The 144,179-nt window shown below is 37.5% G+C and overlaps 4 protein-coding genes and 1 long non-coding RNA gene across 8 annotated transcripts in view; 2 read left to right on the forward strand and 3 right to left on the reverse strand.

The window, feature by feature from the left end:
* Window positions 1-21,677: 21,677 nt before the first annotated feature.
* Window positions 21,678-24,656, reverse strand: pou4f3 (POU class 4 homeobox 3). The gene is made up of 2 exons (XM_030154030.1): window positions 24,398-24,656; window positions 21,678-24,029 (listed from the first exon to the last, which is right to left on the reverse strand). The coding sequence occupies exons 1-2, from the start codon at window positions 24,515-24,517 to the stop codon at window positions 23,091-23,093; spliced, it is 1,059 nt and encodes a 352-aa protein (XP_030009890.1). The 5' UTR covers window positions 24,518-24,656; the 3' UTR covers window positions 21,678-23,090.
* An 8,929-nt stretch (window positions 24,657-33,585) lies between these two features.
* Window positions 33,586-52,118, reverse strand: rbm27 (RNA binding motif protein 27). 4 transcript variants are annotated; one of them, XM_030154026.1, is made up of 22 exons: window positions 51,810-52,117; window positions 50,244-50,362; window positions 49,342-49,469; window positions 48,981-49,060; window positions 48,325-48,530; window positions 47,591-47,908; window positions 46,649-46,876; window positions 46,237-46,431; window positions 45,474-45,620; window positions 45,156-45,309; window positions 43,932-44,085; window positions 43,173-43,412; window positions 42,922-43,053; window positions 41,594-41,719; window positions 40,891-40,965; window positions 40,155-40,331; window positions 39,898-40,002; window positions 37,576-37,803; window positions 37,379-37,462; window positions 37,179-37,298; window positions 36,380-36,503; window positions 33,586-36,344 (listed from the first exon to the last, which is right to left on the reverse strand). In XM_030154026.1, the coding sequence occupies exons 1-21, from the start codon at window positions 51,866-51,868 to the stop codon at window positions 36,402-36,404; spliced, it is 3,177 nt and encodes a 1,058-aa protein (XP_030009886.1). In that variant the 5' UTR covers window positions 51,869-52,117; the 3' UTR covers window positions 33,586-36,344; window positions 36,380-36,401. The 4 variants fall into 4 exon arrangements, with proteins under 4 accessions (XP_030009886.1, XP_030009887.1, XP_030009885.1 ...); XM_030154027.1 differs by having other exon boundaries at window positions 33,586-36,503; window positions 43,179-43,412; window positions 51,810-52,118; XM_030154025.1 differs by having other exon boundaries at window positions 33,586-36,503.
* Window positions 52,119-52,214: 96 nt separating this feature from the next.
* On the forward strand, window positions 52,215-88,219 carry lars1b (leucyl-tRNA synthetase 1b). Its single transcript, XM_030154024.1, is given in 33 exon segments — window positions 52,215-52,345; window positions 52,692-52,813; window positions 53,231-53,318; window positions 53,468-53,548; window positions 53,879-54,016; window positions 54,516-54,677; window positions 55,011-55,123; window positions 55,255-55,318; window positions 55,592-55,680; window positions 55,823-56,048; window positions 56,458-56,545; window positions 57,450-57,526; window positions 58,786-58,839; window positions 58,967-59,107; window positions 59,655-59,732; window positions 59,856-59,941; window positions 62,362-62,427; window positions 62,624-62,706; window positions 63,723-63,861; window positions 63,974-64,186; window positions 64,440-64,497; window positions 64,907-64,970; window positions 66,074-66,257; window positions 69,547-69,637; window positions 69,835-69,975; window positions 73,331-73,471; window positions 76,958-77,068; window positions 77,242-77,352; window positions 78,880-78,903; window positions 78,905-78,985; window positions 84,023-84,118; window positions 84,354-84,486; window positions 87,095-88,219. Coding segments are annotated over 33 exon segments (3,555 nt in total). The 5' UTR covers window positions 52,215-52,339; the 3' UTR covers window positions 87,301-88,219.
* A 3,720-nt stretch (window positions 88,220-91,939) lies between these two features.
* plac8l1 (PLAC8 like 1) lies at window positions 91,940-99,634 on the forward strand. The gene is made up of 5 exons (XM_030154031.1): window positions 91,940-91,999; window positions 92,417-92,669; window positions 93,237-93,469; window positions 99,101-99,237; window positions 99,498-99,634. Exons 1-5 carry the CDS (start codon window positions 91,975-91,977, stop codon window positions 99,627-99,629), a joined length of 780 nt encoding a protein of 259 aa, XP_030009891.1. The 5' UTR covers window positions 91,940-91,974; the 3' UTR covers window positions 99,630-99,634.
* A 36,889-nt stretch (window positions 99,635-136,523) lies between these two features.
* Window positions 136,524-144,179, reverse strand: part of LOC115432927 (uncharacterized) — an 18,798-nt gene continuing 11,142 nt past the window's right edge. The window contains exons 3-4 of the long non-coding RNA XR_003937270.1: window positions 138,558-138,566; window positions 136,524-136,534 (exon numbers count right to left, since the gene is read on the reverse strand). This is a non-coding gene — a long non-coding RNA (uncharacterized LOC115432927). The remainder of the gene's footprint in view (window positions 136,535-138,557; window positions 138,567-144,179) is intronic.

Here is a 144,179-nt window from a genome sequence, read left to right on the forward strand (position 1 = left end):
AATGTTCATTGTAAATTTTGCTTCCCCACCCTGTATATATATTTTTTATTTTTATTTTTTTTTAAGTCACCCTTTTTTTCCATCCTTTAGACTCTTGACAGTTTCCATTCTTATGAAATTGCTTTAGTTAAGTAAGTTTGAAGCAGTTTGTGATGTAATGACAGCGTTATAGTCATAGAAAGAGATAATTTTGTCCAAAATATAGACATAATAACAAACAAGCTGCCATCTTCACATTTTAAGCATATTCTTTGAGTAAAATTGCACCTGATAAGATTATACTAACAACTTTATGAGCACAATAGTCATTTTTGATTTGTCCAATTGGCGATTGTCACTGTAATGGGAAAAAATACCATAATAAATGTTACATAAGGTGAACATGTTTATGTGCATTGTCTGAAACTGATTTTTCTGATTTATTTTTTATAGATTTATTTATTTTTATTAAAGCATCTGATTTTCTCAGCACTAGCAGGAATTTAGGTTCTAATTACAAAAAACAGATTAGAAGCTTTAAACTAAGAACGTCAAGGTTTGATCACACAATCAGCCTGAAAATCCAGTGCCTTAAAAGTGTTAAAGTCATTGAGAGTTTTGTTTTTTACTTATTTTACAGCACTTAAAAGCATCTTGACGGTTACATGAATTAAACTAGAGCATTACATCAATTTTAATAGTACTTAGGACAAAAGATCAGTGTTAATAATAAAATAAAAACCGTCAAAGACCATAAAAGGCCAAAAGTTGTCGTCTTCAGATACACTTCACAGCAGATTTCCAGATTAGATTTTTCTCTTCTTTCACCGTGCAAAAATATTTACAGCTTCATTTTTAACCCATAAAGATCCAAACATCCCTCGTCGACCAAAACCATCTGCTGATCTAAAATATCTAATACGTATTGATAATTAATCCATTGGTGTAAAATCCAGTTTGTCATCTTTTCACAGTCATCAGATATGACCCATTTGGACGTTCAGAAGTTCCGTAGTGAATGTGGAAACACCGTCATCTTCTACAACATTGATTCACCAGTAAAACCCACGGAGTTGGATCAATGACAGTGGATGGAGACTCTAGGTCTACACTCAGTTAATGGTATATTTTGTTGGAAAATGTCACTTTTTCATCAGTTTTCTCTGTTTGAGATATGATAACCTTTGAATTTACTCTGAGCTTGTATGAACATCTCTGTGATCAGTGAATTAAATATAGAAAAACACCAGATTTTCACTGAAAAAATGCAAAATAAAGAGGATAATATTACAAAAAATGGTGACTAATCCCTTAAGAAAGGTTAAATATAGAGAAAAGGCAATTTGGGAACTACCACAAAAGTAGCACAAGGTCTTTATGGGTTGAATACATCTTCAACCACTGACCTCCTTTTCCTTTAATAAAGTCTGTACTAAAGACTTCAGCCACACAGGTTATGAGAGAGAGAGAGAGAGAGAGAGAGAGAGAGAGAGAGAGAGAGAGAGAGAGAGAGAGAGAGAGAGAGAGAGAGAGAGAGAGAGAGAGAGAGAGAGAGAGAGAGAGAGAGAGAGAGAGAGAGAGAGAGAGAGAGAGAGAGAGAGAGAGAGAGAGAGAGAGAGAGAGAGAGAGACAGATGCTTACTTACTTTTTTAATCTTGAGGGGAATTCAAATATTCAGCAGCTTTGCATACAGCACAGAAAGACAAAAAACAGACCAAAACAGGTGGGTTAGTGACCAGCTTGACATTAAGGTTAGTATATATACTCTAAAACAAAAAAAAAAAAACGGCTTAAGAACTTACTCTAGAAAACTTCCCATACAATTCTATAAACAGAGACTTCTAATTTACAAATCTAGAAGAACTGACTAGAAAATGGCTGAAAAGAGACATAGCCGCTATACATGACTGAACTGATGTAGTGTACAATATACATGTCATGGAGAGAATCACACTGAATTTAAGATGTAAAACTGATATTTTTACTGAAAACTGGTCAGTGGCTCACTTGTATTGTAACTGTGAGACCGGACTTTGTATAATTTCAAAGGATTCTCAAACTTTACTGTAAAGGGGAAAAAAAAAAAAAAAAATATATATATATATATATATATATATATATATATATATATATATATATATATATATATATATATATATATATATATATATATGTATATATGGTTATACATGTGTGTGATGTATGTATATGTGGACTAGATGCTGCTCTAAGGCTGGACTCCCCCCCCCCCCCCCCCCTATTGTTAGTTTAAGTATTTGTGTTATGTTTTTCTCAAAACAAAATAAAAAGTAAATTAAAAAAAAAAATATATATATATATATATATATATATATATATATATATGTATATATATATATATATATATATATATATATATATATATATATATATATATATATATATATATATATATATGTATATGTATATATATATATATATATATGTATATGTATATGTATATATATATATATATGTATATGTATATGTATATATATATATATATATGTATATGTATATATATATATATATATATATGTATATATATATATGTATATGTATATATATATATATATGTATATGTATATGTATATATATATGTATATGTATATATATATATATATATATATATATATATATATATATATATATGTATATGTATATATATATATATATGTATATGTATATATATATATATGTATATATATATGTATGTATATGTATATATATATATGTATATATATATGTATGTATATATATATATATATATATATATATATATATATATATATATATATGTATATGTATATATAAATATATATATATGTATGTATATATATATATGTATATATAGAAAAACTAGAAGTATTGTCAATGAACAGCATTTCCACATTTCAGGGCACAGTGATATCACAGCACAGTTGTATTTATTCATGCACAACGACTGATGATTCTTCAAATAGAAATACAGAAACGTTTAGAAGTTCAAATAGTCACTCAAATATTAATGCTTGTGTAAATCATTCAGCCCACAGCCAACTTCTGAAGGACCCTGTTTTCATGGAGTGCACTCAACCAATCGGGGCCACCCCAGAAATACATTTGTGTCAACGCTGTGCTCCTGGCCGTGGTGGGCTGCTTCCCTGACTGGCTGAGGAGCTCTCTCCGAGAAACATGTTTCACCACTCTTTTCCCGCTTGCCTTGGACAATGTACCTGTCACTCAGTGACTTGATGCAATGTGAGAGCTATCAGGAGGCTTTCTGTTGGTGGTGCTTCAGTCTCTGTGTGGTGTTCAGCTGTGTGTATGTGCGCTGCTGAACCGTGGACTCCTCATTACTAAATAAACACAATCGCTCTCCTTTTCACCAGTGCTTTATATAGAACTGGTGGAATATTCCCAATACTTTGTGGAACATTTCTTCCTCTGCTTTTCTTGAAGGACTTTAAAGGGCAAATAAACTTCTTGGATAAGCTCAACAGTGGTTAAAGAGAACATATACAGCTACATCTCTAAACATTAGAATATCATGAAAAAGTTCAATATTTTTTGTCACTCATTTCAGAAAGTGAAACCTATATTGGCTAAAATTTACTTAGGGGGTCAAATGAGTGTGCATTTTTGTCAAAAAAAAAAAAAAAGTTGTAAGAAATGCATAGAACTGTGTTGAAATAATGCTAATACATTTGTGCACAGACTACTGATATTATTTGACAGTGGAAGCTCTATTTTCAGAAATATTGGATTTTCAATAGCATGTGTATGTGAAAACTTTTGCTGGTGGACAGACGTGACATTACCCATGATGCTCTGGTCAGTACCAGTACTTTATTAGTAATAAACTTATATACTTACTATTGCTAATTCTCCTCTTATTCATAAATGTTACTATTGTGGATCTAAAACAATAACAGCTGACACAAAAACACAAAATGTGGCAGTGGACGGATGTGACATGGTTGTTACGGATCCCATCATACTGATGCTCGGCAGCCATGTCACTGTTTCCACAAATGATCCCTGTGCAAAAACTAGGATCAGAATTATTTATTGTATAGTTTATCATCATACTAAAGAGTAAATAACAATATAGAATTGTTATTTCTTTATAAAAATGCTTATTATTAGAAAACTGTTGATTTAAAAAGTGACATGTGACATTCTTCATGTATGTATTGGCGTAACATAAGCAGGATGGATCAGCACCATACTCCATATTGAACCTGTAAAAATAAAACATGATATGTAGTATATAATCTTGTAAGAAAAATTGGGGAATCTAAAAGAATAGAATGTTTGTTTTTCAGGTAAATTCAGTTCAAATATAACTTGGCCATTTGTGACATGAAAATATAGCATTAATTGTGATAAAATTGGACATTTTTGACCTGAAAACATAGTTCATATGACCATCAACATGTTGCAACAGAACTGAAATCCTGTAAATTTGCATAACTTGCATTTATCAACACAAAGTTCCTTTGGGGATTCACTTAGATTGATTTCTTATGCACAAAGACATAAAAAAGACCTCTAAACAAATTTAAGCCGATATATTACATGAACTGGTGACTTGTCCAGGGTGTACCCCGCCTTCGCCCCTATGTAGCCGGGATAGGCTCCAAGCCACCCCCGTGACCCTAATGAGGATAAAGCGGGTTCAGAAAATGAATGAATGAATGAATATTACATAGACTTATTAGACAATGAGTGAAATATTTCAAGACTTATTTCTTGAAATTTTGATGATTATGGCTTACAGATAATGAAAACCCAAATTCAGTGTGTCAGAAAATTTGAATATTGCATAAATTCAGTAAGGCTTGAAATATTTCACTCTATGTCTAATGAGTTTATATAATATATGGGTTTCACTTTCTGAAATGAGTGACAAAAAATATTGAACTTTTTCATGATATTCTAATTTTTTGAGATGTAGCTGTACATGCTCAGAGGGACCATCGCCCTGCATGGGTCATTGTCTTGTGCGCTGATGAATATTTGTTGCAAAAACGCTGAGTACTGGTTTAGTGCTATGAAAGTCATAAATGTCAAAGTTCATGTCCTTTGCTGCCTTTGAACTTGACACTGAATCTTCACGAACTTCAAGTTGTTACTTCTTTGCAGAGACCTTGGAAAAAAAATATCCATCAGGTGCATTCAGTACCGAGACAACCACCAAAACACCAAGTACATTAACCCTTTGATGCATGAATTATGAAAACCTTAGTCAAGATTTTTTTTTCCTGAGTGTTTTTATTCCTCTTTAGGCATGAAAAAAACAAAACAATGTGATTGAAAAGTTTTTAATAAACCTATTTTTTATGGAGTTACAAAAATGTCCGCTCATCTGGACACAATATGTTTAATTTTTGAAGCAAAGAAACATGTATTTAAAATGCAATAACAGAAAGTGATAAACTATGAAATAAAAACTGTTTTTAATGCAGTTAATCTTATGTTTGCTCACATTTGATCATACTCTAATACTAGTTATTACTCACTTCATGGAGATAATATGCAAAAAAAACAAAAAACTTTTTGTTTAAGAAAATGTTTAATTAAAGTCTAATAACAACTAGCAATTGATATACACTCAACATGTTACTGCAGATTAGATTTATATCACAGCTATAAGTGTTCTATCTGCACTCTTCTCTTTTATTTTATTTTAATTGATTATTATTTATGTTTCTTGATTATGTTTTAATTGTAATTGTGTGTTTTCAACCTGTCTCTTTTCTATTTTTGTAAAGCATGTGTATGAATTGTACTATACGAATAAATTTGCCTTATCAAGAACAGCAAAGTTACTGTAATTGTATAGATGTGTCAACGTATGAGATGATACATAAGTGTCCACTGTGTCGGCTGATATGGAACTAAAACAACAAAACCCATGAATAAACAAGAGAATAGATGTAGAATAACTGTCCACTGTAGTGACCACTGTGCATGAAAGGGTTAAAACAAGGAACATCAATGCATGAAACAGGGCAGACAATGCAATACATACAAGGACACATAAAAGTAAGAGCAGCAGGTCAAACATTCAAACCGGACACCTTTCATAGACTCAATTTCCTGCAGATTTAACCTCATCTTAGACTTTTTTTTCAAAGCCGATCTTCACTGAATATTTATTATCCTCATTCCAGCCCTAATCCACATCCGAGAAACTGTATTCTCTCACACACAATAGTCTGTGTAAGTGTGGGCAAGTATGTCCATGTGTGAGCCGACTGTCCAAAAATAGTCCCCCATACATATTCTACGATTATACCGTCTTGGAACAGAGTGTATTATTGGTAACATGTCTACCATCGGTTGTTTTCTGTGTTAGCTTTTGTCTGTGTGGCTGTAGATGCATCCAGACACATTTTGGTTTGGGTCGGTTGATAACATCCTATTGAAACCAAACATGAACTGGGTTTAACTCCAAAAACTCTTGGCATCCATAAACTTACACTGAATTTTTCTTTAACCCTTTCATGCATGAATTATGAGAACCTTAGTCAATATTTTTTCTGGAGTGATTTTATTCCTTTTTAGGGATGAAAAAAAACAACGCAATTAAAAAAATATATACATATATATATGAATCTATTTTTCATGGAGTTAAAAAACGTTCACTCAGCTGAGCTGGACATTTTTTTTTAACTCCGTGAAAATGTAAATAATTAGTTTCAAATACAGTTTGTCATCTTTTCATGGTCATCAGATATGACCCATTTGGACGTTCAGAGGCTCCGTTGTTACCGCGGAAACACTGTCATCTTCTACAACATTGATTCACCAGTAAAACCCATGAAGTTGGATCAATGAACATGAACATGAACTGGGTTTAACTCCAAAAACTCTTGGCATCCATAAACTTACACTGAACTTTTCTTTAACCCTTTTATGCATGAATTATGAGAACCTTAGTCAATATTTTTTCTGGAGTGATTTTATTCCTCTTTAGGCATGACAAAAACAATGCAATTAAAAAAAAACATATATATATGAATCTATTTTTCATGGAGTTAAAAAACGTCCACTCAGCTGGACATTTTTTTTTAACTCCGTGAAAATGTAAATAATTAGTTTCATATACAGTTTGTCATCTTTTCATGGTCATCAGATACGACCCATTTGGACGTTGTTACCGTGGAAACACTGTCATCTTCTACAACATTGATTCACCAGTAAAACCCATGAAGTTGGATCAATGACAGTGGATGGAGACACTTAATTAATGATAGATTTGCTGAAAAAGTTACTTTTTTTTTCTGTTTTCCCTGTTTCTGATTTAATATCCTTTGAATTTACTGAGTTTTAATGAACAGCATCATCATCAGCAGATTAAATATAATAAAATACCTACTTTACACTGAAAAAATGCTAAATACAGAGGATAATAGAATAATAAATGGTGATAAATCACTTAAGAAAGGGTAAATAGAGAGAAACAATTATTTGGGAATTGCAATCAAAGAAACACTGGGTCTTTATGGGTTAAATATTAGTAACATTTTATTTCCTAGCCTTTATATTCACTCATGCAGATATTATGTAGGTACTGTTATAGACGTTCAGGTTAAATTACATTCTAGAATAGCTGTCCACTGTAGTGACCACTATGCATGAAAGGGTTAATAATGCTATGTCAGCAACTGTTTTCCAGGACTCATTCCATTCTCATTTGCTCTATTTGGACCCTCTATTAAGTAATGTATTTTTAATGTTTTACTCTATCAGATGTCAGGGTGAATAGAAGGTTTGATGTGTGCCATGTCGAGCTTTGATTGACAGGTGTGTATGACAGACTCTCCTGTCTAGATGGACTGTCTTTTAATTTAACCCTTTCATGCATGAATTGTGAGAACCTCAGTCAAGATTTTTTTCTTCAGTGTTTTTATTCCTCCTAAGGAATGAAAAAAACAATGCGATTGAGTTTTTTTTTTTTTTTTTTTTTTTTTCTGTGGAGTTACAAAAATATCCATGCATTTAATTTTTGAAATAAGGAAATGTGTTTAAAACCCAATATCAGAAAGTGATATGAAAACAATGAAATAAAAACATTTTTAATGCTGCTAATCTGATGTCTTCTCACATTTTAACATATTCTAATGCCAGTAATTACTCACTTCATGGAGATAATATGCAAAAAAACCTTCTTGTCTAACAAATAACAATTGATTTACACTTAAACATGATAACTGCAGATCAGGTTTATCATGAACAGTAAAGTTACAGTAATGGTATGAATGTCAGGGTATGGGATGGTGCATAAGCGTCCTCTGTGTTGGCTGATATGGAACTAAAACATCAAAACCCATGAATATACAAGAGAACAGCTGGAGAATAACTGTCCACTGTAGTGACCTATGCATGAAAGGGTTAATAAAGTGCATTTTTCTCCTTTCAGACACCACCACTGTAGCTGTAGTTAATAGGTTACTGACAAATCTGAGACCATGAAGTGACTTTGTTAGTCAATGCTAGATGAATTTGACATAATTACTGAATAAGCTAGTGATTAGTATTAGCTCACCTGTCACAACCCCATGACTTTTGTTCAAACATGGTTACTTCCAGCTCCAAAATATCCAACATAGCAACTAGCAAAAACACAAACTAGTGGCTTCAAAAGAGCAGTTCAGGAACAAATGGGTGCTGTCAGAAATAGATGTGGGTAGGAATGGATTATAGTGTTTAATGGATCAAATTTGTAAAACCTCAATTAGAGCCAAATTATCACTAGTCCATTAGTCTTTCTGTGCTTACACATCTAAATTATTTCCCTCACTGTGAATAACTTCGAACATGACTCCATCACAAGCAGTTTTTTTTCCAACTTTATCGAAAACATTTGAGTATGCAGTGCGAAAACTGGAACAAACAACAAGATGTCAAAAAGGGAAAAGCATTTGAACATATAAGTTTAGGAAAATAATGCATAGATTTAAAGATATAAAGCCTAATATACAAATAATAGTCTAAAGAAAATAAATAAATAAAAAATAAAAAATAGCAAATCTAACAAATATAAATAAATAAATAAATGCAACAGAGAGTTCAGTCAATATTAAAGAATTGTTTATACACAGCCAGGGTGTTAGAGCTTTTTTTTTTAAATTATAGATAAATTCTAAAGATTTAATATAATTTTCAAATTCCAGTTGGAAATTTTTAAAATTTGAGTGTGTTTTAGTATATTTATTTTTATGTATAAGAAAATTTCCAAATAAGATGAACAAATTTATAACAAATTCTAAATTGTGGAAATCATGTTTAAAATATGTAATTACATTTTGGGATGTTATAGTTATCTTTTTATTACTTTTAAATATGATATATTTTTCAATTTTGGACCAGAAATTAGAAGAATGTTCATATAAAAAGAATAAGTGTAGAGTAGTTTCAGGGTAAGAATCTCCATCACATGCAGTCCCTTTGTTTACATATCAAACCGATACATCACTCGGGCCTTTTTGGAAATTTTGTCGCAAAGTGCATTGTGGGAATGGGAATTCCACGCAGCCACAGCAGCAATGAAACCTTGTCTGCTACCGGGTCAGGAGAAATGGAAGTAATCGCTGTAAGTCAATTTTCTTCTTATAATATGAGGTGTGTGATTGTGAAAAACAATAGACATCAGTTTCATGGCATTTTGGGAATATGTCATTGTACAGGCTTATCATACATGCCTTGCAAGTGTACAGGGTATAACCAGGCCCTCACTGCTCACTCGCTCCTTACAGTACGTGTATGATAAGCTGACACAGTGACATATTCCCAAAATGTCATGAAACTGATGTCTAAGTATTGTTTTTCACAATCACACACCTCGTATTATAAGAAGACAACAGACTTACAATGATTCCTTCTATTTCTTCTGACCTGGTAGTGGACACTGCAGCTGCATGGAACTCCCATTCCCACAATGCACTTTGCGACAAAATTTAAAAAAAGCCTGAGTAATGTGTTGGTTTGGTGTGTAAACAAACGGACTGCATGTGATGGAATCATCTTTGAAGTTGTTCACAGTGAGGGAAATAATTTAGGTGTGTAAGCATGGGTGTCAAACTCATTTTGGTTCAGAGGCCATATTTAGCCCAATTTGATCTGAAACGGCCCAGACCAGTAAAATAATGACTTAATAACCTATAAATAATGACAAACCTAAGTTTTTCTTTTTGTCTTCATACAAAAACACCCAATTAAATTATGAAAATATTTACATTTTACAAAAAAGATGTGAATAACCTGAAAAAAACAGAAATTTCATTTGAAAAATTATTGCAATTTTAACAATATAATGCCTCAACTTATTATTTATACATGTACGTTACACACAATGTTACATAAACATTTGGTAAGAGGCAGAATGTTGTTAAAATTTTGGAGTTTGGAACTAAAATTTGAACAATTTCTACAATATCACATCTCTTATTATTAACACAACTCCAGATCACAGTAGATCTATAAATGCACAAAACATTTAGTAACAGGCAGAATACTGTAAAAATTGCATGTTTCGGGTTGTTCATCTTTGTTTTTATTTGTGTATTTATTTGCGTTTTATTGTGAAAGAAGAGTTTTGAAAATGTAAATATTTTCACAGTGTAATGCTATTTTTTCACTTAAATTTTTTCCACACAATTTTTCACAAAGAAAACTTGTAGTAGTCATTATTTAGGGGTTATTGTGTTGTTATTTTTTGGTCTGGATTGGTCTGTATGTGGAACCTGAACCAAAATGATTTGGGCAACCTTGAGTGTTCAGGTTAATTTTTGCACTTTCATCCCGCAGGCTGGAACGGAACCTTTGGCGGCCCAGATTTGGCCCCCAGGCCGCATGTTTGACACCTGTGGACTAATGGATTAGTGATACTTAGGCTATCACTGAGGTTTTACAAATCTGAGGAAAAATTAGTGGTGAAAGTAATACTTTGTTTTAAGCACTGTAGAGATGAGGTGTTACTATGGGGTGGTGTTAAGGGACTGGGGGGCAGGGTTAAGACTGTGGTTCCCAACCTTTTTTAGCTTTTTGACCCCATTTTAACATCACAAATTTCTGACGACCCTAGACATTCAAAACAAAGACATTTTTTTGCTGAAATTAATTTGTTTTTGATCATGTAATAGTTTGCTATACTATGTTGCAAATAAACGTTAATTTTAGCTGACATTTAGGCTATATAATTAATGTATTTAATGCACCTTTTTGGTGTCTGCTTCTCAGTTTCTCTTTCTTTTCTCTCTTAGATGTCTTAGCGGGTCCAGGTGGCTGAAGTAATCTTTCCATTCTCTGTTCGGTCCAGTTTTCTGACTGCGACCGTGTCCAGGCAGGTTGAAGCAGAGTAACGCACGCAGTCACATGATCGGGTCAATCAATATATGCCCTCTCAGATATTATATCCTGCATTTTAAGCGTCTTTGAGAACTTAGAAAAGCGCTATATAAAACCGATGTATTATTATTATTATTATTATTATTATTATTATTATTATTATAACTTGATTTTTATTAGGAAAAGTGTGGTGTTTTAATTATAATGAAATATATATTTAATCATTAAAAAATACTTTTTATTCAGGTTTTTCTTTTGTTTTGTTTTGTTTTGTTTTTTTCATCAATTTCTAGAAATTTCAGGTGACCCCTTTTGAATTCCAGACAACCCCATGTAGGGTCCTGACCCCAAGGTTGAAAAACACTGGGTTAAGAGAAGCTGACTCATTTGTACCACTTCAGTTTCTTTTTCTACAGTGTGTTTTCAGTCTCCTCCAGTCTCTGCCTCAGGTCAGTCTCTGTCTACTTCCACTCATCTTCCTTCTCCTGTAGAGGTCAGTTTGGGTCATCATTGAGCTAAGGGAGGACAGATTAGATCAGGGGTGTCAGACTCATTTTAGTTCAGGGGCCACATTCAGCCCAATTTGATCTCCAGTGGGCTGGACCAGTAAACTAATAACACTGAAAAAAGTACAATTATATCATGGTTTACATCTCCAAAGTTTCCTTAAAAATCTGAATAACATGAACAACTTGAACTGTCATAAGAAAAACAAGTGCAATTTTAACATTTTAACAAAATTCTGCCTCGTTTTATCAGTTTATCATTCACACATGTGCATTACAATCGCACAAAACATTTAGTAACAGGCTGAATATTGGTAAAATTGCATTTACTTTTCTAAAGACATTTCCATTTGTTCATATTTGTTCAGGTTATTCACGTTTTTATAAAGTATAGATTGGTAATGTAAACATTTTCATATCATTTTATTTTTTTACACCAAAAAAACAAAGAGAAAATTTGGGGTTGTCATTATTATGATAATATTTTACTGGTTCTGACCCACTTGAAATCTAATTGGACTATGTGTCTGTATGTGGAACCTGAATTAAAATGATTTTGACACCACTGATTGTTAATTTGGGCGACATAGTGGTGCAGTGGTTGGCACTCGTGCCTCACAGCAAGAAGGTCCTGGGTTCGATTCCAACACCAGTTGACGGGGGGTGGGACCTTTCTGTGTGGAGTTTGCATGTTCTCCCTGTGTCTGCGTGGGTTCTCTCCGGGTACTCCGGCTTCCTCCCATCATCCAAACACATGCACTGAGAGGTTAATTGGTTAATCTAAAATTGCCCATAGGTGTGAATGTGAGAGTGAGTGTTGTTCAGCCCTGAGATGAACTGGCGACTTGTCCTGGGTGTACCCCGCCTTCGCCCCTGTGTAGCTGAGATAGGCTCCAAGCGACCCCCGTGACCCTAGTGAGGATAAAGTGGGTTCAGAAAATGAATAAATGAATGATTGTTAATATCTTCAGTGTAATTTTTGCATTTCACAAATTCATCCCGCGGGCCAGATTTGGCCCCCGGGCCGCATGTTTGACACCTGTGGATTAGATGGACTCGCTGGAGGTTCGACTCCTGCTCAGCATGACTTTTTCTTCCTGATGTATGCACTCTTTAGGCTGAGCATTCTTCCCTTTCTTTGAGTTAAGCTTCAGCTGTCTCTAGTGCACTGATAAATGTTGGACTTCTGGATTTCTCATCCTTCAACGGTCTCTGATTTCACACACCTTATCCTTCCTGCTTTTTACCTGGGAGGCCTTTTCTGTGTGTTTGTTCTGACATTCTTCAGTAGCTGTCAGTTCATCTTGCATCTTCTTTCAGTTCCATCTCACTCCAGCTGAATTTCCTTTTCCAGATGTGGCATTTTGCAGCAGAAGAGTCACATCCAGGTCATAGCTGACAGAATCTGATACATGATTGGTAATTAGAGCTGTCAATCATGAATTTAAGTCCAACCTAACTGTCTGAAAACACCTGTAATTAGACAAAACCAGAGCATCACATAGTAGATTTTATAAATGCTAGTAGATACAGACATGCAAAGTCTAGAAGTTCAGAAGTTACATTTTGATATAAATGAATTGAAAGATTATAGTAATGTACAGCCTCAATATATTTTCATGTTGTGAATTTTCAGCCTTCATTAACAAACATTTTAGTAAAGAACATGATCAAGGCTGCCAAAGTTAACCCCATGCGGCAACGCTTAGGCTACTGGTATGTAAATGAGTCACAGTCACCCCACGGCGGTATAACCGGACCTGTTATTCAACCACATCTGATCACATTCATTCAGGTTTTTCTCTGTCGTGCTGTCAACAAACAACACAAACTGCATCAAACGTTCAGTACCACAGGCCTTTCTTTGCCCCCTGACCGACGTCATGTAAACAGATGTGTCGGAAAGTGTGTGAAAAAAAGCTCTTGGATCATTACTTCTATTAAGAGCAGGTTGTTAACTATTGTTTTGCGTTGAGTCTCCCCTTGATCCGTGCACAGACAGACAGATACGCTCAGCAATGGCTGCCTCTGTTTCTGCTTTATTGTGTTCCTGGTCGATTAGCCTCGGGGCTGTCTTCAGGGCCTGGGGCCGCTGGGAGCAGGGGAGGGAGGGGAGGGGGTCGGCTGCATCTGCTAGGGGACCTCCTTCAGGGGGCCCACTGTGGCCTGGCTTGGTTTTCATGTCTGTCTTCAAAGGCGCAGCCCCATGGAGGGAGAGAGAGGCAGAGGAGGAAGATGATGCTGCCATTGTTCTTTTCCTGTTTGCCCTCAGTCAGAGGATGTGTGATGACAGAGTGTCAACACCGAGCAGCTTCGCACTCGACAGAAACGCACAATTTACACAATACTACCATTACATCTGCTTCTATCCAATGTATGGGATTTTCCATTGTTTTGAATTCTTCCTCATTTGTCATTTCTTTAGTTTTTTTTACTTAACTTCTTATGATAATTACACATAAACTATGATATAAAACAATCTACACAATAATGTGAACTTACTCAGTTTAGAGTCAAACAAGCTTTCTGATCATCTATAAATATATAATATAATGTTTTGCATGTATATTTTATGATCTAATTTAATTGTCACATTATAAACTATAGAAACATGACATTTTACAGCGTTGGGGGGGTTACAAAGATGTACATGACTACAGATTACTGACTGTGAGAAGTGTATTTAAAATTCTTTGGATTGTTTTCATATTGTTTGTGTAATAGTCCCATCACACTGGTACCTAAAGCAGACGGAACCGAATGTGTATGAACACTAACTGTAGAGAGGGGTTGTATTTATACCACAGATTTTTGTAGAACAAATCATGTTTTCATTTATTTTCTCAAGATTGCTTTATTGTCTTTTACCCCCCCCCCCCTTTTTTTTTTGGTTTAATTTTATGTTTGTCCCTGTATGTAATAATGGCGCAATATGTAATAATGTCATAATTTTTCACCTCATTATGTAATAACGCCACATTTTGCTGCTTTTTGTCAGTAATACTTAATTAGTGTGTCTTTTTGTCTCCATTATAATAAACACAGTTACATTTGATTTAAGTTTGACCAATGAAACATCCTATTTTTTTTTTATTTTTTTTTGTTTTAATTCTAAGCTGAAATGCTTAATGTTGTTCTGCTGGTGCGATGGTTTTTCCAATTAAGGCATTAATTTCAATGGTTTTCCAATGATTTATTATATAATGCACCAAATTATTGCATTTTCTTTATAAAAAACGAAACAAGTGCTACACCCACATTTTGTAATAACTGTTGCAATATGTAATAAGTTATTATAAATTTCTGCAACGTTTCTTACAAAATGTGTTCAAGAATTTTATTACACAATGCGGCATTATAACATAATCAGGTGAAAAATTAATACATATTGCACCGTTATTACATAATGTGGGTGTAGTAAAACATATACTAACATGCATCATGATTTCCGGTTGTAACTTCATCCTTTGTGTTGTTTCATTATGGTGTCCATGTGTATTTAACCTTGGGAAAAACATTAATTTGGCTTTTTTTTTTTTTTTTTTTTTTTTATTCTTAGAGCAAATAATTCAGCCTTTTTAAGCAAAATTTGTGACATGTATTCTGTAATGTTTCATTATTTCACTTCTATATGTGAATATTATAAGCAGAGCTTCAAAAATACGTATTAGTTCATTTATTTATTTATTTATAAATTCCACATATGAGGACTTCAACATGACCTTCTGATATTCTGTTTTTGGAATATTGATGTTCTTAATTCACATGTCATTAATTATTAAGGAAAATGAGTTTTTTCTGTCATTATTTGAAACAGCTTAGTTTTTGTTTAAACACCTGAAGCAGATATTTCATATGTTTTTAACCAGATTTTTATGTACCATTTTCACAAAAAGAAAACACTGATGGTTTTAAATTAATGACCAATGTGGGCTTTTCACTAGTGTGATTCAGAAATGATTCCCAAACACATAATTAAGCATGTTCAGTAATTTCCTCATTAGAAGAAAAACCATTTGTGGAACGTGGAAACCTCATATTAAAGCAGTGGCTGATGGGTTATTTGTTATTTAAAAAACTCCAGCTCTTTGCTCATGTGTAAAAATGAACTCTCTCTCTGTTGTATGTGTTCGGATCCTGCAGGAGCCTGTGGTGGAGGAACAGTGTGAACATCTTCAGGGTGGATGGTGTGGACCTGTGCAGGACTCTGCAGCCCCCTCCTGTGTCCTCTCCTCTGGCTCTGGGTCCTCCGGGGGCTGCAGCTGTCACCGGTGTTCACCGTCAAACCGCCGAGGCTGGCAGGTACACACTCACCTTGACATGATCAAGTTGGAAATAAAAGGAAAGACAGACATTTGGGATTTATCTCTTTTTTTTTTATTTTTTTTTTTTTATTTCCCTTATATTTCTTTCTTTCTGTTGTCCTTTTACTGTGTCTTTTCGTCCCATGTTCTTCTCCTCTTTATCTTTTCATTCTTTTTCATTCTCTTCATCTCCTTGTTTTTTTGCTTCAACCTCTTATACTTCCTACTTCATTTTCCTCCCTTCCTTGTCCCATTAAACTCTTTTATATTTTCATCTTCTACTCATTATCTTCTTTATCCTTCTCATAAATCTGTTTTTCCTTCACACTTTCTTCCTCTCCTCCATTAGCCACATTTTCTTAGAGAGGATTATTATGTTCAGCAGACACTATGGTGTTTATATGTTCATATATTCTTCTTCTCTGTGCTTGTGTGCAGACCTGCACCTGAACAGCTAAGTGCTTTGTAGAAGAAGAAAAAAAAAATCACGCCACTGTGCGTTATTTCTGGCTGGGTTAATCTTATTTCTCTGGGCACTTTGATAATGGAGAGGACTTGAATAATGAATGGGGTGTATAATACTGTTAGTCAGAATGAAGAGCCCACATATAAGTTTCTGTGACTGTCTCTAATGTTGTACCCTCCACCCTCCTGTTTTTGTCCTCTTGTTACCTCCTTCTTTTGTATTTTTTTTAATCTATGCAAAAATCTACACCTAAGCAGAAAACACAAAAAGCATTTCATCCAAACCAACCCGTTTGTCCCTTTCTCTGATCTGTTTCCACGTCTTTTTCCCTCTTCCCCTTCATGTGTGTGTGCGTCTCAATAGCCTCTGCATAATGCATGATGTGTTCGTTAGCAGACAGCTTGACCTCACACACACACACACACACACACACACACATGCACACGCACACACACTATGAGGTTCTAAATGTTTCTCCATCGTAGAAGTTTCTGCTGGATTCTCTGCCAGTCGACTCCTCCAGTATCAGACCAAGTATCTCCTGAGAAATGTTGGCGTTTCAGAAAGTACTTAGGATTTGTGAACCACTGATCTGTTCATTTGAATTCATTAAAGACGCAAGAATGTCCATGGTTGATGTCATTATAATTCTGTCATGCAAAAACACTAATACTGGCAGCACTAAATGGATGTGTTTTTTAGCCGTGGACCTTTTGTCTTTTCTTTCCTGTAATATTTTCTTATTTAATTTAAGTACAGCCATGGACAAAAGTTTTAGCAGTGACAAAAATTGACACTTTACTTATAAGTGATTTATTTGCCAATAGAAATCTGATGTAACTCAGAAAAATGTGGGGGGGAAAATTCAAACTAAAGCAACAAAATTTTCCAAAACAAAATTTGTGTCACAGATAAAACTTTTGGATACAACTGCAGTAAAAATCACAAGCATTCAGAGTTGAAAGTGATTTTTTTCAGATTGTTTAAGAGAAAATGTCTAAATATTTATCAATTATGTGAGCTGTATTCTAAAAAAAATGATATATGTCTAAAATTATGCAAAATCTATAAGCCCTTGACAAACTTAGTGAAACTGTTATTTAGACAGTAGCATGCTGTCATTGAATTAAATACATACTTATTTCTTTACTAAAGTTTGTAAAGCAAACATTGCACATAAGTAAACTATGATTCCTTTACAAGTTCCAGGTCATTTTAGTGATACAGTAGTTTAATGCTAAGCTCAGTGGAGTCAAACTCAGTTTAATTCAGGGGTCACATTCAGCCCAATATGATCTCAAACGGGCTGGACCAGTAAAATAATAACAGTGAAAAAATTCAAGATGATTTTATGTTTACATTTACAAGATTTCCTTAAAAATTTGGTTTCCTTAAAAATTTCCTTAAACATTTACAAGGTTTCCTTAAAAATGTGAACAAGCTGACATTTCTTAAGAAAAATAAGAGCAATTTTAAGAATATTGTGCCTTAGTTTTTCATTTACACATGTGCATTACAACTTACAGATCACAGCGGATCTACAAATACATAAAAGATTTAATAACAGGCAGAATATTAGTACAATTGCACTTACTTTTCTGATGACATTTCATGCTCATATTTGTTCAGGTTCATATTTTTTGTGAAAGAACGGTTTGTAAATGTCAACATTTTCATATAGGCTAATTTAAGTTTCTTCACTAAAACAAAGACAAACATTTGTTGTTTCATTATTTATAGGTTATGATAGTATTTCACTGTTCTGACACACTTTAGATAGAATTGGTCTATAAGTGGAACCTGAACTAAAATGATGTTGATACCGTTGATTGTTAATATCTTCAATGTACTTTTTGCATTTCACAGGCTGGACTGGACCCTTTGGTGGGCAGGTTTTGACACCTGTGCTCTGGACATACATTGTTGCCCATAAAGTTGGAATCAAATATATTTACCAGTTCTCATGAAATAATTGTGACAGTTATTCTTGATAGATAAAGTGTAACTGGGACTCAGTGTGTAATATTTGCACCAGGTCAAAAGTGATTAAATGTGTAGAAATACACTCTCAAATATAGAGGTACCAGCTTGTACTTAAAAGGGTACAAATGCTTATCACAGGGGGTGTACTTTTTTGAGGGACATTTCTGTACCCTTTCGAAATGGTCCATTTTTGTACCTTAAGTACTTTACATAGAAAGAAAACTCTCATATAGTTGATAATGCCATGATGTTTAAAGTTTGAACCGGTGGCCTAATTGAGAAAAAAAAACAAAAACAAAAAAACAGCATAGGCAAGCTACGACATCAAGACATGGAGGTGTGAATGAAAACTTGATAAAACAGAGATTATGGTAAAAATCAGAGGTTCTAATAAGCTAAATAAATTATTAGGCTATTATCATTGAGCTAATTGGGCTATTAAATTAAAACACAAATTATTATTAAATATAATATAGAGTAATTACAGTATGATATATAATAAATAATGTGCTAAGCCTAATGTTTGAACTAGAATTAGGCCTACTGTTCAGTTCTCCTATAGCCTATTGCCTATTCTCATGGTCTACACACATTTTTTAATGTTGCAGGGTACCTTATAGAAATACAAATTTGTACTTTACATAACTTTGGACCCTTTTTCATAGTCTAAAGGTGCAAGTCTGGCCTCCTAAAGACCACTATTGTACTTTTGAGAGAACAGTCTTAAAAAATGTACTTATTTGTACATAAATGTTCTGATCTCATACCTCTATTTTTGAGAGTGTAGGAATAAAAAGAGAAATGTCTGAAATCAGAATTATTCCAGCTTTATGGGTAACAGTGTATTAACACAATGTCAGTATTTCTTCCATTTCTAGGTTTGTTATAGAAATCTAACATATCTGTTCCTGTATTCATGTATTTGTCCTGTTTTCCTGTTGTATGACAGCACCACAGATACAATAATCCGCAGCCTAAACCCAAACATAATGATCCTTTCACACATGGAAGCACAGAGAAGGCAACAGGAGATCCAGACGAACACAAACTCATCTCCGTACCTTTTAAAAACACACAACTATCATCCAGGCCTCGGGTTTCCACACAGTAACACTATCTGCAGGCTGCAGACGTGCGTCCCTCCGCTGCACACACAGGTCGCCTGCGCACTGGAGTCAAGGGGTGGGTTCGTCCTGCAGGTCTGGACTGTGATGATGATGATGATGATGATGATGATGATGATGATGATGATGATGATAGAAGGTGACTAATAGAGAGCGCGGAGGTAGCTGTCTTCTTTGGCTCTGGTCACATTCTCATTTGTTGCTACTGGCATCAGATGAATTATTAAGTTTGGGGGTGTCTTGGCTCCCACCCCTCCCTTCACATTCCCTCACTCTGCTCCCAGGGATGACAGCCACCCGCGCGCGTAGCCTACGTATGTGTGCGTGTGTGTGACGACGACCGTGCGCTTTTGCACGTGCGTGTATTCCGCAGCAATTAAAGCGGGCTTTCATCCTCATTCTGTCAAAAATGGTCTTCCCCGCATGAAAACATCTTAACCAAGCGCACACATACGTCGCTCTTTTCTATCTCTCACACTCCATCTCTTACTCTCCTCTTTTTTTTAAAACTCAATTTCAACTTATTCCTCTTTTTTCCCTTCTTTTTTTTTTTTTTTTTTTTTTTTTTTTAAACTCCAACAGCCCTTCATCTCTGCTCTTTGTTTCTGATTATTCATGCGTGTTTGTTCCAACTGCACTTCATCTTCATTTTGCGTCTGATTTTACGCAAAACGACTTTTCATAGTGATGGTAATTCATTCACACTTACTGTAGCGCAAAACACCTCCATTATTGCATGAGAATATGCAATACACCTTTCAGCTGCTGCTGAATAATTGACGTGCCCTCAGTCGCCACATGCTGCTAAGACGCACAACCCTTCAGCTCACCTTACCACATAGGAGGACGTTATGATATCAATACGGGGTATTGGAAAGATCAATAATTCACACGGCCCAGCTCCTGTTTTTAACCTTACGTTTGCGTCAGAGACAAAAAATAGGAAGGAGTAGTTATCATTCTTCGAGAGGATTTTTTTTTTTTGTTTTTTTTTTTTTTTGTACATAAACGGGTCTCGTGCCATGGAAATGTGGCACAGTTTGGAGCGAAGCGCGTCGATAATGAATGAACATGTTATTTGGGTTTGTTCCTCCCACTTCCACAGTCATGTTTAACACCATCTATTATATAGGCCGTCATTAAAATCAAAGAGAATATTCATCAGAAGTGCCACAAGTGTTTCCGTGTAGTTGCAAAAGTATTGATCCTCGGGCTGAACCCCCCCCCCCCCACACACACACACACACACACACACACACATAGTCTCGGTGGGAAAAATCACACAAACCTCGGGTCATGTTAACTGTGGGTGTAATCCGGTGGAAGTGTCATATTTTCAGAGATGTTTGGTTAATATTAAGACTGGGAGAGATCATCCTTCCTGTGAGAAATACCATCAGAGATTCCATTTTTCATATGATGCGTCATTTTTAATAATAGTGTCTGTCTGAACACCCGTGTCAAAATCACTTAAAACCACAAGACAGGATGATGTTAATAATAATTGCATTATTCATTCTAATAAAATAAATAAAATGGTCTAATAAACCAATTTCTGGCATGTTTTTTTACGATAGAGGCCTGAAGTCGCGTCCTCTCCTCAGTTAAACGAAAAAAAGTTAGAATAAATATTAATGACGATAATAACTGAAAAATGTTTACTTTAAAATCTATCACTTTTTTGTACCTCTTTTTCCATCTTTTTTTCTGAGGTTTGCTTTTCCCTATGGTCTCCATTCACTTCCTTGTCACACTCCCACCCCTGACGCCGCCACATTTCTCCGTTTTATACCAATATATAATTAATATTATCCTACATCGTCATTACTTAATAATTTCAAACCCCACGCACGACATAACCCTGGTGACACGTGGGCATCCATAATTCAAACTCAACTAATTAGAGAGGAAGTGGGTCATCAACAGGCGCAAAAGGTTTTTTTTTTTTTTTTTTTTAATATATTTGTGTCCCGCGGTGTGAAAAAATCCCGTGAAAACAACGCGGGCCTTTATTTACTGTGGCGCTTGTATCATATACGACAATGCATATTTAATCCCAGCAGAGATTTGGGGATTTATAAATAAAACACTTGCGTAAAGACTGGAAAACAGTTTCCGAAGATTTTTACGCACATTGGCGCATTTGCGTAAAAACCTCAAAAATAATTTCCAGACAGTCAATTTCCTAAAATACCCGTTCTTTTGCATTTGAAAAGGTATAAATAAATCGATTTATGTTGCCATAAAATACCTTAACATTCATATATAAATATGCAAATAAAGTCGCTGCTTGATTTTATTTTATTTTTGTAGAAAATAACCAATAATTTATTAAGTTTAAAATTCACACATTTTTTTCAAGTAAAACAAGAGTGAAGAAAAATAAATAAATACTTCAGTTAAGTGATGTAGACTTACTGTACTGTATATATCCGGGCTATATAGCTCCAAAACACGTTCACATCAAAATACTTAATAATGTCTAAAATATAGCAGCAGCCAAAGCCACACTGATGTGCCTCATAGATATCGGTGCCATTTCCATGTCTAAATCATTAAAGATAAACAGACTCAGTGCGTCATACCTTGTGAAAAGTACAGTAGCCTACTTGGTTACTTTTGTGCGTAAATTAAAATCAGACAGTTCACAAGAAAGTAGATGCAGACTCGTCCCCCAGTGGTGTCGGGTTTGAAAAAGGTGTGTGAATGTTGATGCCCTGCGTTCATTCAGTCATTCAATACATCCACATTTATGGAAAATAGGAAAACACAGTTCAATATGATGGTGAACCGCTGCACATGTGCGCCGGTGAAAACAGATAAACTTCTACCTGTAAAACTGAGAACCACCAAAAGAAACAATAATCATTTTTACAAATCTTCATAAACCATCTCTTTAACACATCCGATAATGAAACAGTCTGTAAATGTCTCCTATAAACTATATTCCATGGTTTTAGACAGGTCAACAAATATCCCTGAATGTGCCAAATAAACTGTCAGTATGGAGTTAAAAAGGACACAGTCTGTAATGATGTGATTTTCAGAGATTATAAATAAAACTGACTCAACTTGACTGAAAATTCATAGTGTGTGTCTGCGTGTGTGTGTGTGTGTGTGTGTAGGCAAGACAGATGATGGACAACATCAAAAAACAACCTCCTTACAGACCAGTTACACAGTCATGGTCCCATAACAAAATCGAAAAAAAAGTGCAACAACAAAGAGTGATAAAGTCTTTTTTTTGGAAATAATCCCAGATGAGACGTGACGAGAGCAGTTAATAAATCCCTGTTAGTTAAGTTAGTTAGGCTATTATTAATCACTCGATCAAAAATGTAGTAGGCTATTTTATTCATGATGTGTGTGAAACTCAGTGCACCGCAGAGTATTTCATTCGTTTCTGTTTTTGCCGCTGGTTGCAAAACCACACTCGAACCACATTCTTTTTCAGGTCCAGTTTCTCAGCGATGGCAGCAATTTTTTCCGAAGAGGGCCGAGGCTGGATGGCAAAGTAAGCCTCCAAAGAGCGCTTCTCCGGTGCGGCGATAGAAGTGCGCTTTCTTTTCCTCTCGTTCCCGTTGAAAAGGTCCGGCTTGCTGCTTTTCTCCCGGTACGCAGCCTCGGCTTCCTCCAGCCAGGCCTGGAGAACAGGCTTGAGCGCTATCATGTTGTTGTGGGACAAGGTGAGGGACTCGAACCTGCAGATGGTGCTCTGGCTCAGGGACCCCACTCCGGGGATCTTGAGGTTGGCCAGAGCCGACCCGACGTCCGCCTGGGTCACCCCGAGTTTGATCCTCCTCTGCTTGAACCGCTCAGCGAAGGCTTCCAACTCCCTGGGATCAGACTCCACGTCGTTGACGCACGCCATGCCGCCGTGGACCGACAGGGAGTGAGGGTGGGCCATGTTGGCCATCGCTTGGTGGAGCTGCCCCATGGTCTGCAGGTGGTGGTGAGGGTGTTGGTGGTGATGCGCCGGCGTGGTCATCCCAGGAGGTTCCGGAGCGCCCATCCCGGTCACGGCCAGACTGGTGGAGAGGTGGTCCAGGAGGTCCCCAGCCTCCAGGGTCTGTCCGAGGTGGTGGTGGTGATGGTGGTGGGAGGCGATGGTGGAGGGGACGTGGGAGATGGGCACGGTGGTGGAGGAAGAAGAGGAGGCTGAGGTGCAGGGGACACTGCTCATGGTATGGTAAGTCACGTCTGGTTTGAACGGGTGACTCTTGCCGTGAGAGACAATGCTGTCAGCAGCCGCCAGAGCCTCTGCCCGTGCCAGCAGGCTCTCATCAAAGCCTCCGAATATATTGCCCTGCAGCTGCAAGCAAGAGTGCGCATACTGGAGTCAGTGGGGAATTCTGTCAGGCAGCTCTCAGGATCTAAAAAACATTTTCCAAAGGCAAGCAGCGCCGAGGAGAGGAGAGAACCCTCCTCAAAGCGCAGGTCATAAAAATTAATATGAAAGCAAGAGCATTGCTTGAATAGACATGTGGATGAGAGGGAGGGGGGGCGGGAGGGGGAGAAGGGGGGACATAGAGACAGAGGAGAGGGGAGAGAGAGGGAGAGAGAGAGATAGCAGCTAGAACAAAGTCCTGTCAAATCAACTTTACAGAAATTTCCAGTGTGATATTTTCCCTCCTCTCACCCAGCGCACCCCACAGTCATTCTCCCCCGACCTGAACGTACCTGCGGGGCGGGCAGACAGACTCTGCGCATGCCCTCCGAGCCTGAGTGCAGGCCGGGATACTTGGGCTCGTGCAGTGCCGGGTGCATGGAGAAATGCTGTTTGCCGTTCATGGTCATCATCCTCCTCCCTGCAAGCACCGCATACGCAGTGTGGCCCCTGACATGAAAGCCTGCAGGGAACGGACAGCCACAGAGCTCCTCTGCGCGCCTTCACCAGACTGAGCTGTTAACATTGGCAGCGCCTCCCGGCATCCCTCTCTCCCTCTTCCTCCCCTCCTCCTCCTCCTCTTTCAGCCTCCCTCCTCCTCCTCCTCCTCCTCCTCCTCCTCCTCCACCCCTCCTGCCTGCTCCTCTGCTCAGTTTACAAGTTGCCAAATTATGGCCTTTCTGCGCAGGCGTCTAGTAACTGCTGTGGATTTTCGTCTCCTTCCATTCTCCTAGTTGCACTCTCATGAGCTATTTTACTTTTATAGTGCAGCATATTAATGTTTATCATCATAGAAATATTTTTTGACCTGTGTTACTATCAATTCGTTGTTTATTTATAAGTTTGAGCAAGTCACAGCATGTGGCATCAATGTGCTGCCACTCCAGAAAAAGGCCAGCCGGTGGGATTCAGTTTTTCAGTACCATGGACAGAGGTTAGGGAGCCGTGGGTGCAGGTTGTTTTAGTGCTGTCCATGGTGCTGATAGCCCTCCTGTTATGGGGAATATATTCACTTGAACTAATTTAAAAAGAATTCCAAGGCAGTTGTATTTCATTTCAGTAATTCTCTAATATGTTATGTAAGGTGCTTAATAACTTTATTTGAACACCATCCTAAGGTTTATGCCAAAGCCACCCTAAATTAGACCTAGTTTTATCTTTTTGTAATGGTTAATATAACAGTGTGGACAAGCTCTTCAACCAAAATGCTATTTTTAATACTAAAAGAGACTATTTTTTATTACCACTGTCCATACATTTTCAAATCTACAGTTTTTTTTTTAAAAAAGAGGACATTATTATTTCTTGATTTTGAGTCAAATCATATTCATTTACTTATTCCTGACCAGTAAAATGAGTTTTAGAGGTTGAATGTTAAGCTTAGTACTTTCTGACTTCTAAAAGAAGCCCAGTGTGCTCAAATGTGGTATAAAAAGGTGAATTCAGTTCTAAATTCTTCATTCCTAATGAAAATGGTAAAATACAGAGATTTCATTAAAGCACTTCATGATGCTAGATGATCTTTGGGACAACTAGGGAAAGGGGGTCAAATAATTTTGTTAAACACTGTAAATCCACAGTAAATGATAGAGACACACCTACGAGGATTTTTCAGCGTTAAAGCCCCTCCATTTATGCTTTAGTTTTCCAGTATAAAAGCAGTGTTTTTCAAGTTATGCCACAGTACAACAAATGTGGTTAAATCAAATATAAAACAAACATTATTTTCAGTGCAAGGAACCACATTTCATGATTTATTATAGAATTTCACCATCAAGATAAGATAAGATGAGATGAGATGAGATGAGACAAGAAAAGATAAGATAAGATAAGATAAGATAAGATAAGATAAGATAAGATAAGATAAGATAAGATAAGATAAGATAAGATAAGATAAGATGAATAAATATGAATTGGAGTAAAAGTCAGAGAAGGAAATAGGCCTACAAGAAATACATAATAACCATCAAAGTAACAAACCCTAACCCTAAGATAGAAAACTAGAATAGAAGCAGAGTAGAAGTATCAATAAAAAGTGTACAGGGTAATGAAATGATAGAAAATACAACTGCATTATAGAATAATTATAATAATACCGACATTAAAAGTCATGTGAAGTAATAAGAGGTAATATTGCACATAGATAGATAGATAGATAGATAGATAGATAGATAGATAGATAGATAGATAGATAGATAGATAGATAGATAGATAGATAGATAGATAGATAGATAGATAGATAGATAGATAGATAGATAGATAGATAGATAGATAGATAGATAGATGGGTAAATAGTGCATTTGCTTTGACATGCCTCATGGTGCATGTGGAGGCTGTGGGTTGGTGACCAGTTGACCTGAGGTTCTTGGACTGGTCTCTTATGTGAACGCCCATCCTCAGGGCTGCTTTTACAGACTTCTCATGTGGCTGCCTGGTTAAAACTCATGAAGCCGGGCCGGCCAGGCCGAAAGAGGAGCCAGGCGGACAGTGGTGGACCGATGACACTGGGAGTCCATCTGATCCTGCTGGCCGGCTCTCTGGTTCCCCAGACTCTGAATAATTTAGCAGTGCGGTGGCAGGCATCCATTACCATGTTGGCATGTTCTTATTCATTACACAGATTAAAACAGCCAAGGTCTTTTTTCTCACCATACAAACCTGTTGCAGGCTGGGGAGCCAAACATTAAGACCTGCACATGCTGACATTGTGCACAGGGGATGATGGAAGATCTGACATCTAACATTAACTCTACACAAGACACTTCAGCCTAGTCTGGGTTAAGTCACATACAGTAAGGCTTTGATTTAGATACTTGACAGTAAATGAGGACAGAGTAAAAAAGAAATGTAACCATGTTTAATTTAATACTTTCAGAAAGGAATGTCCATCCTTATGAACACACACACACACACACACACACACACACACACACACACACACACACACTGATAAGAGGCCGTCACGCAGCTATGAATATGACGGAACATAAAAGATGTTTGTCTGAATAAAGCATGAAGTTCCTTTTCTCGCTCTCACCTCACTCGTCCCATCACTCCTTTTTATTTCTTAATAGCTGTTACATACAGAAGCTCAGTCCATTCATAATTTAATGGTCATTGTTTACAACTCTGTCATCTATGGGCTTTTCACATTCACAAGATTGCATGTGACATAGTGTTGTCACTTTTGGGGCCAAATGTGACAGCAGCTGTCCTGTATAACTCTGTAGGCCTGTACAGCTGTACCTCCACTCCATCAGATGACCAATGCGATCTCATTCCTCTCAGTCCTTTTGTCACTCTAATTTACAATCTCTAATCTACAATAATATGTGCAGTCAACTACTTTGACTTTGTTTTAGCAAAATATTGTAATAATCATTTAGGAATTCCAAGCATTTTCAACAAAGTCCTTCCCAAAACAGGCTAAAAAGTCATTTGACAAACTAAGATTGTTATAAATATGAGGATTGTTTTTAGAAAACCCTTTGCAGTTAATGACTATCTGAAGGCTGGGATGTCACCAAACACTGAGTTTCCTCCCTGGAGATGTGTTGCCAGGCCTTTACTAACGCCGCCTTCCGTCACTGCTTGTTTGTGAGTCTTTCTGCCTTCAGTTTCCTTTCAGATCCAATGTAGTGGTGTACAAAGGCAAAAATGCACAGAATCTGTGTCACTGTCCAAATACGTACGGCTTGCTTGTATGTTTAGCACAAGAAACATATTTCATGGTTGTCTCAATGTGATAAGCATGTCACAACTTAGTACTTAGAAAGTAAAAGCAGAAAGACATTTTAGCTACTTTAATTTTCAAGGTGGGCCTCCTAATTGTGTGCCCACTTTCCCTCTAAATACTGAAAATGTCCAAAGATATGTCCTTTGAAAAGGAAAAGTGCTAAATAAAACATTACATAGCCAACTTTTTACATTTTGAGAGCAGCACAAGCACTCTTTTGCATTGTCCCTATAGGTTTAAGTAACATCTAGGATCTTAAAACTATTTCCTCAACTATTTCACTGGCAGTAATGGCCTCTACACATCCAGATCTCCCCGTGCTTGCTCCCTCAGCCCTCCGTCAGCGAGCAGCCATGGGATGTGTCAGGGACGGGACACTGTCTGGTTTCAAATCCCCAGGCAGAGCCCAATGTTCCTGCATTAAGCTAAACAGACTGAGTGTTTTCACTTGACTTCCTACAGTAAAAAAAAAATGCTTGTGTATTATTCAGGGATATTTTATTATGTCAGAGTAACTTTAATTAAACTGAGCGTTAGAGGAGGGATTTGTTGAGGGGCCTGGGTGTCAAAGTGAGGATCCAACAAGTCCTCTCCTCTGCAGGACTGGTACAAGCTACTACATCAGGGGCGTCAAACTCATTTTAGTTCAGGGGCCACATTCAGCTAAATTTGATCTGAAGTGGGCCGAACTAGTAAAATAATAACATAATAATATAGAAATAATGTCAACTCTAAACTTTTCTCTGTTTTAGAGCGAAAAAAGTAAATTTACATTATGAAAAGGTTTACATCTACAAATAATCCTTTCAAAAGATGTGAATAACATGAACAAACTGAAAAAATAAGTGTAATTTTAACAATGTTAAGCCTCGGTTTATCATTTACACATGCATATTATAACTTACAGATCACAGTGGATCTATAAATACACAAAACATTTAGTAACAGGCAGAATATTGTTAAAATTGTACTTATTTCTCTGAAGACATTTCAGGTTGTTCATATTTGTTCAGCTTATTCACATTTTTTTGTGAAATTATACTTTGTTTTAGTGTAAATACATGAAAATATTTACATTTGCAAAGAGAAAAATTTGGAGTTGTCATTATTTATATGTTATTATGATAGTATTTTACTGAATCCTGCCCACTTGAGATTAAATTGTTCTGAATGTGGAACCTGAACTAAAAGGACTGTTAAAATCTTAGTGTAATTTTTGCATTTCACAAGTTCATTCCAAGGGCTGGACTGGACCCTTTGGCGGGCCGAATTTGGCTCCTGGGCCGCATGTTTGACATCTGTGTACTACATGGTAGTCATACAGCAGGAATATTATCAGTGTTTTTGGAAACACTGAAATGCACTGAATTGTTATTCACTGAGGATTATGGAAGATCTTCAAGGTCATTAAGGAACGTGGATGTTGACGTAACCTATTGCTGACTCCTGTTAGTCCAACCAGCGCATTGTTTTAAGAGTTAAATGTCTTTACTTTTGGCTGAAGGCAGTATAAATGTTACTACAGAGTGGTTATGCAGAGCCAGTAGGAACACTGTGCTCCAATACCCATGCTATTTTATTATTTTGAGCTAGAAGATTTGGTAAATGTCCACTAACTATGCTAATGATAGATACTAATGATATAGGACACAGGTGTCAAAAATGCGGTCCGGGGGCCACAATTGGCCCGCCAAAGGGTCCAATCCGGCCCCTGGGATGAATTTGTGAAATACAAAAATTACACTGAAGAAATTAACAATAAAGGATGTTAAAATAATTTTAGGTCAATTCAATCTACAGGATGGGGAAGCAAAATTTACATTGAACATTTAGTTGTTTTTTCTCAGCAGGCACTACGTCAATTGTTTTGAAACCAAACATATATTGATGTCATAATCATACCTAACACTATTATCCATACCTTTTCAGAAACTTTTGCCCATATGAGTAATCAGGAAAGCAAGCGTCAAAGAGTGTGTGATTTGCTGAATGCACTCGTCACACCAAAGGAGATTTCAAAAATAGTTGGAGTGTCCATAAAGACTGTTTATAATGGAAAGAAGAGAATGACTATGAGCAAAACTATTACGAGAAAGTCTGGAAGTGGAGGAAGCAACAAAAAACATACCAAAGCTTTTATTAAAGCTCTCAAATCCAAAATCCTAAAGGATCCAACCAAATCCATGAGTAAAATGGCAATTGAACTTGAGGTAGACAACAAGACCGCTAGAAATGCAGTAAAATATGATTTGAAGTTAAAATCTTACACAAGAACACCAAAACACTTGTTGACAACAGCAACAAATCCAACTTTAGCAATTTTTGGGAATCATGTTTATGGCCGCCTTCTAGCCCAGATCTAAACCCTCTGGATTACGCTATTTGAGGCGTTTTAGAACATGCTACCAATAGAACATCACACAGCAATGTTGACTTTCTTAAAGATACTATTAAAGAAGAATGGGAGAAGTTGTCACCTGAATATTTGAGGAACACTTGCGCAAGTTTCAGGAAGCGTGTGAAGGCAGTTATTGAGAAAGAAAGAGGACACATAGAATAAAAACATTTTCTATTGTGTAAATTTTCTTGTGGCAAATAAATTCTCATGACTTTCAATAAACTAATTGGTCATACACTGTCTTTCAATCCCTGCCTCAAAATATTGTAAAATTTGCTTCCCCACCCTGTAAAGTGGGTCAGACCAGTAAAATACTATCATAATAACCTATAAATAATGAAAACAGCAAATTTTCGTTTTTGTTGTAATTAAAAAAAAAAAAAAAAAAAAAGTAAAATTACACAAATATGTTTACATTTACAGACTAGCCTTTTAAAAAAAAATATGAACCTGAAATGTCTTAAGAAAAGTATGTGGAATTGTACTAATATTCTGCCTGTTATTAAATGTTTTGTCTATTTGTGTGATGCATATGTTTAAATGATAAACTGAGGCGTAACATTGTTAAAATTGCGCTTATTTTTCTTCAGAATTTTCAGGTTGGTCATATTTCTTCATGTTATGTTCAAGTACAGTTCGGAGATGTAAACATTTTCAGTACGGAATTTTACTTTTTTCACTCTAAAACAAACAGAAAACTTAGAAGTTGACATTTTTTATAAGTTCTTATCCTATTATTTAAATGATTTTACTGGTCCGGCCCATTTTATATCACATTAGGGCGCATGTAGCCCCTGAACTAGCATGAGTTTGACACCCCTGATATAGGACGATTCACTTCCTGTTTCTTAGATGGTGAAAAACGTCACGTGCTTGGAATAGATCAATGACATTTGAATAAAATAATACAATATCATATTATAACTAGTAGCTATTACTATATTAATATTTATATTATATTATGAGACTCATTATTTATTAATTTTTTAGTAGTCCTATGTTCGGACAATTTGTGTTACGAGATATCGCGAGAGTTGCTGAGAGGAGCCTCAAACGTAGTCTTTTCAATAGTCTATCTCAGGGGTGTCAAACTGAAATTAGTTCAGGGGCCACATTCAGCTAAATTTAATCTGCAGTGGGCCGGACCAGAAAAATAATAACATAATAACCTATAAATAATGACAACTCCAAATTTTTTGTCTTTAAGTGTAAAAAAAACCCCATTAAATTATGAAAATACTTACTTTTATAAACTATCCCAAAAAAAAAAAATAAAAAAAAAAACCCTGAAAAAACTGAAATTTAAATTAAAAAACGTAAGAAAATTTAGTGCAATTTTAACAATATTATGCCTCAACTTATCATTTCTCCATGTGCATTATGGATCAGATCTACAAAGACACTAAACACTGAGGAACAGGAAGAAAAACTGTTAAAATTGTGCTTAATTTTCTTTAGACATTTCAGGTTGTTCATATTTGTTCAGGTTTTTCACATTTTACTGTTACAGGATAGTTTGTAAATGTAAATATTTTCATAATTTAATGTTATTTTTTGCATTAAAACAAAGAAAAAGTTTTTAAGTTGTTAATTCTAGATTTTTTTTTGGATTAATTGAAGATTTTTTTTTTACTTAATTGAAGATTTATTTATTTATTTATTTATTTTTGGCTTAATTCAAGATTTCTTTACTTGATTTTTTTTTTTTTTTTTTTTTTTGCTTAATTCAGGATCTTTTTTTTTACTTAATTGAAGTTGTTTTTTTTTTTTTTTTTTTTTTTGGCTAATTCAAGATTTTCTTTTACTTAATTGAAGATTTATTTTGGCTTAATTCAAGTTTTTTTTTTACTTAATTGAAGATTTTTTTTGGCTTAATTGAAGATTTTTTGCTAAATTTGAGATTTTTTTGGCTTAATTGAAGATTTTTTTTTTTACTTAATTGAGGATGGTTTTTTTGGCTTAATTGAAGATGTTTTTTTTTTTTTTACTTAATTGAGGATGTTTTTTTTTTGCTTAATTGAATATGTTTTTTTTACTAAATTGAAGATTGCTTGGCTTAATTCAAGATTTTTTTCCTGAATTGAAGATTTGTTTTGGGCTTAATTCAAGATTTTCTTTTACTTAATTGAAGAATTTTTTTTTTTTTTTTTGCTTAATTCAAGATTTTCTTTTACTTAACTGAAGATTTTTTTGGTTTAATTCAAGATTTTTTTTTTTGCTAAATTTGAGATTATTTTTTTTTGGGCTTAATTGAAGTTTTTCTTTTTTTTTTTTTTTAACTTAATTGAAGATGGTTTTTTGGCTTAATTGAAGATTTTTATTTTATTTTTTTTTTTGGCTTAATTCAAGATTTTTTGCTAAATTTGAGATTTTTTTTTTTTGCTTAATTGAAGATTTTTTTTTACTTAATTGAAGATGTTTTTTTTTGGCTTACTTCAAGATTTTTTTGCTTAATTGAAGATTGTTTTTTTTTTTTTTTTTTTACTTAATTTAAGATTTTTTACTTAATTCAAGCTCTTTTTTTTTTTTTTTTGCTTAATTCAAGACTGTGGAATTTTTGCACTTGGCAAAAACATCCCAGGGGCCAGACTGGAACCTTTGGTGGGCCACATTTGGCCCCTGGGCCGCATGTTTGACACCCCTGGTCTATCTCCTATTACGTGTGTCTAAGAAATGTCATTTTGATGTTAGAGTCAGAAAGTTTATAGGATATATGGCTAGTGGAAAATGAGCACTTGGTGGGTTTTGGGATTAAAATAATTGATCAGTTTAATGATATATCTCTTAAAAGGGGCGGGGCTATGGGGAATCCACGTGACACCTGAACCAGTCACTTTTGTTCTTGCTCTATGTACTATTTTTTAAATTTGTCCCAGTACATACTAGTATGGAAAAACACCCAAATAGCCTACTACAAGTTTCTACTGAAAGGTTTTCGATATCCAAACCTGCATGATTTCCTGTCTGATCTACCCTCAAATCCATGCCGACAGGGTCCAAGTTAAGTGACAAGTAGAAAACAAATACATCTGGCTTTGTGAAATGTTTTTATGTTGAAGGCTGCTGCAGTGTGTCACCTTTACCTGTAATACAACATAACCATGTCTTGCATCAGTTCCATGTTAATAAATGACCTCATATTTCACAAAAGCCTCATATGTGAGATATTGAAAATGTTAAAAAAAAAAAAAAACCTCACAACTGTTTTAACATCACTAGCTCACCATTTGTGATGTGTCAAATATATTCAGTCACATGCAAAATGAAGGAGACAACACAAGAGTTCAGGGTAATATTTTCTGGAATGCTTTCGCTTGCATTTTTGCCCCTTTGCCAATGCTTACATCTTTTTTTTTTTTTTTTTGGTCAATTTTCATTCTTTAAGTTAATTTTCTTTTTTTCTCTCTTTTTTCCCCTCAAGATAGAATCCAATTGTTTTTTTCCTTTTCTTTTTTTTTTGATTTTGTTCATCCTACAAGCACCCCATTCCTCCATCTTTATTGCCAAAAGCAAACATGCTAGTAAATTAGAAATCCTTTTTTTTTTTACAAACAAAATACATGAAGAAAATACATCCACATCCTGCAAATATAAACAGTAACAAATCCAAAACTATTATCCAATAAACATTTTACATATTTTTACACTATTGTGATAGTAGCATACAGAAGAGTACAAAAAAGTGGGAAAGAGACATGTGAATCCTCACTTAACACAAGCAAGAACACTGCCAGTATAGCTTGTCCTTAAAATCTGCCACTGACCTCATTGAAAAAAAAAAAACACAAGCAAAATTATATTACAGTACAAGGTGCCATGGTGACACACTCCAACGTGTCATTCCAAGATTTAAAGTTCAACACCTGACCTACAAAGAATATGGACAATGAGGTCACTGGCAGGAAGCGTCTGAGTGTCAGTCAACAGTGAGATGTGCAATTCGAACAAAAGCGTTATCGGCATTGTTAGTGGGAGGAAATCGTGTTTCAAAATAAGCTATGTATTCTCAGTATGTTTAACACCATTTAATACGTGGTGCTCTTGTGCGTTACAGGGAAAAAAAAAAAAAGTTGACATAGATGAATTCACATCCAAGCACTCCTTCAAAATATGTTTCTTCTGTTACTGTTGCCGACCAGATTTACACACAGGCGAACGTCTGCAAGTAAATACATGTGGGTTTATGTGAAGTAGTCAGATTGCTACAGGAAACACTTCCCCATCCTTGTGGTGTTTCGCAGCACTGCATATAATCAGTTTAGTCCTGACAGGGAAACATTCATCTACAATCAATCATGGGATGTTATGTAGTTATGTCTTTATATGTTGCAACAAAAACAGCAAATTTCCAAACCTGTAAAAAATGCTTTGCCATGCTTTGAGTACATTTCTAAGTTTAAAGATTCTCATTCCTCCCATCCTGAGGATTCTAAAACACAGTATTTGTGATGAAGGCGAAATACAATGTATAACTTTTCTGTCATGAATGTTCCATATTCTGTAAAAGTGGGTTTGAGTTCTGTCTGCCACTGTATGCTGTAGGAAAAGCTACACTAATGTACAAATACAACTGAGAGGTGCATGGCTCCCTACGCCTCCTATGACTGTTTTCCACTGCTCATTAAAAAGAAATATCGTCACCTTCCTGAAATAACTGCCCGAGTAATTTTTTCTTTGACAAAAATGTTTTTTTTTTTTGCCTAAATCATCAAATACAAAATTTCTGGTTAAGTTTTTGTGTTTCCTGAAAAATCTGAAAAATGACTTGGGCAATTATTTTAGGAAGTTGATGATATGCTACTTAGCTGACAACAAAGTAAAACAACAAAAACTGGTTTAACACAATCTCAAAAAAAAAAAAAAAAAAAAAATTCCTTGCAAATAAGCAGAGACACTACGCACTCTTGCTTGACCTTTACTACCTGACACAATCTTGTCATTCATTAAAAATGACAAAAGAAAAAAAAAAGTACAACAGTAATTTCTCTTTCAAGCATTTACAAAATTTACAAAAGTAAATCAAAAATCTTGTAAAAATTCAGCCATCTGCTGATTGTGTAAGGCAAAGAATATATATATATATATATATATATATATATATATATATATATATTTTAAAATCAACGGTTCAGTATTACATTCAAACACCTGTCTCTGGATCTTTCATTTGTGACAGAAGTGATCTGATCATTGTCATGTCAGGTCCTTTGGGTGACAGAATAAAATGAGTGGAAAAACTGAAACACACTCTTAATACCTGTCTGAGTGTTTGTATTTACACAGAGTGGCACCTAACAGAGTGAGTAACATAATACACAAGGGGATATTCAATTTTTACTACGAAACTGTGGGTGAAGTGTATGGATATGGCAATTTGTAAACGTTTGTGTTTTCTATTGCACTGGTATCCTTCTGTACCTGCACTGCTGTGGTTGTTGGATAGTATCATGACTTTTAGGTGATGTCTATGGGGCTTTCACTGTGTAACACATACACACTCACATAATCAAACATATTCACTCTGTAATGGCAGCACAAAGGACCACTGTCAAAATAAATTTGGATCTTGTATCATTTTATACTGAAGTTTGAACAAAGTTGAGATGGAAAACCATGCCATAGTGTGCCAATATACTGTCGATACGGCACAGTGCACTTGTATGGAAAAATAAATAAGTCGCTCTCTGGTAGCAACAGAGAACGTTCTATATGCGATGGAATGACTGTCCCTGAACAGAGGACAAGACTTTTCAAAACTGGTGAGAAAAGATAGCTTAAATACAGTATGTATAAAAATACCTATTCACAGTAGACACAAATGTTGTGCATTACTGATATTAATCATCTGGTAAGCACACTGAAACTTACATAGATTTTTCTATCTATAAGAACAACCGAACATTTATCTCTCTCAGCAAAAGTGAGATGTTTTAAATTACATTGTTGTCGAGGGTTACAAAAGCCGTCGGCCCTCTAAAGATCTTCTGATGTACAACTAAAGCAAAGACTTTTTTCCACTTTGATTAGAGTCTAAAATTACTTTGTTTCAAAATACTGAAAACAAAAAAAGGTGAGTTCTGTTGTGTTTGTATTATCTGCAGGCAGGGGAAAAGACGACCACTGATTTTGTCGGAGGGCAGGTGATGACGAATCTCAGACGCCTTTATCGCCTCCAAGATCGACTCTCGTACTCGTCATCTTCGTCGTCATCCTCCTCCTCTTCCTCTTCCTCCTCCTCGCCTGGGAGATAAGAGCTGGTTTCCTTCTGCTCAAATCAAAGTAAACAAACCCCACGCTTAGCTTTGGTTTTGACTTATGAATGACCTCATTTCACTTGTTCATCTTTCTGTTATTTGTATCCAATATTTGACATCCTTGAAGGAAATCAAAGTAAAAGACCTTTCATATATTAGATTAAACTTCTGATATAGTGTCGATGAAAACTCAACTCTTCACCAAAAACGTACAGTCTCCTGTTGATGAAGACACATTCACATCTTCTTCCTAAACTTTCCCGCACTTAAAAGAAGCTAAAAATATAACTCAAATCAGAGTTAGAAAATACAGTGTGTGCATTTCACCTGACAGTAATGCAGTTGTACTCAAAGGGCTGAGATGCTCTTAGTACTGCAAGACTTGCTCTGACTTTCCATGGGGAGCAGTGGTGAAAAATTTAGAAGCAGCGGAAATAAATGTACAAGTTAATCCTGTGAATATAACTAAAAGTTGAAAAAGGTCTCACTGCTTAGAATGTCAAGATGTGTTGTAGATAGTGGTGAAATTATAACAATGACCTCATTTCACTTTTCTCTCCAATGACCTGTTCCTAACATTCTATGGCATTGAAGTAAACAGGAGTAAACAAAAGTCTCCTGGATAAACATATTGTGAGGCCATTGTTTCAGAGTTATTGGTTTATAGTTTGCTGGATTTGCCGTACCGTACTGTCTTCCTCTTTGGACTCTTCCTCCTCTGGTTCTGTTGTAACGGAGGGCGTCTTGGGCTTGTACCAGGAAATCTGCAGCACACGACCTTTGAACTTGGCTCCTTGGTTGGCCGCCTAGAAAACACATTATTAGAGTTTATACTTTTAGCTTTCGCAAATTTAAAACAGTTTAAAAAACAAAACAAGTGGCTTACATTCTCTGCTTCACTCCGAGTTTTGAAGGTCATGACGACACTGTTGGCGTCTTGATCACGAAGATCCTCAATCTCACCAAATTTCTACAATAAAAAGTAAGTAAGATTTTAGTCAAACTGCTCATACCGTTTCACTTTTGTTGTCATCTACCTCTTGGATTATGTTATTTCAGGGACACTTTTTGCCTTTTTCTTACCACAAAGTGCGGCATTAGTTCTTCCTTTTCCTCCTGAGTGACTCCCAGAATAGCCAGGGCTCTGGGTCTGTGGTCGACCACCATGCGGTTGACAGCGCCACCACGAGCCATCATGTCCCGGCTTCGGCCCCTGCCGCGGCCCACATGCATCGTGCCGGGCTCCAGGGCCATCTTTCCTCGGCCACGACCTCGGCCGACTGGAGGCCGGAGGAGACCCAACCGCGTTGCCTGTGAGAGGACGCAGTTATAATGACACAACTGAATACATGAAGAGCAGCTGATTTATTGTGAATAAAAAATAATGCAAGGAAATGAACTGATGACATTGTGGTTTTCAAAGGTATGGAGTCAGACTGGAGTTGAACACTTGACATTTTTAGTGTCGCCACTAGAAATATAAAGCAGTTTCAACTCAATGTCAACTACCAGTAGAGCAGTGTTTTTCAACCTTGGGGTCACCTGGAATTCAAATGAAATTTCAGGTAATTGATTAAAAAAAAAAAACTTACTAATAAAAATATATGGTGAGTTGAGAGAGACAATCCCAACACATAAAAGACATGACAAACTGAAGCTGAAACTGAAGCACTGTGGTACTGTTTATCTTTCAAATGTTCATTGTGGTCAGTTTCAGATGCTGCAGCTCTTTCATAATTCATAGTTTGAGTTCTTGTTTGTTCAGTATTAATTGTCAGCCTTGTAAATCCAAGCTGGACTGACTGTATATATCCTGACCAAGGAAAATAAAATTCTCACTTTGTGCAGTAATCTACACCTGGCTTTTCTGCCTCCGTCCATAATAATATACATTATATAGACTAAATGTCATCTAAAATTAACATTTATTTGCAACATAGTATAGCAAACTATTACACGATCAAAAACAAATTAATTTTAGCAACAAAAAAAAAAAGTCTCTCTGAACGTCTGGGGTCACCAGAAATTTGTGATGTTAAAATGGGGTCACGAGTCAAAAAAGGTTGGGAACCACTGCAGACTTATGACTTAACTGGTAACTTTAAATGACTTCATATTTTCTAATTCTGGCTGCTCTCTCACACAGCAGCTGATCAACGACTGTGCAGGAGGGGAGAGAGCACATTTGTCAATGCACGTCATGTGGCTGCAACAAATATGATGGCCTTGAGGTCAATACAAAAGACTGCAAAATGCAATACATGTTCACATGGAGACTCAAAAGCTTCCAACTTTGCTATTTGAAGCCTATAACATTAATGTATGAATTGGTTGACATATAACAAAGGTTCAAAGAATGAGTATCATGTAGTTAAATCTATTCAACACATTTAAGATGGCATTGTATTTTAGAGAATAACCTGCATTTGACTAAAGCACAATGTCTAGAACTTGGTCTGGAGTTGATTTAGGATGAAGTGGTCTTGATTAAAGGCTCGACTCCACCGGCCAGAGCTGAGAAAAACTTAAGAAACGATTAACACTGATTTTGTCCCAACCTAATTTACACCACACGCATCTATGCTAATTCACGTATCTCTATCACTTCCTTTGTTGACCTTGATAAGATGTCACTCATACAGCTCCTCGTTTCCTACCCACTCCACTACCTTACTATCTCACTCTCTTCTATTTTCCCTTCCCTCACTTCTCCCTCCAATTGTCATCCTGCAATTTTCTTACAAGGGCCAACCCCTCAAACTTTAATGAGACGCGGCTCCATCAGTGTAGGACCCAAGCCTGATTTGGCTTCGTTAGTGGCTGTTCCTCTGGGTTTGCTTAAGTGGCTATAGTGCAGATGGAGGATTGGCCTGAGATGGATGGGGAAGATATACATTTTTAACAAAGTTGCTAATTTAGGACCCAAGGGGAACAGGAAAAAAAATACATGCAAGGGAGGGTGTTGCTAACAAAAGCCAAAAGTCTTGTTTGACAGCACTGACCTTGTCTGCGTTTTGTGGTTTACATGGGAGATTTGGATACAGTCTGGGCTTAAAAATGTTTAATTACAATTAAAAACTATCTTTTCTCAGAACACTGAAGAGTTCAAGTTTACTACACATCATCATAACAGCTTAAAAGAAGAGTTTTGTACCAAATATGTTACATGAAACATCATGAAGCTCTCCCCTGCTTCGTTGTATGAATTCCAAAAATATAAGATTAACTATCCACTTTGTTTAATAGTACACACTGCGAAAGAAGTGAAAATATGGTATCTGGTATCATGTCCTCAGATTCTACTTCTAAGAAAAATGTTGACGAGGCAAGATGTTACCTTCGTTAATGCCTCTAGTTATCTTGGTCAGAGGTTGTACATTTCCTGTGCATACATGTGTGAATTACCTCCACTTGTAGCTGCCCCAGTTTTCTCTTGAGGTCTGTTGTGTCTTCTCCAGAGTTCATCTTCTTATGAAAGTCCAGCTCAGCATCAAGCAGCTCCTTCTGGGCCTGGAAGCAAGATAATTCAAAATGACCAATGATTGCATTTACTTCATTCAAAGCTCTGCAACAAATAAAAACCTCTCCAACCCACTGCTGTCTGCTAAATTCATTCTGAAAATATCTGAATCATGTTTTGAATGTGAGGGACCCAAACTTACGTCAGTCTTCGTCTTGGGCTGGTTGTGGTTGGGTTTGGCACCGGTAACCTGGGACGCAGGGTTCATTTCATTCTGCAGCTGGGTGATCTTATCCGTCAACTCCTTCAGAGTCTTCATGATGTTTGCCCTTTCCTCAGGTTTCATCCCTCGGTTCTTCTCCAGACGGTTTATTAGAGCCTGGGAGAAGAGAGCAGGGCACAGAGGGTGTATAAAGAAGTAACAAAGGCAAATGGGCCATAAAACAGAAAAAAAAAACCCAAAAAACAAGTGGTGCCAGGCACAACAAACCCGCACATATTGTAGCTTATTTTGGCATAGATCCAGCTGATGTCATATAAATCTATATTTCAAAAACCAATAAACCTAATTTGGAATGAATTCAACCAATAGTTTTGCTGCTACAGATGTGTGAAATTTCACCCATTAAAAGTAAATGGGGAAAAAAAGATTTTAAAAATTCATTAAAAATTTGAACTTTGACCTACTGTTCCCAAAATGTAATGACATCTATTCTGGGTCACTGGCAATCTATAAACCTAATTTGGTATGAATTCAATGAACTGTTTAGTTGCTAGAGTGTTAACAAACAAACAAACCGAACCAAAAACAATACCCCTTCCCTCCCCTTCGGAGGGCGGGGTAACGGAATAAAAAAAACAAAAAAAAACAAAAAAAAAAAAAACCATAACAGATAACTGAAGAAAATAAAGGATAGCGCTGCAGAGGCTCCTCTCACCTTCTGACACTCAATCTGTGTCTTCAACATCTCTTGCTTCTTCTTCCTCATATCCTGCTGAAGTTTTAATGCTTCCTAAAAGAATGAAAAAGATATTCATTACATAACAATACATTTCATACATTTAATATAATACATTCATGATAAAAACACCTAACCCTGGTTCTGCTAACTAGGCAGTAACTTGATGGAGTTCCTTCTTAAATCTTACTCCAAAGGGGAAAGACAAACTCAGCTCGGTCTTATTCTGGGAATCAGTTTAGGGAAGGCTGATGTTGGTAAACGTATTTTCTTAAACTCGCCTCATACTACATGTCTTTCAGACCTAGAATTATTTTATTCACTCTTCTCTGTAGTTTCCTGTGTATTTTAATTTATAAAAACACTAGACTGAACTTGCAAATTCAAGATGTAATGACACCAAGGATTTACACAATAGCAAATTTCACTTAATTATTGCCAGCATAGTTTGCCTTTTAATGTGTTGATGGAATGAAAGCAAATAATCTACTCCAATATCATTTTCCTCTTCCACTGCTGAACCAATAATTCACATGATTCATTAATATAAATTAATGAATAAAGTAGTGACACTGCTCATTTTCTTCTAGATTTAATTACACTAATTCACCCACTACTCATGCAATGGAGGAATTCTTTGCAATGATGCATTCATTTTGAATTAGGAATTTGAGCAACGTGCCTGTTTCTTCTTGAGGACCTCCTGTGCTTCTAGTGCTTTTCCAGTTTTCCCAAGGCTTTTTGAGGAAGACTTGAGGGCTGTTGAAGTGTAGGCGCCCTTCTGAGTATTTGTCAGTGCAGAGGCCGCCTAAGATGCACACAGAGAAACATGTAGGTCGTCAGAATGACTTCTACAGCTATAGACATGGACACAAACAACTACACAGTGATAAGTGGCAACAAATCATCAACTGAAGTCACATCTTATTTTCAGTTAGAGGCTTTTTAACTGGAATAGTATGAGTTAGCAAACTGTATGCCTCTTCTTCAGTCTCTTTTCTGTGAATCTAAGGATCACACTTAGTAAGATCCATAAACGTTTTTTTCTTTTCCACAGAAACTTGCAAAATCCTCATGTTCCAGTAAGTTTCAAACTGTTTTCTGATAGCCTACTACACGGCTTAAATTTATCAACGTCATGTCTGATAAAGAGATAAATTGTTTACCATAATTTCACAAAATAATGCTCATTAGATTTTTTGTGGGTCATCACATCAGGTTACCACATTGCTCTGAACTTGACCTAAAATCCAATGGTCAACTGAAATCATTATTTTTCAGCTGACATCCTCCATGTTTGTTGACTGTTGTTTGTTGTTACACTTCTTTTTATCAGTTTTAAAGGTGCCCTGCCATACGTATTTCATTACTATTGTTGTAATGTCTGAAGTTTTACCGTGGACATTTTCTGTAGCAAAAATGCCTTGGTTACCAAATTTCAAGCCATTCTCACATGGTATAGAAAGCCTGCTAGAAGACTCAGCTCCATTCATGCCAGTTCTCATGAATATTCAACATACTAATCTGCTTGACTCTGATTGGCTAACAGCTAGCCAATGAGAGCCTGGCTTTTCAGCATCCTTTACCCTACGCAACAAGTAGAGGAACTAGCGGAAAACAGAAAACGAAACTTAACATGCTTTGAACGTCTGACTCCCAGCTTCTACGCCTCTCTTGTACAGCGGACCTTACACGGAATTTACACAACTTCTAACCTGTACCCACTGGGCCCCCTCCACTGCTCTATGGGCTCCATGAATTTGTCATGTTTTCTCCGCTTATTTCGTTTCAGTGGCAATAGCAGACAGAGGAGGTAACGGTTCATTTTCAAATTCACTACATAACACAAACACCTATGGACCGAACATATTTCAAAAAATACAAGTGAAAATGAATTTGTGTGGCAGGGCACCTTTAACCAACTAAACTTTACTGTTTAATTCTGTTATCCAAAAAAAAAAAAAAAAAAAAAAAAAAAAAAGATCAGATGAATCATAGATGAAAGCATACAGCGACAGTGTCTGTGTTTAGGTTCTGGCTGTCCGCCTTGGTTGTTGCTGTGGTCCCAGCTGCTGTTGGAAGCCGATGCTTGGGTACAGTTTTATTCAACACGTAGGCTGCTGGATTGTGCTGCTTGATCCCCTGTGCATGACATGGAGAGAAGAAACAAGTTAAGAAAGAGTACATCAGACTACAGTTTCAGAAAAGAAGACGTGAACAGTGTGAGGAGTGAATAATGGCTCAGTGTTCCATCTCCTTACCCCAACCTTATGTACGGTGCCATGTTGTGGCCCCTGGCTCGGTGCCGAGCCGGCCACCTGGCTCCCCGAGCTCTGTTCCTGCTGCTGAATCCCTGTGGCATTCGCACCAGGCTCTCGGTGCCAGTACACACGGATGAAGCGGTTATTAAGGACTGCCTCAGTACTGGATATGGCACGTCTGGCCTCTTCATTCTTTGTATATTGGATCAACGCCGCCTCTGGGTCTCCACCAAACACCACCTGGATGAACAGTGAAATGTTTAGTTGTTGAAATATTTAAAGTATCTCTTACCTAGTTAGCTAATAAGCTACAAAGGCAAGATTGTCCTTATCCAACAAAGTTGTGTATTGGCAACAATCTGGTGATACAAAGCATATTAGGACACAGGGATGATGGTGATGAAATACTGCCATACTGTTAATACAACAATATATTGTGATTTTTAAATCTAATTTATTCTGATCTAATAATCCACTGTGACATGAATCTCTGCATCTAAACTATTCAACTAGTCAATAGTGTTTCTCAAAAACCAAACACACTGCAACACTCAAGTGTATTAGTATTTAAGTATACTCCTATTACCTAATACAAGTATATCAACTCATATTAGGTTTGCTCTTTGTGAAGATTTTTAGATTTTGAAAATAGAAACGTTTCTCATCCATCTGTAAAGCCCTCTGTCAAACTCTGCTAAATCATCCTCTCAAAACTGTATCAGATTTGCTTTGTGGATACTGACATACACTGCATTTTACCTGAATATTGACAATGGTTCCAAACTTGCTGAAGTGCTCATTGAGCTTGGTGATGTTGTTGAGCTCACGTGGGATCTTGCGCACCTCCAGTTTGGTGTTCACATAGTGATTCCTCTTGGGGAAACTGCTCTTGTGCTGGTTGTTAAAGCCTGGCCTACAACACAGACAGATGCAATTTGCTTATAGACAAACACTGTGGTGTGAACGTGTTACGTTCAAAGGATATTTATGAGAGAAAACAACACAAACACAAAAACCTGAGACGCTAATTAACATTGTGGACAAGATCACCAACAATGATAACTGGTTAAATGAAGTCCAAGTGGTTTGATATCTGATACTGCCGACGCTATGAGTCATTTTACAGTTAATACAGTAATAACTGATAAGCAGGGCGGCGTGTCAACGTGCTTCACACTGAGGATGGATTGATGGCTGCAACTGAGTAGCATCTTCGGTGCACCCGTTTCCCACCGTAGAAACAAAAGATAGGCTGCTGACCTATGAGTCACCTTGGCTTGAAACAAGGCTCTCTTAGCCGCAACGGGAAATGGAGCGAGGCACCAATTTGTTTGATCAAATTTCAACTGGCCAGCGTGTTTCTTCAAATTTCTCCACAAAACAAGAAGTGGTTCAGTGAAGGGTCGAAGTATCTACTACACCAAGCCCAAAGGCAGTGTTGAAGTTAATACTCAAAACTCCTCACTTTATCAAGTACCTAAACACAAATGTTCATAGACTTGTTTTTTGGTTTCTCAAAACTAATATTTTGCAGATCACTATAAAAGATGTAATCTTTTGTTAACCAACAGAAATACACCTTCCTGGAGACCACATTGCCTAGTAACCTCATAACAGCAACAAGACCCCGGGGAAACTCTAGCTTTAACTCTGGTCTGGAGTATTCTCACAATCTCAAACTATTCCATCTATGCTGTATATATTCAATTATTTATTTATTTGTTTATTTATTTATATTATAACCATTGCACTACATCATACCAAACCATATTTGCACTATCCTTTTTAAACACTTTTTTATTCAAATTTATATGACTGTTTTACGTGTATGTGTATGTTTATGTTTATGTGTATGTTTCATGCTGCTGATAACACTGTGAATTTCCCCATTGTGGGATCAATAAAGGAATATCTTATCTAATCTCTTCCTTTGGGACCCTAATTTTAGAGTAAACATGTACATGTGTGTCTCTGAGCCCGTACTTCTCCATCCAGGGTTTTTTAGCCTGTGGTCCCTCAGTTGTATTGGCTCCCATACTTCTCTTCCTGCTGTCTTGCTCTGTGTTGAAGCGGGACATGTTACCTCCTGGAGGGTTGGCTGGGGTGGCAGGCTCAGTCTGGATCACAATGTTGGCAGCTAGAAGATGCATAAGTCAGCACAGAAGCCATTGGAAATTCTGAACCAAGCACAGTTCATTTTTTTTGTTTACATAATTTTCTCATATTAAATTACACAACTTAACTCTACTGACATGAATAACTGTTATCAGTGTGAGTACTAAGAAGGCCATGTGTTGTTACCTCTGGAGCCTTGACCTTCACTTGATGTGAGGCCGATAAGGTTAGAGCGCTGAGTCTGAACCCGGGGGATGAATTGCCGGTACGGGTTACGACCAGCTGCAGTCAGACCTGGGGATTCTGGGTTATAGCCCTCTGGGTCAAAGTTATCTGAAAACAGGCACACACAAAAACAGAAGAAAATGTGAGAGGCAACATGTTTAAGACTCACTAAAAAAGGAATACTAATGCAACATTATTACCAAATATGAAAGTAAAAAGCACACAATCAAAATGCGGCATTGTGTGTTAAACCTGCATAGTCTTACAGAATATTTTATAATGAATGAAAAAATAGAAATTAAAGAAAAAATAAAGAGGGGGAAAAAGCACTCAAGACAAAAGAACTCAGAGCTACTTCATCTGTTAGCTTAATAAACAGTGCTACCCTCTGGTCAACAGCTGTTACTGCATCATGGAGAATAATCCACACAGGCACTAAACTGTTACACACTCTATGGTGCCTGACTAAAAAGAACAGGCCTCTAAATTGAGGCTAAATGATTCTAAGTGTCCTTAATCCAAACAAAGAAAGAAGGAAATAAAAAATTAACTTGAGCTCTTTATTCTATAGTTCAACTGCACACAACAACCATATGCAATAAATAAGGAAGGAGAAATGAAAAGTCATGGGACTCAAGGAAATAAGACAGTGAGAGAAGAGCGTTAGAAACATCGCCTCCAAACACACAGTCTCAATCTGAATAGGAAAAGCATTGCTGCTTACATTCAGACTGGACATATTGGGGACGCAGAGACACAGATGAGGACGAGGAAGGAGGAGGAGGAGGTGGAGGAGGAGGAGGAGGAGGAGGAAGAGTAGGTGGCAACCCCACTCCAGGCGGTCCGATAGGAGGAGAAGATGTGATTGCCGACTGGTGGTTGGGGGTGTCAATCCCACTGGTTGCTATCAGTGGGGGTCCTGAGGGAGACACAAGCCCAAGCTAATGTCTCAGGTAAAGTGTAGGGATACTTCATCTCAAAAACATGGCCTGAGCTACTAGATGGTGTTAAATATGACACAATGGAGCCAAAGCAAAGCAGAAAGGTAGATAATGCCTCCTATATGTAGTACCAAATTTATAAACAAGATAAAACAAATTAGGCAAAAGAATAAATTTACCATTAGTACTACTCACCTGTTAAAGGGAAGACGCCTGGAGGAGGTGGCTGGCCATACGGTGGCAATGAAGGCATCCTGAGGGGGGGTGGGGGTTCTGTAATTGGGGGCATGGGCATGCCAGCTGGGGGCATTACAGGTGGGGGTGGGAACGGAATAATGTTGGGCAAGTTCACATCATCGACGACTAAAGGGTCATTGCCATGGTCAAAAGGGCAGAGGTCACCACGGACACAAAACCCCTTTTCTGTAAGAAGAAGACAAACAAAGACCTAAAAACTCCCATTTTTAGCTTTATGTGAACACTTCCAACCATTTGTAATCCTGAGTTAAAAACCTTTTGGGCATAAAATTCAAGTAGTAACTGAATTTCTTGATTTTTTTATTGACAAAAATACGGCTTAGGGAAAGATAAAAAACAAATCAACAAGCAACAACATCATCAGGGTAAATGGAAGACATAAACATGAACATTTACCCAAATTCAAAGCAACAAATTAACAGACATGCATGCTTTACCCTACAGTCTCATTAGGAAACAGGGTCCCTGATGGCTGTGTTTGAGCACAGATAGCAGTGATCTTAAGGGACAGTGGGTAAGTTTATACCCTCTGTGTCTCACTGGAGAGGTGGCTGGGAGTCTACCTTTCACTGGGGACTAGACAGTGAGTGCTTAACAGCGGTCATTAGCAATGAGATGAAACAAATCAGTCTATGAACCTCATGGGATCAGCACAGTAAGGTTCAATAGCCAAGACTAACTGGACAACTTTAGCAATTAAACAGAAACTGCTACATCTTTCACCAGAATATTTGAGTTGAATAGACCATTAATGTAGTGCTAACTCTATCAGATATAAGGCTGTGAGACAGAGAAAGGATGAAGGTCTGACAGACAGAGAACAGAATGACTCAGATAAAACACAAACGGAAAAAAAACAAGGTTTGGGTTTGTTTTTACCATCATAATCCCTGCACCGCTGTTTGAGTGAAGTACTCTTGTTGCTGAACGGCTTGCCACCACCATCTTGCCTCTGGTTGCCATAGTAACCAGACCAGCTATCCGTAGTGCTATCGGGCATGTGAGCTAGCGTCGCTATGGGTACTCCACCAATTCCTGAGACTCCACCGGACGATGAAGAGGAGGCAAAAGGGTGTGGAGGGGTGGGCAGGGGCAGGAGACCTGCTGGATGCTGCTGCTGCTGCTGGGGGTTGGATGTGTTGGAGGAGTTGTAGCTCTCTGTATCTTTCCTTTCCACCTCGAACTTGGACTTAAAGTCTGTTTAAGAAAACCACAAATTGATAATAATGTTAACAAAGCACAAAAACAAACTGTCAAGTCTTAAGCTTTTTAAAAAGCAACATCCACTACTTCTATTCCTCCAGATCTAAAGCAGATCTACCTCGTACGTAATTGGGCCAGTTCCAGACCGTGCTGTTAAATCCCCACCGATGTGCGTGCAAAGCTGTCCACATTGTGCCTCATCAATAAGAACTTAATCTGCTGTCTAACGGGTAATAATAAAATTTTCTATCTAGCACTCAGTTCAGTCTCTGTTCACTTCACAGCAGTAACACGTCTGTATCACTAATGCATTGTTTAAAAACAGAGACAAGAGCTTCATGAGCTCTCACTTCCTTTTGTGGTCCCATGTCGTTTATTGGCTATGTAGGTAGTGGGAGGGGCTTTCTCACCTCTGCCTCCTCTATGTTCCCTGTCCCTGCTTTTTCCTCGGCTGCTGCTCCTACTGCGGCTCCGGCTTCTGCTGTAGCTCCTCCCCCGGGGGCTGCCCCTGCGGCGCTCATGGCGCTCCCGCTCTCGATGGGACTCGCCACAGCTTTTCCCATGCCGGTCAAAGTCACGGCGCTTGCGCTCGTCTCGCCTCCTGTCATCACGGCTCCTGTTTTTTTATGTATTACAAGAAACACACCTGAATCAATATCTTCTGCTGTGATTTTTAGAGTGAAAAGGTACCACTATTTATGAGTTAATAGGAAGACAGATAAAAAATTACACATCACTGGATCTTATGTCAAGTAAGTCAAATATTTGAGCAACAGCAGCGCATGCACACATCTACCTAAATGTTGCTACATTACATACAGTAGTCCTGTTTATCTGATCTGAGATCAGAACCAGATCTTTGATGGAAACAAAACACAATTAGAGAAAGGCAATTAATGTGAATTATTGTCTAAGAATAAGTAATTAGAATTTATAGTAGTCTTTTTATGAGTAATTTCTTAGTCATTGGGCTTTATCTTGCTAAAAGCAAGACTTGAGAAAATTTGAAGGCTTCAGCGTAGTGACTAACCCAAAACCTCCTTTCCCCTGCCGCCACCTGCCATACCTGGACTCGTTGAAGTCTGAGCGGTTTCTAAGAGGACTTCTCCTTCGTCTGTTTTCTCTCTCTTCTTCTGACAATTCAGGCTTTTAGAAGAAAAAAAAAGTTACTTCAGCATTTCTTTATTCTCCCAAAACACAGAGGTTCACAGACACAAACGTAAAATTGGCCAAGAGAACTGCAGCAGTGTTTCATCTAATAAACAGCAGGATACTTCTCTGAAATGCTTCGACACAACCCCTACGGTAAATCACTCTTTGGTAAAATGTTTAAGTCATTTATGCATGTCTAATGTGTCCAAACATCATTTGATTACAGCTGTGTTTTTCATTTTAAGGTTTCAGCCATATTAAACAACTCTTCTTACCTCTACAACATCAGTTTTAACTGCAGGTTGTTTAACTTCCTCTTTGGGAGCTTCCTTGGCTGGAGGATTTCCAAGGTAGTTCTTAGTCGTCAGACATTCAAAAAGTTTATCCACAAATCCTATTGTCTCTGTAGTGACAAAATACATCACATGAATAGCATATATTATTTCACTTAGATCATGAGCAGACTTGCTCATTCTTCCTTAGAGAAGCCCATCCTCAAGTCTGACATTCATGAATCATAAAACTCTCCAAATACAACAGAAGAGAACAGAATAAAAATGAAATGTGAACATCCATTTGTCTAAAATGTAACATATCAGACAGAGATGAGAGAAGGCTCCTGTGAGAACAGTGCCCAAAACAAAGTATTCTTCTTGAATAATGGCTCCGACCGTGAAGTCATATTTTCTTTTACGTTTATTAAATTAATTTATGGCCCTGTCTTAAGATTTTGAAAAAAATACATAGAAATTGTATTTTAATCAATAAATAAGGTAAAGGTACAGATCAGACTGAATCAATTTCAATTAGCAATGGAAAAAGAGAAAAAGAAACCAAACTAAAAAATCTGTTACAACAGAATGCCTTATGTAATAGAGGCATTAGACATTAGACTCAAAGCTGTGAAGAGTCAGATGATGTAACACACCCTCTGGTGGCCATATAGCAGATTTGGCAACAATTTGTAATTAATCATTTCACTGACAAATGTTGTCAGCCGTGTGTACTTGTATATAACTGCCTATCCTCTTAGCTAGAGGTGCATGTTAATGTCATCACTAATATGCTCAGCTTCATATGTTTTCCACAGATTTTGAACAGACATAAAACCTCGGTGCAGAGTTTCCAAATTTGAAATTTTATTCAGAGGTAAAAACAATTTTTAAACAATTTATACCTTTTTGTAGGAAGACATCAAGCTGATCAGCACAGAGTGCTTTCAGCTCCTTCTCTGGTTTGTCCTTCTTCACCAGTGCCACAACATAGTTGGCTAATGCAGAGGGGTCAGCATCACATCTGAAGAATTAAAAAATGCATCTAGAGAATTAGGTAGTGTTGAACAAAGGACAAAAACTATAAAATAAAAACATTATTAAGCTGTTGCCAAATTTGGAAACTGGAAAAGAAAGGCAAATTTGGAGAAAAATTAATTTAAATCCATATTTAAATCAACTCAAAATCTATGTATACATGGGATGTGGCATCTAGTGGTTATGTCCTTCTTATCATGCATGAAAATTTTGCAAATCAAACTAGCCTATAGCCTAGGCCAAGTGAAACCTCAAGCCGGGTGAACCACGAAACACATAACCTTCCCAGTGGACAAACAAGGCCCAATACTTCTACATAACACACTGTCAATTTATGTAGTTAGATGAAGAGACACAAGTAGTAAACCTCATTACAACCAGCAATGAGTTATTACATTACTTTGTAACAGAGAAAGACAATCCTCTAGGAGTACATATTGGTTATTGCCAATCTCATACATGTCTTAATGTGCAATATGGTAAATTTGTCTGAAACTCTATAAACTCTCAAACCAACATTTGTAGCAGTTTACCTGACTCAGCCAAGGCTGGGAGACAGAATTAAAATTTAGGCAAAAACACCAACTTCTTAACATAATCTGAGGAAATAAAAAAGGAAATAATGCTAAACATAGCCTCTCAAAATTACTTAAACTGCATATCAATGAGTGCACCTAAAATCTAAACAATTGTAGTAAGAAAACTATCCTCATGGACTCACTTTTTAATGTTAAAGTTCTTAAATCAAGATTCATTTACGACTACACTCAAGTGACCACATGATAAACAGTAACTGACTGTAACTGCACCATGTGCATTAACTGGTATTTCAAAGTCACTCCATCAATTACACAAGATTATTTTAATCTTTAACTGAATCAGCTCTACGTGTGCATTACAGGAGAAAAAATAATTGGTTTATTATAAAATAGATTTTTTGCAGTCCGAATAGAAGCATGTGAGTGAGTGATTATGTAACTACAATAACTCTAAATGTAACTATAATTTATCCCATTTGCTTCTTAAAGCTTAACTATCTTTCGGTAACGGTGGCATTTAGACAAAACATTACCTATAAATCACATTAAGCAACACTTAATAAGGCTATCTGTTGCAGCTTGGGAGCCTGTATGAGACCTGTGATAAAGTTACATTATTTTGAGCTAACTACGTGCCTGAGTTCTCTAAAAATAACCTAATGGAACACAGACATTAAATTGCACAGTACACAAATTTCATATCATATTTTATAATCGTACTGTCCTCCTTTCTCACTAAAGGCCAGCTAGCGGCCACGGTTGCTGGCTAACTCGTGCAAGAAATTGCCATCATATTCTAGCAAACCCTCATTGATGCATAGCTATCCCACTGACTAGCGGGCTAACGTAGCTACGTAGCATGCAAGCTAAATGTCATTTCAATTCAACACTCACATTGGCTCCAGGAGTTTTGCTAGCCACGTCTTCAAGGCGTCCACATTGTCTATGATCATCGTGAGAAAGACTAAAATACTGTCTATAAAATGAAAGTGCGTTTCAATAGTTCTACTTTCATCGTCTATAAATTTATAAGCTTACAGGCCTTCGGTCTCTTCACTGGCAGGTCGGACAAAGTGTTTTACGGCATGGCAACACAGTTCGAATTGTCGTAATGCAGGCCTGACGATGACAAGTATAATTTACTTTACCTTCAATGAAATAAATGCAACCTTTTGTGTATTAAAATAATTATATATAAAATAAATGCATCGAATATGAAAGATTCAATTAGTTCGCTGTATTCCTATCGATACTCCAGCAGAAAAGTTGTAAAGAATACATTTCCCAGAGGGCAACGCGATGTTCTGATAGTGTATGTCATCAGCCGAACACCGGCGGCGTGGGTTTCTCTTGTCAATCTGGAAACTGTTGCTGTTCCCTCTGTTTAAGAAAAGAATAGCAAATTACCAACTGCTTGAGTCAAAATGACGGTAGGTCTATGTTTTAAACATCTGTAGTTTTAGGGTATTCATGAGGACTTGGAGGGATTGAATAACGTTGTATTACAGTACGTTAACTTAATGTAGCTATTAGCAAACTTAGCTAACAGCTAGTTGCCGAGCCAACTGAAGACAAGAGAGAAGATAAGTGATCACAGCTGTTTTTCTGCAATACATGTGCTTTGACGATTATTCTATTCTGGTATACTTGATGTAATGTTATTTAGCCCATTTAACTTGTTAACGATAAATTCTGTGATTCAAAGTAACCTGAAGTAGGTTCACAGTCTGCTGTCATTTTGCATACAATCTAATGAAGTGTCGTCTTGTATTTCAGGAGCGGAAAGGAACAGCAAAGTTGGACTTTTTGAGAAAGATTGAACAAGAGATCCAAGATAAGTGGGAGAAAGACAGAGTGTTTGAGCATGATGCACCAACGACAATTGGGGAAAGCACAAAGTAAGCACCTGTTTATGCTGGCTATCATGCTAAAGGACCCAGTGTTTTATTTTTTGCTGCATTTAGAAGTAATACCGAGAACAGTTCAGCACAGATAATAAAATATCCAGGAATTTAGAGCACTATGAGTCTGCAAATATACTTCCTTCAGCTGGTCTTTTCCTTGTACACTTATGACCACTTGATAGTCTTAAATATGTATCACAGGCATAGGTAGGATTGGTTTTGTCTGTCTTAATGGAAGTTGGGATTAGTTTAATTTATGTTTGATGTTACATTTCAAGAGTCCACTCTCAGTTGTAATGACTTCTGCATATTAAATCCTATGTTAAGAAAATTGCAAATTCTATAAAACCTACTGGTTTTGAATAAAGTATATCAATGAATGACATTAATTGTTATTATTATATTTTACAGCAAAAACAAGTATTTTGTCACCTTCCCCTATCCATACATGAATGGTCGGTTGCATCTTGGACACACCTTCAGCTTGTCAAAATGTGAGGTAAGTTGACATACAAAAGCAGTCCTGGATGAACAATGAAAAGCTACATTTTTCCAGTTAGTCTCAATGAAAGTTACTGAACATGCAGATAATTATCTTGATATCAGTTGTGTCTTATTTGTTGCTGTTTTATTTCCCCCCCTTTTCAGTTTGGTGTTGGTTACCAGGCTCTGAAAGGCAAGAACTGCCTTTTCCCATTTGGACTGCACTGCACAGGAATGCCAATCAAAGTGAGAGTTTTTAGCATTGTTGAAAGAAGGGTACTGACAATGCCTCATAACATTTGTGCTAATGAAGATGTCTTTTGAGGATTTTGCCAATAATGTCAATTGAACAATATGCAAGTTATTTGCAGTACCATGCCTTTTACAGCTTTCTCTGTGCATAAAGAAAATAAGAATGATCGGTGTGGCTTCCACCAATGATGATACATTATTTGGTAGTGAGCTTTATAAACATGTCTTCGCTATAAAGCAATGTCCATGTCCTACATCATCCCATGTACTACCTTTTTTTTTTTGCTAGCTCAGGTATTCATAAATCTGATTTGTATCCATCAGGCCTGTGCAGACAAACTGAAGCGAGAGATGGAGCTTTATGGAAACCCTCCACAGTTTCCTGATGAGGAGGAGGAAGAAAGGGAGAAGCCCCAAACATCTGATGAAATCATCATCAAAGACAAAGCCAAGGGAAAGAAGGTCAGTGTCTAAAGTATTCTGGAAAAAAAAAAAAATATAATGACAATATTGGATTAAGTATATCATCTACGAATTTAGACTTAGACAGACTTTATTTGTCATTCCAGATTTTACATCAAAAATTAAATTTTGGTGCAGTTGGCTCAGCAGGCAGCAACAATAAATACAAACCGGCACTATACATACAGGATAATATATACAAGATAGATTAAATATGCATGTAAAAAACTATGTGTGAGTATAAAAATCTATGGTTCTCTGATTTAAAAAAAAAAAAAAAAAATTCAGTACTCAATATTGTACAGTTATATTATACATTGGAACAGTCCTATGTAGGTTAGGGTGTGTGTGTGTGTGTATGGGGAGGGGGGGGGGGGTATTATGTTGAGTTCAGTAGTCTTATTGCATGTGGAATGTAACTTTCTGAACCTGGCTGTTCGGCTACAAAGAATTTATTTCCACTTGTAATTTTCATCTCTCTCTCTCTCTTTTCTGTTAGAGTAAAGCAGTGGCGAAATCAGGGTCTGCAACCTTCCAGTGGGACATTATGAGATCTTTGGGCCTAAAAGATGAGGAAATAGCCAAGTTTGCTAATGCTGAACACTGGCTGGAGTACTTCCCTCCTCTGGCTGTCAAAGACCTCAAACAGATGGGAGTCAAGGTGATTAATTCTATTAAAGCCATTCAACTCCAGAACTGTTTTTCACTTTTTTCCATGTACTTCCATTTAACTTTTTATATTATTACATAAAAGTAAACCTAAATATACTTTGACATGCACTGTTACTTAAGAATGAAATGCATTTATATATTGAGCCTATTTGCAATATCATGTTAAGGGTTGATTATGGAAAGACCTCTTGGCACCATCCAGAAAACCCCAGGGCTTGTAATCATCTGTCTTTTCTGGCTTCCAAACTAGTTTGCCAGGGATTTATTGGCTTTGATGGTAATTAAATTATCTAAATGCTGATGCCATGCTCTCACTTCACAGGTGGACTGGAGGCGTTCATTCATCACTACAGATGTGAACCCCTTCTATGACTCCTTTGTTCGGTGGCAGTTCATCACATTGAAGGAGAGAAAAAAGATTAAATTTGGCAAAAGGTGAAATGGTGTAATCCCTTACCAGTGTCTTATATTTCCATAGTTTTACAATAAATACGTACAGATGATGATTTCAGTTTCTTTGAGTATGATGTTGAAGCATTTGTATGATGATGTTCCCAAATCAACAGGTATACCATATATTCCCCCAAGGATGGTCAGCCATGCATGGACCATGACAGACAAACAGGAGAGGTACACATACCTGGATTGATGTGTTTAAGAATATATTGAACTACACTTCATTATATTTGATAAAAACTAGCACTTCAAAATGTAATGATATGCAAGCAGTTCTGTACTGCTACTACATGCTCAAAGAACTTAATCTCCCAGGTCCCTCACTGAATATCTTTTGTTTGCTGGGTATATAGAGAATTTTACATTTAACTAATTAAAATCTGAAAATGTAGCGTGAACTGAGATCTGAAATGAGTTCTTTTTCAAACATTTGCATTTCCTCTTTAGGGAGTTGGACCTCAGGAGTACACTCTTATCAAGATGAAGATAGTTGAGCCGTACACTGCAAAATTCAAGTCTAAAGTCTTTTATAGCAGGTAGGAATGCTCTCTACCAGCAATTCATGTTACAAAGATCATGTACCAAGAAAGAAAGTTATCATGTCATTATTTCTTCGTTTGAGTCAACACATTATAGTGAAACATTTCAGAGTTGTTGTTTTTTTTTCTCTCTTTTTAGTGGCATGAAAGGCAAAAATATCTTTCTGGTAGCTGCCACCCTGAGACCGGAGACTATGTTCGGGCAAACTAACTGCTGGGTGAGGCCTGACATGAAGTATCTTGCCTTTGAGACTGTGAATGGAGACATTTTCATCTGCACCAAAAGGTCTGCCAGGAACATGTCTTACCAGGGTTTCACCAAGGAGAATGGAGTGGTGCCAGCGGTCATGGAAATACTGGGACAGGTACACACTTTACTTGGTGATTCCAGACACTCACAAGATGCTGTTGTAACTTACAAGCATTCAAGTAGGTTCCATGTGCATGCACATCCAAATGTATTGTGTGTAAAAATGGAAAATCATGCCCCCTTTTTTTTTTTTTTTTTTAACATATTTTATTGTTTCATTTTTGAGATTATACAACACAAACATTTAGAACATAGTGTCAGTTGTCGTCCTGTATATTGTCCACTTTTTCCATCGATCTTATCATGTTGCTTGCTGTCTCTCCATGTTGTGAATTTCTTCCACAATGTTTCTCCAAATATTTAGGGTAGGGGGTTCCTCTTTACACCACTTTTGTGTGATGGCATTTTTAGATGCTACCAAGAGGATTTTAATCAATCATGCCCTTTTTTGGTCTCTTTTTTAGGACATCCTTGGATCTGCTCTGAGTGCTCCTCTGACTTCTTACAAGATAATCTACGCTCTGCCAATGCTCACCATCAAGGAAGACAAAGGTAAGAGTCACACAGTTTAGAAACATATTAAAAAATCATGGATTGCTTTTTACCCTCAGCCGCACTGGCCATCATCACACTGGCCGTGGTCGTCATCAGTTGGTCATCCGTCTGTCCAAAAACTTTGCCATGCACTGATAAGTCAGGCCACTGGGGGCAGTAGTGCACCTGATAAGTCAGGCCAAGGGTTTTCAAGTGCGTGCGCATTATGTTTTTGTCTTCTGTCAGATTTTCTTGATATGAAGCATTATAAGGTTTTTTTTGTATAGTATTCAAAGCTTTTAACATATGAAGTTATATTGAACATATGAATACTCAGATGCACTGTATGGATAAAAGGATTGTGACACATCACACCCACTGTTTGACATACCGTTCTGTTGATTTAAAATATTATCATGATAAAATTTTCATGTCTGTTGTCACTAGTTAGCAAAATAAATGTGAAATCAATGCTACTTTTAATTTTAAAGCCTAATTTGCTAACTTGGATAGTTACTTGTGGTTTGAAATTATTATTTATGGTCAGAATGTGTCATACTTTTTACTCATTGTTGAGTAAAAACAAAGTAATAACAAGCACATAAGCGTCAAACACAGATAACACTGGAAACAAAATTAACCATTATGAAAAAATTGAAATGCTCAGTATTAGCACCAAAATACTTAAAATCAGGTGTGTCCCAATACTTTTGTCCATACATTGTTTGAATGAAGGGCTTATGGTGGTCACATAGTTTTAATGTTAAATGAGGGTGAGTCTGCACCAGTATGTGACTTGGAGGGTACCAGTCTATCAGTGACAGATGTGATCCCTGAATCTGAGATGTCACAGAAAAAAACAGATGATGACAGTTGAATCAGAGTTGAATCAGAGTTTAATGTGATATTTTTCTCCCTTCAGGTACTGGAGTTGTTACCAGTGTACCTTCTGATGCTCCTGATGACATTGCCGCTCTCAGGGACATCAAGAAAAAACAGGTGGGTTTATAAGGCTTTCCTATATGACCGATGATACAATTGTAAGAGCTCCCTTGTCTGTATAATAGACTGCAAGCAAAGCAAAGAATCGAATGGACTTCTTCAGCTGAAGCAATAAAGTAATTATAAAAATCAAAATGATTAATGTCTTTAGTACCTAGCCAAATAAATAGGATAATGAGTCAGTTATTATGTTGAAATAAACCCCTCCAAGGTGATTCAAGCCCCGCATCACCCTGTCAAGGTTCACTTCGCAGTAATGACTTGTGCATTGCACTTAATCTGTTACACAGGAGCAATAATATTGTTTTCTCAAAGTACAGACAGGAGGTAAATGAGAGGAAAAACCAAATGGGGGTGATCTCCTCCAGTATGATGATGGGCATCAGGGGTTAGTGAATGGATTATGTGACTCATATCCTGTGGGATTTTACAGTCAAAAAATCTGAACCAAACTGAATCTTTAGTGAGATTTAAAAAAAAAATTAAAAAAAAGACACCCCTGCCTCCCAGAGGGTGGAGATATATATAGATATACTAGAAATTCTGTCTGCCCTTCAGTCCATCCGTCCATCTGTCCGAGATTGGTCCCACCCATTTCTTGGACACTGTTCACCCTGTTCACATTTGCCTTTCTCTTTTTTTTTTTTTTTGGACACATAGTTTTTATTAGTTATTTATCATTTTGTCAAACAGAACATAACAAACAACATTCGGCAATGGATAATAGTCACAATCTAATTTTAATTCTAAACAGTTGTGAAATAGCTATCAAGTTACCTAATGTAATTTTTAGAGCGGCAGTTTATATAGCATTTCACAGGACTATGAGAGAATTCACACATTAATTGCATTTAAAGAAACTAATCCATTTGCCCCATCTTATTATGTAAAGTTCAGCTTGCAGCCTCAGCATAAATGTTAATCTCTCCCTGCCTTGAAAGTTAAGACTAAAAATGAATCCCCGGGTAGGCAGGGTATCAGTGAGCAGGACGGGCAAATTGTTGTTAGTTTTTTACTTTAGGTTTTTTGTCTTTAAACCAGTGGTTGTTGGTAGTTGTTTTTTTTCATGTAACTTGTCACCCATCTGTAAATTTAATTACATTTGTCAGTTGCAGGTGCTCATTATGCTTTTAAGTTGCTCTACATTGTAAATCATTACTATTTTAAAACAAATAAGTTTTTTTAAGCAAGTATAAAAATGTTTTGCTAATAATAACATCAGTATCCATGTGGCTAATCTTGTGTTTTTCTAAAAGGCCCTAAGAGAGAAGTATGGAATTGAGGACAAGATGGTGTTGCCCTTTGAGCCGGTAAGCTGATCCCCTAAAATAGTTACAGGAAACAAATCCGAGTTGCCAAATATTTGAGTCTCAGTGTTACGTGTTTATCCGTGTGTGTGTGTGTGTGTGTGTGTGTTTGTGTGTGTGTGTGCGCCAGATCCCCATCATAGAGATCCCAGGCTATGGGAACTTGTCTGCTCCTTCGGTCTGTGATGAACTGAAGATTCAGAGCCAGAATGACAAAGAGAAACTGGTCGAGGCCAAGGAAAAGGTCTACCTTAAGGGATTTTATGAAGGGGTGAGTAGGTTGACATTATCTTTACAAAGCCCCACAATGCAGCCTCTTCACACCCCCTTTATGGATTATGTTAAAACCTGGTTTGGTTGTTCGCCAAGATAAAAAAAAAAAAAAAAAGTGATCTTAAAGCTCATCTTAAGACTAGTGTCAGGGATTCATTTATTCATTGGTTTTTCTCTCTCTGGCTGACTCTTATGTACTAAGTCTGTACCCGAGTCAGCTGTGTCAGCATGTACAGTACATTAGAGCAGCTGGAGAGTATGATGTATAGTATATATCATGTACAGGACTTTTTGTTTCTAGGCTCCTTTTTGTGTTACATATCGTGACATACTGCAAGGTGTCCAAAATGTACAAAGTTCAACCACTCTCATACTACATTAAAAAGTGCAAACAGTTTAAACAAGAGAGATCACAATTTACTATATTTTATGTACTCACAATTTGTAATTAAAAGATGTGCAAGAGAGAAATCTGATTCATGCTACTAAATTGTGAAAAGCGAAGTATCATGAATGAGTGTCTGGGAATTATTTCCTTTTTTCAGATCATGCTGGTTGATGGATATAAAGGCCAAAAAGTCCAGGATGTCAAGAAACCTATTCAGAGGATGATGGTGGAGAAGGCAAGATACTTATTATTTTTACATAATGCAAAACTCTAGCATTACTGTTTTTGACTCTTGGATGACACCTGCAGTCTGATAGTGATTTACGCTGATGACTGTTGCTTTATTCATCTATTAAAGGGTGAAGCCATGATCTACATGGAGCCCGAAAAACAGGTCATGTCACGTTCAGCTGACGAGTGTGTTGTGGCCCTTTGTGACCAGTGGTGAGTGCCAGTGCCGTTACGAAGTTAACAATAGTTTAATTTGTCTTCATCTATGTTAACAGCCAGTGCATGGATTCTACTAAAGGTTTCAGTTTGGATTTCATGTAAAAATCCAAACACTTGCATCTTAGTTCTTCAAACATGTACAAATCCACACAAGTACTGCTTTTCTGCTCACGGTATCTGTTCAACTCGCTTTGACTCTGCTAGGCTTTTTGTGCATTTCTACCAGAGGTGGGTAATCCCAAGTCAATCAAATCATCAAGTCAGTTCCTGCCATGTATTGGTTCCAACCTGTTCACTTAACACGTGATTCCACTAATTATCCCATCCACCTGGATGAGGAATTGTGCTCATCAAAATGGGCTGGTTCAGTGAACAGGTTGGAACCAATACATGGCAGGACTTTGACTTGATGAACCTGGGATTACCCATCTCTAATTTCTAATGCAAGAGAGTTAGGACCACCACTTACCATCAGATATTGTCACTAGTACAGAGTTCACAGAGGATTTAAGAAAGTGGAAATAAGACTAAATGTGATGTAAAATTATGCAGGTCACAGATTGGTGGTGCAGAATCTTAAATGTATCAACACACATGTACATGGACTGCACTTAAATAGCACTTTTCCACACCGTCATGGTGCCCAAAGCGCTTTACAAATCCTCACATTCACCCATTCACACACATACTCGTAGACCAATGGGCGGTCGCCACCATGCAGGGCGCTGCTAGGCCCTACTGGGAGCAATTTAAGGTTCAGTTTCTTGCCCAAGGACACTTGGACATGTGGACAGTGTATCATCATGGATCAACTTGGGGGCATCAACAACAGATTTTAAGCTTAAACGAATACATCCCCGCCTGAAATATTTTTATTCTATTTTCTTCTTATTTTCAAGTCTATGCAGGAGGTCCTCGGGTTATGAACGAGTTCCGTTCCTACGCTGGCGACATAACCCGAATTTCTGCATAAGTCAGAATTAACCCTTTAATACCCCCGTCCTTAATAGTGGTCGCCATGGTCGACCGACTGAAGCCTAAGGCTTTACCAATGTTCATCGGCGTTTCGCCTTTCTCTGACCTTTTGATGATATCCAGCTTCGTTTCCATCGTAATGGCTTTCCTCTTGGCTGGACCAGCATCGCTAGAAGATCCTGCTTTCTTTTTTGGGGCCATGATGTGAAAAAGGAGGGTGAAAAAGGCGAGGATACCGAGAAAATTACAGAGCACAAACACAGACACTCTACACTATGGGGCTGGAGACAAAACGGCGGACGAGACGCAGGCGTCGTAAAGTCGAAACAGCTTAGGTCGAGTACCGCATAACCCGAGGACCTCCTGTATCTGATATATCCATTTTCTCAACAGTCGGTGGAAAGAACAACTGAAATAAAGTAATGTAAAGAACATAAAAATGAAACAGATCTTGATGCAATGAACATTTGGGAGTGACCATGAAGCTGTGATTGTACATTTTTATAAAATAAAATCAGGCCTTTGGATTATCATATATTGAACCCATTTCTCCCAACATGAAGCAAATAGTTCCAGTCTGTGACATACCAGTGTTTTTTTTTTTCTCGTACACAGTTATTTTCTCCATTTTGTAAATGTCCAATGATATGTCCATGATAGGGCTAGCTTCTCTTGAGTCGACCATTTCCTAGTCACTGTTTTTTTGGGTTTTTTTTTACTGGTGATCATTAACACATTGATTAGATATTTGTCTTTCTTCCCCCACTCTTGTGGTATACACTCAAAGTATAAAGTTTTGATTTTGGTTTTGAATGACACATTTAAAAATCTTCTGTAGGGTATTATGAATGTCTCTCCAACATTGATTAACAGCTTCACAGTTCCACATTATATGGAAATGATTTGCATAGTGGTTTCCGCAATTCCTCCAACAAACAAGGGCAGTTCTGTCATAGTGTGGTTTCTGGCCTGGTATGATAAAGTATCTTATCAAGGTTTTCCACCCAAACTCTCTCCAACTTTGACTTTGTACACCACTTTTAAGTTTCCTCTTCCACCATTGCCTCACTTATGGCAGCCTTCATCCTACAGTAGTTTACGCTGCATGGCCTTCGATAACAAGCCACACTGAAATAATACTTTACCTGCAGTGAAAATACAGTGTGCTGTGCCAAAAATAAGCCAAGCTGAGCCAAACTGAGGTGAGTCAAGCAGATACCATTAGTGGAGAAGCAGCACTAGAGAACCTTTTAAATGGACATCAAATAGATTCCATCCATTCAGGGGACACAGTGTTCCAGGGTGCTATTGTTTGCTAAATGTCAGCACCATGAAACCTTGCAACAAATAAATCAAAATCATTTCTTAGGACGCAGTGTCTGATGCTATTTGAGCTCTGTTTACTTTCATGTTCATACTGCTGCCTGTGTTTCTTTCAGGTATTTGGACTACGGAGATGCAGAGTGGAAGCAGCAGGCCAATGAAGCCCTCAAGTCTTTGGAAACGTACAACACTCACACTGATATATTTAACTTTGTGCAGTGTTTATTGATTCATTCCACTGCTGAAAGCTCAAAACAAATATTTTTAGGCGAAAGTCTGACTTTACAAATAACCCCTGCTTCCTACTGGATCATATGCTTTGGTTTGTCAACATGCACAGAAGGTATCTGATGGTCAATTCTGCTCACTGTTGCACAGATTTTGTGATGAGACCCGAAGAAACTTTGAGGCAACCTTGGCGTGGCTGCAGGAACATGCATGCTCCCGAACCTATGGGCTTGGTGAGTGTTTTCAACTGTTAGTAGAAATACCACATAATTTTGCTGCATCTATCAATGTCTCGATCAAGAACAAGAGCATTTCACACTACGGTCACATTTACTACACTGCAAAATGTGAGCTATATAGTCCTGTGTACGACTGATCAGTTTGGTCTGTAGGTGGAGACAGAGGATTGACAATTGGGCGCCTTGCATCTCTGTTCACACAGGAATAGATGCAGACTGGAGGCCAGATGGCAAACAGTATAAACCAGTCCAGTCTAGGCCTGTCGTTGACTCCTACTAAAAATATCACCCCACACATTTTCAGAATAAAGCACAAAGTCTGACTAATATACCAAAGAAGGGAACTGTTTGCTTTGATTTGAAAGACAATGTTTTCCATGTCTGTTTCTAAAACCTTCTTAGTTTTATTTTACTTTTTTCCCCGCAGACATTAGTCAGCTATTCAGCCAATGTTATCTCTACACTATGTCTGTATGCTTTGTATAGTTATAAAAGCCTTAGAGAAAGTTTTTTTTTCCTCAACTTTTACAAGTATTTCCATGATACAGACAAGTTCTAATGAATCAAAAGGGCTGACGTGTGAATATTGGTTAATTATTTTCCATTTGATTTTTGTTAACATTATGTAATTTACTTTTCACAGATCTCATATTCTTGTTTTAGTTTCTTAATAGAAATGGATTGCTATTCAGACTTGCAGTATTTCTCTTTTTAGCCCTCAAAGTGGTAAAAGAACATTTTTGGTGTAGGAAAGAAATGCTATGAAACACAAAAACAAGAACATAACTCCATTTGAGACTGAAATGGGAATCGGCAGTAATAGTAGTAGTCGTAGTAGCAGTGAGTGAGTAATTTGCTGGAAATTAATGAAAAATGGTTAAATACACTGATTTTAAAAAGTAATATGTATTAAAGGATTTTATATATGCATGCACAGATTGTTGAAATTAGGCTGTAACCTTTTTTGTATGTTTGTGTGTATTTACGTGCTTATCTCCTTGTTACCATAGGAACGCGGCTGCCTTGGGATGAGCAGTGGCTGATTGAGTCTTTATCAGACTCCACTATCTACATGGCATACTACACTGTAGCCCACCTCCTCCAGGGTGGAGTGCTTAATGGACAGGGAGCCTCACCACTGGGCATCAAGTATTTGCACACAACAAATAACACTGACAAACACCACACACAAACACACACAACTATCTAATATATCTCTGTCTGTCTAGCATTTAAAGTTGCTCATTTAACTCTGCCACAGGCCGGAGCAGATGACCAGAGAAGTATGGGACTTTATCTTCTTTAAGACGTCTCCATTCCCGAAGACGAACATCCCCAAAGAGCATCTGCAGAGACTGAGGAGGGAATTTCAATACTGGTATCCTGTAGACGTCCGTGTGTCCGGCAAAGACCTGGTGCCTAATCATTTGTCGTACTACCTGTACAACCATGTAGCCATGTGGCCGAAAGACAGGTGAGAATGCAGACTCAATACAAAACCAGTACATGCAAGGTTGTATTCACAGACTGTTCACAATTATAAGATTATTTTGAATCATGGTCAAAATAAGGATATGATATGTTTTTTGAGGAAATGCATACATGCAAAAGACTTCTTATCAGCTGTTGCTACTGCATTTGCCTTATTTTCACTTATTCTGAAAAGGCGATTAAGTGATGAATAAATGATGGTAATTATGGTCATGGAAATGAACTTTGTTCCGCAGTGGGAAGTGGCCTCAGGCAGTGCGAGCCAATGGACATTTACTGCTCAACTCTGAAAAGGTGTGTCATTAATACATGTCATGAAATATTCATCTTTAAACATTAATATGGATATTATTACCTTAATAAATTAGAGGTTATATTTTGAGGGAGAAAAGGTGCGGTACCTTGCCATGTGGCATGCAAATACTGCCAAATGTAAAATAATGTCTCGCTAGGAATATTCAGTTTTGCAGTTGCCATACAGTATTGTACTGCTCTCTGGCATACAGTTGTAGATTTAACACTGGAGTTGCTGAGCTGTGAAGCTATTAAATTACTTTGTGCTGTCGATTTGTGCTTAATTTGCTTTGGTACCTCTAAACACAGTGAATCACAAGTTTTCTCTGACAGTGCTTTATAATGAACTCATGTGGGTGGCCCTGCTTGAGAGCTTTTAGCTGCTAACATCTGTTTTTGTATTCACCAGATGTCCAAATCAACTGGAAACTTCCTCACTCTGAGCCAAGCCATCGACAAGTTCTCTGCAGACGGTACCCTCTCTTTCCTCTTGATTTACCTCCCTGAGTCTTGGGCCTCATCTTCTATTCTGCCTATTTTCCTCTCCAAAGATTTGCTTTCACTAAAACATGGGAGAATAAGAAAGCGCATGTGGTTTCATGGTGCATAAACCATTATGCACCCACTGAAAGATGAATAGAAAAGGCTCCATCATAATACTCAGCCAGTTGGTTTTGTGCTCACATTGACTGATATGAGCAGTGAATGTGTCACTTAAATTAGACTTTATTTTAATGTAATGAGTATCTGTGTTTACATTGTACAGGTTAATGATATATTAAAATATCTGACACCTTTTGATGATATTAAAGCAAAATAAATGTTCTAATGTGTCATAAACTGCAATGAATTTGCAGGACTGTGGAAAAGGGAACAATCTTATGTATTCAGTCAAATTTAGAGGAACCTGTTTTGCTAAGTTAATGATGTATTAAGATGTGTGAATGTCCATCTGTTTTCCCCTCATTTTAATTGATACTTCTTGTGTACGCTCTTCTTTTCAGAGTAAACTGATCCATCTTCGTGCATGTTTTTTTTTTTTTTGTTTTTTTTGTTTTTTTGTTTTTTTTTTTAATGTATTTTTATGTTCAAACTTAGTTCAATAGTGAATGGAAGCATCTGTCTCTTGGAACCTCTCCTGTTATGGAAGCAAAGAGCTTCATGGGCTGACAGCAGATAGGCACATTATGTTGACTTTCTGAGTTTGAAGTAACATCTGTTGGGTATTTGAAGTTCATTAGGATAGTTTCTTTTTCTTCATTATTATTATTTTTTCATTTACCCTACCTAGTAAAAGAAATCTTGAGTTTGAAAAATGAGAGACTGAACTGAGAACAAAGATAATGATTACACAAGGTTTTTACTTTGGAAAATAACTGCTAAGTGGTTCCTAGTAAACCTTAAAATACTCCCTAGATGGTTGTATTTAGGCAGGGAAGTTCAATTTGAGAGCATCATCTAAAGTAGAGACACGTGCCTGTGTAATGTACTGACACTTTTCTTCATGTAAGCTCTTAAAGATTTGTTGCAAAGCTGTAGCACTAGCTTCTTTTTTAACACATGTTGCATCTTTCAGGTATGCGTCTAGCTCTAGCCGACGCCGGGGATACGGTGGAAGATGCCAACTTTGTGGAGACCATGGCTGACGCTGGAATCCTGCGCCTTTACACCTGGGTGGAGTGGGTGAAGGAGATGATTGCCAACCAGAACAATCTGAGGACAGGACCTATGGATACTTTTAATGACCGAGTCTTTGCCAGGTATGAGGTGGAAAACATTGAGAATGGGTGGTATAGACTAATACCTAAACTGCATGGTTCAGTAAATTGCTTAAAATTCAGCAAAGAGCTGAGAAGGGGAGTGCTGGTGTGTGGACATGACTTTTCAGACCAAAGAAAATACGAGAAAATCACATGACATCTATGCATATGAGGGTCTGAAAGGGTTAGTTTCAAGGTTTTTTTGTTAACATAGGCAAAAGCAAAATTCATTTTATCCACTTAAAAATGTTTGGGATGCATGTATCGGTCCGATACTGAGTGTGTGTAGTAATACTCGTACTCGTAAAAGTGCTCCAATACAAACACACCAATACCACTTGACGGCAGCATGACGTTCACCTCATAGTGCAGCAGGTACGTGGCAGAGGAGCACTTGGTTACAGTCAGACTAATGGCAATGACAATAAAGCACATTTCCAAAAGTAACGAAGAACTGTAATGGTATTATTAAGTATTCATATCGGTACTCTGTATCGGCAAGTAATCAAATGTAAGTACTTGTACTTATACTCGGTCTGGAAAAAAGTGGTATCGATGCATCCCTAAAAAATGTCAATAAATAGTATCTGTATTATGTTATATTATTGATTTAATGTTCTATATTGTATAATATACTATTTCCACTGCTTTACCAGGCTGTGGGACAGTGGCTTGAAGCCCTGAAGACCTCTTCCGAGTCAGCACACTCTCAGCAGCAATTTCACCTGACAGACGGCTGCCCTGATTGGTTAAAATTACTGTTATTGTCAAGGGAGTGTGGTGGCTTTGAATAGGACGATATTACATGCTTTTCCCTGTTGGAAAATGAGCGTGGTTTCACAAACTCCCACTCTGAGCCCATACACCTCTGATTAGAGGGTGCTAAGAATAAGACCCAAATGGTTGATTCTACATGGTTCAGGATAATTTAAAAATGGATGTGACCTGTTGAGCAGTTTCAATCTACAAAATGCAGATTTTTTTAAAATTACATTTTCAAATTTTTATCAGTATTAACTCCTACATTGATCTGAGACCCTAACCCTAACCCCAACATTTAGTTTAAAGTCCAAAAAAGTCAAAATCTACAGATAGACATTTATAATGCTGAAGATAGTGAATGAAGAACCAGAATTTTATGTTTGATTACATTGCTATGTACATCACAGTGAGCTAATGTTTTTCTGCATCTCTGATGAATGTAACGATGCATCCGTCCAGTGAGGGAACCAGGGATTTGTAATAAACATAAATATGGGCTGCAAATAATTGTGCCTTATATTTGTCAAATTAAGATTTTTTTTTTTTTTACTCCTTTAGTTTTTAGTCAGTTCATTACAGCTCAAGCTCAGTATGAACACAGGCAAAAAATATGCATCATGCCAAGCACTGATTTAGAAACCCAGCAAAGCGGAGAAAAAACACAAAGCAGTGATTTCTGAATTTACATGATTGTGATTACTGAACTTCCTCACAACACCGAGACAAAATCTTTGATGTTTTATGTGCTCAGCTTCATCTTTGTAAATGCTGTATACATCAGTTCTTGCCATTCATGTTCACAGCACAGGCTCCAAAAACTTGGAACAGGGGCAATTTAGGGCAAGTAGAGAGATAAAACCCATGATGTGATTAAAACATGTAAAGAGATAAAACCCATGATGTGATTAAAAAACACCATGTCAGATCCTCTCATGCATTGGAGTGCAAATTGGTGGTGCTTGGTCTGCCTTTGCTCCTAATGGACAAAGCCTTAACTGGATGCAGCCTGAGTGCATATCATATTTAAAAACACTGTTTTGTGTGTTTGTTTTTTTTTTAACATCATTACTAATCCTAAATTGCCCTTATCCCAAAGTGTTAGAATTTCAGAGTCAGTAGCCCCTTTTACACAGCACTTCTGTTCCGGGAGTATTTCACCTTTATCCCAAAACTATGTCTGTGTAAATGAAATGGTGGATCATTCGGTCCCACCTCTGTCTCGGCTCTGTAATACCTCTAGAGGTGTCATGATTCCAGAACGCTATGTAAAAGGAACATCTCTTGTTCCAAGGTGTGACGTTTTGATGAAGTATTGCATGAGCGACCCCCGCACCAGTGGGATTTAAACATGAGTGCAGGCTGTGCACATTAAACAAACATATCAACGCAACCAGAAAGATGTGGAACTGGGGAAACGCTGAGATCCATGAGCTGTTGTCACTTCAGGCGGAGGACTCTATCCATGCTGACATTTGTGGAACAGTGTGGAACTCTGTGAGAGGAGAGGTTAGCTATGCTATGCTATGCTGTGCTTGGGCTCGGGGTATTTCTGATGTGCAAGTTATATGTCACACTATACGCTGCGCTGCGTCACTGCCCCTTTGGTTCCGGAACACAAGTTCGCTGTGTGAAAGTCCAGCCTGTCTCACCTCTGTTACTCCTTTGTCTTGGCTGTGGAAATCGGTCAATGGTGGCAAAAAGGTGGGATCACCAACTCACCTTTTTTCCGGGATCCCTGTGTGAAAGTGGCTAGAGTTCAGATCTGAATATCAGGAATGGCCGAATATTTACAAATGCAATGTAAGTGAGCGACCAAATAGACAAACTGTCCGACAACATTTAGAAACTAGAAGCACTCGGAGAGCGCAGACCTCCGCCAAGGCTGATCAGTGGCCCCCCCTGTGGGCCCCCCCACGCCAAGGAGGTTATGTTTTTGCCAGGGTTTGTTTGTTTGTTTGTTTGTTTGTCTGTCTGTTTGTCTGTCCGTTAGTGTGCAACATAACTCAAAAAGTTATGGACAGATTTTGATGAAATTTTCAGGGTTTGTTGGAAATGGGCCCCCCTGTGGGCCCCCCCACCCCCGATCACCACCAAATTTAATCATTTCTTCCTTATCCCATTTCCAAAAAACCCTGAAAATTTCATCAAAATTTTGTCCATAACTTTTTGAGTTATGTTGCACACTAACAGACAGACAAACAAACAAACAAACAAACCCTGGCAAAAACATAACCTCCTTGGCGGAGGTAATCACTGCTTTCTGTTTCATGGGCATCTCCCATTCTGTTCCAAAGCGGGACAGTATCCAAGACGTCGTGAGTAAAAATCAGATGCTATGCTCAGTCCTAACTTTTGAGGCTATTTAACAACTTTATCAGTGTTGTTTCTCTCTTTGTTTTTGTTGTCTGTTGTTTCACCACCTTCTACACACCAAGCTTTTCAGAGCTTTTTGAATTTCCTTGAACTCCCAAGTGGAAGATGAACCTGACTTTTCCCTGTGATTGAAGGGTTTTTGTGTTCTTTCTAGTGAGATGAATGCAGGCATCTTAAAGACTGAACAGCACTATGACAGAATGATGTACAAGGAGGCTCTCAAGAGCGGCTTCTTTGAATTCCAGGTAAAGGTGTGGGGGGGGGTGTCAGAAAAACAGCTGTGTATGACCTCTTGCAGCTTTTTACATTGATACACTGTTCATCATTCTTGAACATTTAATCATATAATGCTGTTGTGTCACCTAATATTCAGTTTAGTATTAGTAATAGTAGTATTTTTGTAATATATAAACATTTAATATTTGGTTTTGCATGTGTGCAGGCAGCCAAAGATAAGTACCGTGAGTTGGCCATTGAGGGCATGCACAGAGACCTTGTTTTCCAGTTCATTGAGAGACAAACTCTGCTGCTGGCCCCCATCTGCCCCCACCTCTGTGAATATACATGGAGTCTGCTGGGCAAGGTAAGTGACCTATTGACTGGTGGGTGCACATGTTCTCTTAACAAATGTTGTACTTGCTGTTGTACTTCATCTTCTTTTCCATGTTTTTTTGTGTGGTTTATCCCCTGTAGGCTTTCAAGGAAAACAAAAATATAAAAGAAACATTAGAATTTTCCATGTTCTTTACATCTGTGAATACACATGGGATCAGTAGGGGGTGGGGTGGTGGGGGGGTGTAGTGGAATAATACACATCATATAGGCTTGCAGTAGCGCCAGTCCCACAGCTCATTTACCTGTGTGAAATGGCCACTAACACACACACTCTCCCTCTGTCAGTGTTCATGTCCACTAGGAGTCTGTCTTTCACACCACAGGCTCTTTTTTTTTTTTCCATCATTCCTTCTGAAGGGAAAAGAAGCACTGTTCCCAACAGCACAGGCAGCGAGAATATTTTTAACACTCGAATTTATGAATATGAAAGAGCGCGGCTCTGCTTGAAATGGGTTTTTCAGTTGTCGCTTAGCAACAACAAAAGCCCCACAACCAGTGTTTTCTCCAATCATGTGTTCAGCACCGCTAACTCGAGAGCTAAGAGGCACTCAGAGGTACACACAGCAATTTAGATTCTCACGCATACCTAGTTATTATGGTTGTATGCCTAGCAGGTTGTGAGGGTGCTGTGACCTCTGGCTGTGTAGTTAATAGGATTGTAAAATACCACTGGGCTCAAAACTTTTGTAGTTTACTTTTTAACTTTAATTCAGTTTTCTATACTTGGTCTCGAACCTCTATATGTTTAGATACAGACTGATGTGTAGCAGGTAGTACAGGTGGCAAAACAAAAACAGCTTTAGTGTATTACGGCTAAAATTTGCTTAGAGGTCTTATGTATGTCTTTGTGCATAAGAAATCAATATAAGTGAATCCCCAAAGGAACTTTGTGTTGGTAAATGCAAGTTATGCAAATTTACAGGATTTCAGTTCTGTTGCAACATGTTGATGATCATATGAACTATGTTTTCAGGTCAAAAATGTCCAGTTTCCTCACAATTAATGCTATATTTTCATGTCACAAATGGCCAAGTTATATTTTAACTGAATTTACCTGAAAAACAAATATTCTATTCTTTTAGGTTCCCGAAGTTTTCTTACAAGATTATATACTACATATCATATGTTTTATTTTTACAGGTTGCAATATGGAGTATGGTGCTGATTCATCCTGCTTATGTTACGCAAATACGTACATTAAGAATGCCACATGTCACTTTTTAAATCAACAGTTTTCTAATAATAAGCATTTTTATAAAGAAATAACAATTCTATATTGTTATTTACTCTTTAGTATGATGATAAACTATACAATAAATAATTCTGATCCTAGTTTTTGCACAGGGATCATTTGTGGAACGGTGACATGGCTGCCGAGCATCAGTATGATGGGATCTGTAACAACCATGTCACATCCGTCCACTGCCACATTTTGTGTTTTTGTGTCAGCTGTTATTGTTTTAGATCCACAATACTAACATTTATGAATAAGAGGAGAATTAGCAATAGTAAGTATATAAGTTTATTACTAATAAAGTTCTGGTACTGACCAGATCATCATGGGTAATGTCACGTCCGTCCACCAGCAAAAGTTTTCACATACACATGCTATTCAAAATCCAATATTTCTGAAAATATAGCTTCCACTGTCAAATAATATCAGTAGTCTGTGCACAAATGTATTAGCATTATTTCAGCACAGTTTTATGCATTTCTTACAACTTTTTTTTTTTTTTTGACAAAAATGGACACTCATTTGACCCCCTAAGTAAATTTTAGTGGATTACAGTAAGAACAGCTTCTACAGCTGTTGATGGTTCACATTTATTATTGGCAAATGCATTTGCAGGAAAAGACAAGGTATCATCATGTGGACAAATAAGATTCCATACATACATACCTCTACTTACAATACAATGCAGAAAAATTTATATTTTGTTATTCATGGACAACACATAGTATTGGGAAGATGCAGATGTTTATAGTATAGACTGTTGGGGTCTGAATATTCAATTCAATTCAACTTTATCCCTGACTCAGTCCAATATAGACAGAGAAACACGATAAAAACAGGGAAAAAAAAGAATCAATTGAAGAGTCACTTTAACAAGACAGCTATACCAGTGCTTCCACATCCTGGACTGGTAGCGAATGGCACTACATCTGATATCAACCAGTGACACAACTACTTGATTGACAGACTTATTCAATCGACATAGGAAATTATACATGAGCTTCCGCAGTGCGGCCTGTAACATGTTTATTCCAGCTGTGACGAGCATCTCACTCGTGCTAGTCCATCACGGCCTCCTAAGAAGCACACAGAAAGCGTCATTATTGAAAGCCCTTCTTAACTAAAGGGAGTGGTAGGAAAATGGAGGATACATAGTTGACAGGGGAGTATCATCCCGGCTGTAAACAAAATGACGTTTCAAGGGATTGATTTGGCTACTAGAAATAAAATTACACATTTTGCTACAGATGAGGCATCTCCTGACGTCCTCAGAGGTTGTGAGGTGGTCATAAAATTAGGTCTGCTTCTCATCTTGACATTCCAATAAAATCAAATTTGTTTAATATCACTGTGAGTTTTTAATTTGGGCTCATTCAAACAGTGAAGGTCAGGGACGTGACAGCCAATTCTTGCATTCTTTCCAGCACTGAACGGAAAGCTGAAAACTCAGAACAAATCTCAAAAGGAATCTAATTGTGGTTCTGGAAATTGTGTCCCTGCAAGTTTCCCTGTCAAAACGCATAAATAACACAATGGGCCTCATGGAAGAAGCACTACTACTAGCAATTTTGCTCCTAAATACCATGTACAAGTGATTTAACAGAACTTGCAATATTAGAATTTGTAAGTGGTCCTGACCTGTTGCAAACAAGTATCGTTTGTGATAAATATTTCTCTAAATGATACCTGTATATTTCATTACTCTCAAGCAGTTTGCAGTCTGAAAACCCTATACACTTGACATTTGACACAGCTGAGGGCTTGAGTAGCACTGATTATGTTAATGTGAGTCATGTACAGCTTTCTGAAGTAATGATCATTTGCTAAATATGATATGGGACACTAAGAGCCTGTTACATTAAAAAAGTAAGAGATAGTTCAGATGAGAATATGAAACTGTTCTTTAATGCGAGTTGCTGTTTTCAGATATGAGAGGGGGGCACACTATAGACTTTGTGAAGGACTTTAGTAAGACCAGTGAAGATTCACACCTCTAGTATAAAGATAATACTTCATATGTATAAAAGTCTATTGTTTTCTGCAAAAAACCCCAACAGTTTTTTCCATTTTCTATGTTTCACCCCAATAGTCTGGTTCTCTGATGAAGGCGTCATGGCCCGTGGCGGGTCCAGTTGACGAGATCCTGATCCGTTCATCTCAGTACCTCATGGAGACGGCGCATGACCTCAGACTGCGACTCAAAGCGTACATGCTACCTCCCAAAAACAAGGTACGATGTGTGTCTGCATTTGCACATGCTTCACTACCCACTTACTTATAAAGGGTTATAAAGTAATTATACAATTATTGATTTCAGAATTGATTGCTCTTTTGTTTTTAATAGTTTCTGTGAAATTCAACACTTGTTTCCATGTGCTGATGAAGTGTAGTAAGTAATTCGGAGGTAGTGATGCATGAGTCTCTCTCCCTCAGGTGGTGTTTATCAGTTTCATGGTTTGGTGCCATAGTTTGATTGGGAGCACAATGAGCCATAAAATAATAAAAGTACACAATAAAAAGTTTCAAAATATCACACAAGAGCTGATATTTAGGAAATTAAAAAGCTTTTAGATTTAATTTTATCAATATAGGCTTGACTAATTCAATCATAACTGAAAAATACTGAAAAATGTAAATAGCTTGACAATTTTATTTTATCTTTGCCATTTATGTGAAGATAGAAATTATTACCCGAATATTTCTCGCCATTCTTTTTAATGTAATTATAAAAAATAAACAGGAAAATTCCACAACACGTTCATTAGTCTTGGATCTAAAGTGGTAAATTTAATTGATTCACATTGGCATCTTAGCCGCTGAGACAACAGAAATGTACATTTAAAAAACAAAAAAAAAACAAAAAAAAAACTGTTGCACAAAATATTTGGGTCCTTGTCACTCTCTCCTCCATGTCTGCCTCATAGCAGTTGTGGTTATTGACATTGTCTCCATCTGTCCTCTTTCTATTCTTCGCCACAGCTTCCAGGATCCTCTTAGATACGGCTGAAAAATGAAAACTGTTGTGTGTTCACAGCAGGGAAGTTTGTCTGTTGTTTAACTGTTCAGCACTTCGATAAGTGGCTGTAGGCAGCAAGGAGACGAGCAAAACAAGTATTGACAAGCCGATATCTCAGACTCCCAGACCATTTCTATCGATCTGCTGCAAATGTTTTGTTACCGTGGAGCCAAAGCCAGGAGATGGATTGATGATGGAAAAAGGGGATAAAGGGAGACAGTAGAGGTAGTCCTTTAAATAATGGTTTTGTACATGGATGTATGTAAAGTGGACTTTGTGGGGAAAATACAACCGTTTCCAAATCGTGTGTAATAAAAAAAGATTAGTCGGTCACTTTAATTAAAAAAAAGAAGTATCTCAGGAACGACTTGAAAGAATGTCTTTAGTAAAAACAGAACTCAAGGATGAACTGAAAAGATATTGATGGCCAAAAGTCAAAGGGTTTAATCGCACTGACCTCATATTGATGTGTCTTAAAAAACAGATTAAAAAACTCTGGAAATCTTCTCTTCGTTAAAAACACTTCAACATACTTATTGGACTGATGTAAAAAAGAGTTTATTGAACATGGGCAGGCCAAATGCAACTCAGACAAATGGCATCAGGGACCAATTGTAAGTTTTAGGGCTCCATGTCTCCCTTTTTTTATAGCCTGTACAAAATATTGTCACTTGGCATCAGAATTGGGTGTTTTTATTTTTTGCTGCCATCCATCTGGAAACTTCTAACCTTATCAGTTGTTTATGTCTTTATTTGACACATCATTGGCTTGTATTGTCACAAATACTCACAATAGAGGCGGTCTTCTGTCATTTTTTCTTGCTGTCTAGCCTTTAACCCTCTGCTAATATCCTAAATAGTTATGATTTTCCCACTGATGGAAAAAATCTTGTTTTCTCGCCACCATACAGCAGCAGTTTTGCAGGAAATGTTTACTTGGTTTTCTCCCTCTGTTACTTTCTGTTGTTAGACCCAAGTACACTCTCTGAGACAGTTCTTTTTTTCCTTATATATGTATTTTTTTAAATTAATAAACGTGTTAATATGTACATAATTATCAATACTTGAAACAAGAGTTAAAACATGATTTTACATATAAAGTGATGATGATGATGATGAACCTAAATCCCACAAAATAAATTTAAGATTAAACTGCATAATGGCTTAATGATTTAATACACCATAAATGCATTTTAATTTATTTTAATCATTCAGATTTGTTAGTCATTTGCAGGTTAACACAATCAACAATGCAACGAAATGCCACAGACAAGAAGAACCAATCAACTCATTATTTACAACACCAGCAAAATAACAAATACAAAATATAAGAAGAACTATAAAAATAGGAAAAGTACAAATATCAACAGAAATTTGACTATAGCAATATAAATTAATAATTTTCCACTACAATATCTCACCATTTTTATAGATACAACATTTCAGGCACATCTTGAGAAATTTTCTTCAAATTTCAAACAAACTTTCATTTGGATCCAATGAGCTGATTAGATTTCTAAACTGTGTCCTCACTAGGGGTGCAATGGTACAGGTAGCCCACCATACGGTCCATATCGCGGTTTTGGACCACTGTTTTGGTTCAGTTTAGGTACATGTTTTTTACATAAAGAGAAAAAAAAATTCTCCCAAAATGATATTTTTGTTTTGTTTGTCAGCAAAAACTGAATTTCACAGTAGGATAAATGTGTCACGGTATTGTATGTGTGTTAGAGTCCTACACCAGGTCGGGTACCCTTGGGTACTTAAAAGTGGGTTACTGTGTAAACAATGTGTTTAAGTGGGTTGGGCCGGGTTGCGGGTCTAATGTATGCTTACGCTGGTACAGGTTGTGGTACTCAGCTTCGCAGTTACGGGCGGGTGCAGGTTTGGAAAAGTGGACCTCTGCTGCTTCTCTGTCCGCTGTCTGCAACCAAAGCGCAGGGCTTCCCCACGCTGTACGCTCACATGCATGTCCAAAGGCAGAGACAGAGAGAGAGGTACAAGCCGCGGCCGTATCTACACTGTGTAGTTACAGCAATAGGTGAGACAGTGGAGTGACTTAAACCTTCATTGGACATTAACTTGTGGGGGCGGGCTTTTCCCTGCCTGGACAGGCACACACACACATACACACACACACACACACACACACACACACACACACACACACAGTGACCTGTAAAGCAGTATATAAAGTGCCAACCAAAATCCTAAACCGAAAAACCGTGGTCCATAAGGGCAGACAGTCCCGTGCAGGTCGTTGGTTTTCAGTTTTCTCCCATACCATTGCATCCCTAGTCCCAAGAGAACTGCATGAGCAGATCATGGTGAAAGGATAGTCTACACATCAGATTGAAATGATGATTGTTATTAACTCCTTCACCACAGTAAAGCCACAAAGTCATGTATATGAAGTCAGAATGTTTGTGAAGTCTTCTGCCAGTGTGATACATGTATTGAGGACTGTAATCTAATTTCCAGTGTGAATGTACAGCGCTGTGGTGGAATGAGCGTAAAATAAGTTGAACTTGTAAGGTCATCTTAGTAGAACTGACGCTGTTCTATCAAATAATCTGTACAGATTTCTACATCCCTGTTCTCTCACCTGTACTCGTAGTAAAAGTCTTGCTGTCATGTCTTCCTGAAATATTGATAAATAATATTTGTCTGGAATAATCTTTTTTTTTTGTCTTTTAATAGAAGGGTGACTCAAAGCCCCCAGCAAAGCCCTCTCACTGCATGATCTATGTAGCAAAGAGCTACCCTCCATGGCAACACAGTGCCTTATCCCTGCTCGGCAAACACTACAAGGTAACACGGCCACCCAGTCAGGTTACATGTAGATCTAGAATAGAACATCTTTCATACTTTGAGGTTAGGTTTAAATTGAGTTGACTTGGTGCAAATTCCTGTGATTTCAATGTCCATTATATCTGTATATATGCCTTGTTGTGTATTTTTCCCCTTTTGTCTTGTCCATCCAGAGCAACAACGGAGTCCTTCCCGACAACAAGGTGATAGCAAGTGAGTTGGGAGCACTGCCAGAACTGAAGAAGTACATGAAGAGAGTAATGCCCTTTGTAGCCATGATCAAGGTAATCTCACAGTGAAGGTGTGGCAGTATTATAAATGCATGTTTACATATATCACATATATTATACACACACAAACAACAACTGGAAACCAAAACCATCTACTGATCTAAAATGCTTAATACCTGTTGATCCACTAATCCTATCAATACATGTAAATAATTGATGTACAGTTTGTCATCTTTTCATGGTCATCAGATATGACCCATTTGGACGTTCAGAGGCTCCGTAGTTACTGTGGAAACACGTCATCATCTACAACATTGATTCATCAGTAAACCCATGGAGTTGGATCAGTGACAGTGGATGGAGACATTTGTTTTTACATTCAGTTATTTATATCTTTGCTGAAAAAGTCGCTTTTTTTCATTTAATAATAATAGCTCTCAACTTTAATCCAAGCTTTAATGAACATCTACATGATCATTGAATTAAATACAAGAAAATACATGATTTTCACCGAAAAACCACAAAGTACAGAGGATGATATTAAAATAAAAGGTGATAAATAATTTAAGAAAGGGGAATTTTAGATAAAAATTCATTTGGGAACTGCCTCAAAAGTAGCACTGGGTCTTTATGGGTTAAAACTTCTTTAAAAGTAAAGAGGGATATTTGTTTCAGTGTAGGTATACTGTCAAACATATTTTTTTCCCTGCCAGTTTCCATACTGCTCTGACTGCTCTGATAGGTTTTGAAATCTTGTCAGCTAAAATCATCAACTGATTGGAGTTTGCATCTGTGAGATTTGCTTTCCTGTTTTTCTTTGTGTTGAACAAAAGTGTTGCCATTATGAGAAAACGGCTTCAACAGGAGAATTACATTGAAGTTTACTGCTCAGCACTTATTGCTCAGTGTTTATTGATTTGAACGCTTCAATTTTCACTTCTCTCAGGCTGTCTCTTTTTGTCCTGTGTTTGTTCACCATCTTAAAAACAATATAGTTTAACCATAATCTCTGAGGTTTTAGAAGCTATTCTTTCATATTTCTATGGGTGGATCATGTCAAATTGGTGGTAATTTTAAAACTAACAGATGAATTGGTCCTATTCATTTTCTTTTCCATCCAGCCTTGTGATCCAGTACATGATGACATACAAAACTGGTAAAATTCCAATAAATTAACAAGTATTTTTGCATTGTATTACTTCTTTTGAATGAAATTACATATATACACAAACTTGGGGTCAAGTTGCTGCTAAGTGATCAGAACCATAAAGCCTGTCATGGGAGCTCACAGCTTGTTCAGCTGTTGCTGTTTCACTGCAGTGATCAAAAGGAATGAAACTAATAAATAGTCATGATGAGCTTTGTTTTTCTCCATGATTTGTGTCTTCAAGCTGGTCTGTGTGCTTTCAAGTTGTTTTCTCTCTCCCAGCTCTCTGTGTTTGATGGTTTGTTTTGGCATCTTTAGTTCAGAAAGCCCTTCTCTTTTCCATAATCTCTCAGTGGTAGCATCCGCATGACAATGATCTTTCTCTGTAATGGTGAATTTTAGAGTAAAACATGCCGCTCTTTTTTGTTTCGTAGGAGAACCTGGAGAAGAATGGGGCCCAGAGTTTTGGATCTGGAGCTGGAGTTTGATGAGCGGGCTGTGCTGATGGAGAACCTTGTCTACCTGACTAATTCTCTGGAGGTATTTCACATCACCTAGTGTCACCTACATGTTTTAGTCAGTGGCAATATCTATGAATGAATAGAGGAGGGTATACTTTTTAGGGATTAAAAACTTCTTAAAGTGTCTGTGTAAAGTGGTAATAGATGTGTTTTGTCTTGGCCACAGGACAAAACAATGTATTATGAATGCATCACTCTCATTTGAATAGTTAAAAATAACATGGATGTAAAATTAGGTTTCAGAACTGCTCAGAGACACTGTGAGTGTGGTTTGTGTCTGAATAGGCCACTCCCCATCACTGAAACCACACCCACACACAAGTGTACTCCCACTTCTCAACTGGTAAATACGAGGGGTGTAACGGTGCACTTGTTTGTACCAAACCGTTTCAGTTTGGAGCCATAGATATAGTACAGAGATGTACCGAACAAATACATGTAACCTTTGTGAAGAACGCAAACACTCGCCTTAAGTTTCCACACGAACCTTGTGCTGCTGCTGAATTCTCTGCGCCACTGCAAAAAAAACAAACACTTTGTTCTGAAGCTGGAGCAACGAAAAAGTGGGGGTAGACATGACAACACAGAGTATAACAGAGGCACAGAAGCCTGGTCAGACGTTCGAAGTGCGTCAAACGCCCCCACAAAGTCAGACGTATTTGAGGCGGACTCAAAGCGGATGTCCGCCAGACACGTCCACGCAAAGCTCAATTTTTACAACTGCACAGACTCCACTTACACGTACTCAGTGTCACACAATGTAAGATGATGTAAATGTAGGAAATTGTCACAAGAAATGTAGGAAATTGGTACTCTTGACTAGGAAACCTCAAACGTCTGCGGACAGTACATGTGGAGTCCACGCTGTTCACAGTACACGCACAGTGCACCCGAATCTACTGGAGCCTTAAGTTTCACTTTCGGTTTCCAGTAGTTACAGAGTGCGCCCCCCCCAATACCCTGTAAACCCCCCATCCCCCCACTGGTCTCTTTCACTGTACCAAAAACATATCGAAATGTATCAAACCAAAGACCCCTGTGCCGAAAACGTACCAAACTGAAATTTTTCTGTAGTTTTACACCCCAAGGAAATACATAGAATGAAACACAATAACAAACTAGAAAAGTTTGTTGTTCCTTGTGCCAGTATCAACATTTCCTGAAATTTTCATCCAAATCCGTCCATAACTTCTTGAGTTATCTTGCACACGGACAGACAGACAGACAGACAAACCAACGCCAGCAAAAACATAACTTCCTTGGCAGAGGTAATGACAGAAACACTGTATCTATGAGAATTAAGTATTTATATCATGTTTTGTTTAGAGCTGGCGGTATTCTAATTTTAAGGTGAAATATTTCAACGCTGGCTGCTTCACCATTGGTGAAAATGTCACGACTAACTTGCAGCTACTTAGCTCAAGCTTCCATCAGGTGTATCACCATGAGCCAATCGTATTAGTTCTTTGAGATCATAGAACACTTTGCTAACATTTACGGCAGTTGGTCTTGTGGTTGAGAACAGGGCTTTGGGAGAGATTAGTTTGATCGTTGAAGAACCTGGAGATTTCTACATTTTGAGTTTGATGATACAAAGAAGAAATGAAGTACAAAAAGCATGTGTGTTTTGTCCGTAGTTCAGCTTCATGACTGACTGTACAGCTGCTGTAAATACAGTAGACCTCACCTACCGCAACACCTCAAACAGTCATATGTCACAAAATAATCATTTGCTATTGATGGTAGATCTTATCAGGTGGCATTGTAATTTGCCTGTCTATGGATAAGATGTTAATGATCATTACAAACATCATCTGATTGTTATGGAACCAACAGTTTTCACATAGTAGATGTTTATTAAGGGAACAGAGCCGTTTCTCCCACTGGACTCAGACAGAGTGGAGGTTGGTCTCCCTTCGTGGATGTGATTACAGCTAGCCTTCATAATACAAGCTTTGTAGAGACAGTGTGATGATGACTAAAAAAATATACTATAATTAATGGATTCATTTGTTCTGTCTGTCTCTCCTATCTATGATTGTTTGCTGGACATAAGCAAAACTGTAAGAAACAGTGCATGTAACAATATGTCCACTATGACTGTGTCTTCAGCAGATATAAGTGAACTTTATTTGGATTGTTCTCGTCTCTGCAGTGCTCCAAACTGTAACAGGCATTTACCGTCTGTGGTTTTTCCTCAATAAAAATATCTCCACTTTTAAAGCCGGGTTTCACCGCCTCTGCAGAACTCAGCTGAGACAACCCTGAGCTCAGCTGTCAGTCAAGAAAGCCGCTAATACTTTTGTCTGCGCGGAAGCTTAGACAAAAAGTAAACCCAAGCCTCAAAGATACTTGTGAAACCAGCACAGCTTTTAAACCAGCAAAAAAAAAAACTGTACAGAAAGCACGTCAAACTAATACTCAGAATCCAGTTCCCGTGTTTCAATAGATAATAATACTTTGAGGCCGCACAAAAGGCAGAATGACACCGAATAATGCTGTATCATGTATAGCTGCTAGTATTTGATGTATTACCTACTGTAACACTTGAATGAGATTCGACCAGTGTGAAGTGATACTCTGCTATAAAACTGTCTGCACAATATCCCCAGCTGAAAGTTTAAAGCTTCCCTATCCATGTGGATGGAGAACATAAACTGAATGTAGCTGCACTTGTAATTTGAGTTTCTTCTGCACAACTTTTCCCCCGAGGGGAAATGTTTGACTGCTGAGATTATTTGTAAACAGTGAATTCAAGCCACTGTCCAATAACCAGTGAGTTGGTGGTTCAAATCCTGTTCCATCCTAGCCATGTGCTGTTGTGTCCTCTGGCAAGACATTTCACCCACTTTACCTCCAGTGTCACTCACACTGATGTATGAATGTGAATGAATATTTGGTGGTGGTCACAGAGGCCATTGACACATATTGGTTGCTATAGCGACAGATGTAGTGATGTAGCTTACCACAACTAGTGTGTGACTTGTGGAGTGAATGAATTATGGATTCAGTTTAAAGCGTTGTGAGTGCCTAAAAAAGTGCTTATAAATCCAGTTATTGTTGTTATATTATCCCGCCTCCAAAAGGGAGGCTAGGGGTATTGTTTTTGGTTCGGTTTGTTTGTTTGTCAACACTTAAGCAGCAAAACTACTGGTTCAGTTCATTCCAAATTGGGTTTATAGATTGTCAGCGACCCAGAATAGATCTCATTATATTTTGGAAAAAGTAGGTCAAAGTTACATTTTTTTATGATTTTTAAAATCTTCCCATTTACTTATAGTGGGCGAAATACGTGGGAGGAGCGGGGTTTGTTGTGCCCGGCACCACTTGTTGTTATAGGAGGCTCTGAACCTCAAACCGGCCGAAGTGTTCACATTGAAAATCAGAGGGTTCAGGAACCGAAAATTAGTTTCCCAACAGGCACCAAGTAAACCTTGGTTTTTCTAAGCGAACTGTGACGACATGAGTAGACGTCACCAGGTCGATCTGGGCCGGAAGCAAAAAAATAAACAACCAAGAAAACGTGAGTGTGGAAAATGGCAGAGAAACCGAGTTGTAATCTTCTGTGTTGCATTAAATAAAATCCGTCTTTTGAGAGTTCTGCGTCATCTTTATTGCCACTCGTACATTTACTTGCTGACATGCGTTTTTTTTTCCTACAAACAATCCCATCATGCTTCATTCCTACTACATCTACAGTAAGTGTCGAGGGACAAAACAGTAGCAATATGGCATGTCCCTTTTTTTGGATGGTGAAGCAACACTCTCTGTCGATGACATGTCATGAGCTCGCATAATGGTATGAACGTGGGCCGTTCATGGGCAAGCACTTTGGTTTCCAGGGTAACTGGTGCAGGAACCGGCTCCGACACCAGGCTGGCCGGTCTGAAAACAGCTAGAGAGGGTTAGTTTGAGTTCTTGTAATTTAGAATATTTTCATCACTTCTTCAGCATCATACAGCTGACCTAAAGCCCAAGAACTGAAGCCCTGAAGTGTTATTAAAGTTACCAAAGTTCCATGACAAAAAGACCAATTCCTCACCCTGTGTTTTAATACACTGTTTTGGATTAAAAACAAAGTAATGCAATAACACACGATAAACAAAAAGAATTGATCAGTGCAGCAGTTTTATGACGTAAAATGACTGCATGTGTGTGTCTGGTGGTTCATGAGGTTTGGGTGAATCTGACTGAAGGACAAGTGGATAGAACACCTCTGATTAGAGGCAGTAACAATGATTTCATTTTATTGAATATTTTTTTAATAGAAATTTGATTACGTAGAGTTGTGTTAAAACAGATTTTAAAACAGGAAGTGGGGAGATGATCTGTTTTTACCATGAAAATACTTGCTGATCTGGCCTGCTCCACTAGCAGGCTCAGGAACTCTTTCATCCCCCTGGCCATCAGACTGTACAACTCATCACTGAGTGGTCGGAGGGGGGGTCTCGGTCTCAGTCATGACCACATTAGGACTGATCCAATGAGACTTTAAAATATCCAAGCACCTTATGTAGTTGGACTACACCCACTTTCCAAACCACCGTAGAACACTTAAATCACTGTTTCACTTTATATCACTACTACACTTTATATAATTGTTTCACCTTATATCAATGCCCTGAAATGTGTAAATACAATCAGAAGTCTTTATTTACAGTATTGTACAGGAAGCCCTTTTAGAGCAGTTCTTTAGCAAGTGTCTTTTAGAGTATATATACTAACCTTAATGTCAACCTGGCTACTAGCCCATCGTTGTGTTGTGTTGTGTTGTGTTTTGGTCTGTTTGTTTTTGGGGTTTTTTTGTCTTCTTGTGCTGTATGTAAAGCTGCTGAATACTTGAATTTCCCTCAGGATCAATAAAGTATCCATCTATCTATCTAAAATGCAGAATTTCCATATTTGTCGATTTAAAGTGTTGTATTATCACTTTAAAGACCAGTGTGAAGTTTCAGTTGAACTCAGCCAGTGTTTGGCATTGTGCATCACCACCTGTCGACACACCTATATGTGAACTGGACTAATTGTTGTTTTTGTCGTCATTTCTCACGTACAGCTGGAGCAGATCGACATCCTGTTTGCATCCGAGGCTGATGACAAAGTAAAAGAGGACTGTTGCCCAGGGAAACCGTTCTGTGTTTTCAGATCAGAGGTATATTTATTTGTGTCAGCTGCTCTAAAAGGAGGCTGTTTTTATAAATGTGTACGTGTCTTTATCAGACACACAGTTAGACGTTTTGAAGTATTTATTACATTTGCATTTGATGTGTGTATGTGTGGTTTTGTCTGTTGCATCTTTCTGCTGCTGTGTTGGTCTTTACCTGATCTGAAAAATGATCCTTCAAACCCTAAAAACAGACATTTATGTTGTGCCTTTGTCTTTCCAGCCTGGAGTGTGTGTGTCCCTCATCAACCCCCAGCCGTCTAACGGCCTGTTTTCTACAAAGGTTGACATCCGTCAGGGGGACAGCAGAGACAGCGTCATCCGTAGGCTAGCCAAGGTCAACAGACTCATTAAAGGTTAGTAAGCACAATGAATAAACTGTAGTTTCATAAGCCTTATTTGGAAGCCTAATGTCAGTCTGCTGGCATCCAAGAAGGAAAATTTAATCTATAATAGAGGGAAAAAATGTAAGATGTGAAGGTAGGGTAGGAAATGAAGGCAGAACAAAGTTGGAACATTAAAGATGTAAAAAAAATAATAATAATTGTACATCCTATCATATATCATGCTACTCTGTGCTGCAGATGTAAAAGGATGACATGCCTCGGATGCCAGTGGTCTCCCTATTTTCTGATTTGTTTGCGCACTAAAAATAATTGCCACCATATTAGAGCCAGGCAGCATGAAATGTAGATCCAATATTTAGAACCAGTTTACATTTGCAATAAAAATGAAAAACGTGGTGTCAAAATTATGAGTAACACAACTCCAACACCAAAGTTTGATGAAATCCTTTCAGTATATATTTAATTAAAACAGAACTTTTGAACATTATCTTGAAGAGAGCAGGGAACTCCCAGCAGCATTTCTGCTTCTTTGAATTTCTTTGTTCTATTAAATTAATAAACAAAATAGGTCCTTTTTATTAAGGAAGTATAAAAGAGTATGAATAAATAGAATTAGAAAAAGCTTAATGTACACTGAAATTTAGGTGCAGAAAGCAGAGTTACTCAACTCACCACTACACATTTTTAATGTATTTTTGTCATTGGATAACAAAAACAAAGGCTGACATGATTGGTCTTAGTGCTCATGCACAACAAATCCACTGTTCCATCATTATTTTGATGCTAATAAACACAAACGAGTTCAGTTATGTCATGGAACATGCTTCCATAGTAACCATGAATGTAATGACACGTGAAATCCATGTTAGTGAAGAGATTCAAGCCAAATCCATGTCTCGTACACAAATGTGGCAGAAGCTCGCCCAGACACTGTCATGCTACCAGGCACTCTATCATTTCAACCTGGGCTGTGATGTCCTGGTCACTAACCCCTTTCAGCAGACATCAGTCTACGTTCACACTGCAGGCTTTAATGCCCAATTCTGATTTATTGCTCAATTCCGATTTTTTTTTTTTGTGTGTGCTCATTCATATTACATATTAAATGCGACTTCTGTCAGTCTTGAGTGTGAACTGAATGCGACCCTGAAGTGACCCGCATGCGCAAAAGAGGCTTGGACGTAATTAGGAATGAGGAAATACGCCATATCACGTGACATATCTGGAAGGCTGTGCCATTTTGAACTGACAAGCTATCGGTTGTTATGGGCAACAGCATAGTACCGACGTGCAGGAAAGAGCCGTATGAATCAAAATTTCAGATTTTAAAAAATGGATAAGGTGGTGGCGAAAACAAGGGTCCCTATAGAGAGAACCTGAACACCACTAAGCAAAGGTATTTGGAGAAGATCAGAGACATGAAGGATATAGACCCATATGAGCTACTGGTTTTCACCGCTGTCCAACTGGTCCCTGCCACCCTGTACCTATGTGCCGTTGGTTAACTATCTCATTATCTATCTTGGGCATAAGTTACTACACAGTGGAATAATTCAAAAGCCTCCAGTCCCTTGACAGCTATGAATAGTTCTGCTGTGGCTGGGTTCAAAGTTTGGAGATCTACACGTCTGATGACTGTGAAAACACTGTGGTGCTAAAGGTCACCCCGTGGACAGTGACATGTTTACGTGTGTATGGGAACTGTAAATGCGCTAAACTAGTTGGAAATTAAAAATAACTTACCTCCGGGTCTCTACGTTTGCTGTGTCAATGACGGGAGCAACTGGAAAGGTTGGATAAACGCGGCCTGACCATTCAGTTTGCGGCCGCATTTTAAAAAATCCGATATGTATCCGATTCAGTATCACATTTAAAAGTGGCCCAAATCTGATTTGAAAAGATCAGATTCCATGGGACTTGCGCTGTTCACACTGTCATGAAAGAATCTGACCTGAGTTACACAGAGGGGAAAAAATGGGATTTGGGCCACATTTTCCTGCAGTTTGAATGTAGCCTAAGATGACACATTACTGTCCAGTGTTGGATCGTGTCTCTAGGACAATGGCGGAGTGTAAAGCTTACAGCTGCACAAACAAGTGCTTTCCACTCAACCTGCTCACGGACTGCTGCATATTTACTCGCACTTGATCAAACATTGTTTACAGCCAATCGTCACTTACGGCCGGCAATGGCTGCTCCCATAGGTTCTGCCCCTACACGTAATTCACATAATAAAAAGGCCTAGAGTGGTGCATTTATGGCATTTTTTTTTTTTTTACTGAATTTGTGCCTCTCTTGCTTATAAGTAATACATAAAACACAACTAATGTCGTAAGCAGGATCCGTACAGGTACACTTTAAGAAGCAGATGGATAAAAACATGTAAAGCAGAATAGTACTGACATGCATAAGCTTAGATCAGACTAATGTGTGGGTGTGAGAACTGGTTTATTCAAGATGCTGTTTTTTTTTTCACCTTTCCTTTTGCCATTTAACTCTGACTTCATCACTCTTCCTCCCCTTTGTCTCTTCTCTTGTATTTCCTCCAAATTGCCCCCCCCCCCCCCCCCCCCCCCCCCCCCCCCTCCTCCTCCCCCTTCACCTCTCCCCCGCCCAGATTTGTCCAGAGTGAAGCTGATGAGGTACGAGGACCCCGTGCTGGGGCCTCGCCGGGTGCCCGTCTTGGGACAGGAGGAGCAGGGCAAACTGCCCATTTCCAACAAATCTGTCTTCAGCATCAATCTGGAGGAGAAGAAAATCACTCTGGCTGACAACGGCCTCACGGTGGATGTTGGGGACACTTTGGTTTACCTGGTTCATTAGAGTTAACATCCAGATACACACAGAGGCATAGCAGGGCAGTTCAGCGGTGAATAAGGTGTAAAATGTTGAAATATATCATGACATTTTGCGAGAAAATGGGTTATTTTGACACTGCTAATAATTCCTTCTTTTACAGTATTTGCTGTATATATGTTCATTATTATAGTCAGTAAGCGGTGGAAAGGAAGCGTGAACGTATGTTTTTTATTATTTATGTTCCTATACCCACACCATCTGCTACTGCGTGTGGTGTTAGATTGGACAGATATACGGCTCCACACTGTTTTGCACCTTTTCACTGCTGAATGCACCCACAGGAAATATGTGAAGCTAATGGGACCTGAAAAGTTTTGACTATTTTTTTTTCCACTGCAGGCTGTCACAGTCGCAGTACATTCAGGCCTAGGTTTGGTATGAGAAGGCTGGGTTTTCATTAAATAAATCAGGGTATTTAGCAGTAAAACGTATTCTTATTCATGTTACGGTTGTATGGTAGAACAGCATAACCCACATACAATTCCTTTTCACCGTTTGTCAGGTTTGATTGTACGTCAGTCTTCTTCCTGTGTCACAGCGCACACAATAAATGAGATGTCTTTATAAGATAACTTTAAATAAAGTTCTGAGGAAAGGCATAAACAAACATCTGCGATTATTCTGCTTTATCACTGTCCGACATTGCATTTTTTTTTATTACATTATGAGACCGCACACATATCTTGTTGTTTTCATATAGATGGTAATGTGTCTGCTGTGTTGTTTTATATGTCGAAGGTGAGCCATATATATTGTTCCCTCCTGTTTTGTCAGACAGGCCTGTCAGACAGCAATTCTTATTTTCTAGCAGGGGACGACGCTTGTCTGACTTGTGTTTTTTCTTCTTTTTTTCAGAGAAATAACTAAACCTTTGAAATATTCACACTTGGTTGTTGTGTCTTGTCTCCTTGCTGCATGGTGTTATTTCTTCTGAGGACATAAATATGCTAAGCGTTCCCCATAAGAATACGATTCATCTCAGACTTGTCATGGTTTTGGAGGGGGGGTCGCGAGATCTTTGCCCCTGTAGTGCAAAGTACCTTACATCATGCAGCAATAGCACTTTTCTGATGAATGTGTGAAAAGTATAGGTGCAGTGGGGTAAAAGTTCAGCATCCAGACTCCTGCAGGCAGGAGTTACTTCAACGACACAAGGATAACACAGAAGAAGTAGAATAAATTAAAGTGAATAAATAAAATATTAGCCAAACCAAATTATTGCTCATTATCATTCAGGGTTAGATACATTTAATCTGAATAATTGTGCTAAGAGCTGAATCTTAATATTTAACAACTGCCAAAAATGGAGGCTTGTTAGCGCTCACTTTCCTAGTAGGCTGAGGTTTGAGTCACATACACGCTGTATCCGCTAAATTTGTCACCAGCTGTGGTTTTATTTTTGCAGGAAATAGACTGCAGCTAGAGCCTTCAGTTTCAGTACAGGTGAAGAATAATACAGTTCTGTAAGGTTGTGCAGACATGGTTAAGTGCAATAAGGGTGATGTGCTGCATTACATAATACAATATCACACCAACACTACATCATAACCAAAACCCTCACACAATCGGCATGTTTAACCAAAGACAGAGTAAGAAACAACCACTGTAGTAACTTACGTATTCTTAAAACTTACATCTGAGTCAAAAAGGATAATTGTTTCAGGAAAGATACAGTTGACCCATAAAGACCCAGTGCTACTTCTGTGGCAGTTCCCAGATGATTTTTTCTCTATTTTTTACCTTTCTTAACTGATTTATCACCATTTTGTTTTTATAATTTTATCCTCTATATTTTGCATTTTTTTGGTGTAAATCATGTATTTTACTATATTTAATTCGCAGATCATGTAGATGTTCATGAAAACTCAGAGTAATTTAAAAGTTGTTCTCTAAACAGAGAAAAATTAAGGAAAAATTACTTTTCAGCAAAGATATTGCTAGCTAAATGTAAATACGTGTCCATCCACCGTCATTTGTCCAACTTCATGGGTTTTACTGGTGAATCAATGTTGTAGAAGATGACTGTGTTTCCACGGTAACTACGGAGCCTCTGAACATCCAAATGGGTCATATCTGATGACCATGAAAAGATGAGAAAGAGTATTTTCTTTCTTCTTTCAAAGGTATTTTTATTAATAACAGAACATGAATAAGACATTCACTATACAGGAAGGAGACTTTTGATTTTCTAAACAACATCAACCAATGACACAACACGTCACCCTATCCCAGGGATTAAAGTTCTCCGTCACCACGACGGATTTCCGTCAAATGGAAAAATTGAGGGGGGAAAAAAGTCATACTGAAGTAACTTCTCCACGTGTTTCGCGGAGTCCAGTCGGCACCGCGATCCTGTCCTGGGTCTGCTGTCCTGGGTCTGCTGTCCTGGGTCTGCAGGTGTTTACCACAGGCACGCCACGCACAGGGGGCTGATAGGTTTAACAGTGATGGTAATAAGATGACTTCTTTATTTTTATGTCGGGAGGAGAGACTGATGACTATTTATGTTTGGAAGGAAACGCTGCTCATTCTGTGCCTCAGAAACACATGGACAAGTTCAGCTTTACCGAAGTTCAGCCTCCAGATGCTAACTTTAGTTTAGTGCTAACAAGTAGCTTTCATTATGAAAGAACCACAGCGAAAAGGGAAGAAGACAGAACTGATCTGCATGGACCTTCATGTTTGGGTTCATAGCTTATCTCCTCTTGCTGGTATATGACTAGTGTGTGTGTGTGCGTGTGTGTGTGTGTGTGTATGTGCCCTTCCCGTGCGTGCGGCTGTGCGCGCCGCGGCCTTACGCGGTTACGCGCCCGACTGCATAAGTGCTTTATTTTGACCCGTTTAGCATCTTATTTCTATCTGTGTGGTACAGTACGAAGATAAAACTGAATGAATGAGTAACACCCTTGGTATTTGCAAAGCCACTGTATTTTAAATACCCTCAGAGAGTATCTGGAACGGAATATAATTTCTGTTTCAGTTGACGTAATTTCTTCCAATCAAAACAGAACATGATATTGGTGGGAGGGGGTTGTGGACGCAGGTTTGACGATGTACAGATTATTTTGGCCAGCATATACGACATCACGGACACGTGTGTAGAGGAAGGTGCTGAGGTGGGAACTATTGAGAGATGCGTGAAAAATAGATGGAGGTGGGCGTGGCTTGATTGTTAAATAAAAAGTTTTTCACTCATTTTTTGCAGTAAGGTTTTCTTCTAGTTATTATTTTCACTTGCTTCAAAGGTTTTCATACCCTTTAAAATTAACCATAGTGCACCAAAATTGACCTGAAGCTTTTAAAATTTTCTGGGGGAGGACCCCCAGACCCCCCACCAATACCACTCATGACATTTTTTCTATCCATGTTACTAATCTTCTACACCTGTACACTCTCCCATTCAGTGTGTTTTACAGTATTGCCAAATTTGACTATATAAACTTGTACGTTATAGTAGTATTGTATTGCATCATTTTTAATAGTGGCCAATGATTTTGACCAGAAGAAAATTTTCAGTCAGATGAAAAATTTTTGCTTTAATCCCTGCCCTATCCAGACATGAACAGATACAAACAACCACTGAAAAAATTTATGAAAAGACAGAATGAAAATTATAAAAAAAAAATAAATAATAATAATAATAATAATAACAACCATGTTTAAACAGCATTAATACAAAAAAGACAACAGAAAATAGAGCAAGGGAAAAGAAAATATTTTTTAAAATTAATACGATAAAATGTATTTATTTAAAAGAGGTGGGAAGCTACTCAGAGATTATTGTTGTGGGTTTCTCATAAAATACCAAGAAGGGGAACTATATTTTTTAGAATTTATTCTCTGGTCCCCGAACAGTGTATCTGACTTTCCAATAGCTCATCGAGCTAATAAAGCAAAAGCCAGGAAGTTGAGTATGGGTTTAAGGAGATCTAAATCTGGAGCAATGCCAAAAATACCAGTCAGGGGATTGGGCTCGATTTGATGGATGCCCATTGTCCCCTCCCATGACTTTTGATTGTATTTAAATCCCACCGCTACTTCGCGCAAACCAGTTTTAACTTGGATTGCACAATTTGCCCCTGCTCACTCATGCATGAAAACCTGGGTCTGTAAATTTGGACAAATATCCACCAATCCCCTACCTACTGACATCCATAAAAGAAAATTCCAAAAATTATCAAATGTGGAACAGGGGGTAATTTTTCAAAATGTATAGTTTTTTTTTGATACACCCTGTAGATTCTTTTTTTTTGGGGGGGGGGGTATTTCCAAACTTGGCTGCATGAAGCTTTAAAAATTATCTTAAATATTTAACATAAAATGCAACTAAAGGCCTAAAAAAATGTTCACAGAAGAACAGAAGAAGTGAGAATTGAATGACTGTGTTGAATAATGAAGCATTATTGTATTGATGTGAGAACTGTTGGAGCATCTGAACCCACCGCAGTTTCACAACGTGTCATTTCACCATGTAAAACTCCCTCTCACACACACCCACAGCACTGTAAATCAGTCTAAATGCAAAGGTCAACATCAGAACAGAGGAAATGTGTGAATATAGACAGCCCCCCCCCCCCCCTCCAACCACATGTTTTTTTGCTAATAAAATGCATCTTTCTCTTGCAGGCTCTTCATTGTATGAGTTTGTGTTTGGTCCTTTGGGGTGAGTTTAACATTTTTTTCCACACATAATCCATGTAATAGATGCAAATAATTGAACTGTTGAATGTTAGGGGTCGAACAATACTTGGTTTTGATTTCTTGTGTGTGTGTGTGATATAATTTTACATGTTTTCTTTATAAAACTAAGATTAATAAGTGCATATTACATGAGCAGTGCATCTGTGTATTTTTTATATTCCAGAGAAGAATTTAACCAAACTAATGACAACATTTGAACTCATTGTGTCCTGCTGTTAAGTGTACACATGAATACACACACATCTGATAATTTTATGCCAGACATTCATACCCATGCACCCTGATGCGTATCTATCGCCTTCATTTGCAGTATTAGCGGGGGGGGGCTCAGTAAAGACTCCGACAGAAGACAACTACAAGACTTATCTCTGTCACACAGCTTCTGGCCGAGCCATCCGACTGCTGGTTTATCTGCTCAGACACACACCCTCTCGCTGGGGAAGTGTCACTCCGCTTCCCTCCTCCACCTCCTCATTCCTGCTGACTCCCTGCTCACCCTCTCTTCTCTCGCCTTGCCTCACCCCCCCCACCCTCCTCCCTCCCTCTCTCTCTCTCTCTCTCTCTCTCTCCTCCTCCTCCTCCTCTGGATGCCAGTGGTTTCCAGACATGGAGCAGACGACAGTCACACACCAGTAAGTGTTTCTCAGTTCTTACCGGTACAGCGCATTGTCACTGCTGAGCACAATGGAACTACAGCAAATGGCTCACTTATCTTCTTTACTTTACCTCTGTGCTGCTCTGTTTCCCTGTTTTTCTTTTCTTTTCTTTTATGTCTCTTTGACATTTAAACACAAACATTTATTTAGTTTATATTAGATTCTTAACTTGTTATATTTTGCTCCTACTACAAACTCTGCTTGGACTAAAAGAGTTCCTTCAGGTCTTACTAGCAGTAAAAAGCTGTATTGCATATGTAACAGGTGGTAGGTGTATTTATGGTGTTGTGTTTCAAGGCCTGCTGAGAACAAGAAATGTTGCTGCAGGAAAATGAAATTAACTTAATGAATGAAATAATTATATTAAATTAAATCCCTGCTTACTGGAAAATGAAGCAGAGACTAATTGACTTTAATTTTAGACAGTTTCTTTGAATATTAAGCCTGCAGGGGCGTTTCAGTGCTGTGTAAGATGTGACAAGCTTTTGTAGATTTATCAAACATCTATTTAAAAATAGAGCCATCAAAACTCTGTCCCTGCAGACCAGAACTGTCACTCACTGAAGACTCGGCGTCTGAGCTACAAGAGGAGGAAGTGGTGAACCTCGCCACAGGAAGTGAAGACAACTGGAAGTCAGACGCCATCCCTGCGTCGACGGACCCGGTTCTGACGCAGCCCGGGCTGGGTGTCACCACGACGACCATCACCACCATCACACAGACAGGGGGAGACTGGAGCACTGGCCTGTTTGACATCTGTGGAGACAAGACCACATGTAACATACGTTTTTTTGTTTTGTTTTGCTTTTTGCATAAGATATTGACGAGTTTATGGATACGAGTAAACACTGAAAAGCTGATTCTTTTCCAGATGAATGAGATTTAATAAGAGGAAAATGTCGAAAAAAAGTCTTATTTTTAAGCAGGGATGTCAAACTCACTTTAGTTCAGGTTCTACATTCAAACCCATATGATCTGAAGTGGATCAGAACCAGTACAATAATAACAGAATAAGCTGGAAATAATGACAACACCAAAAAAAGTTTCTATTATTTAGAGCAGGGGTGTCAAACTCATTTTAGTTCAGGGGCCACATTCAGCCCAATTTGATCTCAAGTGGGCCAGACCAGTAAAAAAAAAGTAAAATTATATTATGATCAGGTTTACATTTACAAAGTTTCCTTAAAAATCTGAATAACATGAACAACTTGAACTGTCTTAAGAAAAACAAGTGCAATTTTAACAATATTATGCCTCGGTTTATCAGTTTATCATTGACACATGTACATTACAATCACACAAAACATTTAGTAGCAGGCAGAATATTGGTAAAATTGCACTTACTTTTCTTAAGACATTTCCGTTTGTTCATATTTGTTCAGGTTATTCACATTTTTTGTACATACATAGTTTGGTAAAGTAAACATTGTCATGTAATTTTACTTTTTTACACCAAAAAACAAAGAAAAAATGTGGGGTTGTCATTATTTATAGGTTATTATGATAATATTTTACTGGTCTGACCCACTTGAAATCTAATTGAACTGTATGTGGGACCTGAATTAAAATGATTTTGACACCACTGATTGTTAATATCTTCAGTGTAATTTTTGCAATTTTTCAGAAATTAATCCCGCGGGCCGGGTTGGAAACTTTGGCGGGCCGGATTTGGCCCCCGGGCCGCATGTTTGACCTCTGTGATTTAGAGTGAAAAAACTTTAAATGACATTATGAAAATGTTCATCTAATAACTATCCTGTAAAAAATGTGAATAACATGAACAAACTGAAATTTCTCAAGTGTAATCCCAGCAATATTATGCTTCACTTTATCATTTACACATGTGCATTATAACATACAGATCAGTGGATCTACAAATACACAAAACATTTACAGAATATTGTTCACATGTAACGTAAGTTTGGGAAGCCTTTAGATACCTTTTTAAGTTGTGCATTCCATGGTCAGTTGGTTAATATGTTATAAGAGCCTTATATAACTCCTGATAATATAGTTATTATGAGGTTAGTATGGATTAATGTGTGTGCAAACCTCTTGAGGACTGAGCAGTTATGTGTTTATTGTTAGATTGTAAGACATTTATTAGGGCTTCTAAGCTTAAAACATGGAATACAGTTTACAGACAGCTTAAGAATGTAAATAAAACTCGTACTGTGAGAGATTTGCATATTCCCACGAGTTTATGAGATGTTTATGTAGGTGTCAAAGGGCAAGGACCTCAGCCCCAAAATGAAGGCGATGAGGAAGTATCTTAACCCATAAAGACCCAGTGGTACTTTTGTGGCAGTTTCCAAATGGATTTTTCTCTCTATTTAACTTTTCTTAAAGGATTTATCACCATTTGCTGTAATATTATCCTCCTTATTTTAAGTTTTTTCAGTGTAAATCATATGTTTTCCTGTATTTAATTCACTGATTATGTAGATGTTTATAAAAGCTCAGAGTAAATTCAAAGGTTATTATATCAAATCAGGAAAAAAATTACAAAAAAGGTACTTTTACAGCAAAAATATCATTGACTAAACATAAAAACAAGTGCCTCCATCCACTGTCATTGATTCAACTCCATGGGTTTTACTGGTGAATCAATGTTGTAGAAGATGATGGTGTTTCCATGGAAACTACAAAGCCTCTGAAGGTCCAAATGGGTCATATCTGATGACCATGAAAAGATGACAAACTGTATTTTACATCAATTATTTACATGTAATGATAGGGTTAGTGGATCAACAGGTATTAAACAGTTTAGATCAGTAGATGGTTTTGGTCGATAGTGGTTGTTTGGGTCTTTATGGGTTAAAGTTGTAATACCAGTGACATCCAATTTGCTCTAAAAAGCCCTGGCTGCCACAGACTGACATTGAACTTCTAGAAATTCTAAGTCAGTATTTTTTGTCCAAGACTTATTCCAGTCTCATCTGTTTTATTTAGAACGGCTAATAAGTGACATGGAAGTTCATCTCTACATTTGTCCTCTGTTGATAAAATCTGAGGGTGAATAGATGCTTTGATGTCAGTCTTTGATTGACAGCTCTGTTTGACAGCTCACTTGCCTGTTGAGTCAGACCTTCTTTACTTTATTTAATGATGCACACTTTGTTTCCATGTCAGACTATTCATTTTACTGTGGTTATTAGGTTCCACTAATAAGTCTGGAAAAGGACTTTGTTAGGCAATGCTTGATGAAATGTATCATTTTCTGAGTCTTTTAGTTGTTACTGATTAGTTCACCTCTAACCTTTTGGACTCTGTGGTTCTGCCCCTTTTGTCCAAATATGTTCACTTCTGGCCCAAAAAAACAACACGGCAATGGCTAAATTATGAACTACTTTCTTCAAAATGGCAGCTCATAAGTCAGTGGGTGAGATTACAGTTCCTTCAACCACTAATTATATAGAGCAGTGGTTCCCAACCTTTTTTGGCTCGTGACCCCATTTTAACATCACAAATTTCTGGCAACCCCAGACATTCAAAACTGAGACTTTTTTTTTTTTTTTTTTTTTTTTTTTTTAGCTAAAATTAATTTGTTTTTGATCATGTAATATTTTGCTATATTACAGGGTGGGGAAGCAAAATTTACAATGAACATTTAGTTGTTTTTTCTCAGCAGGCACTACGTCAATTGTTTTGAAACCAAACATATATTGATGTCATAATCATACCTAACACTATTATCCATACCTTTTCAGAAACTTTTGCCCATATGAGTAATCAGGAAAGCAAACGTCAAAGAGTGTGTGATTTGCTGAATGCACTCGTCACACCAAAGGAGATTTCAAAAATAGTTGGAGTGTCCATAAAGACTGTTTATAATGTAAAGAAGAGAATGACTATGAGCAAAACTATTACGAGAAAGTCTGGAAGATACTATTAAAGAAGAATGGGAGAAGTTGTCACCTGAATATTTGAGGAACACTTGTGCAAGTTTCAGGAAGTGTGTGAAGGCAGTTATTGAGAAAGAAGGAGGACACATAGAATAAAAACATTTTCTATTATGTCAGTTTTCTTGTGGCAAATAAATTCTCATGACTTTCAATAAACTAATTGGTCATACACTGTCTTTCAATCCCTGCCTCAAAATATTGTAAATTTTGCTTCCCCACCCTGTATGTTGCAAATAAACGTTAATTTTAGACGACATTTAGTCTATATAATGTATATTATTATGGACGGAGGCAGAAAAGCCAGGTGTAGAAAGTGAGAATTTTATTTTCCTTGCTCAGGATATGTACAGTCAGTCCAGCTTGGATTTACAAGGCTGACAATTAATACTGAACAAACAAGAACTCAAACTATGAATTATGAAAGAGCTGCAGCATCTGAAACCAACCACGATGAACATTTGAAAGATAAACAGTACCACAGTGCTTCAGTTTCAGCTTCAGAGTTTGTCATGTCTTTTATGGATTGTCTCTCTCAACTCACCATATATTTTTTATTTGTTTGGTTGTTTTTTAATCAATTACTCGGGATTTCAGGCAACCCCATTTGAATTCCAGGTGACCCCATGTGGGGTCCCGACCCCAAGGTTGAAAAACACTGATATAGGGTCTGTGGTTGGTGTCATCAGTAGTCATTAGTCAATATTCATTACTAACACAACAGTGGTCTTGGTTGCCCAATTTCATGACAATAACCAAAATGCACGAATTGTGTGGAAGTTTCAGCTGGTATTTTCTGTGGAAATCCTCATGCTGACTCTAAATATCATCACTGGGTATGCACTGCCCCTGTACAGCTGTAACAGTGTCAGCCAAAGCAACTCAAGCTTGTCCTAAACATGAGTAAATCTAACAGGAGATCATTTACATTTACTGTCGGTTGACTATGCTTTTTTTCTTCTACTGGATGTAACACTCATATTTGCTTTTTCAAATGAACTGCTTTTGTACAGAGCTTTTCAGCCCTACAAGACAAAGCACTTTAAGTCATAAATAAGCAATTGTGCAGTTCCTGGACAACCCACTCCACCTCTGGAGCCACAGCAAGCCACAATAGTATGCACTTATTAACCCAGTAGCTTTGTTGTAGCTCCCCATCTGAAATATACATTATATGTTATCAAGGTTGACTTTGATTTTTGCATAGACTGTATTAGTGCTGTCCATACCTTAAATATTCAGTGAGGCTTTTCATCATACACTCATGCTTCAGTGACATTCGTGTTTTGTGCTGGGACATGGTTATTGGTTGACATTACCCAACTCCATTTCTAATCTAACAATCATCTCAGTTTATTACGTCCATGATAACAACCACAATGCACTGTTTCTGTATAGAGAATTCTGTTTTGATTGTTCTCTAAAAAAAAAAAATCTTTTCATAGACTTGCAAGTTCTTCAGTACGTCTTCTTATTCTCCTCTACAACTGCAACACGTTTCAGTAGTCTTAGAGGAGAATTAGCATTCTTTATGTAATCAGATTACAACAAAATATGACTGGCTGTCAGCATAACACAGATTCTACACAAACCTTTATAATTTTTAGTAAACATATCAACATGTGTTAATCTTCCATATATGTGTAAAGCCCTGCTCCCACTTTAGTTTCACTTGCAGCAAAAAGCATAATTATCTGTTTGATAAAAGTGAAATGAAGTACGTGTTCGTTATTAGTTGAGCTCAATAAATGTTTTTATAATGATATTATACACTAATGCTTTTATTAACATTCTTAAGCAGTTTATAAACTCTGAAGTTTCTTGTAAGTGCTCATAAATTTTTTAACCAAATAATAAATATGTTAATGAAGGCATTATTCAACATTTATATAGTTTAAAGCATATTCATGGATAATTAATTAATAAGCATTGTATAACCTGCCAACTAACAGTTGCTACACGCACCTTAATATATAGGGTTACCAGAAGATACACAATTATGTGTATTAACTGTTTTTGGGTTTTTTTGTACGATTTGAACCAGGATGGTATGTTTATTATATATATAGTTATAACAGGTAACTCAATAAAAAATAAAAAAAAAATCATATGAACAGTTGCATGAAAACAATTTCTATATCCAATGAAAAATGCAGCAACTTGGTGATTTTTTAGTGACATTTTCTATTGAAAAGATATTAACACAGTATGTTTATCATGGAAAATATGGTAAAATTACAATATTACCAGCAACATTCATGCATAGTTATATTTTATTTGATAAACTAAAAAATAGTAAAAAAAAAAAAAAAAATTCACAGTCTTACATTCTTCCAAGTCTCAGATTCTTTTTTATGAGCTCAGATCTTAATCAACTCCTTTCAGCATGTTAGCAATTGTCTGTGTATTAACTGTGTATTAATTAAACTGTATTAACTGTTTTTTTATGACTGTAAGTATATGTCGCACAACAACATTCACTCTACTCATTTGCATCTATTTCAGGTGTTCTTGGGGCTCTGGTACCGTGCTGTTTAGACCTGAATTTGGCTCACCAGTTTGGCGAGTGTTTGTGCATGCCTCTCCTTCCAGGATCCACATTTGCCATACGAGTTGGTATTAGGGAGAGGTACAAAATACGTGTAAGTGTGTGACTTCATTAAATTTCATTGTATTGCATCCTTCAGTAAACCAAAACGGACAATGCATGTTTATGAATGCATTAGAATAAAACAGACAACATTTGGATACTAAAAAACAGCTAAGAGTTCACTTAAATACTTGCAGCTCCTTACTGCTTTTGAGCATCTTACATCTGTCTGTATTTGTTTTTTGTTTTTTTTTTTGTGTATTTTTTTACATATTCCTCTGCATGTCTGCTCTTGTGCATATGTATTCACAGGGCAGCGTATGCGAGGACTGGACCACAGTGTACTGCTGTTACCCTCTAGCTGTATGTCAGATGATAAGAGAGATGAAGCGGAGGATGAAGACTCAGACATATCATGTCTCCACCACCCTGGAATGCTCTTAAAAAAACTATAGACATTAAGTGACACCAGTCCTTTTTTTTACTTTTCATAAGAGAGTGATGTAGACCAGCTGAGATTACTGGCATGAACAGCATGAAGAATCAATACTATAGGGTTGGAACTTACTTTTAAATGTCCCTCAGGTCGCTTTGGACAATAAATCAAGCCTATCTTACGGTGTTTAACACCGACTGGGAAGGACAAATGTGATTTATAGCATTAGGAGCAAAAAGAATTGGAGCTGTAAGGTGTGTGCAATGGAAGAGACCTAGAATCTGCTTTTAGCTTGACTGAACTTTTGTTTGCAAAGAACATGAATAAAATAGCAGGTGTCTGCTTGTCCCACAAATGTGAAAACTCATCTACATTTTGTTCTGGTTAAAAAGCAGGTAGGATAATGCATGTTTATTTGAGATGTTGCTGTCAACAGAAAGTACCAATTATCATGTACAATTTGCTCTTCAAGTTCTGGCAGTAGTTAGACAAGGTGTCAGTTGGATTTATTTGCTTAGATTTTTAATTGAGTTTTAAATTCCCTGAATGTGTTTTATTAAAAGGGCTGTATGTATTATTTCTACTTTCAAATTTTAAAAAGTTACTTAAAATTATCATTAGAGTCTTTAGAATAACCCATAAAGACACAAATATCCATCACTGACCAAAACCAGCTTCTGATCTAAACTGTTTAATACCTGTTGATCCTCTAATCCTATCAATACATGTAAATAATTGGTGTAAAATGCAGTTTGTCATCTTTTCGTGGTCATCAGATATGACCCATTTGGACGTTCAGAGGCTCTGTAGTGAACGTGGAAACACCGTCATCTTCTACAGCATTGATTCACCAGTAAAATGCACTGAGTTGGATCAGTGACAGAGGATGGAGACACTTGGTTTATGTTCAGTTCAAAGTCACTTTTTCCTCAGTTTTCTCTGCTTTTGATATAATAACCCTCAACTTTAGTTTGAGCTTTTATGAACATCTTCATGATCAGTAAATTAAATACAAGAAAATATATGATTTTTGCTGTTAAAATACAAAATACAGAGCATAATATTATAAATAAATAATGATAAATCACTCAAGAAAGGTTAAATACAGAGAAAATTTCATTTAGGAACTGACATAAAAGTAGCACTGGGTCTTTATGGGTTAACACACTGATGGACCAGTGGATTTATGTGACCACGAGAGGGAGTAGTGAGTCACTCTGCTCTCACATGGTGAAATAAAACTAACACCACAGGGCCTTTGACCAAAGCGAGATAGAGCAGGTTGTCCAATAACCAGAGGGTCAGCAGTTCAAATTCTGCTCTGTCCCAGTCATGTGCTGTTGTGTTCTTGTGCAAGACACTTCACCCACCTTGCCTCTAGTACTACTCACACCAGTGTATGAAGGTTTGGTGGTGATTGGAGGGGCCTTGGTGTGGACTGGCAGCCACACTTCCATCAGTCTGCCCCAGGGCAGCTGTGGATACACATGTAGTTTACCACCAGCAGAGTGTGAATGTGTGAGTGAATGAAAAATGGAACCAATGTATGTGCTTTGAGTATGCATTCATAGAAAAGCACTATATAAATCTAATCCATAATTACCCCACCCCCGAAGGGAAGGCAAAGGGTATTGTTTTTGGTTCGGTTTGTTTGTTTCTTTGTTTGTTAACACTCTAGCAGCAAAACTATTGGTTGAATTCATACCAGTTTGGGATTATAGATTGCCAGTGACCCAGAATAGATATGATTACATTTTGGGAAAAGTAGGTCAAAGTCCTTTTTTTTTTTTTTTTTTTTTAATGAATTCTTAAAATCTTTTTTTTCCCCACATTTACTTATAATGGGGGAAATTTCAAATGTCTGTAGCAGCAGAGCTGTTGGTTGAATTCATACCAAATTGTGTTTACCAAATTCATATCTCGCCTAGGGTGCCAAAATGGCTAGAACCAACTGACTATGATTGTTTACTTGTTGATCAGCTCTACACGATGTAAAATTATGATTGCAAATGCAAAAAAACATCAACTTTCAGGAGTGCTGCCTTGGAGCACTTTCGTTAAATCAAATCAAATCTTATTTATATAGCGCCAAATCATAACAAAAGTTATCTCATGACGTTTTACATATCGAGTTGGTCAAAACTAGACCAGACATTTGTGTCCCCACCAATGTCAGAATCAAACCTACTCCCTTGTTAAAATCACAGAGTTTCTCCCACATGGGTGAGTTTAATTATGAGGCTTTGGGAGGTATAAAGATATTAGGTGATGTTATTGTAATTTGTTGATCCAAAGTTCAGACTAAACTGTAACAGTTCTGACCTAAATACATCTTTAGTCAGTTACTGACAACACAAACCATACAGAAACCTGAGGTGATTTGTGGTTTTACTTTGGCTGTTTTCTGTCTATAAACAGGCCTAAACTAACAGAGCGATAATGTAAACTATCAGCTGATGAGGCACATGAAGATTACAAGAAAAGCACTCAGAGACAGATCCCCCCCCCCGAATCACCACCAAAATTTAATCATTTCTTCCTTGTGCCGGTATCAACATTTCTTGAAAATTTCAACCTGTCCATAACTTTTTGAGTTATCTTCCTAACAAACAAACATGCACACAAACACGCAAACACACACAAAGCAAAGTGATCACAATACCTCCTGGCGAAGGTAATAATAGATAAATAAATTACGATACATGTTTTTTTAACCGAGTGTCAGCTATGAGGTTTTGTTTGAAGAAGAAAAGTTGATGATACCATTATACAGATATGTGTAAACAATGAGCTTTATACTTTATTCAGTGACTGATACAGTCTGTGGATACATAGTGTTGATTCGTTGGTGATTTTGGTAGTAAGTGTGTTCTGGTTTAGAGTCTGACATATCAATACTACACAGAACCCTTTTACATTAGACTTCAAAGCATATGTGAAAAGGATTATAAAATGTCAGTCATTTGGGTGGAATTTAGTTTGGCTCCTATGCCAAAGGTCACCAGACACATTAACACTGTCAGACAAATGACAGATGGTGGGGCAATGAGGGCATAACATTAGAGACAATACGCAGACATCAGGACCGTCTTTGTCACAGAACTATGCTCAAGTAAAGCCAAATAAACATGCCAGTTCGGTGTAATTGTAGTTGTCAGTTTGTTTTTAAGTGTGAAAGTGTCTGTGCTTGTGACAGTTTATTATCCTCAGATAGTGGGTCGAGGTAAGTCTACATTTCGTATGCAGAGCCACCTGGCTGCCTACCTGGTACACGGGCCACAGTGTAGCTCAGATTACAATCACCAGTTCAAGTACAGTCTGATAATAATAAATCCCATTTCCATATTCCAGTTATTTCTTTATACCTGTTTTTTTCCTCGACTAACCCTCAGGCACTCAATCATGTTATTAATCCTATCCTGATTGCTGTGCTTCCCTGAACTCAAAATGCCAACCAGCAACAGCGAATATGAAAATGTTATTTATTAACAAAGCAGATGGGTCCTCAAAGGGCAAATATGTAATTCGTTAACTTTTACAGATGTAGGCTCCCACCTGGCAGCTCAAATAGGAGAGGAGATGAAATAGGTTTTGGGGGTGGAGGAGAAATTTGTACCAAAAAAAAAAAAGAAAAGAAAAAAAAATTGTATATAGTGATACGGTGCACATTTCAAGGAAGTAATGTGCTGTTTATGGCGAGACAACAAATTGCTGAATTAAATCACAGTGTTTCTTCATAGTACATTTATTTCTAATTAAATTGTTTGTTTTCACAGTCCATGCCAACCCAGCTTTTATCTTTAGCCAAAAGCATATGTCTATTTGGCAGTTATAGAAATAGGTAAAGCAGTACAAATCCACAGAAGCGTGGCTAAAGATTCAGTACTCACCCAATAAAAATCAAACACAGTGGTGTGTATGCTATTTCTGTCAAAATTAGTGCTGACTGTAGAGAGGAAAGCTCAAACTAAGCTTTGGATTTTAGAAGTTTATGTCCCACTGTGGACAAGCTGAATTTACATTGTACAAAGAACACATGCTGATGCACATCAAAGAAACATTAGCACAAAAACACTTAGGAATGCATAGATTTCCCACTGGTAAACATTTCTAAAACAAGATACATGTAAAGCGATATAAAAATATAGCATACGGGGCTGTGGAGCAGAATGAAGTCAAGCGGATTACGGAATAAACTCATAAAGACCCAAACATTCATCACTGACCAAATGCATCTACTGATCTAAACTGTTTAACCCTCTATGGTACCATGTTGCTCTCAGGTAACAGACCCATTTTTGGCCAGTCACATCTCAACAGTGCATCACAGCAAATGATACAACACTTTGAAAAAGAGGGAAATCATAAGGAAACAATAAAAATGCTTTAGTTCATCAAATGACCTCCAGGAAGCCAGTTTGAAACTCTTTCTCGTGTGATTTTGTTGCTGCAAAAAAAGGCTTTCAAAACATTATTTCCTGGCCCTTTTCCACCTGGAAAAAAATAACTTCACACTAATAGGTGAGTTAACTTTATGTTTTGATAGTTTCATGCAATTTATTTGCTAATTAAAAAGTGGACATTTGTTAAAATGCAGCTGTTGTCCTGAGGCAACAACGTACCATCATGGCAAATTGCACATTGCCTTTGGCAACAGTGAACCATTATGGAATCACCACAGCAGCATTCACCATTGGCATCAGCATCTGTCTGTCATGACAACACTGACCACCACTGCCCTATTTGGGTGGAGGAAAAAAGGGCAGGCACAAATACCCAGGATGTAAGGGTATAGTGAAAGTGCAGTGCACAAAATGTGCCACCTACCTGTGACATAAGCACTGAGCAGCATCAGCACAAGTGATGGTAACACATGTGAGGAAAGACACAGGGAACTGACAGAAAACATGCACTGAAATGAAGCAGTGATGATCAAATACTGGAATTTGACACTTGTTTCTTGTTTTTCAAATGGTTTTGATCTTTGTTGAGATAAGTAGTTTAAAGTTAGTTAGACTTAGTTACACTTTATACGTTTATTTTAATGGGTTCCTAAATGGTACAATGTTGCCTACAGGTTACATTTAGCCAAGAAACCTTTTAAGAGTTAATGTTATAGTATTTTTGAATTTAAAATTCCACTAATAGTGACTTCTGGATGTTACTTAATATTTTTGTATGTGTTTGTTAAATAAACAATATTCAAATTGAAAAAAAAAAAAACATTCTTTTTCACTCATGAACTATTATGGTACAATGTTGCCTACTGGCAACAAACCCCAAAAACTTGTAAAAAATAAATAAATAAATAAATAAATAAATAAAAAATAAAATTTCTTCAGATTATGTTTATGTAATCTATTTTGAGACATAAAAACACTCCAAACATTTTTTTTCCCTCACTGGGATCATAATGCATACCATAGAGGGTACCTGTTGATCCACTAATCCTATCTATCCATGTAAATAATAATTGGTGTAAAGTACAGTTTGTCATCTATTCATAGCCATCAGATATGACCCATTTGGACGTTCAGAGGCTTCATAGTTACTGTGGAAACACCGTCATCTTCTACAACATTGATTTGCCAGTAAAACCCATGGAGTTAAATCAATGACAGTGGATGGAAATGCTTGTTTTATGTTCAGTTAATGATATATTTTGCTGACAATGTCACTTTTTCTTCAATTTTCTCTGTTTTTGATATAATAATCCCCAACTTTAATCTGAGTTTTTATGAACACCTACATGATCAGTAAATTAAATATAGGAAAATACTTGATTTCCACTGAAAAAAAAGGGAAATACAGAGGAATGTAAGAGTGAATGGTTGTGTCGACTGTATTTGTCAGTCCTCTGATGAACTGGGGGCATGTCCAGGATGTACACCTTAGCCTGATGGTAGCTGGGATAGGCTCCATCCCCCCACCCCACAACCCTGCAGAGGATCAAGCAGTTTGGAACATGAATAGATATAGATATAGATATAGATATAGATATAGATATAGATATAGATATAGATATAGTTATAGTTATAGATATAGATATAGACTTTATTTCAAACATAAGCGGGCAAAAGAAATTACCGATTTAAACAGGATTCTCTAATATATGGAAACAAATCAACTAAAAAAGAAAAACAAATGTCACACAAATGTATAACTATTTAATTGTGGCTCTTAAACAATACTTTATGTCCGAAAAGGAGTAGGAAGAAGCCAAGCTTATATTGTCCAACCCCAATTTTGCAAGACTTGGCAGATCAGCTAATGTATAGAGTCCATAACAAAGAATAGGTCAGTTATTAAATTACAAAAAGAGAACAAAGGATTACATACCATCACTGACTATTATTGTTGTATTCCCATTCGTGAATGAATGACTGAATGATTACCATACAACATAATATGTATTAAAAACTGAACACAAAATCACCTTTTTCCAGCTACTCATAACAAATGCAAAAACAAGATGACCTTCATTCAGAAGACCCTAAAAAAACCCATCTGACAGAATACTGCTCTCATTCGCTGCTCGTGTTAGTGACAAGGATTGACAGGATCAGGAGCGATTACTTCAGAGGGACAGCTCATGTTGGATGTTTTGAGGACAAAAAACTGAACCAATGGTTTGGACATGTGCTGAGGTTGGAATAGTGAATACAGTAGTAGAAGGATGATGAAGATGGAGCTAACAGGCAGGAGGCAAAGAGGAAGAACAGAGAGGAGATTTATGAATATGATGAAGGAGGACAGGCAGTTAGCTGATGTACGAGAAGGAGATGCAGGGGACATGGTCATATGATCATGATTATTTGTATTAGATGATAGACAGACAGACAGACAGACAGACAGATAATTTTTGAAATTAATTTGTTTTAGATCATGTAATAGTTTGCTATACTATGTTGCAAATAAGCGTTACTTTTAGGCAACATTTCTTCTATATAATGTATATTATTATGGATGGAGGCAGAAAAGCCAGGTGTAGATTACTGCACAAAGTGAGACAATTAATACTGAACAAACAATAACTCAAACTATTTATGAATTTATGAAAGAGCTGCAGCATCTGAAACTGACCACAATGAACATTTGAAAGATAAACAGTACCACAGTACTTCAGTTTGAGCCTCACAGTTTGTCATGTCTTTTATGGATTGTGATTGTCTCTGTAAACTCATCATGTATTTTTTATTAGTACGTTTTTATTTTTAATTTTTATTAATTACTAGAAATTTCAGGCAACCCCCATTTGAATTCCAGGCGACCTCACGTGGGGTCCTGACCCCAAGGTTGAAAAACACTGCACTATACATAATAAATTAGAAGTATAAGAAGATCTGGGTCGAATCTGGATAGTAAGTTTAATGTGCTCAAATAGAACTGTGAGGTGTAAAAAGTTGAAATATTCAGTGAGAAGGTGCAAAATGGCATTAAGTACAAATGGATTTATAACCACAGACATCGGACAGAGGTGAGTTATTATGGAGTGAGATGAAATGTGGCAGGAAAGATTTGCTGAACCTGTTCGTTCAACAGTGGAGCTGCAGCAGTCTGTTTGGAAAGGTGCCCTGCTGTCTGTCTGTCCAGTGTGTTCATATTCAGAGTAGTAGTAGTAGTCATAGTAATGTTTTTTGTTAGTTTTATATCATGTGTTTAAGAAGTTTTGATACTGTTACTAACTGCACGCTCTGATTGTTGTTCTCAAACGTGCTGTACTAACAACACTTTACTTCACAGTATCTGGAAGCTTCCACTTAGAACGGCTGCTGTGCTAATAGGTTCAGTCACCTCTTACTCTTGCCATGGCTCCTGTATTTGCAGTGAAGGTGTGGATGGATAAATCCTGCAGCAGCAGCACCTCTGCTCTCTGCCTGCTGGGTGTTGTTAGTGACCGGGCTGTGCCTGGAGCAGAGCTGCCTCCAGGCTCTGTACAGCTCCTTCAGCCTGTGAAGTGGGCAGAAACTGTTATTTTACCAATATTTCTCAATTGCTGCAGCAAATTGGAAACATTTTCTTTACAAATGAAAAGGTTCTTTAAATTTGTCTACAAACAGTGACTTTTTGAAATTTCCTGTATTTCTTAACAGTCTGTATCAATATTGTGAAGGTACAGCTGTTCTTCAGCAACTGAGAGCTCTAGTTAAAAGCTCTAAATCCGGCCATAGGTTTCTTATCCAGTATTAAATCTGACCTGGTCTTTCAAAAGGACTGCATATCGTTAGTCTCATAGCATAATTGCTTAAGCCATATTTTTTTCCAAGTTATAGCCAATGATGCAAAATGAATCAGCAGTGTTAGGAGAGTAAAGTTACACAGATATCACAGCTTGGCAAAAAAAAAAAAAAAAAAAAAAAATATGACTTAGCCCAGTGGTTCCCAACCTTTTTTGGCTTGTGACCCCATTTGAACATCACAAATTTCTGGTGACCCCAGACATTCAAAACAGAGACATTTTTTGGGCTAAAATTAATTTGTTTTTGATCATGTAATAGTTTGCTATACTATGTTGCAAATACATGTTAATTTTAGATGACATTTAGACTATATAATGCAAATTTTTATCAGTAAGTTTCAATTTTTAAATTTTTTTTTTTTTTTTTAATAAATTATTAGAAATTTCAGGCGACCCCAGACATTCAAAACAGAGACATTTTATTTGCTAAAATTAATTTGTTTTTGATCGTGTAATAGTTTGCTATAATATATTGCAAATAAATGTGAATTTTAGGCAACATTTAAGCTAAACAATGCAAATTTTTTTTAGTAAGTTTTAATTTTTTTTAATTACTAGAAATTTCGGGTGACCCCAGTTGAATTCCAGGTGACCCCATGTGGGGTCCAGACCCCAAGGTTGAAAATCACTGATTTAGGCAATTATGCTACTAGGCTAACAATATGCAGTCCTTTTGAAACATCAAGTCACACAAAAAAACTTTCATACCTCTTGCCATGTCCTGAGATGTATTTACATAGTTTTTTATTCACTTGACTAGATTTTGAGTTAAATACATGGTGAATGTTACAGCTGCAGGCCTTCTCAGCTCTAGTTATTGAATACAATGTTGAAAAGATTCCATTGGAAATACTTTTTAACACATAAAAGACTCTGGACTCTTATGGTCTGTCTGTTATCCAAAAAATGTTGCTGATGAAATTCAATGTGCCGTTTTGAAATGTTTTGAGCAACACATTTGAAATGTGTTTAACCTACAGAGGCACAAACCTCAGAGGCAGATGTTTCATCAGGTTGTGAGTTAAAATAAGAAAATAAGTTGAGTCAAACTTTGGCTACCAACTCATTACATGCTTTCTTTTAATGATGCTGAAAGTAAAATCCATTATATTAAATTCATAGTATGACCAGTTAGATCCAAATAAGAATCAGAATAAGAAATACTTAAGTGATCCCTGAGGAGATGATTTTTATTACACCACACAAATAGACAGAAGCTCATTCATGATTAATTATATGATAACTTTTAACAACTTATGAAAGATATAAATATCTAAACAGCCACACAGTGTTAAACCAGTATTACATTTGAAAAGTTATTTTATGGGGCAAAAAGTGATAAAGGTAGAAATTATGGAGAGAAAATTGTCTTTGTTTGGTGTTGATCACAGTAGAACGCGTCATCCATCAGTGACCAAAAGCATCTACTAATGTAAACTGTTTAATAACTGTTGATCCATTAATCCTGTCAATACATGTAAATAATTGGTGTAAAATGCAGCTTGTCATCTTTTCATGGTCATCAGATCCTTTTTTTTTTTTTTTCACTGGTGAGTTGAGAGAGACAATCCCAATACATAATAGACATGACAAACTGTGAAGCTGAAACTGAAGCACTGTGGTACTGTTTATCTGTCAAATGTTCATTGTGGTCGGTTTCAGATGCTGCAGCTCTTTCATAATTCATAGTTTGAGTTCTTGTTTGTTCAGTATTAATTGTCAGCCTTGTAAATCCAAGTTGGACTGACTGTACATATCCTGACCAAGGAAAATAAAATTCTCACTTTGTGCAGTAATCTACACCTGGCTTTTCTGCCTCCGTCCATAATAATATACAATATATAGACTAAATGTTGTCTAAAATTAATGTTTACTTGCAACATAGTATAGCAAACTATGACATGATCAAAAAACAAATTAATTTTAGCAAAAAAAAATGTCTCTGTTTTGAATGTCTGGGGTCGCCAGAAATTCATGATGTTAAAATGGGGTCATGAGCCAAAAAAGGTTGGAAACCACTGCAATAATGTCATAATAAATGGTGATAAATCACTAAAGAAAGGTTGAATAGAGAGAAAAATTAATTTGGGGACTACCACAAAAGTGGCACTGGGTCTTTATGGGTTAAATGTGGTTTTCTGTTCAACCACAACATTGTGGAGCAGCTGATGAATGCTATCTGTGATAAAATGGAGGCTAGACAATGTTCTCCTCTCTGCCACATTTCCTACAGTGTCAAGGTTCTTTCCTTCAACAGGAGAACCAGCTTTATGGTCGGTCTGTTTATGTTCATATGGTTTCCCCAGCAGACTCTGAATGATCGAAGTCTACACAAGAATTACAAACCTTCTTTGAGTAGTTTGTCCATCTGTCCTAATGCACACTGAGGTACATGTAATCCTCTAAGGCAGGGGTGTCAAATATACAGCCCGTGGCCCAAAACTGGCCCCCCAATGGGTCCAATCCGGCCTGTGATATGAATTTGTAAATTGCAAAATTAACACGGAAGACATTAACAATCATTTTAGTTCAGGTTCCACATTCAGCCCAATTTAATCCAGTAAAATACTATCATAATAACCTATAAATACCAGCAACTTCAAATTTTTCTCTCTGTTTTTGTGTAAAAAATGTAAAATTACATTGAAATGTTTACATTTATAGACTATCTTGTTACAAAAACTGTGAATAACCTGAACAAATATAAACAACCTGGAATGTCTTAAGAGAAGTGAATGCAGTTTTAACAATATTCTGCCTGTTACTAAATGTTTTGTGTATTTGTAGATCCACTGTGATCTGTAAGTTGTAATATACGTGTGTAAATGAGAAGCTGAGGCAGAACATTGTTAAAATTTCTCTTGTTTTTTCTTAGTACATTTTAGTTTATACTTGTTCATATTATTCACGTTTTTTTAAAGGCTAATTTGTAGATGTAAAGATTTTTTCATGATGTAATTTCACTCTAAAACATAGAGAAAAGTTTAGAGTTGACATTATTTATATATAATTATGTTATTATTTTACTGGTTCGGCCCATTTGAGATGATACTGGGCTGAACGTAAGTAACTGGAGACCATGAACTTCCCAAATCCACCACCAGTTCTTCAGTCTTTTCTGACGCTGAGCTGCAGCTGATCTAGTTCACCCCGGGCAATCGATACTCCTGTCCACCAACGCAAACCTGTACTAGGTCTGGGCTGGTGTTAACATTGGTTTGGACTTGTGTTGAAACCTTCCAAGAACACCAGCAGACCCCATAATCTAATGTCACCTTATACGTCTGTGTACATCTTCTCTAATGCAGCCATGCTAGTACCAACGACCAACACGACGACAACAATAACGGGCTACATCATCTCCAGGTTTGTGTTCAGCTTTTTTGGATGAGGTAGACCGATGCATCACTGTTTCTTCTAAATGGAGAGCTTTAGTTTTTGGTCCACAGATCCTAAGAAGCAGGGTGTGGATGCTGCTCTAGGATCACTTTGTCTGCCCTAAACTCGGTTCCTTTGCTTTCGAAACATTAAGAACTGGTTTGACACTAATCACTAGTTATGAACCATCCCTCAAACTACCTTAGTAGGAAATGGAAAAAAATTGGTCTTCAAGTCTTGGGCAGTAACACACATATACACACACACTGGACTGATACAGATTCATCCCTGCTTCTTCCCCTAACTCCTCTAACATTTTATATGCATATTTATTTATTTAATGGTTTATTTAACACAGAGGTGTCAAACTCATTTTGGTTCAGGGGCCATATTTAGCCCAATTTGATCTCAAGTGGGCTAGACCAGTAAAATAATGACTTAATAACCTATAAATAAAGACAAATCCAACTTTTTCTTTTTGTTTTAGTACAAAAAAAACCCCAATTAAATTATGAAAATATTTACATTTTACAAAAAAGATGTGAATAATCTGAAAAAACAGAAATTTCATTTGAAAAATTAGTGCAACTTTAACAAAATTATACCTCGACTTATTATTTATTCATGTACATTTACACACAATGTTACATAAACATTTGGTAACAGGCAGAATATTGTTAAAATTTTGGAGTTTGGAACTAAAATTTGAACAATCTCTACAATATTACATTTGTTATTATTAACACAACTCCAGATCACAGTGGTTCCATAAATGCACAAAACATTTAGTAACAGGCAGAATATTGTTAAAATTGCACATTTCGGGTTGTTCATCTGTTTTTATTTATATATTTATTTGCATTTTATTGTGAAAGAATAGTTTTGTAAATGTAAATATTTTCATAGTGTAATGTTATTTTTTTCACTTATATTTTTTCCACATAATTTTTCACAAAGAAAACTTGTAGTTGCCATTAATTATGGGTTATTGTGTTGTTATTTTTACTTGACATCACATTGGTCTGTATGTGGAACCTGAACCAAAAGGATTTGGACAACCTTGACTGTTCAGGTTAATTTTTGCACTTTCATCCTTCGGGCCAGAATGGAACCTTTGGCGGGCCAGATTTCGCCTCCGGGCCACATGTTTGACACCTGTGATTTAACAGGATATTGTATGTTAATTCTCATGCACCAGAATTAGCTTAATGACTATTTTTTCTCAGCAGTCCCTGGACAGATGTTGAAACTGTCATCCTAAAAGGTAGCACAAGGTTATAAAAATGCCACTTTAAAACATAAATTTAAAATATTTTAACACAACATCCCTAACTGTAACTTTAAAACAGCTCTTCATCTTCAAGTTTGATTATTTACTTCTTGGAAACACAAATTTTCTCCCCACAGTAGCTGTGGAAACATATTTACACTCTGATGACATATTAAATGGCTGGACCACACACACTCAATCACACAGACCGTGGTCTTACCCCTTACGTCATGTCCCATACAGTCACCCTCACATCTGAACCATTAGGGGGCAGTGTTGCCTCAGACCTAGTCCCCTACTGACTTGTTTTTTTTTTTTTTTTTTTTTTTTTTTTTTTTTTTTATCATTACAGCTGCTCAGTGAGCTGAAATCAATCTTAAGTGCTGATCTGAGGTCAGAGTTGGGATTTCCATAGCAGTCATAGAGGTCAAGATCTGGAAGAGTGAAGCTCCTCCTAAGTCAGCAGTCCGACAAGGACCACAAAGTGTCCGCTGATGTACTTTTCCTGTTTTAGCGTCAAGACAGCTACCTCCACACATGCATCAGGTGTAGAGTACCGGCTGTTATCAACAACAGTCCCCTGGGGAGATGTGTTGTGCATCTGTGTGTGTGTGTGTGTGTGTGCATGTTTGGAGATGTGTGTGGTGTGTTGTATGCAGATGTGCTAGAACAGCTTCACCCAAAATTGGACTCAATGTGGCCACCAGCAACCAGATAAAACACAAAACACAGTGCAGGGAAAATTCTGATAACAGCCTAACATGAGAGTTGTGTGCACACTACACCTGAAAAACAACATGAAGGTTTCCCACAGTTCACCTTGGCATTTCTGAAATGTGCTCTTCTCTTACCGTTCTCCATCCCATCATTCCGTACTTGTATGTATTTGCTTTTTTCTTTCCCCTAAATCATCTCGTGCCTTCCCACAACACCACTTTCCAACCATTTCCTGTTTTTATTTATTACTCTCTGTTCTGCACCTTATATCTGACTTCTAATGGTGTGTGTTTGTGAAAAAAAGGGAGAAGGAGAGAATGAAAGAGGGAGGTGTGGAAAGACCTGCTAAGCTGAAGCAGCCATCCCTCTGGTGATACTTCTATCCAGGACAACAAGCACCACCTGGGGTTTACATAACACACACACACACACACACACACACACACTTCCTCACACTCCATCTTCATATCACTTTCTCTTCGCTACTCTTTTGTTTCATCCTTGCCCTTCCTGTGTCTCTTTCTGTTTCTCACTCTGTCTTTCCTTCACATGCACACACACACACACACACACACACACACACACGTACACACACACACACACACACACATACACACACACACACACACACACACCTATACACACACATACACACCATTATCATCATGGAGGGAGGGGGGGCATTCAGCTGCTGCTTAGCCTGCAGCTAAAAAGCCTTGGCAGTTTGTACAGCAGTCTGTGTGCTGTGTAACTGAGTGATGCTGTCTTGTTTTTGGTAGCGTGTGTGTGTGTGTGTGTGTGTGATGATGGAGGCTTGGAATTTATTGGCGCTGCTGTGCTCCTCCGACTAAGAGGGTGGTTCTAAAGATTTCTTTTCTGAAAACAGAGGGAGGGGGGGGTTTCATTGTAGAAAAGATTTGACTTAAAAAAAAAAAACTGTCATGCACAGGGATTATAATTCAAGAGATTTGCCTGCTTTGGACTGAGATCTTTTGTGCCCTTTGTTCCACACAACAGGACTGTATTCCTCTCTATTAAAGCACTTATCCTTAAATTCCTCGCATGACAAGGAAGGAGGAACATTTTATTCAGAATATATTGAAAATAGAGATGTGTGAGGTCAGTCAGCAGTAGCAGTTGCCAGAACGTGGCAGATGTCTTTTTATTTACCCTCCAGCATTAATTAAAACAAACAAATACGGGTTGTGTTTATAATTCGGTCATGGTTCACATCAAATGATATGGTCTTTTCTTGGAAAATTAAACCAATTGATGGTGAATTTACCAAAAACAACACATGCCGTATATCAAGATTTGTGGATTAGTGTGAGTCGTGTTTTGAATGAGGAATTAATTCATTGTAAGTTAATGTGAATAAACTGTAGTTTATATATAACCAAGCAGAGACACCAAAATTAAAAGAATTAAACTTCAAAGTAACTCTATCGCATTTTCCGAGGCTGCTATGCTGAATTAAGTAAAATTCCAATTAAATGTATGTGTCATCTTCAAACGGGGTCTTTCATATGTGAGCTGAAGCAACATAAGGCAAGTAGCAGAGGTCAAAAGAGGTCAAACAGTTTAAGGTGCCTTCTGGGAAAATAAATCTTCGCCGTGCGGGGGGAGCAGTGTCCCACAGTCAGAGAAAATGCATTTAAAACCAGCCCACAAGGATTAAAAGATAATCATCAAACTGGGTTATTAACACAGCAGTAGCATAAAAAAAGACCAACCTCAAACAGGTACTGAGGGAAATGGAAAATATATGGAGGAAAAATGGAGCCTGACATGAATGTAAATCCAAAACCTTCTTACACAAATGTGAGTTTTTCTAGTTTGCATAAAAGCTTTTAAGAGTCATGGCACTTTTAATGTATTTGTGTTTCTCTGTTTACTTGAGCGCATTAAAGGGTTAGTTTGGATTATTTGAAGTGGGTGTTGCATCAGGTGCTTATCCATTTTAACTGTACACTGTAAAAAAAAAATCCTGTTGTTTTTACGGAAAAAAACTGGCAGCTGTGGTTTCCAGAACAATACTGTAAAAAACACATCCAACTGAAAACATATTTGCGGAGTAACATGTAGATTTAACATTTTAAACTTGTAGATTTAAATGGTAAATGGACTGCACTTATTTAGCACCTTCATAGTGTCCAAAGCACTTTCCAAAGCCACCAGGTCCAACTGGGGGCAATTTAGGGTTCAGTGTCTTCCATGGACACTTTGATAGATGAACAGGCGGAACCAGGATTTGAACCACCAACTCTTTGGTTATTGGATGAGCCGCTCTACCAATTCTACCAACCCATTAATTTACAAATTTAAAATGTTACATTGTTAAATGTTTACTTTTTTATAACTTATATATATATATATATATATATATATATATATATATATATATATGTGTGTGTGTGTGTGTGTGTGTGTGTGTGTATATATATATATATATATATATATATATATATATATATATATATATATATATATATAAAAGCAAATATGCCATTATTTCTTTTTTTTTTTCTTTTTTTTTGGGCTCAGCTGGCTGACAGGCAGCTATCTGTACCGATAAGGCAGCAGCCAACACCAACTGTACTCCCAGTCATCATTGCCCATTTTTCTAACACCTTTGCTTGTGTATCCTCTTTTATTTGGACATTTTACCAGGGAGTATCTCACACTACTGTTTTTTTGTTTTTGTTTTTTTTGTCCCCTACTTGTCTTGTCCAGCGTTCTAACAGTAGAATGGTAGTCTGGTTCCTTTTGGTGCTAAACAAATTTCCTTTGCCAAGGGTAACTTCATAAAGTATATGAAGCACCCTTTGATATTCTACTGTGTTTATTATGAGTTTTGTTGAACCACATTTTGATGCCGGACCTGACATGGGGGGTGGGGATGGGGGGGTAGAAGAAGGGGAGAGAACAAGAGAGAAGAAGGTGGAGAAGACCCTCACAAGAAAGTATCAACAATACAAACAGCAACAACCATGGAGACAATTATAATGGTGACAATAACTACAACCAGAACTGCGTAAACTGGGCAGAAGAGAGAGAAAAACAAAACAAAACAAACAAAACTACAAAAAAAACCAAAAAAAAAAACACAACAATGAGATACATAAGACCTATGAAATGAAGAATATAAGAAAGCATGAACAAAATGTCGTATACCATATTCGTACAAATAATACCTATAACAAATAATACCAGAAACAAATCCACACAACATCAGTTGTTCACATTCATCTGCTGTGACAGAGTGAACCAGGCAAACAGACTGAGGTGAAGAACACAGACATGCAACCGCAACCGCACTCCCTCCAAGGATCAGGGACCGACCAAGAGGGCCCCAAGGCCCGGCCATCCAGCAGACACCACAGAGAGGGGGGATCCAGCCCGCCCCCCCCCGAGAGGCAACAGTGTGCCCGCCCCGAAGATGGTCGAGGGAGGCCCCCCACCAGAGGCCCCACAGCAGCCGAGCACAGGCCCCAGGAGGCCAGGGACGCCAGCCGCCACCCCCCCGCCGGGGGCCGGCCACCCAGGGGCAGGCAAGGCGCCGGCCCCCGAGCCCCACGAGCCCCACGAGCCCAGGAGCCACCCATCTCCCCGGGCAGGGGTCCCACCCAGCACACCGGGCGGCCAGGCCGGCCCAGACCGCCACAAGCTGCAGGCCAGTGCGCACCCCGATGCCACAGCCAAGCGCCCTGGGGGCCCGGAGGCCCGGAGGCCCACCTCCCCATCCCACCAAGCCCAACCCCCAAACCCCACACACACCCCAGTCCCCCACTCACCCACACAAGCATATGCACACACACACCCACTGACTCCCAGACATACACACCACCCATCCCACATGTTCGACCATTCATACACACACACACACACACACACGCACACCCACAAACACCTCCACCCATGCCTATACACCCACCTACCCACATGCACGCCCACACATACACATCTACATGTACACACATACCCACACATGTACCCACATCCATCAACAGCCCCTCCCACCCACCTGCACACACCAGACACGCATATCCGGAGTGCCGCTCCCCCCAGCAGCAAGCAGCACCGCTGTGAGTCCCTCCAAGGCGTGGCACCCGAGCGCAGCCCCAGCACCAACCGCAGCCCAAGGCGGCAACACCAGCCGCCAGGAACCCCACCGCGGTCCACCACCCCGCCAGCAACCGCCACACCCCCGATGCCCGCATACACACATCTTTCCCAGTCCCAACACGACCTGCGGCGGGCAAGAGAGCGGCTAGCCCAGCCCCCCCCGACCACAATTCCCATGCGCACACATCATTCATCAGAGGGTGGCAACCCCCAGCAATGCAGCCAGGTGAGCCCCAAGCCAATGTTCCAGCCCCCCTCCCCCGGGGCCCCCCGCCCCAGACGGCGTCCAGGAAACAGGGGTGTGGGAAGACCCCCCCTCCCCCTCGCCTCCCCACCTATCAGTGTTTTGAAGTGTGAGGTGTGTATGCAAGCAATTAAAATTGAGGAGCATGACTGCGCACCACTGAGGGCGACACCACACAGGCAGCCTCACCCACCGGCACAGCACCGCCCACCAGGCGCCACGCAGCCCGCCCCCCCATATGCCATTATTTCAACATTATGGTCTTGCAATTTAAACGGCACCACATTGTATTTCAATTTACAGTTTTATTTTCTAAAAACAATAGAAATACATCATTTCTACATACAAATCTGGTTTTGTTAAGATACTCTTCCTGTAAAAACTACAGCTATATTTGATTCAACTGTTAACACAAAAATCTTTTCAAATAAAACAACTTTGCATTGTATTGTCACTTACAGTTTTTTTATGTTGCAATTTTACAACTTTTTGGTGTTAATTGTACAGTCATTTTTTACAGTGTCGGAGAAGCACACAGGAGTATCTGTCTGTCCAGTTCTCACCCAAAACCTTTCCCTAACTCTAACCTTCCCCAAACCATTCAAGAGTGTAAGTGGTACAAGTGGGTCATTCGGTACCTTATTTGACTGCCCCCATTCATGTGGTCAACCCATGAACAAAATGAATTAAGAAGAGGGTTTAGAATACCACGCTGTTGTTTAAGTAGATCTAAAAACTCCTTCGCCTCTGCGTCAGTTAAACATATAAATGGTGGTAGATTATTACACACACACACACACACACACCCCCCAAGTGAAGGCAAGGGGTATTGTTGTTGTTTTTGGTTCGGTTTGTTTGTTTGTTTGTTAGCACACCAGCAGCACTATTGGTTGAATTCATACCAAATTGAGTTTAGAGATTGCCAGTGACCCAGAATAGATCTGATTACATTTTGGGAAAAGTAGGTCAAAGTCCAGTTTTTTAATGAATTTTTAAAATCTTCTGGTTTTTTTTCCCCATTTACTTATAATGGGTGAAATTTCAAATGTCTGTAGTATCAAAACTGTTGGTTGAATTCATACCAAATTGGGTTTATAGAGTGCCAGTGACCCAGAAGAGATGTCATTAAATTTTGGGAAAAGTAGGTCAAAGTTCAAATTAAAAAAAAAAAAAATTTTTAATCTTTTTTTCCCCCCATTTACTTAGAATGGGCAAAATTTCATCTTTGTAGCAGAAAAACTATTGGTTGAATTCATACCAAATTGGGTTTATACATTGCCACTGACCCAGACTGGATCTGATTACATTTTGGGAAAAGTAGGTCAAAGTCCAATTTTTTTAATGAATTTTAAAATCTTTTTTTTTTTTTTCCCCCCCACATTTACTTATAATGGGTGAAATTTCAAATGTCTGTTGTAGCAAAAATGTTGGTTGAATTAATACCAAATTGGGCTTACAGATTGCCAGTGACCCAAAACAGATTTCATTATGTTGTGGGAAAAGTAGGTCCAAGTTCAAAATTTTTATTAATTTTTTACATCTTTTTTTCCCCATTTACTTTGAATGGGTGAAATTTCACATGTTTGTTGCAGCGAAACTATTGGTTGAATTAATACCAATTTGGGTTTATAGATTGCCAGTGACCCAGAATAGATGTGATTATATTTTGGGAAATGTAGGTCACAGTTCTAATTTCTTATGAATTTTTAAAACCTTATTTCATCTCCCATTCACTTACAATGGACAAAATTTCAAATGTCTAAAAAAGCATCAATTTTATTTCAATTTACTTCATACTTCACACATATATACATATACATATTTTATTTGATTTTAATGTTTTTAATGCTTTGATTAATTTGTATTGTGCTTTTATTCTTCTGTATAACACTTTGGTCCACTGCGGTTGTTTTAAAGTGCTTTATAAATAAAATTGGATTGGATTGGATTGGATATATAGAGGCAGTTGATATGCTGACATCTGCACATGCATAGACATGATGACATCAGCTGGATCGATGCCAAAATAAGCTACAATATGTGCGAGGGGTGGGGTTTGTTGTGCCTAACATCACTTGTTTTTATTATTATCGTTTGATTTTGGTGTTTTCACACTCTAGTTCAGATTCATCCACTGATAGAGAGCAGTACTAAATTGCGAATGCACGTGTACTGAGAGGTAAAAACTGTCTGGTGCAGGGTTTCAGTTCTCTGTCAGAAAGGCCTGTCTGACACTGAGTTAAAGTAGTGAAAATATTCTAAATACAGCATGCACTTAAACTGACACTGATTTTTTTCCGTGGGCTGTTTTTAAGTGGTTAAAATGCTATTTTTTCTGCTGTTCCCATCTACAGCAGTACATTGCTCATCTTCCATTACACCCCTGTCTCCAACTTAGGGCATGCTGACCACTGTATACTATGCATTATCAAACCATAATATACCACTATGGAGAAGTACCCAGTTAACCCAGAAAGACCCAAACAGCTACCAGCAACCAAAAGTATCTACTGATCAAAAATGTTTAATACCTGTTCATCCACTAATCCTGTGAATCCATGTAAATAATTGGTGTAAAATACAGTTTGTCATATTTTCATGGTCATCAGTTATGACCCATTTGGACGTTCAGAGGCTCCGTAGTGACCAGGGAAACACCGTCATCTTCTACAACATTGATTCACCAGTAAAACCCATGGAGTTTGATCAATGGCAGTGGTTGTAGACACTTGTACACAATTTATTTATTGATATCTTTGTTTAAAAAGTCACTTTTCTTCAGTTTTCTCTGTTGCTGATATAATAACCCTCAACTTTAATCTGAGCTTTGATAAACATCTACATGATCAGTGAATTAATAATATAGAAAAAAAAAAACAGATTTTCAATGAAAATTCAGAGGATAATGTTATAATACATGGTAATAAATCACTTAAGAAAAGTTAAATCTAGAGAAAAAACTATTTTAGAGCTGCCACAAAAGTAGCACTGGGTCTTTATGAGTTAATTTAATCCAAATACCTTTAGTTTGGTGCAGTGGATAGCACTCATGCCTCACAGCAAGAAGGTCCAGGGTTCAATTCTACCACCAGTCCTTGCATGTTCTCCCTGTGTCTGGGGCCTCCATAATCCGAATGACAAATGGCATGGAATAACGAATGACCACTAGGGTTAGGGTTATGGTTATGGTTAGGGTTAGGTCATTCGTTATTCCATGCCATTTGTCATTTGGAATAGGGAGGCCCCTGTGTCTGTGTGGGTTCTCTCTGGGTAATCCGGCTTCCTCCCACCATCCAAAGACATGCACTGATAGGTTAATTGGTTCATCTAAATTGCCCATAGGTGTGAATGTGAGAATGATTGTTTGTCTCTATATGTCAGCCCTGTGATGAACTGATGTCCAGGGTGTACCCCGCCTTCGCCTATAAGTAGCTGGGATAGGCTCCAGCGACCCCTGTGACCCTAGTGAGGATAAAGCAGGTTCAGAAAATGAATGAATAAATACCTACCTTTAATCCCAATTCAGAACCAGAAGTACTTATGGTTCTTTTTTCACCTTCTCCTCGTAGAAATATGTATATATATTTTCCATGCATAGCTTGCTTGGATCCCCAAAAGGCCACCTCCAAATGCAACTATGTGGTCACTTTTGTATTTCTTCTTGCAGCCTTGAAGGAGCCATATTGCATGATGTCAGTACAGAGCTCCAGTCCCAAACACTTTCAAAAAACCTCAGGGGATAAACACTCCCTTTGAAGGTGTCATGATGGCTTCTTTCTCGTGACAACTTCAAAGTGCATGTTTAGGATATTCCCTGAGTTTGCCAGAGGGACCTCTTGCCATTTCCCTGTGCACAGAAATCTTAACAGCAGTCGGTTCATACAGGAGCTATAGCTTACAGGGGCTCTCTGACCCCCTCGGGCCCCTACTCTGATCTGCCATCTTTTACCAAATTTCCAACCTTAGACAGGTTGCCACTTAAAGAAAACAATCCTCAGTACACTGTCAAGTTCCAACTGTACCAATTGTGGTCGCTTTGAATGATGCTGAAAAACAAAGGCAGTCACAGTAGACCACTGTTCCCTCAGGATGTTTGCATACTTCAGGCTAAACATGCCCCATCGCACACTGCTTATCAATTCAAGCCTGGTGCTATAAACAGTGTGATATCAAGTGTCCTTCATGGACTCCCCAGTCACCAGATGTCAACATAATTTCTATTTAAAAGGACTTTGAGTGCAAACCAGATTATTTTTCCACTTTCATCCCTTAAACACTGAGACTTTTCACCCTGTGAAGATCACACTTCACACACATGGATTTGTATGATATCAATCCAAGGTTCTTGAGGCAAAGGCAAGGTTAATTTCATGGTCCATCATATATTACATTTGATTCATTTTTCATATTTTACTTGAGCCAATCCAAACAGGCAAATGGAATTCCACCAACTGTAAAAAAAAAAAAAAAAAAAAATGTATGGAATATGACTACCAAAAATGTATTGTTGCACCACACAGTGCTGCACTGAGGAGAAGCTGTCAGCAGTGAGAGCGCTAACATTGTCCTCTGAGGTTTGCTGCTCATTATCCACGCTATTTACTATTGGCTGACGTGACATAGGAGGATAGGAGGCATGCAGCCCTGACAGAATGATGCTTCACTCTAAGCTCTCAGGCTGGTATCCTGTAATATCTGTGTACGGTCAGCAGCCAATAGTAGAGGACAGCTTACAGGGAAAGGTCAAGTGTTGACTGCTTTGACCTGAATAAATGAAGTTTTAAAAACACCTCTGTCAGTCAGAATAGTCCAGGGCCAAAGATATTTAAAGGGGCATGCTGCCTGTTGGGTAAGAACATTTACAGAAATTCAAACTTTGTGTTTTTGTCTGCCCTTAATCCTACTCATAGAGGACAATAATAGTAGTAATAAATGAAACTGTTTCTTGATTCCTGTTTGCCATAACCTTTGACCTCTGATTTATAGTAGCACACACTATCTGGGTGCTATAGCTGAATGCAGTCTGTTGTGTTCATAGACTTAGAAAGCACTATTCATTTTACATTCTGCACAAATTGAAAAATCTTTAAATTATATTTATTTTGCCTTAATTTTGAGAGAGATCCTGTTGAAACCAAGGTCTCTATGTACTTCAAACAAATGTAAAAAATTTAAAAGTGTTAAAGCTGTAATTATTGTAGAAGTATTTAAATTATTTCATATTGCTCACTGGTGGTTTCTCCATGTAATTGTACCCCAAGTAATGTTAGGAATGACTGAAAACAAAGGCACTGTTCAGGCTTGGCTTTAATATGCCATAAAAAATAAAAATAAAAATAAAAATAAAAATAAAATAAAATAAATAAATAAATAAATAAATAAATAAATACATACATACATACATAAATACATAAATACATAAATAAATATCCTGTCTACCTATCTTTTTAGTTAAGCTTTTAGTTAAATTCTTACTTTTTAACATTACTTTACTCTGTGGCTTTTATTTTATTACCTCTGCCAGGAGGTATTGGGATCACTTTGCTTCATGTGTTTGTTTGTTTGTTTCTTTGTTTGTTTGTTATCAATTTTACAGGAAAACTATTACAACCATCTTTACCAAATTTTACCCACAGATAGGCCTAGGCCCTGGGACCAACCCATTAAATTTTGGGCCAAGTAGGCTAAAGTCCAAGGTCACAGCAAGGTCACAAAATCTCAAATTTTCCTATCTCTCATCATTGAGCAATTTTCGAAAATTCATAAAAAAAATCAAAACAACTCCAATTAGCCTCCAACTTGATACACCCGTAGCTTATAACAATATCTTGTATCTGGCACAAAACTGTCCACATCCACTGTGGAACGTGGACTCTGTGGACATTTCACTTTAACATTGAAAATCCCATTTATGACACATTTTTCATTATAACTCAACAAATATTGATTGGAATTTAATATAGTTTGACATATACATGACTGGTACCAAGCTTCAACTTTTCTGCTGTATGGAACAACCTTTAAACTGTTGAATTTAAAAAGAAAGAGTCGATCCACACATGCACACCGTTCGGGGTGCTTGGCGGAGGTTTGCATTCTCTGAACACTTGTTTTAATTTGTAACTGCGGGACAGTGGGGGGTTTGGTGTAAAACACTTTGTACTACATGTAATATGTATGAAAAGTGCTATGTAAATGAAATTTTATTGACTGAATAACTGAATGATTGATTGATTGATCAATCGATTGATTGACTGATTAATTGATTGACATCCTAAGTAATGCATGAGTTACCATCTTGCTTCCAAGGTGGTTTAAGAGGCATGTGTTCGTATTCTTTCAGCAGTGTATCCTGGAACACAGTGCAGGGCTGCCTACTCAGCTTATGTTCACTCTATGAATAAAATTCAGCACAGTGTCATATTAAAAATATATTAAAACACACAGACATATATTATGAGTGCTTTATATACTGTATGTAATGCACTCCACCATCACTCCACCACTTCTTTGTCCTTGAAAAAGACTTGCCTGCACTTTTCCTAGCTCAACTGAAGTCCATGTATGCATATTTTACATGTTTGAAGGTACAGTCATTGGTAAAATAGAACATGTTGTGCAGGAGAACCAAAAAAAACAACTAGAAAAGTTTTCAAATTTCATTGAAGTTGTATTGACCCACATTAGCAACTTCTGTGCTAGTTTTTGAGCCACAGTGAATTAAATTTGCAAACCATCATTGCTAAGCCAGCCTATAAAACTCTGTTACTTTGACAGTGATGATAAATTCGTGTTTTTATTAAATATTTGGATATTATTCCTTAATGGCATGTTAAAGTACTTGCTTAGACCTACAGATTTGAGTTATTGTGGTTGCTGCAAAATTAATTTTTAAAGACAGATATGAAATGATTAGTATTGCTGCACAGTGTTTTCTTACTTGCTTGGCCAGGCCCATGAATTAATTTAGAGTCTCTAGTGTAAAATAAGTGATCGCATAAATATTCACCCCCTTCAGGTCAATATTCAGTAGATGTACCTTTAGCCATAGTCACAACACTGAATCTGTGTTAACAGGCCTCAGTCAGACTGGGACATTTGGACACTGCAATTTTAGTCCATTCTTCTTTGCAGATCTGTTCAGGTTGAACAGGTCAGGCATCGGTCATGAACAGCCTTTTTTCAGCCACAATTGCTTTGCTTTTCTCTATTGCTTTAAGATCTGGGATTTGAATTGGCCACTCCCAATCATTTCTGTGAGGCTTTTCAAAGTCAAGGTCAAGTTTATTTATATAGCACATTTAAAACAATGCAAAGTGCCCAAAGTACGGTACAAATCTGCAGATTCAAATATGATAAAGTTGTAAAATAAGAATAAATACAAGACATACTAAAACTGATCAGTTAAAAAAAAAAAAAAAAAAGGTAAATAGCATCTAAAAACACAACCAGAAGATAAAACAATGGGTTCTTGGTATGTCAAAAGGCAGGCGATTTGAGAAGCGTGTTTCTCTGGCCAAGACATGCACTGTTCCCCGTTCAAAACATTCAGGCACTTAAAAACATACAATAAAATCTTAAACTGGGTTTTATTGTATGTTGCTGTAAGCTTTGGGTCACTGTCTTACTGAACAATAAACACACTGCCCCATCTAAAAACAGTCTCATATGTAATATTTGACTGCACCACCTTTGGTTTTGATTACAGGAGACATTCACTGGGACATCTTTTTTAGCCACATAATGCTCATGTACAGTAGTGTCATAATAAGGTTCATAATATTTTCCATCCATAATTTTTTTTCATTAATTTTTGATTATTGATGATGGAGAATTGGACCGCTGCATCAGGTCTTCATCACATCCTAAATTAGAGTCTGCACTTTATGGGGGCTAATCCAAGTGTGAAAATGACGTCTCATTCTGTCATAGGCCTGATAATCCTGACCAGTCGTGGCACTGTCCACTCTTCATTAGAGACATGATAATAATCACAATGGATTAGATTTCTATAGTGCTTTTCAAGACACCCAAAGCGCTTTACATTATTGATCCATTATTCATTTGCTCTCACACTCACACTCTGGTGGTGGGAAACTACATTTGTAGCCACAGCTGCTCTGGAGCAGGCTGATGGAAGCATGGCTGCCAGTTTGCGCCGAATGGCACTTCCGAACATTCACATGCATTCATACACCAGTGGGAAGTGTCTTGCCCAAGGACACAATGGCACATGACTGGGACAGACTGGGATTCGAACCGCCAACCCTTCGGTTACTGGACGACCCGCTCTGCCTTCTGAGCCTGAGCCTTACTGCTATTTACTGCAGTTAGAGTTAAATAACCTGTTCCAGCCGAAACATTATCAACCACTGCAGTACTTACCCATGGAAGGATCTGAACTACAGTCTACTCTCGTTAAACCGCCCGCCGTTATACCGCCATTTCCGCTTATCGCCATCCGCCAGCCCAGTTCCATGCACAAACAACACTTATACCATTGATTTCCCGACCGTTATACCGCCAGCGGCGCGGCGCGGCACCTCCAAGGTGCGCCACCGTGGCACCTCCGAGGTGCGGCACCCAGTGTTGTCTTTTCCGTGGAAACCGGGTCGAAATGGCTCTTTGAGTGTTAAAGGTTGCCGATCCCTGCCGTACAACATAACAGAATCAAGATTTATTTAGAAACGTAATTAGAACGGGTTAACGGAGGCAGCATAGACATCATATAGTAAAGACATGCACATTATGGACGCAACCCATTGTAACGCCATTTTCGCTATACCGCCAATTTGGCCGTGAACGGAAGTTGGCGGTATAACGAGAGTAGACTGTATTTGCTTAGTTAAATCCACTGAGTGTTTCCTGTAATCAAAACCAAAGGCTGTGTAGTGAAATATTACATATGAGACTTTTTTTTTTTGGCCATGCAATTGTAGTTTTCTTGCAGACTGAATCAGGTTGTCAGAATTTACCATCAACATTTACAAGCCGTTCAGGGCCTGCCAACGAGGAGCATCTGTGAAGATGGTGTGTTTCTGTGAATGTGCGGTGTTTAGTCTGGTCAAATAGCTCACTGTTGGTCTCATCAGACTTTGGAGTCTCCTGCTTGTCTTTGGTTGAACTCTGGTTGAGATTCCTTCGACAGTGGCTTCCTCTTTGTTAGTCTATCATAAAACAAGTGTCACATGCATAGCTTTATTGTAGCTGGGAATGCTGATTATGCAGCTCGTGGACCTTTCCGATGCAGGTGTTTTTACACAACAGTCAAGTGAGACACATTAACTGGACTGGTGAACAAAAACAAAAAATAAGCCTCTGTTATTTATCATCTTCCTGGCTGCTTCCCTAGCTGCCTGTCAATTTGCTTATTAATGCAATGCATGTTATTATCATTAGATTTTTTTGTAATGCTGTTTTTTAGGGAATAATTTGCATACTAATTAAAAACATGCCTATATTTATTCATCTTCCATTAGCTCAGGGGTTCCCAACATTTTTTGGCTCGTGACCCCATTTTAACATCCCAAATTTCTTGCGACCCCAGACATTCAAAACGGAAAAAATTTTTTGCTGAATTTAATTTGTTTTTAGCTTACCGGCCGACAGGCCGTAAGCTATTGTCATCATGCGGCGTCCGGCGGCGGCGTCTGTCGTCCGTTACAAAAATTTCAATCGTCTTCTTCTCCAAAACTACAATTCCGATTGACTTCAAACTTGGTATACAGCTTCTTTATGATGATGTCACCAAAAGTTAGTGAAATTATTTGGATCCGGATCTAATTCTGGATTTTGTGCAACTTTGAAAAATTTCCCCATTATAAGAGATAGGAAGTGGATTGATGCAATAACTCAGTAAATATAAATGATATCAAGTGTAAATTTCTACAGTCCAGCCGTGATGGGGAGATGACCCAAACGTAATGTCCACATGCTGATCAGGATCTTCTTCTGGATCCGGGAACTTATGGAAAATTTAACATGGGCTCTTATGGGGAAAACATTTCAATCGTCTTTTTCTCCCAAACTACAGTTCTGATTGACTTCAAACTTGGTATACAGCTTCTTTATGATGATGTCAACACAAGGTATTGAAATTATTTCAATCTGGATCTGATTCTGGATTTGGTGTGACTTTGAAAAATTTTCCCATTATAAGAGATAGGAAGTGGATTGATACAATAAATCACTAAGAATCAATGATATCAAGTTGGAATTTGAATTTTTTTGCAGATCTGATTGGAATATGACCAAAACATGGGCTATTTCTGTAATATAATAAATACACAGAACTGGGTGATAATAAATGGCATCTGGATACATTTCCCAAAGCTTTTAATTTGGCCGGTAAACCACTGGACCATTGGTCCTATTTTTGGTCATGTAATAGTTTGCTATTCTGTGTTGCAAATAAATGCAAATTTTAGGTGGCATTAAGTCTATATAATTTATATAATGCACCTTTTGGTGCCTGTTTCTCAGTTTCTCTTGGAGATGTCTTAGCAGGGTGTATAATACACACAGTCACATAATTGGGTCAATCAAGATATGTCCTCTCAGATATTATATCCTGCATTTTATTTGAACATGATTTTTATTAGGAAAAGTGTGTGGTGTTTTAATTATAATGAAATATATTATGAATCATTAAAAAATACATTTTATTCGTTTTTTTTTTTTTTTTTTTTTAATCAATTACTAGAAGTTTCAGGCGATCCCATTTGAATTCCAGGTGACCTCACGTGGGGTCCTGACCCCAAGGTTAAAAAACACTGCATTAGCTGCATCCTTGTATAGTCATAAGGACTATGATGCTTTTTTTACCCCGCCCTCTAAAGGGGGGGTGGGGGTTATTGTTTTTGGTTCGGTTTGTTTGTTTCGTTGTTAACACTCTAGCAGCAAAACAACTGGTTGAATTCATACCAAACTGGGTTTATAGATTGCCAGTGACCCAGAATAAAGTGATTACATTTGGGAAAAGTAGGTCAAAGTTCAGTTTTTTTTTTAATGAATTTTTTTTTTTCCCATTTACTTATAAAGGCATAAATTTTTTTTATGCGGTTTATGTCTATGCTGACATCAGCACATGCATAGACATGATGACATCAACCAGATCGATGCCAGATAAGCTACAATACATGCGAGGGTTTGTTGTGCCTGGCACCACTTGAATTTTTACCTCCGCCAGAGGGGGTATTGTGATCACTTTGCTTTGTGTGTTTGCATTCGTGTTTGTTTGCATGTTTGTTTGTTTGTTAGCAAGATAACTCAAAAGTTATGGAGAGATTTTTGTGAAATTTTCAGGAAATGTTGATACCGGCACAAGGAAGAAATGATTAAATTTTGGTGGTGATTGGATTGGGGGGGGGGGGGGGGGGGAATCTGTCCTGATGGAGGTCTGTGCTCTCCGAGTGCTTTTCTTGTTTTTTATAATTTTACTGATACATGGTCAAATCTATCCTTAGCTGTGAATGAGACCTTTGACCATGCTGTCACCTATTATCATCCTTTGGACCGAGGAATCTGCTACTGGCCATTTTCAATCTGTCACTACTGTCAGAGTTGTTTTTTTTCCATATGTCTTTCCATACAGATAAATCAAATATGGGAAATATACGTGAACTACATGTGTGTCTGACAGCTCGTAACTGACATGACATGAAAGGGTTGTTACAAGCTGGCATGTGTTGCATAATGCTTTTATCTCCGTGACACACTCACATCCACCACCCGGCCATTGATGTAGGTGTTTTTTTCATCCACTGGCACCTCAAATATGTATGTGTGCGCAGCCACAAGTGTGTGTGTGTGTATGTGTGATTACTATATGTCAAAAGGCTGCAGTGCCTCGGTAAGTGTGGAAAAATGTGTAGGTGTGTACTGTGAAGGCAGTGGCAATGATGCAGAGAGGAAAAGTAAGTGACTGTGAGAACGAATGATGCAAAGTCTCTGAGATTCATTTTCTCCATCCTCCATCGTTCTCAGCCCACCCTTCCTCCATCGTTTTTCTTCCTTCCCTCTTTTCTTCCTTGCAGCAGCCTCAGATGTGGCCCAGAGACATTTCTCATCTTAACTACAAACATATCAGCCACCGAACACTGATTATTAAACTTCAAAAGGGTCTGACTCGGGCACATCTGCAACTGCTGCCACGGCGATGATATCTGTGTAATTATAATAAAAAAAACATAAATGGATTCATTTAATACACATATATATTAAAAAAAGGGACTTGTTATGATGCTCCATATGCAAATAACTGCCAAATATAATACAAAGAAGGAATTTTATCAATCCATTAGTCATTATGCATTATAATATTAACAGAATTCCTGTAGTGTTTTTAAATAGTCTTTCAGAAAGTTAACATGGGGCTTTAGAGCTGTCATCTTCATTTTCTTTCTATTTATATCACTAGAAAAAGTGACCATATCCAGTTTCTCGACATGATTCCACTGAAAATACCTGGAATCTGATCAAGCAGAGAATGGATGGTAACAAACCTTCAAACAAAATAAAGCTGCCTTCATATCGGCACAAATAACAACAAATAAAACATCTAATAAAAACATAAATAGCTGGTGGAGAGCATGACAAGAAAGCAGGGTTATTCCACCAAAAATAGATATTTGAACGTTTCTAACACTATTGTGTAATCATTAGGATGAACTTTTTTATTATTATTATTTAATGTCTAATTACATGTTTTTCATCATATTTCACATTTCACAACCCAATCACCAGTAAAAATGTGCCAGTGTTCATTTCAAGACACTGTGAATTTGTATGATATTAGTGCACATGAATCAAACACACATGTCTAAATATATTGTATTGCTATGTTTTAGCGATTTACCTTTTCTACTAGAGTTTTTCTTTTTTCACATAGCAGGATGTGGTTGTGATGAATGCAGGACATGCAGGACAAAATGCAGGACTTGGAGGACACTTGTGGTCTAACTTTAGTACAGTTTTAGGTTTACGCAGTAACAGTGCTCTAGTTAGGATCAGGCAAGGTTTGTGGTTTCGACTGAATATTACTAATACATTGTAGGTCATCTGTATTGAACTGTATCACGGAATAAACCTATCCAATTTATGTCAAAGCCTAAACTTAACCATGGAAATCTGTAATTATCATTTTGTATGTGATATCACTTAAAAAGCACAGTGATTGGTTTTCCTGTGATCTAATGACAGTCATTTGTCATCAGTTCATCGTCCGTCTGTCCGTTCATCTGTCTGTTCATCTGTCCGTTCATCTGTCTGTTCATCTGTCCGTTCATCTGTCTGTTCATCTGTCTGTTCATCTGTATGTGGGTGCTTCTATGAAACTGGGTTTGTTTTGGTATCTGACACTTTTCCAACTTTTTAGACTCAATAATAAAAGAGAAATTTAGACGTATTTCCCCCCAGGATGTACCTAATGATGACCTCAGATAAATGCAAAAAAATATATACTCTTGCTCTGAGACATCCCAAAATTAATCAATTTTTAATAAAATATTGGTATCAAAAAATAGGACCAAAATTGGGACATGAAAAGCTACCTAGGCGTCAGTGCATTTGATTTGGAAAACATGGCTTGAAATGGTCTTATATAGCTCTATAAATAAAGACACTGTGTTAAATTTGACGATCCTAATGGTTTTTCTAATCCAGACATGCAGGTTTTTCATGAGTCTCAGTCTCATTTCAGGTTTTGTGTGTAACCCATTGTGTCCACTTGCATTACATGCAGAACCTGCACATTTAAACACATATAAATCATGAGTGATTTTGCAACAGTGGTCAATTTTGTTTAGCGCTCTGCCTTGCATAATTAGTTCAATTTCAAACATGCACCTTTGAGAGAATAAGAAGATATTGGAAAAATAGTAGCGTGTAATTTTCATGCCCTTTTTATCGTGTTACATGCAGATTTTTGTATAAAAATAATATAAAATAACAAAAAAAATGTGTTTTATCTGAAAAAATAGTTTCACTTTTATCTCAGTAAATGACTGTTTTTAAAAAAGACCTAAAGTCCTTCCAAACTTGCTTCATAGCATTAGTCTACATGTGGTTTGAATTTTTGGCCCCTCTGTCCTGTTTTTAGGGACCAGTTTCATAGAAGCATCCATGTGCAAAAACTTTGGCGTGGACTGAAAGCCAAGGCTTTTCAAGTTTGGGCACGTTATGTTTAGTATATTAATAGTATCTAGATAAAGAATAACAAAGAAAAATGTTCATTTTACTCAAACACATACCAACTCAAGGTAAAACTATTTTGTTCTCATTTTTATCCATAGTTATATACAGTATGTGACCAAACTGGCACTGGTAACATAATCTTACAAGGGCTTTTCATTATTAAACTGTCAGTAGTCAGTAAAAGCAGCTGCACTGTATTAAAATGAATGCATTAACCTGAAACAGTCTAAGTATTATCATTACTGTCTTTTCAACACAATATCCCTTTTTTAGCTCAAGGATCTATGGATGACATTGTCAGGCTGGTCCCCAGCCAACCCTTTTGTCCAGACTGACAATCCTTACAACTATCAGATCGATTGCCAACCAACATTTGTTGTCTCCAGTGGATGAATCCTAGTGATGTCTGAAATTCACCACCTGCAGGCTAATCCATTTGCTTTAGAGTGAAATGTCTGGACCACACTGGAGATTTCACACAGTTATTTTATTTAAAATAAATATAACTGATCATTGTTGACCTCCTAATAAAGCATTTGTTTCTTCCATGTTTTTTGCAGGCGTCCAGCAGCCATCGGACAGACCTGCTGCTTTCCGGTGGCTGTGCTTGTGGATCATGTCTCTGTTTATTCAGGGCACCATTGTTAGATGGCAATGTGTTTCATTTCAAGCCAATTTAAAGCCCCTAATTGCAAACAGCTTTCACTGTAAAATGTATGAGGGGAAATGGAACTAGACAATGTCTATGTTCACATGCACATAATAATCAGATTATGTTCTGTAATGTAATGAGTAATGGCCAATTAAGACGTGTACATGGGCTAACTGTTCCGTTAATATTCCTGTTTCCATGTTACAGACCGTAATTAATGTTTGAAGACACACCTCCACATGATGTTAAAATGTGTGTATGCAACCCCATGGTTTTAAGTTCCTCTCAGTGGTGTGACAAATTAAAGAATAAATGAGAGCAGAAACTTAACAAATGCAGATGCTTCCGCACAGGTGCACTGCATGGTACGATTGAACAATTAACTTCCCATTGTGCTCTGTGGCATGTGTAAAAATGCAAAGTATGCCCAGTTGATCACGATTTTGGATCCGCATCCAAGTGACTTTGCAAGAAGGTTCATTGTTAGAGCAAGGGAAGGCAGCTTCAGTCACTATGTTTATATACAAAAAATATTCTGGTCTATACCCTTATTCTTATAAAGACAAACTTCCCAATAAGATGTTTGCATAGTTAAGCAAAAAAGAATATTCCACTAATATTCCTGTTCACATGCAGTCATGTATGAATTGGGATTGGGACTGGGCCATAGTTTCTATAGTTTTGGTGGATTTCATCTGGTTGATTTGTGTTCAAGTCTCATCTGACTGATTGATCTTATTATTATTTTTTGTTTTGTTTTGTGTTTATTTTTTGTTTTGTTTTTGTTTCTAATGAGTTCATTCTTGTTAATAACTCATTTGATGATGCAAAAGTGGGTGACTGACAGTTGTTCTGACCACTCACTGTCAAGAATCCATCAAACAAGAGGGAGGTAACAAATCCAACAGTAGGTGGATGTCACCTCTTCATGACTGTACTGTACAGATTCTGGCTCCAATAACATCACAGAAGGAACATTATAGCTCCTGTAACTGCATGATATTTACTTAACTCTTTTACATACATTACATACTGAATGTTATGGTGTCTAGTTCTTGTAACATAGACCTGTGAACCTGGAATGTGATCAGACAATTATAAACAGAGGGATCTTACAGTAGGTTTATGGTGCACACGTGGTGAATGGACATGTAAGAGTTCAATTGTGCAAAAATTAATCGACACCTCTCAGCAGAGATGTGTAAAAAATGTGATTTGGCGGGATGTGCATGTGATAGGTACACCAATTGAACAGTATAGCAGGGGCCTTGTACTGTGAGGGGAGGGGGGAACATGACGCTGTGGTGGGTCTTTTTTTAGCATATGGGTCCTGTTTGTCTCCTGACAGGAGAGAGTCACTGCAAATCAGTACAAATCAGTAGAGCATTTGTTCTGAAGGGTCAGCGTGATCCTCTGATGAAACATTTCTTTCTTGAGAGGAGTGGTCTATGTGGGTCACAGTGACAATGGGGTCACTGGATAGTTTGATGAAAAAGATGTGAACCAGATCCAATGGCATTCACAGTCGCCACACCTCAACCCATCAGGACACCAATGGGAGATTATGGAACAATGTGTCAGACAGCGTTCTCCAACACCATCAAAGTTCAAGTTCAGGAAATCTGTATTATCCACGAGGGGGGCAAATTGTGTGCAGCTCAGAGAATTGCATAAAGTGCAGCAACATTCAATAGCAACAATAGCACAAAAAGAATAAATCCCATAAATGTCACATTAAAAACCTGACTGCAGCAGGAACAAAGGAATTCTTCAGTCAGTTTATCCTGTGTTTTGGCTTTGAAAGTCTACGACCAGATGGAAGCAAAACAAACAAATGCTTTAAGATAGTATGGATCAGCTAAGAGTGATTGAGCCTCTTTTAAGGATCTCACCTTGTAAAAGGCGCAACTTTACTGCGTCTTTACAATGGTCTCTATTTCTAAGAGACAGTGATGAAAACATCAAACAAAAGAAAAGGTGAGTACTGATTCAATAAAACAACAGTCAGACATTCTGATAAAAGTGTGTTTGCTGTTCAAAGCATGAAGCTTTAGATAAAAATACAATAGCTAATGGGCTTTTTCATACACAGGACCAACATTTCAATCAAAGCTCAGATTGCTGTCAAAGATGGCTCCCAGACACATAGAACTGTCCACTGCCTGGTTATAGAAAAAAAATAGGACCAATGGCCCTGTAGCTTACCGGCCAAATGAAAAGCTTTGGGAAATGTATCCAGATGCCATTTATTATCACCCAGTTCTGTGTATTTATTATATTACAAAAATAGCCCATGTTTTGGGCATATTCCAATCAGATCTGTAAAAAAATTCAAATTCCAACTTGATATCATTGATACTGATTTATTAGATCAATCCACTTCCCATCTCTTATAATGGGAAAATTTTTCAAAGTTGCACCAAATCCAGAATCCAATCCGGATCGAAATAATTTCAATACCTTGTGTTGACACCATCATACAGAAGCTGTATACCAAGTTTGAAGTCAATCAGAACTGGAGTTTGGGAGAAGAAGCCGATTGAAATGTTTTCCCCATAAGAGCCCATGTTAAATTTTCCATAAGTTCCTGGATCCAGAAGAAGATCCTGATCAGCATGTGGCCATTATGTTTTGGTCATCTCCCCATCAGGGCTGGACTGTAGAAATTTACACTTGATATCATTTATATTTATTGAGTCATTGCATCGATCCACTTCCTATCTCTTATAATGGGGACATTTTTCAAAGTCGCACCAAATCCAGAATCAGATCCAGATCCAAATAATTTCACTAACTTTTGTTAACATCATCATAAAGAAGCTGTATACCAAGTTTGAAGTTAATCAGAATTGTAGTTTTGGAGAAGAAGACGATTGAAAGTTTTGTAATGAACGACAGATGACGACGACAGATGACGTATGATGACTATAGTTTACAGCCTGTCGTCCGGTAAGCTAAAAATACAGCTGTTAACTGTGTAACTCATCTCCTGAGCAACATATACAAAAATAGACACCTGAGCAAATAATTTTCTGGAAATTCCACCACGTTTGGACCTTGTGTTTTTAATGGCGTTAAGTATATAAAATAAGTAAAACAGGGAGACCTGGGGAGACCTTGTAGAAGAGTCTCAGATACGACACCTTTAACCCTCACCTGCTGCGACCTCTCAGGTAAAGAAAATCTATCAGTCTGTGTTTAATGCTGTGATGGCTTTGTAGCTAAAACAGGAGGTTGAATGCAACGTTGAAGTTTAAGAGTGAAAGAAAATCAATAAAAACAAAAAACACAAAAGTTCATGTGCCCTCTAGGTGAGTTAAAAAAAACAAACTCCCAGGCCAAACCATCCAACCCTCTGTCAGAGCTGTAAACAAACTAGAGCACGCCAAGATTTTCTTGAGCACAGTTTGTCCTTAATAATCTTCTCAAAAGTATGAAGGGATGAAAGTCCTACAGGACTACATTCAGCAATTGTAAGCGTATAGTTTTTGGTACAGGTATGATAGTAAACACTTTCCACAACAAGGAACTTTATGGAGTTGGAGCGAGTGCTTTTTTGTTTTTTTTTTTTTGTTTTTTTTTGGTGTTTTTTTAATAATTTAACCAGGAAAAAGCCTATTGAGATTAAAAACTTCTTTTACAAGGGAGTCCTGGTCAAGATGGGCAGCAGCACATCCGACACACAGTTACAAGATTACACAGTTAAAGCACATATAACAAACACATTTGACAATAAACAGCAAATAAAAATTACATTTACAAGCAGATTAAGAAAAACAAGTGCAAATTATGGAGTCGGCCTCAAGAACTGTCAGTCAGGACTTAAAAGCGCTCAAAGAAATTAACTCAGTTTCCAGTCTTTCTGCAGTTGAGTCCATTCATAAGGTGCAGAGTAAACAAAAGCCCTTTGACCCAGGTCTATACGTGCGTTTATAATGAAAGTGGAGGTTTGCTCATATTTACTTAAACTGCACAAATCAGTGAGATTGCAATCCAGAAAAAGCAGTGACAGGGGTGGCCAGGTTTAGTGGGAGATCTACAGCATTACGCAAAGTTCTAAACACAAACACAGACAGTTTATTTCAATAATGTAGGCTATTGTTTTTAACATCAGTTACACAGCACTGACCATATCAGCTACAGAAATGAAGCCTTTTGTCTTTATATGAATGTAAAACCTCTTGACTTCTTGATTTGGTAACATTATGTCTGCATCTCTTTCCATTAGTGATCTCAAGACATGAAACATGCAGGTGGAAATGTGAGCTGCTTGTAGTCGTTCTGCTCTGATAACACCTACGTCTGTTATTCAAATAAATTAACATGAGTGGAGGAAATGCGCCCTCTTCTACCCCTGCGCTCTGTTCTCGTCAGTGCCTCCTCCATGGTTAACTGTCATCACTGTGCGCCACTCATTTAAATACTCTCCTTCCCAGAGTTTGAACTCCTATAAGTCCATATACAATGAGGTCGACGCAAAACTAAACGTGTACAGGCCTTTTAAGGGGCACTTTTTTGTGATGCACCCCTTTAGTAAATCTTGACAGCAGCTTCTTTTCTGAATGACAAAGTGCTCCAAATGAGGCAGTATCTTTCTACACAGACTTGTAGAGTAAACAGCAAGATTCTTTGAGGCTGTCTGGCAGAACACAGTGGTTCAACACTTCACTCAGGCTACATTCACACAGCAGGTCTTAATGTTCCATTCAGAGGTTTTGCTGGAATCCTTTTTTTTTTTGTTACCCCGCTCCCCATAGGGTAGGCAAGGGGTATTGTTTTTGGTTTGGTTTGTTCGATTGTTAACACTCTAGCAGCAAAACTATTGGTTGAATTCCTACCAAATTGGGTTTATAGATTGCCAGTGACCCAGAATAGATCTGATTACATTTTGGGAAAAGTAGGTCAAAGTTCATATTTTCATGAATTTTTAAAATCTTTTTTTTTTTCCCTCATTTACTTATAATGGGCAAAATTTCAAATGTCTGCAGCAGCAGAACTGATGGTTAAATTCATACCAAATGGGGCTTATAGATTGCCAATGACCCAGAATAGATGTGGTTACATTTGGGGAAAAGTAGGCCAAAGTTAGATTTTTTTAATACATTTTTTATTCTCCCATTTACTTACAATCAGTAAAATTTCCTATGTCTATAAAAACATCAATTTTGTTTCAATTTACTTCAAACTTTGCACATACTATGCTGACATCACCACACACATAGACATGATGACATCAGCTAGATCAATGCCAAAACTAGAAAACCACTCGGAGAGTGCAGACCACCGCCAAGGCAGATCAGTCTCCCCCTCCATCACCACCAAAATTGAATCATTTGTTCCTTCTGCCAGTATCAACATTTTCTGAAAATTTCATCCAAATCCGTCCTTAATTTTTTGAATTATTTTGCTAACAGACAGACAAACAAACAGACAAACCCTGATGAAAACATAAACTACAATAGGTGTGAGGGGGGGATTTGTTGTGCCTGGCACCACTTTTTTTTTTTTTTTTTTTTAATCACATTATAATTTAATGATATCAGACTCATGTGAACAGTTGACAGCCCTTAAATGACCCATATGAGCAGACGAAAACGTGATGTCACACACTGCACACTGTGTTTATAGAAGTAAATATGGATTCTGCCAGGTCCCGCCCCCTCCAGTGCAGAATTACAATATCAGTCGCGTTTCAATGATGTAAAAGTTGCATGAAATGACCATTCAGACGAAAGTTACATTGTAGAACATTAGACATGAATCTAAATTAGGACAGCATATGAAAGTGGCCTGGATCTGATTTGAAATAATTAGATTTATCATTAAAAAGAAATTACATATGAGCAAAAAAAGTCAGATTTGGCCCACTTTTGTTTGCAGTGTGAATGTAGCCTAAGACATTTTATTCTTGATTTTCCTTTATTTTGACACCTAAGCAAATTTGTATTCATGCATCAAATTGCAGAACATGTGCAACATGCTTTTTAACATTTTCACATTTGATGTTTCTCTTTCCTAAAAAGCTTGGCATCCACTGTAGTTCTCACCACCTGGACTGAGCTACATTAAACAATGATTAAATGTAGCGTACAAAGTAACAGCAACATACCATGAAAACATTTAATTACTTCCTTATTTCGTTTCCTTTATAAGTATTTTTGTTCATTCTTGTTGTCATGGATGTTAAACCTATAGAGGAGAAATTTAATGCTCGATCCGACTGTTTAAGCAGTTTCTGATGGGCTTTGTTTGTACTAATCTGAATTTTTCCAATCAAGCCCAAATGAAACTGTACTTAGCGCTCCTTGAAGGATTTCCTAAACATTACTACGAGATCAAGCTGCAGGCTGCCATTTTCTGTTTCCAGAATAAGGTCCTTGTTTGCTGATTTGTATTTCCTCTGGGATTGTAACTGGAACATTAGTCATCAGCTTCCACATCCAAAACATCAGTAAAATTAATTAGCAAGAAATAAAGTGCATCTGTATATTTATACACACTGCACACACACCAGATGCACACACACATACACACACATACACATACACATACACATACACAATAAGCACACCGAAGGCTCAAAAAATGAAGAAATGTGTATTGTACTGTGCCAAATGCACCAGATTCCAACTGAATAAACAACAGAATAAAACATCAAAACAGCATGTAGCTCTGTGGAGCTTATTAACACACACACACGTATTTCCAAAGGACACTGCTTTGACTTACATATAAAACACAATTAACGGCTTTATTCAGAGAGATTGAGCACTGTATGTGGTTTTGTATGCATAATGTAAACCCAGTCCCATTGTTCCTGACTCATCTGTCTCTCTAAATCTGAATGTTTTCTTGCTAAATTCACTCTGACTTCACCATTAAATCTTATCAAACTACCTGGAGAAAAAGACATTCATCTGCTCTATTTCTGTCAACTTTCAATCTTACACAAAACTGAAATTCTAACATTTTATAGTAATTGAAAATAATCAGCAGGTTTGAGTTCAGGTTGAATAGATACTTACAAACACTAGAACTGTTGGAGAATCTATGATTTACCTTTTACCTGCCAACTGGTTCAAGTATGTTATAGCCTATATATATATATATATATATATATATATATATATATATATATATATATATATATATATATATATATATATGTAAGGGTAGAGACTGCGATCTGGTAGGATCGGTGATTCTACCAGTAGAGAGTCCGATCATAGTCTCTACCAGTAGAAACTCCGATCAGAGTCTCTACTGGTAGAACCTCCGATCCTGCCAGTAGAAGGGTTAGGGTTAGGGTTAGGGGTTAGGGTTAGGCTTAGGCTTAGGCTTCGGATTGGAGTTTCTACCAGTAGAGGCTCTGATCGGAGTTTCTACTGGTAGAGACTACGATCGGAGTCTCTACTGGTAGAATCGCTGATCCTACCAGATCACAGTCTCTACCCTGATATATATATATATATATATATATATATATATATTTATTTATTTATTTTTTTTTTTTTTTTCTTTCCACCAAAATATATTCATAAATTGATTAATCCTTGAAAATTATAGTGTCTGTGTTACACGCAGAGAGAGAGAGGGAGGTAAAAGATAAATGCTGGTCATTCAGCATGCTCACAGGATACGAGGCTCCACCAGTAAATGGATTACCTTATCACAGACCTCTAGACATGTGTGTATGTGTATGTTTGTCACAGTTGTCACTTGGAGATATGACCAAGAGTTTCCTTAAAGGGTTGGTGGGTTACTATGAGCTCCTCTTATTTGCCTCCCCATATCTCTCACTCGTCATGCTCCCTGTCAGCCCACCAGACTGAAAAAATGTCCAAAGATGATGCATTGTGTTCTTTAAGACAGTGATTCTCAACCCCTCAATGACAAACCACAACCCAAATTGGTAACAGGTCAACTTCTTAAATTTATTTAATAAAGATGTTATGTTTTGAACCTGATATAGTACAGAATATCACAGAACATTTCATTTATTTCGTTCATGGTTGTGCATTTCATCAGCAGATATTCAATAATCATCAGGTGAACAAACATATACACACCCATGCTCAAGAAGGAGCAGGATGAAGAAAATCTTATATTTCCTGCCCCCTTTTAAATAATAATAGCCTTAATGGTTAGCTATACACAACTAGCTATAAAGTCATACTGTATAAAGTCAGACAAACCAAACAAAATACATCCAAAGATAGTACAAAATGAATACAAAACCAAGTGCAAAACTACATATCTAGGAAGTACAAAACAAACAAAACATAGGTAAATATATGCCTGATGAAATGATGCAAAACAATTACGATACCAGACCAAAATATGTGAATAAATATGTCACAAGATGCAAAAACAAATTTGAAGCAAAATGTAAAAACTTAGAACTATTTATATAATGGATGGATGGATGGATGAATGGATTTCAGCCAAAGTGCATTAATTATAAGTATTTGGACAGTGACACAGGGTTTATAATTTTGCCTCTGTAGACCACCGCAGTGGATTTGAGGTGAAGCAGTCAAGAAGTGATCGAAGTGAAAAAACCCTGCCAAGTTAAGAACACGCTTGGGGAGGTTGGCGTGTTATCATCAATGTACACAATCAATAGACACCTTTATGAATGAAAATATAGAAAGCGTTAACAACAAGATGAAAACCACTGGTTACATGTAACAACTGGAAACCACATTAGAACTGGGTAGAAAACATCTAAAAAGCCTGCCCAGCTATGGAATAAGATTCTCTGGACAGATGAAACCAAGACTAACTAGGACCAGAATGATGGGGCCTTGGCTCAGGTGGTGGAGTGGGTCGTCCTGTTGTGTCCTTGGGCAAGACACTTCACTCACACTGGTGTATGAATGCATATGAATGTTTGGTGGTGGTCCGAGGGACCGTTTGGTGTGGACCGGCAGCCAAATGTCCAAATGACAAATGTAGTTTACAATCACCAGAGTGTGAATGTGTGAATGAATGAATAATGGCTCAATAATGTAAAGCGCTTTGGGTGCCTAGAAAAGCGCTACAGAAATCCAATCCATTTTTTTTTTTTAAATTATTATTATTAAAGGTATGGGGAAGGAAAGGATTCTATTCTCTCTGCTCAGATTCAGACAAATGCTGCAAATCTGACAGGATGGTGCTTCACATTGTAGGTGGATGATGAACTAAAACATACTGCAAAAGTAACACAAGGCAAAGAAATGGGATGTTCTTCCATGGTCAAGTCAGTCACCGAATCTCAACCCATTAGAGCAGCTTTTGAGTTACTGAAGCCTAAACAGAGGGCAAAAAGACCCACAAACAAGCATCAACTAAAGGCAGCTGTAGTTCAGACATGACAACGTATCGAAGCATTCAGTGATGTCCATGGATTACAGACTTCAGATGACTGACTCGCCTAACTATGGGACTATGTTTAAAAGGGTTACAATTCCTGAATGGTTAATGTAATAAACATGTTAAACCCTTTCAATTAAAGCTGAAAGTCCATACTTTGATCCCATGTTGACTGTTCCATTTCAAATCCACGGTGGTTGTGTACAGAGGTAACATTAAAGATATTTGTGTTACTGTCCACATATATTCTATATAGAGTTATACACTATGTAAAAGACCAATAGCACAAATCTCAAAAGGCTTTGCAATTTGTACAATATACAATATCCACTATCCAACAAAAACTACTACTTGCCTGGTGAGATGAGGGGAAAAAAATGGTAACTGTGGTTTGCAGAAAGATACAAAAGCAACATTTCATTTTGTCCACTGGGATAGTATTATCAACTTTTTTTTCTGCATTTCTTTAAAGTGTAACTATACCTCCTAATATTATCTTTTAAATCTACATTTAAAAGATTATAGATTAGATATCGATATAGATATTGTTGCACCTTATTGTTCTTTCAAAACATACTTTATATGTATATATATACATATATATATATATATATATATATATATATATATATATATATATATATATATATATATATATATATACTTCAAAGGTATGATATATAGTGTGTTTGCTCTTTATTCTAAATTGATTTTTTATTCTATTTTTGCTGCATGTCATGCTGCTGTTGCCTTACAATTTCCCAGTTTTGGGGCCAATAATGTCTGTCTGTCTGTCTGTCTATCTATCTATCTATCTATCTTGATCACAGATTGGTACATTATATACAATAATCTTTCTTAAAACTATTGCCATCCAGTGTTCCTGTAAGTAGTGAGAGGATCAAACCACATAAAGGGGTCACAGATCTACACAGTTCAATGAAAGTGTAAAATAGCCTACCAGCTCTATCTCTTTATATGAAGTAGAGACTTACCACCGGTAAACTCACCCAACAGAGCTCAGTACTAGTCTTTCAGTAGTTCATGAGATTGTTGAGTTCAACATGAGTTGATATTTTCAGAAACAGCATATGTCATGACACTGCAGGATGTAAACAGACAGTTATTGCTCTGAGTATTTGATTAATATGTTTTTGATTCTCAATCTGTACCAGGGGTCAGCAGCCCTGGTCCTAGAGAGCCACTATCCTGCATGTTTTAGATGTATTCTTCTTCCAACACACCTGATTCAAATGATAAGCCTATCATCAAGCTCTGCAGAAGCCCGGTAACGACCATCAGGTGTACTGGAAGAGGGAAACATCTAAAACATGCAGGATAGTGGCTCTCTAGGACCAGGGTTTCTGACCCCTGATCTATACTATACAGTTTTTCCATCTGTTGTCTCAGCACCCTATCTTTTCTGGTTGTGAAAACACAGAAAAGGTAGGCTTTCTGAGGTTATTGCATGGTTAAATGAACAAATTTCTTTTATTATAACAACCCTCACTCCCTTAGTTGCTTCATCCTGCTGTCTGTGACATGAACAGTTGAAATAACATGGTGAAAAGTAATAGATAAATGATTCAGACTCAGATGGAGATGAAGACAGGGTCATGCAGAGTCTTGACTGGTCCTCTTGGATGCTGGTCTGGTTTACAGCTAACCTAAACTAATAATGTCTACAGGGTTACTGACCTAGTCCTTCATATCACTGCCAACTCTTGAGGCTGCAAACAAATTGACTGTTTCTGAAATACCAAAGTAAAAATGGCTCTGCTTTCTTTTTCCTTTCAACATTCCACGTTGCTGCTCCACGACTTTATTTATTTATGTATTTATTTATTTTTACACTTTGTAGCTTTTTCTTAGTTGGTTGATAACAAGATGTCTCTGTCTGGATAGACCTTGATATACAAATCACAAAACCAGCTGGCAAATCATAAAAATGTTCTTTTAGCAAATGAAATATCTTATTCATTGTTTTTTGTTTCTAGTTAATTCCCATGTGGATCTGAACTCTTAAAGGACCTAAATGATAAATGGAGTGGTAGACCAGTAACTCCTGTATTTTCTCATGGTAGTCTGGTGGCATTAATTTAGATCAAGTCACCAAAACACTGAAAAAACGCTACTGCTGGAGAAAAACAGGATTTTGGATTATGTAAACATTGAATAAAAATGCTAACTTTTCAGTGTTTTTTTATTATGTAATTACAATCTCAAGATAATATGTACTAAACTGGTCAAATTTGCTTATCCATAATGACATCAAATTCAATGAGGAATAACCCTAAGCACCAGAGTCCATCAGCTTGTTTCACAATCGTCCCAAATGTTTCAGTCAGTCTCTTGCATTTATGGGTTGTGATCATCATGTTTG

Source organism: Sphaeramia orbicularis, chromosome 14, assembly GCF_902148855.1.
Source record: "Sphaeramia orbicularis chromosome 14, fSphaOr1.1, whole genome shotgun sequence".
NCBI classification, from domain to species: domain Eukaryota; kingdom Metazoa; phylum Chordata; class Actinopteri; order Kurtiformes; family Apogonidae; genus Sphaeramia; species Sphaeramia orbicularis.

Coding starts and splice junctions, on each gene's coding strand:
- pou4f3 (XM_030154030.1), bottom strand. CDS start 24,517: ATGATGACCATGAACGGCAAACAGCATTTCTCCATGCACCCGGCACTG. Junction 24,030..24,397: donor TCTGTCTGCCCGCCCCGCAG/GTACGTTCAGGT, acceptor TCTTGCTTGCAG/CTGCAGGGCAATATATTCGG.
- rbm27 (XM_030154026.1), bottom strand. CDS start 51,868: ATGATCATAGACAATGTGGACGCCTTGAAGACGTGGCTAGCAAAACTC. Junction 40,003..40,154: donor AGCCCAAGACGAAGACTGAC/GTAAGTTTGGGT, acceptor TCTTGCTTCCAG/GCCCAGAAGGAGCTGCTTGA. Junction 37,299..37,378: donor CTCGGAGTGAAGCAGAGAAT/GTAAGCCACTTG, acceptor TGTGTTTTCTAG/GCGGCCAACCAAGGAGCCAA.
- plac8l1 (XM_030154031.1), top strand. CDS start 91,975: ATGAGTTTGTGTTTGGTCCTTTGGG. Junction 92,670..93,236: donor CAGACGACAGTCACACACCA/GTAAGTGTTTCT, acceptor CTGTCCCTGCAG/ACCAGAACTGTCACTCACTG. Junction 99,238..99,497: donor GGGAGAGGTACAAAATACGT/GTAAGTGTGTGA, acceptor ATGTATTCACAG/GGCAGCGTATGCGAGGACTG.